The sequence below is a fragment of the Talpa occidentalis genome, unplaced genomic scaffold, assembly GCF_014898055.3.
Source record: "Talpa occidentalis isolate TD23 unplaced genomic scaffold, MPIMG_talOcc4v2.1 talOcc4.14, whole genome shotgun sequence".
NCBI classification, from domain to species: domain Eukaryota; kingdom Metazoa; phylum Chordata; class Mammalia; order Eulipotyphla; family Talpidae; genus Talpa; species Talpa occidentalis.
Genome location: NW_023601433.1, coordinates 25,259,834 through 25,386,865, shown reverse-complemented (window position 1 = coordinate 25,386,865; position 127,032 = coordinate 25,259,834). Strand labels below are relative to the sequence as shown.

Genomic DNA, 127,032 nt, shown 5'->3' with positions numbered 1-127,032 from the left:
GCTCTCCTTCTTCTATGAAGAAAAAATATGGACCTTCTCAGAAAAACAGAAACTCCACAAATTCATTACAACTAAAACCCCACTCCAAAAAATTCTACAAGAAGTCCTAAAGTCAAAACCAACCGAGGGAATGAACAAGAAGAACAGGATAAAGCAAGGAATAAAATCACAAAAAAGACAAACAAAATGTCAAACACAGATGCCAACATATCATATTAATTCTAAATGTAAATGGATTAAACTCATCAATAGAAAGACACAGAGTAGCAGGCTGCATTAAAAAACAAAATCTAACCTTCTGCTTTCTCCAGGAACACATTTAACCACAAAAGATAAAACAGACTGAAAGGAAAATGGGAAACAATCCTACAAGCAAATGGACCAAAAAGAAGGTAGGAACCGCCATACTTATATCATATGAAATAGACTTCAAATAAAAAAAAAAGTAAAAAGAGACATAAATGGGCACTACATTATGATCAAGGGAACAATACATCAGGAAGATATAACTCTTCAAATATACTCACCAAATGAAAGGCACCAAAATATAATAGATAATTATTATCAGCTCTGAAAACAATATTAAAGAAAATACATATAGAGTGGGAGACTTCAACACCCCACTCTCACCGATGGACAGATCAACGAGACAAAAATAAAACAAAGACACTAGAGCCCTAAAAAGACATAGAACTCATGGACATATCAGACATCTATAGGACACTGCACCCCAAAAATCCGAGTACACGTTTTTTTTCAAATGCACACAGATCATTCTCCAGAATCTATCACATACTGGGCCACAAGAGAAACATCAACAGTTACAAAAATCCAAATCATTTCAACTATCTTCTCTGATCATAAAGGCATTAAGCTAGAAAAAATCATGAAAAGAAAACAAGGAACCTTCCCATTTCATGGAGATTGAAATCCACACTACTGGAAGACCACTGGACCAATGAGGAGATCAAAGAAGAAAGTAAAAATACTTTGAGTTGAATGACAAGAGGACACCACTTTCCAGAATGTGTGGGATGCAGCAAAAGTAGTATTAGAGGAAAATATAAAGCAATACAGGCTCACATCAACAAACAAGAAAGAACTCAAAGAAACAACCTAACTTCACATCTCAAACATCTAGAACAAGAACAACAAAAAACCCTAAGCCAGTAGAAGAAAGGAAAGAAAGTTTGTTCAATAAATGGTGCTGGGAAAACTGGGTCGCTACATGCAAAAGAGTGAAGCTTGACTACTACCTCACACCATGCACAAAAACCAACTCAAAATGGATGTAAGAACTAGACATAAGACCTGAAACCATAAAGTATATGGAAGGAAATACAGGTGAAAAACTACATGACATGCACCTCAAAGACATCTTTACAGACACATCGCCCAAAGCAGTGATGGTGAAGGCAAAGATAAACAGCTGGGACTACATTAAATTAGAGAGCTTTTGCACAGCAGAACAGACAGTAACCAAAACAAAGAGAAACACCACAAACTGGGAGGAAATTTTTTCACACAACACTAACGATAAAGGACTAATCACAAAAATCTACAAAGAGCTGACGAGACTCAACAAAAACAAAGAAAATAATCCAGTCAAAAAATGGGCAGAAGAGCTAAAAAGAAACTTCTTGAAAGAGGAAATACAAATGGCCAACAGGCATATGGAAAAATGTTCAACATCACTTGTCATCAGGGAAATGCAAATCAAAACTACCATGAGATACCATCTCACACCAGTGAGAATGGCACATATTAAAAAAAAAAAACTAGCAACAACCAATGTTGGTAGGATGTGGAGAAAAAGGAACTCTCCTGCACTGCTGGTGGGAGTGCAAACTGGTCCAACCACTATGGAGAGCTGTGTGGAGATTCCTCGACCTACTAAAGATAGAGCTGCCATATGATCCAGCAATCACTCCTAGGTATTTACCCAAAGGACACAGAAACATTAATTCCAAAGAGCACCTGCACCCCTATGTTTATAGCAGCACTATGTACAATGGTTAAGCTTTGGAAACAACCCAAATGCCCAAAATAGATGACTGGATCAAGAAGATGTGGTACATATACACCATGGAATATTACTCAGCATTCAAAAAAGATAAACACATGCAATTTGCAGCAACATGGATGGAGCTGGAAGGGATCATGCTCAGCGAAATAAGCCAAAAGAAAAAGAAAAATACCGGATGGTCTCACTCATAGCAGGAATCTAGAAAACTTAAATAAGGGACCAGGAAAATGAATAACTATAAGAAAACGAAAATCAAAATCAACAAAAAACTATGAACCAGAGAGACTTTTAGGGGGCGGGGGTGGGAGGGGAGGGATTGGGTCAGAATGGGGGGGCTGCAATTGTATGGGGAATATAAAAATAAAATAAAAAAAAGTTAAATGTTCTTTCCTAGGAAGTCAGATTCAAGAGAAACATAATTAAAAACCATGTTGATTTCATTTGAATGAATAGGGAATGTTATTAAGGAACAATTCCACCCAATAGCATAAAATGCAGATAATTTCACAGGAAACCGCAACAAAATCTCAGAGCTCACACTGGTCCAGTTTTCTTCATTTCATGGGTTTTATTCCCATAAAATGAAAAATCAACATCTTTTCAAAGCAGTTCTAACAGTGGTAAGTATGCCTAAGCAGCAATTTACACAGAAAAGCAATATTAATAGACGAATAATGTTAATTATCGATGCAAATGGTTTAATACACACGTTATAAAAGGTTTCAATAACAGATTAATAAATCAATGAGCCATCACATATATGAGTCATTTCAATGATACGAAGACTCGTAAAGATGGAGACTCAGCCCAGCTGCTTAGCAGGCTCCTCACGAAGGAGGAAGAAAGATCCAATTATCCTCCTAGGACCTTCACCTGAACCCCGAATCCAGCCCCTGTGCCGTGAGTGAAGAGGGAGCAGAGGAGAGGGCTCCAGGCCTTGGTGGAGATGTGCCCAGAGCTCTGACCATGTCCCCCAGCTGGGACAGGGACCCTCATCTCTCCCTTTCCTCCCCTCCCGGATGACACAGGGGCCCTTCATTCTGCGCATCCCACCTGCTCTCCTCCTGTGAACCAGGCTCAAGCCCTTCTGCCCTGGAGCCAGACGAGGCCATGGCTCGTCTGATATGGCTCACCTGGGCCTTGGAGACAGGAACCGCCAGGCCCTGCAAGCACTGAGCATCTTCCCAGGGCCCTTTCTTGACCCATATCCGGTCATCTGGGCAGTAAGAGAAGGGCAAAGGACTAGGGGTGCACAGCACACGGTGCTCACAGCACTCTGCTCTCCACAGTGGGGCTGGCTGCACCAGGCCTCCTAGTCTTCTCCTCTCTGCCACAAGGTGGCTGTCCATGCAAATGGCTTAGACCCCTCTGGCATAGTTACTGGTGGTGATGCCCCAGCCCTGCAGCCACAGGGAGGGTGGTCAAAGAAGGATTTCTGGTCAAAGAAGTTTCCTGAATCACCGCAGTCTGACATGTAGCCCTTGAAAACTGATGGGATTCCAAGGTCAGGAGAGAAGACAGGTTGTGGAAGGGCAGTTTGGCTTTTCCCACCCAGCCCAGGACCATCCCCACCCAAACCCCGCCCCGGCTACTCCTGTGCAGTAGCCAGGAGTTGAGCATGCAGGAGTGTGAGCATGAGAGGAGCCCAGGTCATGGTGCAGTCACCCCAGGGCTGGGCTGTCCCAGACCCCACAGCACACAGCAGCCTCCAGGCTTTCACTAGCCCTCCTGGTCCTGGGGGGGGGGCACGGGACCAGTGTGCAAATGTTCTCCCCCACGACACAGCATGTGCCAACTCACAGCTTCTGGTTGGTCCACATCGGAGACGTGTGGTGGGACCCACACATGGGGTCCATGTCAGGGCTGGGGTGACATTTCAGGGCTGAGCTTTCCCAGGTCTCTGCACACAGTGCCCTCTCATGGCCATGGGGCATCCCTGATGGAAGGAGGCTCCTTGAAGTCCCTCCCCAGCCCCTCTCCCTCTGCTCCTGGGGTCTGGTGCTCTGAGTTCTCTGTTCAGGGAGAGACAGGGCCTGCAGATCCACACAGAAGCCATAAGAAGGAATTTGGGGTTCAGGGTGGAGTGTAGCACTTTTCTCCTTCGTAACGCCACTGATGCACCAGAGCGTGTCTGCTGAGTGAGAGCTGGGTCTTGGCTCTATGGCTCCTTATCCTTTCCCAGCGTCCACCTTGACCTGCAGCCTCATCACCTGGTTGCTGCTTGAGCTCGAGCGGCCTCCAGGCTTCCCCAGTTTCTGGGTCTCTGCCCCAGACTCTGCGGCCATCCTGTACTCTCCCTCTTTAGGATCGAAAAATGCTTCACGTTGTTAAAGTTGCTGTTCATTGGTTTATTTTGTCTTCTGTCTCATGAAAGGCACCCCTGTGTCCCCTCGTGTGAAGGCCCATGTGACTCCAGCGTCAGAGTTGCACACCTTACACACCCCACTCCTGGGTCTCTGGGCACCTGGCAGTAGGTCAGAACTGTTGCTCAGGATATTTTCTGTCTGGTCCTGATACAGCACAAGTGTCATCCATGTGGCTGGGATCTCCTGCAGAGGGAAAGTCAGCTTCCTGAACATCCTGACACTGAGGACCTCTCTGGGGGCAGAGGAGGAGCCCTGATTTCTGGAGGCACAGAGGCAACTCCCAGACTCCTCTGCCCATGACAATGTATGCTGAGAAAGAAGAGAATGGGGTGTGTGTGTGTGTGTGTGTGTGTGTGTGTGTGTGTCTGTGTGACCTGACGAGGCTGAGGGGCCCCTGACCCACTCTGCTCTCTCCACACCCTGAGCTGTTTGCGCCATGAAATCCTCCCAGGAAGCTGACTAGCTCCTAGGCCCTCCCTTGTCCTGGGTGCTGGAGTAAAGGACGAGAGTCTTGAAGACACTAACCTTGGAGCAGGATGTGTTGTAGGTAGTGAGGACTCATGTGAGAGGACAGCACCTCTGTTACCAGAATCAGAAGTTCATATTTTCAGGAATAAGAAAAATCTGTCCATTTTCTTACTTTTTTCCCAAGGCACAGGACCCACAGCCGCGGGCCTTCAGATCTCAGGAAGCACTGTGGGGGGGTTGGGGGGTGTTTGATCACACAGCCGCCTTCCTCCTGCCCCTGACCCACAACCAGGCCTGTGGTCCACCAGTATTTCCCTCTGTGTGAGGAAGAAATTTCCATCCTGGGGGAATGTTGCTGCTGTGGAGGTGCTGTCCTGAGAGGGCTTAGGAAAGGGGATTATGGGGCTGAGACATATAATGGTGCTTCCTAAAATAGGCAGCAGCCCTTGCTCTGAGGTTCACTACAACTCCTGTGACACCAGTTAAATTAAATGGAGAAAATAGTTAAATTAGCACATTTAATATGCCCATACTCAAGGATGCATGAACAGATTATTTGCAGCAAAATTAGTACTTTCATTATCATGCTAAAGAGATTGGTTGAGAGTGGCAGGAGCAGCGAGCCAGTGAGTGGGATGATCAGGAACAGGAAGATGAGGTTTTGCTTAGAGGGTCTGGTCTCTGGGAACTCTCCTCCTGGAGACAAGACTCTTGGGGATGGAAAGACCAGCAAGAACACACTCACTTTCCTCCAAACCCTCACGTGAGAGGGAGTGAGTCCTGAAGACCACAGGAGAGGGTGAGGGCCTGACCATCGCCCATAGTATTTGTAGCCTCAGCCCAGGGGCTCACCCCTGTCCCCAGGTCTAGCCCCTTCCTGACTTCACACTGAAGGTCAGGTGCCTGTGGGGGGGTGATTAGCTCTGGGCTGGGGTTCCTCCCTGTCAGGGGTCTCACCCCACAGCTCCTGCCTCATGACTCACGCTGGGACAATGTACAGGCAGCTCTGAGCACTGAGCTGGGGGGAGGAGGGGCTCTGCTCTGAGCGCTGGGCAGCAGCGTCCATGCTGTGGGGACGCTCCACCTGCCGTGGTCCTGGGCTCGACCAAAGCTCAGAAAGGCAGAGGCCTATTTAAAAGAAGAGTAAAAAAGACAAAACAAAACAAACAAAAAGCCCAGATCATTTTATTCAGAATTTTTAAACACTGAACGAGGCAAGATTTCTGTATCATCACGGCACTGTTGTTTTTGTGTTTCCTGAGAGTTCAGACACACTGAAGAGAAACTGGCAGGACAGACACTGGGGCCTGGAAGCTCCTCTAAGTACAATGAGTGTGTTGAGGTAATTTGAAACTGGAGAGGGTCGAGGACTTGGTCCCTGAGCAGGCTGAGGTTTCTGTCCCACTTCCCCATCTGTGTGGGTCACAGGGAGAAGCACCGCTGTGCTTGATCTGACAGTAGTAGTCGGCCTCGTCCTCAGGCTGCGGCCCAGAGATGAGCAGGAGGCCTGCATTGGCGGAGGCGTCTTTGGCTCCAGAGAAGCGGCTGGGGACCCCGGGGCCCTGGTGTTTATCTGAGTCTGAGTAGTAGTACAGGAGGTACCGGAGAGGGCTCCCTGGCTTCTGCTGGTACCAGTGTATGGTATAGCTGCCAACACTGAATCCACTGCTCAGGGTGCAGGTGAGTCTGGCTGTGGCTCCAGGAGAAGCAGAGAGGGCGGGCGGCTGAGTCAGCACAGGCTGGGAGAGGGAACCTGCAGACACAGACACATCAGAATGAACTGGACAAACAAGGTGCAGCTGCTGGTGTAGTAGAAGTACAAGAAATTGATTCAGATTAGGGACACCTGGGTGTCTGAGGCCTGTCCCCACCTGTGCATTGAAAGAGGAGTAGGAGCAGCAGAGGAGTCCAGGCCATGGTGCTCACAGACCCCTGGGCCCCACGTGGGGCTGGGCTGCCCCAGGCCTCCTTTTCTCCCAACCCTGGGCCACAGGAGGGGCTGTGCATGCAAATGTGTTTCAAGCTGGGCCTGCCCAGCCCCTCCCTGAGTCCTGGTGCTGGAGCTCAGCTCACACTTCACATTGAGAAGGAAGCATATTTGCTTCTCCTCTTGAGGAAGTCCTTGGGGAAACCAATTGTACCTGGACTACCCCAGGCCAGACAGGTCACCGTGGGTGAGTCCCATCAGGAAACCCAAGCACAGCCACCAGGACCAGTCTTCTCTGAGTGAATGGCCCTCACTCTACAGTTGTGTGGAACCTTCACAATAGTCCAGCAGCCTCACCTGCTGGTCACAGGCACACACTCCTCATGGCCTGAGGCCAGCTGGGGTCTGCAGTCACCAAGTCACTGACTCTAGTCACACACCCAGCTCTGATCCCCAAGTGCTGTAGTTGCAGAATAATGTACTAATTACTGTGGGCTCTGCTTCCAGAGTCCTGCACATGGAGCTACAAGCATGTACACTACAACTCTTCTGTTACAGTATACAAGATTATTCATCCCAAAGTGCAAAAAGTCAGGTATCACAGAGGATGGTCAATGAAGCTGTGAAGGGCATTAGAGGATGCTCAGGTAGGTAGCACAGAGTGGGGATTTCCAAGAATAAACTCCATGGGATACAGTGCATAATTCGGCAAATATATCAAATGTCATGTGTAGAGTAAGTGATTTTCAGGCTTTTCTGAATCCTCTCATGTCTGTGGTGGAAAAACACATTCCATCTTAATTGAGGAAATTAAAGGTTATTTTCATGAGTAAATGGCAATTGAACTTTTGACTCGTGCTGATGTACTTTTAAAAAATCACAATAAAATATTTTTAAGATTCAAAAAAACAAAATGTATGATGAAGGGCAGAGCTATTTACATTGTCTCAAAGTACTTCCCCATGAAATACTATTTAAATTATAAAGTGGCATTATAGAGGAGAATCTCAGCAGATACTACCTTCACTGACCAATGCTGACATCACCATTGGGTGACATACAAAAATTGTCGGTCCTATGATGGGCTGCAATACTTCTTTAATACTCTTGTTAAAAATGTATTATCTGAATCTCACCATAAAGACACATAAGAATCCATACTGAGGTATGTTCTACATTACTAGAATTTACTCTTTAAAGATTTAAGGCCAAGAAAGTCAAGGGAAGACTGAAGAACTGTTCCCAGTTGAAGGAGACTAAGAGACATGACAACTAAAGGCAATTTATGGATATGGACAGGGTGTTTTTGTTTTTGCTATGAAAGATACTATGGATGAACAAAACTTGAAATGAATATGAGGATTAAATAACAGAATTACTAGTGTTAATTTTCTTATAGGAAAGGCTACATGTAGTTATACAGAATGAACTGAGTTGTAGGAAATATACACTAAATGATTGGGGAGATAACATGTTAGCAATTTACTCTCAAATGGTTCAGGGTCAAAAAAATATTTTTCTACAACAACTTGGAACTTTAATTTTAAGACTGTTTCCAAAAAAGTAAACCTAAAGTAAAAAATAACAAGAACATGAGAAAAGCAAATTCTACTTTACCATGAGGGAGATCTAGGAATCCATGTTTACATTACAACTATATATAATAAGTTTGATGGCATAACAACTGTAAAACATCCACATCCTGACAATAGTCACAGCAGCTGGGTGTCAAAATTATGTTATAAACATTCAAAATATAAAAACACTACTAAGAGATGAATCACAGCTGAGTTGTTTGAGTGCTGTTGGAACAGTTGGTATTTGGGCAATTTGTTATGTGTAAAACTCATAGTGCTAATTTTCATTCACTAAATCAACTTAGAGTTTAGTTAGATGCCAAGAAACAAAATGTAAAGTACTATCTAAACTTAAATGAGAATGATATAAAAATATTGTCCTCTAATAAAAATTTACACAAGTATAGGAAACAATTAAAATGTAATGTAAATAGCCCAGTAAGTCAAGTTGTATTATTTTATCATTCAGGTCATGTACTTTTTCTTCAAAATCTCTACATTTTGTTGGGATGCTTCAAAAGTGCATCTTGATTTCATGGATGCATCTGTAAATTCCTACAGAAGCTCAATATGATCCAGATTCAACTTCAGCAGCAGCCAGGAAAAAAACGAAGAATTACATTCTTTATCGAAAATACTTTGTCAGGGCTTCCCTGGTTGGCACAAGGAGTTAAGACGCAACCTATGAAGCTATCCGCAGCTACTGCAGCACGAGTTTGAATCCCGGCCAGGGAGCTACCCACATGGCACAGCAGACCTCTCCTGACTCGTCCGCTGCTCCCCTCAGCAGTGTGTTTCAGTCAAACTTCCTGTTGCCTGTTCTGTTCCCCACTCTCTCTCTGGTGAATCCTCCTACTACCCAAACCTCTGGCCTGTACCCCAGTTCGTGAATGCATAAATAAATCTTAAAAAAAAAAAAAAAAAAAACTTTGTCGATGACTAAGATAATCTGGTAAAAAGAAAAAAAAAAAGTGGAGCCCTTCATCAGTATTCAAATGAAACATTATTTATGTGCCACTACATTCCAAAATGAAAGACAGCAAATACAATTTGTCTATTGCACATTGAATCAATGGTTATTGTGGCTAAGTATCAGAGCTTCCGATTTTCTCATTTCTCATTTATTCAGCAAGCATGTGCTAAGGTACTGTGACAACCACTGGAATGACAATACAGAGATGGCACGGTCCGCTCCTCAATGATCATGTATGCAGCATGACAGGTATGAACAGGGTGCTACTGGAACACAAAAGGAACTTCATGGTTTTGTGTCACTATTTGCCAGCTTTTTGGTGGAGGTGATATTTAAACTGATACTTGAAGGGCAAGGGAAGGATATGCCAGACAGAGAAGAGATGCGGAGCCAAAGAGCTGCAGAGAAGGTAATGCACTGTGGCTTTATACATAGTCTCGGTCGGTCAGATGCTAAAGTAAAGGGGCAGCAAAGGAAGTAGTGGGAGCTAAGGATATGTAAGTTGGCAGGATCCAAATTTATTTGGCTGCTTTTATTCCATGCTGAGGATGCTGGAACTTCCCCTGGGGGCAAAAGATAAACCCATGACAAACTAAATGAGTGTAGATTTAAATGTCACCTATCAAGTGACAGCTATTGCTGGACCGAGGACTAGTCGATGAGTAGAGGTTTTTGTTTTGTTTTGGACCTTATTACTAGAAACACAAGAAGCTGATGAAGCCCATCTTTTCTGAGAAAAGTTTCTGTGGCAGGTTGCTATTTCCACAGGGACAAAAGAAGTGAAGGAAGGGTGGAGCCAGAAATAAATAGAGCTAAAGCAATCCTGACGAAAGAAGAAACATGGAGGCACGTTACCTGATTTTAAACACTATGATTTAGTAATTAACACAATAGTGTATAGGAATAAAAGCAGACACAAAGCTATGGAACGGAATCAGAGGCGTGGCAATCCAGCTACACATATATCAATTCCCAATTTATGACAAAAACACCACAACCATGCAATGGGGAAAAGGACATCTCTTTAACAAGTGGGGCAGGAAAATCAGACAGACACGTGGGGAAGAAAGACCTTAGACCCACTCTCTAACTCCAAGTACAATGATAAGTTCATAAAGGATGAGCAATAAAATAATATAGAGGTGAGCATTGTTGATAGGTTTCAAGGCATCACTAACATAGATGTCTTTGGAGACTAAACCCTTAAGGCAAGGGAAATAAAAACCAAATAAACAGATGAGATGACATCAAATTAAAAACCTTTCACATAGCAAAAGAACATATTAGTAGAGGAAAAAGACATCCCACAGAATGGATAAAATATCCACACAGCATGCAACTGACAAGGGATTGATATTCAGGTATACAAAGAACTCTTCCAAAGCCACTCTTAGACAACTTTTTTGAGGCATTTGAAGTCATTATGGAGACATGTCTTTCTGTATCTTGATAGAGTAGTGATTTTTGATCTCTCTTACTAAGACTAGCATAATTGGGCAAACCAGTGCCCCACAAGAGGACCATGGACTTGAGCCACAACATTAAACTTAAAATAAACTGCTTTTTCACTTATCTAAAAATATTAAAAACAACTTTTTTCCCCAAAACAGGCAAAGGAAGAAATTTCCTCAAAAATCTTCTCTAACATTGCTTCTGCATATATACTCCACCTTATAAAATGATACATTATCTGGTTTTTTTTTTTAATTTTCATGAGAAAAAGAAGATTTAACAATTTAAAGCCATATTTGACTTTCATTTTCTTTCTACATCAAATAATACAATTTCACAACTTTGAAGTTTAACACCCATTTGGCTAGAAAGCTGTCTAAGAATTCTTAGCTTTACTGTTCCATGATTTATTATGACAAGAACCCAAATGCAAAAAATCATGTGAGACTTCTTTTAAAATGAGCCGTTGTTGCTTTTACGTGCATTAAGAAGAACATGAAAACACCATCAAAACCATAAATTAATGTGCATTGATTGAAGTAGAAATTTTAATAACAATGAGAGCCAATAAAACTAGCTGGTATTAAAAGATACTTTTACCTTGTTCTCTTAGTGGTCATTCAGTGATTGCAAGTTATAGAAACATAAGTTAACTGGATTTTAAACATTTAAATATTTGTTTGTTTGGACTCTTTGGAAAGTGGTCCATATTTTATAAAAAGAGATAAAAATGTTAAAAGATAAAATTGTAGTTAAGGATACTCTTATGTAAGACAGTGACAATAGAAATTAATTTTTAGTAATTAATTTATGCTTAATTCATAAAGAGGAGTTACTGTAAATGATAAACATCCGTTTGGATGTCAGTCATAAACTTAGCACATGGTGGAAAAATGAGGCAGGTAATGTACAGAGAAACTTTAAAATTCTTATGAACCACGGTCAAACTGAAATCAATCATAAAGTAAGCCAAAGTATCTCAAAGTATACTTCTGGTTATCAAGCAATAATATTTAATTTCTAAAATATGATTAAACCCAGATTTTCAAGAAATTTTAAATGTGTTGATTTAGTTACATCTAATTCAATAACATCAGTGATTCTGAAAATGCAAGAGCCAGGCACTTACAATTTTAAATTTTCTGTCTACTTTATTAGGACAAGTAACTGACATTTACTTAGCGTGTATAAATAAGTTAGTTGAACGACTAAGAATTTTGTCAAAGTATAAATGAATATTGCACCAGAAATTTGAAACCCAAGGTGATATAAAATTTGTCAAAAAGTAATATAGGGCCTCCCTGGTGGCACAGAGGTTGAGCCCTGGGCTACGAAGCTGCCCACAGCCTCTGCAGCACTGGTTTGATCCCTGGCTGCCAGCGAGGGTCCCATATGTCGCGACAGACCTCTCCTGTCGCACCTGCTGTTCCCCTCAGCAGTGTATTTCGTCAGTCTGCCTGTTCTGTTCCCTGCTCTGGCTTTGGTGAATTCTCTCACCCTCCCATGCTTCTGACTCTACTCAGTGCTTGTATAAATAAATAAATAAATCTTAAAAAAAAAAAAGGTAATATAACTAACCTTGTCATAGTTAAGTGTCTATGCTTTCATTTTAAGGCCATGGGTTGAAGGTAGGAAAAGTTGTTGAATTCTGCCTTGTCCTAAGATAACTATCAAGCATGAAATGATTATTAGGACTATTGAGTGGACTTGTTGCAGAAGATAGCGGTAGGCATGGCCTCAGAGGAGGAGCGTTGAATACATGTTCGGGATGTGTTTCCTCCACAAGACGTTCGGTATTGACTTCTCTTAGCTGCTCAATGGTCCTGCGAAGATTGCCAAACCCAAATCCTTAATATTTCATTTTGGCCTAAATAATTTGCACTTTAAAAACAAATGTTGCCATAACATGAATTTCCCATAAAACAATGTTTTAACACTCAAAATGTGTTGGCGCATACCTACTGTTTATAATTAGGGGTTTAAAATTGTGGTAAAGAAGCCCATGTTTCTGGGAAGGTTCCTAATAAGTAATTCAAAGCAGGGAGGGTGGGCAGTGATGGAGGCGGCTTCAGGGATAATGTCAAGCATTTCCTTTCACTATCCTTACACATTTCACTCAGTACCTCTGACAGTTAAACCTTTGGCACTGAAGATTAACTTAGAACAACAACTTCTAGGGGAGAACAGGAGAGTTGCCTGGTGGGTGACTAAAGAGAACTAAACAGCTCCAGGGAAAAGAAAGCCCCTAATACTCTTACAAATGCACTGGGGTTGAGATCTACCCATGTGGGCTTCCACACACCTCCTCAAGCAGAAGCAGAACCCAATATTTATTCGTAGTCAGTCTGCGAATGATACTACCCTTCACCTCCTGCAGCTTTCCTCATTTCACTTGTAGGCCTTTCTGGAGAGCAGAAAATCTAAAACTGTGAAGGATAGTTTGTTTCAGGGTGCCCTCCAGCGATTGTGTCAAAGACCATGTGAAGAAAATTAATTCACCAGTAGCCAAACTGTGCTAAGTGTAGTGATACTTGAAGACCACTTGAATTGAAATTGTAATCTTCAAAAAAATAAACTCATTAATATTTCTACTGGGAGAATTATGACAAGCAATTTTTATAACAATAACACTAAGTTATAAAGTTTCAAATATTCTTATCTAAAAATCTAGTAATCAGGTTAACTAGATGAAATTATTTAGGGCTAAAAATTAAGTCATGTAAAATCAACAAAAGAGAGGAGATTCAGGGCCTCCCCGGTGGTGCAGCAGTTGAGCACTGGGTTGCGAAGCTGCCCGCTGGTTCAATCCCTAGCTGCTGAGCGAGGGTCCCACATGGTGCGCAGACCACTTCTGCCGCCCACTGCTCCCCTCAGCAGTGTACTTCATCAGTCTGCCTGCTCTGCTCTCCCCTCTGGCTCTGGTGAATTCTCTCACACTCCCGCTTCTGACTGTACCCAGTGCTTGTATCAATCAATCAATCAATCAATCAATCTTTAAAAAAAAAAAAAAAAAAAGAGAGGAGATTCAAACTGTCCTGGAATAACATTTTAAAGATATATTCACTGGGCCTCCCTGGTGGAGCAAGAGGTTGGGCATCGCACTGTGAAGCAACCCACAGCCTCTGAGGCATGAGTTTGATCCCCGGCTGGCCAGGGAGAAACCCACATGGCACAGCAGACCTCTCCTGACTAGCCCCCTGCTCCCCTCAGCAGTGTATTTCAATTGTTCTGCCTGTTCTGTACCCCACTCTGTCTCTGGTGGACTCTCTCACCCCCCATATTGCTGTCCTGTGCCCCAACTCTTGTATGCATAAATAAAAAATGAATCTTAAAAAAATATATATTCCCTTATTAACATTATTTCCTAAATAATGACTTGTTACTAATTACATGAACCTGGATCTATAACCATTATGTTTTAGAGGTAAATAAATGAACTAAGTTTATTTTCTATGATTCCTGTTTTTTCAGCTTACGTGTTTACGTTATTTTGCAATGATTGTCTCATCTTTGATTCTTCTAGGTAGAGTTGCATGTATTTTCCCGATTTTATTCTCTGTGACTCTAAATCAGTTTGCAGTCTGCAATTTTCAGTTTCCAAATTTTTATATCTGACTTCCATTTGACTTATTGAAGTAGTCTGAGTACCTCTGAACAGTTTCAAATTGTCTTGAGGTGTTACTTGTGCCTATAGAAAATTAAAATAATGTTAATGCTTATAATCTGGATAATTGAACAGGTATCTTTCTGAGGCAGTGATTCAGAGAGCAATTTCAACCATGAAGGGTCTCCCTGGTGGCCTAGGGGTTAAGTCTCAGTGCTATCACTGTGACCTGAGTTCGATCCCTGGCCAGGAAGATAACCCACACGTGCCCCAACATGCCTCTCCTGTCTCACCTGCTGTTTCCCTTAGCAATGTATGTCAGTAAATCCACCTGTTCTGCTCCCAACTCTGTGTCTGATGAATGTCCTTTAAACAAACACCCCCTCCCCCGCCCCGTCCAACTGCACCTCTGGCCTACACTCCAGTTCTTCTAAGCAAAAATAAATTTAAAAATTTAAAATTTAAAAAAAAAAATTCAAATGTGAGAAAGTTAGTTTAAAACTATCAATATCAACTAAATTTATTGTGAATTATAAAAATAAAATTGAATCATTCCAATGCTGTACTCATGTAATCTGATAGTCCAAAGAATAAGAAAATCCATTTTAAAAGTAGGTAATTGAACAATATAAATTAAGAATAGTTTAAGAGCATGGTACTACTTTTAAATCATGCTATTTTCTCACAGCTACCTAAATAATATATTTCTGTTCCTGATTTTATATCAATCAATATCACATTATTATGTTAATAATATATAATGCTAACATGTGTGCTTTGAAAAATATCATCCATTGACCTTCTTTATCATACAACTTCTGGTTTACTGAATTCAGCTGAAGAAAGAGAAGTTGTTATCCTCTTGCCTAAACTGCTATGTAGCTTAGACAACAGATTCAACCCCTTAACTATTCTTCCCTGACCAATTTGCAAAACTTGACAATCCCCTGAAAGTCTCAAAGGGAAGTGGAGATGGAGGAGAGACTAGTGGTGGCAAATTCCACACTGGGGAACATTTTCCCTCTCTGTATTAGATCCTTACATTAACTTCAATTCTCGGCTCAAATCCTTCTGTCTCAGAATAAAAGTGAAGTCATTCCAATGGCCTTCAAGACCCTAAGGACTCTGCCTCCACCTACCTTCCTGACCTCAACCCTTACAAATTTTCCCTCCTCAATCCCTGCCCGCTACACATGCATCCTGCCACCCCTCATTTGTCCGAAAATGGGGGTCTAAGGCCAAAGTAACACATCACAGAGATACCCAATTCTGTTAGTGTTGGGTAATCTAGGTCCAAATGATAATAATTGAGCCTTGAAATGAGAATTGTGAGAAAATTATTTATAAAAATGTTCAAAGTATAAATCACAGTAAGAAGATTAAATCAGAATTTTGCTGAAACCACATTTGTCTCAAATTATAATTTCATGAAAAATAGATGCCTTTAAAGTGCTGAGCAGGTCTTTAGAACACATAATTGGAGACCAAAATTTTTCAAATTCAATTCAAACTGACATGAGTAAAAATAAAGCTACATCTACTGTTATCTAAAATAACTAAAAAAAAAAAAAAAAAAAAAATTAGTAAAGTCTCCTGAAAGAAAAGTTCTATGAGATGCAGTCTTTACATTTCAGTTCATCTGTAAAATGTGGAGTTGACTGTCAAGGTAATACACTTACTTGACTATTAAATCCAAAATATTCATTTTAGGTATGAGCACTTTTACCTAGCTGCCTCATCATAGAACAAAATTGGGGTTATAAAGATTCATATTTTTATTTTAGCAGTATGACTAAGTTATTAATATCAGTCTGTACCTATTGATAACTTATTATTTGCCCTTTTAAAATTTCATAGGTGGGCCTCCCCGGTGGCGCAGCGGTTGAGCGCTGGGTTGTGAAGCTGTCCCCGGCCTCTGCAGCGCCGGTTCGATCCCTGGCTGCTCCCCGGCCATCAGAGGAGGGTCCCACATGGCGCGCAGACCTCTCCTGCCACCCGCTGCTCCCCTCAGCAGTGTACTTCGGTCCTTCTGCCTGCTCTGCTCCCCGCTCTGGCTCTGGTGAATTCTCTCACCCTCCCGCGCTTCTGACTGTACCCAGTGCATGTATAAACAAAACAAACAAATAAATAAAACATGCCTCTATAAAAAAATAAAAAAAAGTAAATAAAATAAAATAAAATTTCATAGGTGACTCTACATCTTTACATAGTGTAATGCACCTCTCAGGCCTAATTTTTATTTACTGGACACAATAGATGGTTCTAAGCTGACAAAGCAAATATGATTAGAGTCTATATATTTCTCACATTCACTAGATTCAATCTTTAGCCCTAACCAATTATTACTTTGAGTTTTCCTTCAGGAAGCTTGAAAAATAACTTTCTGGAGAGAATACTTACTTCTCTTGCTGCTTTCTTCTTTTCATACTTATATATTCTTTTTTTTAAAAGATTACATTCATCAATTAACTTGTCATTTGTTTCTTTTTGTTTCTCATTTTCAGTTCGAAGCCTTCTTATAGTGTCCTGAAACTGGCCTCGCATATTCATTACTGTCTCCTCTTCATTGTCAGCTTTGTTGCGAGCCTCATTCAGTTGCTGTTGAAGCAACATGTTTTCCCTCTGTAGTTGAGATAATGTCTCCTCTAAACGCAGCTTCTCCTCTCTTGTCTCTTGGAAATGACGTTCTAGGTCTCTCTCGGACTTGTGACTCTGACCAAGATCTTGTACAGCAGCATCCAGTCTACCATGGCAGGATTCAACTTCTGTTTTCAGTGTTTCTGATTTTTGTTTTTCATGTTCCAGTTGAGTGCTTAGCGAGTTATTTTCACTCTTTAGAACAATAAGTTGTTCACAATGTTGGGATATTGTTTTTGCAAGTCTTTCCTCACTCTGTTGTATGTTTTTTCGCAGAAAATCATTCATTTCTTTTATAATTTCAACGGTCTTTTCTTTTTCCTGGTTTTGATTTTTCATTGTATTTATTTCCAGTTTTAGCATACTGATTTCGTCCTGCAAAGTGTGGCTTTTATGTACTGGATCTTTCTCTCTTTCATTACTCTCAGAAGCCTAAGTAAAATATAGATTTTGTTAGCAGTCAACGAAATTACAATTTCTCTGAAATTAAAAAGCAAATGATATGCTTATAAATGTAAAGATGGCAATCAATAGAGGCTATCCAACAAAAAATCAGTTGGACATCAAAATTTACATTAGCAAAACTGCTTCAACGTTCAGGAATTTAACTGAAGACTGAGTCCATGACAATAAAAAGGAAACATGAGAAAACTAAGAATCTCAGAATTGGAAAGAGACTGGCTATGAATTACAACAAATGCAGAAGGCATAAAAGATTAGTGTATATCTTTGGACTGATTAAATTTCCTGAAAGTTTTCTTCTCCCCTGAGATTCCAATTACATTGTACTTTTTCAGCATTTTTAAGGTCAGTTATAAGGATTCAATCTATTGTTAACTGGTAAATCCAGGCATGATAGTATGCCTGAAGTTCTAAGCTACACATATGAATGGACTCATTTAGATGTCAATTCAGGAAGGGAGAAGTTAAAAATAGAAGCAAACCACAGGATTTCCCCAGGTCTTCTGACTCTACTAGTGCTAGTGTACCATCCCGCATCAGCTTCCTTGGAGTAAATATTTTGATACAAAGGAAGTCTTCTGTTTCAAAGCACTAAAGTTAAATAAGGTGAAATTTATATGCTCTCTTTAAAAATCATGAGATTATTCCCTGGTGCAATTAGTTTTATTTCTTCTTCAAAATGTTTAAAATAGTAATAAATGTGAAATAGAAAACCACTGCAGAATTTGTGGTAATAAAATAATTATTGATAAATTGTCACTAAGTATATATTATGGCATATCATTTCTAAAACTCCTTATATGGACATAGTTGCTATTTAAGAGGAAAAAAAAGTTACTTTTCTCAAAAGTAGAAAAGTTACATCCAAAGTATTGTCTCTCGAATTAGTGCCTATCCTTCACAAACTCTTCCAAAAAATTGAGAAGGAAAGGACAATACCAAATACGTTCTATGAAGCCAACATTACACTAATACCAAAACCGAACAAGGACAACACTAAAAAGGAAAACTACAGGCCAATCTCCCTAATGAACACTGATGCAAAAATCCTCAATAAAATTTTAGCCATCAGAATCCAACAATGTATCCATAAGATAATTCACCACGACCAAGTAGGATTCATTCCAGGGGCACAAGGATGGTTTAACATCCGAAAATTAATCAACGTTATCCAACACATCAACAAAAAGAAATATAAAAACCATATGATAATATCAATAGATGCTGAGAAAGCTTTCAACAAAGTGCAACACCCATTCATGATAAAATCCCTTGAAATTCTTGGGATACAAGGAACATACCTCAACATCATAAAGGCCATCTATGACAAGCCAACAGCCAGCATCATTCTCAATGGTGAAAAGCTGAAAGCAATTCCATTAAGATCTGGAACAAGACAAGGATGTCCACTCTCACCACTGCTTTTCAATATAATACTGGAAGTCCTAGCCAGGGCAATAAGACAAGAGAAAGACATCCAAGGAATCCAAATAGGAAAAGAAGAAGTCAAACTATCACTATTTGCAGACGATATGATATTATACATAGAGAACCCCAAAAACTCCACAGAAAAGCTAATTCAACTCATCAATCAGTTCAGTAAAGTGGCAGGATACAAAATCAACATGCAAAAGTCAGTAGCCTTCCTATACACAAACAATAAATCTGAAGAAGAAGAAATAAAAAAAACCATCCCTTTTGTTATTGAAACAAAAAAAATCAAATATTTGGGAATAAATCTAACAAAAGAGATAAAGGACCTATACAAAGAAAACTATAAAACACTGTTAAAAGAAATAGAAGAAGACACAAAGAAATGGAGAGACATCCCCTGCTCGTGGATTGGAAGAATAAACATTATTAAAATGGCCATCCTTCCAAAAGCAATATACAGATTCAATGCTATTCCAATCAAAATTTCAATGTCATTCTTCAAAGAAATAGAACAATTATTGATGAAATTCATATGGAATCACAAAAAACCCCGAATAGCCAAAGCTCTCCTGAAAAAAAAAGAAGGGAATGGAGGCATTACACTCCCAGACTTCAAACTATACTACAAAGCCATAATCATCAAAACTGCATGGTATTGGAACAAGAACAGACATACAGACCAATGGAATCGAATAGAAAATCCAGAAATAAATCCACAGATTTATGGTCAACTAATCTTTGACAAAGGAGCAAAGACTATGCATTGGAGCAAAGAAAGTTTGTTCAATAAATGGTGCTGGGAAAACTGGGTCGCTACATGCAAAAGAATGAAGCTTGACCACTACCTCACACCATACACAAAAATCAACTCAAAATGGATTAAAGAACTAGACATAAGACCTGAAACCATAAAATATATAGAAGGAAATATAGGCGAAACACTATGTGATCTGCACATCAAAGACATCTTTACAGACACATCACCCAAAGCAGTGATAGTGAAGGCAAAGATAAACAGCTGGGACTACATCAAATTAAAGAGCTTCTGCACAGCAAAAGAGACAATAACAAAAACAAAGAGAAACCCCACCAACTGGGAGAACATTTTTGCACCCAACACTAATGATAAAGGACTGATCACAAAAATCTGCAAAGAGCTGATGAGACTCAGCAACAACAAAGAAAATAATCCAGTCAAAAAATGGGCAGAAGAGCTAAAAAGAAACTTCTCTGAAGAGGAAATGCAAATGGCCAACAGGCATATGAAAAAATGTTCAACATCACTTGTCATCAGGGAAATGCAAATCAAAACTACCATGAGATACCATCTTACACCAGTGAGAATGGCACATATTAAAAAAACTAGCAACAACAAATGTTGGCGAGGGTGTGGAGAAAAAGGAACTCTTCTGCACTGTTGGTGGGAGTGCAAACTAGTCCAACCACTGTGGAGAGCTGTGTGGAGATTTCTGGACCTACTAAACATAGAGCTTCCATATGATCCAGCAATTCCACTCCTAGGTATTTACCCAAAGGACACAGAAACATCAATTCCAAAGAACACCTGCACCCCTATGTTTATAGCAGCACTGTTTACAATAGCTAAGCTTTGGAAACCCAAATGCCCAAAAATAGATGACTGGATCAAGAAGATGTGGTACATATATACCATGGAATATTACTCAGCATTCAAAAAAGATAAACACATGCAATTTGCAGCAACATGGATGGCGCTGGAAGGGATCATGCTCAGCGAAATAAGCCAAAAAGAAAAAGAAAAATACCGGATGGTCTCACTCATAGCAGGAATCTAGAAAACTTAAATAAGGGACCAGGAAAATGAATAACTATAAGAAAGTGAAAATCAAAATCAACAAAAAACTATGAACCAGAGACACTTTTAGGGGGGCGGGGGCGGGAGGGGAGGGATTGGGGTCAGAATGGGGGGGCTGCAATTGTATGGGGAATATAACAATAAAATTTATAAGAAAAAAAAAACAAAAACAAAAACAAAGTATTGTCTCTGACAATACTTCTGATGAACATAGATGCAAAAATTCCCAATAAAAATCTCAGCAAACTGTATTAGAAGGATTGACAAGAGGAGCCCCACGGCACCTAAAGGCCATAAGGCATGGTGGTTTGGGGGCTCTCTGCCTCAGCATGCAGCCACATGGGGGTAGCCCTTCCCCCACTCCACACTTCATCCATGTTCCCTCAACCACCAGCCTGGCAGGCTCCAACTACAGTGGCAGTGGTGGGTCCTTGCTATACCCCTCACCAGCTGGTCCTGGGGCTCTGGCAGCGAGGCTTGCCCAGGCCCAGAGTGAGCTGTGGTGAAAGAGGCCTACAGACTGTGCACATGGCCATCATGGCAGGCTCTGAGCAGTGGCCAGCTCTCCAACAGCTCAGACTCATCAAACCGCTCTTCTGCAGAGCCACATGCATGACCACACCTAGCCCCACTGAAGCATGCCAGCTCATCAAACCTCCAGCCCCACTAAAGCTGGTTCTGCAGAGCCCAACACCAATGAGCTTGCTTGTCAGGTCTGGACAAGCAGCCATAGTTGCACTTTTTGAATATGACACTGGGATTGAGGTGGACCAATCAAGTTTAAGCTCTCAATGGACCAATCTGACTGGTTCCATTCCAGGATTTTTTGAGTCCATTGAAGATTCTAAATGGGCCAATCAGGTGGGGTTTGAAAGGTGGGGACCCTCATGAGGATATAAGCCTGCACAACAACTGACTTGATGCATTGAGCAAATCCATTCATCCGACCCTTTACAGACAAATTTATCGGGACACCAAGGCTTCCACGGACCTTCACAAAGAACTCCACAGCTCTCTGTAGAATGTTGCAGAGACCACTGATACCTCCATAGTCTTCAACACTTTCAAGACCTCTGCAGACTGTGAGACCACCATGGATCTTTGCTTCAATCTGAAGTCTTGTAACTGGATCCTTGCAGCCCCCAAAGGTTTCAGGGCAAGGTGACTGTGTTGGGGTAACTTGTGCTGGCCTCAGCCCACTGCCTATGGATGGTCCCCTCCCAGACCCCAGTTAGGCTAGCTCCGGCCACGCCTCTCTGGAAGCAACAAGCCCATCAGCCTCACCTGACCTGAGTGCAGATCAGACTGGACTTTTCCCCCTTCAGTTTCAGGCTCTAGGAGTCAAACTTGAACCAATCAGGTGTGAGCAAAATGGACCAATCAGGAGGGAATTTAGACAACCAATCAAGTTCCAGTCTACTTCATTAATTATTCAGATTAAAAAATGGAAAATGAGCTGATTAGTGATAAATGGTCCAATCAGGTGCTCAGGATTGAAAATGGCCTAATCAGGCTTATACGGTGGAGGCCCCTGAAGGGGATACAAGGCAGAACAAGAGCCAGCTTGAGGCAGAGGCAGCAGCGGTCTCTGTGGAGGTCTATGGATGTGTGGAGGTCTAAAGTCTACAAGGTTTACATTCTACAGAGGTCTGGTGAGTCCCATGGAGGTGGACTGCTTGATGCATCTCTCTCTTCAGAGTCTGGGAGCAGAATCTTTCTTCTTCGAAAATGGTTTGATGAAAGCTTTCTCTTCAAACAGCAATATGAATCCTTCTTTCTTCTGAAGCTTGGAGCAGAATGCTTCTTCAGAGGTGGTTCAATGAATCCTTCACTCTTCAGAGGATGGCTGCACACTGACTCCAGCTGGCTCTTGCTCTGCCTGGTATCTCCTTCGAGGCACCCCCCTCTACAAGCCTGACTGGACCATTGTCTGATTGGAATGTTTGAAACTGAACAATAGACATCAAATTAATGTGATACTGTAACTAGTTTTGATTATAGCGTTAGAAATATCAAAAGTTTGCCAGGGAGGAACTTGCCTTCATTAAATCATTTCTTAGAGCTCTCAGTTCCACAGCTACTGCTGACAGTGTGGACTCCAGCTGCTGCTTCATTTGAGCGCCACTCCTATAGCGCTCTTCTTCTCTTCGCAGCCGATCCCTAAGTGTTTCAATAAGAAGTCAGCATATGAAAGGTACTTATGACTCTAGGAAGTATCACAGAGAGAAAAATTTTGAAATGATACAGTACAGTTAGGGTTAAGGTAACCTTTTTGCTCCACATAGTTTTTGGTACTCTCTTTGAATAGTTTAGTTACAAATTTAAAAGGGAAGTTTTTATTTTTTAAATAAGCTTACAAATACACTAGAACAAAATCTGAAATTCACAAAATATTACAGCTATTACTACAAATGATTTACAGTGTAAGACAGCATCTTCAGATTTCTTTCACACAACATCCATCTGTAGATCACTATAATCCAAGACTAGGTGAGGGAGTCTGTTAGCTGTTGCCCTACTCTTTTTGTGTTTCTTCTTTTGCAACACTTTCCACTGAGCTTGTTGATCACTAGGTATTTTAGAAATCATTTCTATACTCCTTTTGGAAGAAGACAACCCATATTCACTAAGTATAATAAAAAGTAATATGTGCTTTTAGCACAGACCTTGAAATAATTTGATATAATAGGAGAGAATTGTTGAATACATTATTCAGTAATCACTTTCCACTTTCTTTTTATTCCATGCATAGGTTAAGAATGAAACTGCATAACTTTTTTTGTTTGCAGTAATTTTATTTTTATTTATTAAGCTTTTTTACTGTTTAGCATTTTGTTTATCTTTATAGAATATTTGATTCCCCTGCTCATATGTAGTCTCCATAAATCTCCCACCACCACATCACCCATGAACCATAAATTTTAAAAGACATCTTCTGTCTTCAGAAAAGTGGCCATTTCATGTGTGTTGTTGGAAATGGAAATTCATATAAACTCTTGTGAGAACAATTTAGAAATATAGATCAGAGACATTTCAGCATTGCTGCACTTCAGCCAAATACTATACTGAAGATTTTTTTTCTTCAGTATATAGATTAATACAAAAGGAAATCCTTGCAGCAATAGTTACAATACAGTATTCCATATGGTATACTTCTATATGATCATTAAAAGTATGATTTGGAAGACTATACAGTAAATTATTAGCAAAAGTATTCACTATCAAAAACTGGCTATACTATTTCCAAGAATTTCATATTCCACAGCACTAAATAAAGAAGGTTCCTACTCTGTAAAATCCTAGAAGGCAAGTTAGCAATTACAAAACTTCTCTCTTATGTATTTGTATTTTTTAACGAAATAGTTGAAATATCTCTTTAAAACCACAAAGCTCAATACCTCAAATTGTAGCAGCAGTATTCTAGTTTCAAATTTTGCTGTTTTAGCTGTGAGTTTATGTCTTTTGTTTCTAATAGCTCCTTTTTCAGTGCACAATTCTCAGCTTTTATTTTTCTATATTTTTCCTTAAGTAGTTCACAGTGATTAATTTCACATAATCTTTTATGTGAACAAATTAAATCTTGGGATTTTGATACCTTTGATACGTTAGTGAAAACTGAATCAGGGAGAAAACACAAGAGAAAAACAAATATATAAGTACTTTTTTTGCATATAAAGGGTGGTGCATTTTCTCAATCACTCATCCATTCCTTAAACAGATACATACTGAGGACTAAAAAGTGGAAAAATTACACTAAACTCTGAAGATAGAACAGATGGGAACACTGGCTCTTATTTAGCTTAAGGGACAGGTAAAGTTTAGTGTAAAGTCTAAATTCATACAGATACTACAAGAAAACAAAATTCTTTGCTCACATGACAATACCGGATCTTGATTAGGCCCAGGGAAGAGGCCCTGGAGGAACAGACTGTTGCCCTGAGGAATGAAGGAGGAGCAAGAAACAAAGGAGAAAGAAAGCCACTCTAGGTAGGGGACATCATGTGCTGAAGTTTTATTGCAATCTGCTTCTACTCAAGAGGAAGTAACAGGTACTAATTTACCCTCCTACCTGAAACAAGCAATAGCAAAACAGACAAAAAAAATACAATAAAAAAATAATGATTTTCAAGACAAAGAACATCAAGCAATGAAAGACAATGCCTCAACAGCTCACTAGCTTAAGATAATTTCCAGATCATGACACAGGGAGAAGGTACTAAGGTGAAGTCTACCGCATACTCTTAGGTGAGGTGATGAAATTGAGGGTCTGGTGAAACCAAGAGATAGAGATCACAGGACAGATCACTGAAGAGAAAAGAGCAGAATCAAGAAAGAGCCCTGAAGATCTACAGAGGGGCCTTCTAGAGTATTCAACAGAATAACTGGCAGTGAAGTCATATGAAGAAGCCACCTGTGACCGTGGAGAAGAGAAAACTGAATAGAATAAACTCCACCCGGAATAGTGGTGCTTCCTTTAGCTAGTTTGGAAAAATTTATAATTAACAGGACAATGAATAGAGCAGTAAGAAAGGTCTTGCCTTGGTATTGGAAAATAATTAGCCTTCAGGCATTCACCCAATAGATGAAAAGAGCAAGACCATGAAGGATCAAACTGTTTATAAGTCACTTAACTAAATAATAATAATAATAATAATAGAAGAGTAGAATCATGGAAGCTATTTTTCCCCAAATAAATAGCACTTGTAGAAATGAAAATATAATATCAGAAATGACAAATATACTGGTTGGGAATAAACATATATTATACATCACACACACAAAAAAGACTAGTAAGGATGACCTTGGTGAACTGTGAGAAAATTTTAAATGAAAGGAAAAAAGTATTTTGAAAAAAATGACCACAAACTTTCTAAACTTAATGAAAACTATAGTTCCACAGTCCCAGGTAGTATTTGTGTAGGACAGGAAAAAAGTAAACTGCTGTAATTTTGTCATATTACATATGATATCATATAGTATTACCTGAATGTGGTAAGTTAGTCATATGCTATAAATGCTACAGCCACCACTAAAAGAGCGAAACAAAGGAGTTACAGCTAATTATCTAATATAAGGAAATAAAGTAAGTCATACAAATCACTTGATATTCTAGAAGGAAATAAAAGAAGGGGAACAAAGAGCTGGTGAGGCAAACAGAAATCAATCAGCATGATAACAGATTAAACCTAACTGTATATATTAACAATTACATTAAAAGAAAATGATATGAAAACTTCAATGTAATGGCATATGATCAAACTGAATCAAATAGCAAGTCCAACTTAAATGCCACCTACAAGAAATGCAAGTTGAAAATAAAGGCACACATTTCTTAAAAACATGGAACAAAATCAACACGCAAAAGTCAGTAGCCTTCCTATACACAAACAATAAATCTGAAGAAGAAGAAATCAAAAAAAACATCCCTTTTTTTATTGAAACAAAAAAAATCAAATATTTGGGAATAAATCTAACAAAAGAGGTAAAGGACCTATACAAAGAAAACTATAAAACACTGTTAAAAGAAATAGAAGAAGACACAAAGAAATGGAAAGACATCCCCTGCTCATGGATTGGAAGAATAAACATTATTAAAATGGCCATCCTTTCAAAAGCAATATACAGATTCAATGCTATTCCAATCAAAATTTCAATGTCATTCTTCAAAGAAATAGAACAATTATTGATGAAATTCATATGGAATCACAAAAAACCCCAAATAGCCAAAGCTCTCCTGAAAAAAAAAGAAGGGAATGGAGGCATCACACTCCCAGACTTCAAACTCTACTACAAAGCCATAATCATCAAAACTGCATGGTATTGGAACAAGAACAGACATACAGACCAATGGAATCGAATAGAAAATTCAGAAATAAACCCACAGATTTATGGTCAACTAATCTTTGACAAAGGAGCAAAGACTATGCATTGGAGCAAAGAAAGTTTGTTCAATAAATGGTGCTGGGAAAACTGGGTCGCTACATGCAAAAGAATGAAGCTTGACCACTACCTCACACCATACACAAAAATCAACTCAAAATGGATTAAAGAACTAGACATAAGACCTGAAACCATAAAATACATAGAAGGAAATATAGGCGAAACACTACGAGATTTGCACATCAAAGACATCTTTACAGACACATCACCCAAAGCAGTGATAGTGAAGGCGAAGATAAACAGCTGGGACTACATCAAATTAAAGAGCTTCTGCACAGCAAAAGAGACAATAACAAAAACAAAGAGAAACCCCACCAACTGGGAGAACATTTTTGCACACAACACTAATGATAAAGGACTGATCACAAAAATCTGCAAAGAGCTGATGAGACTTAACAACAACAAAGAAAAGAATCCAGTCAAAAAATGGGCAGAAGAGCTAAAAAGAAACTTCTCTGAAGAGGAAATGCAAATGGCCAACAGGCATATGAAAAAATGTTCAACATCACTTGTCATCAGGGAAATGCAAATCAAAACTACCATGAGATACCATCTTACACCAGTGAGAATGGCACATATTAAAAAAACTAGCAACAACAAATGTTGGCGAGGGTGTGGAGAAAAAGGAACTCTTCTGCACTGTTGGTGGGAGTGCAAACTGGTCCAACCACTGTGGAGAGCTGTGTGGAGATTTCTGGACCTACTAAACATAGAGCTTCCATATGATCCAGCAATTCCACTCCTAGGTATTTACCCAAAGGACAGAAACATCCATTCCAAAGAACACCTGCACCCCTATGTTTATAGCAGCACTGTTTACAATAGCTAAGCTTTGGAAACAACCCAAATGCCCAAAAATAGATGACTGGATCAAGAAGATGTGGTACATATATACCATGGAATATTACTCAGCATGCAAAAAAGATAAACACATGCAATTTGCAGCAACATGGATGGCACTGGAAGGGATCATGTTCAGCGAAATAAGCCAAAAAGAAAAAGAAAAATACCGGATGGTCTCACTCATAGCAGGAATCTAGAAAACTTAAATAAGGGACCAGGAAAACGAATAACTATAAGAAAGTGAAAAGCAAAATCAACAAAAAACTACGAACCAGAGACACTTTTAGGGGGGCGGGGGTGGGAGGGGAGGGATTGGGGTCAGAATGGGGGGCTGCAATTGTATGGGGAATATAAAAATAAAATTTATTATTAAAAAAAAAGAAAAAAAAAGAAATAAAACACATAGAAAAAAAAAAAACATGGAAAAAGATATATACACTAATACCTAAAAAAAAGGAAGCTGAGCTGGTGTGGTTATGCTAATAGCAGACAAACTAGTTTTCACAGTACAGACTATAATCAGCAACAAACCAGATAATTTCATTAATAGAAGGGTTAATCTATAGGAAGGATAATAATCCTCTACATTTATGAACTTAATACTAGCTATAGAATGCATGAAGCAAGCATCATTTTATGATAGTAACTCTAACCAAAATGAGGATAGAAGGAATCTACCTCAATATAATAAAGGCTATGTATCACAAACTAACAACCAACATTATATTCAATGGTGAAAAACTGATAACTTTCCCCTTACAACTGGGAACAAACCAAGATGCCCATTGTTGCCCCTTCTTTTTAACTTAGTACTAGAGGTTTTGGTCAGAACTATCTGACAAAATCAAGAAACAAAAGGGATTCAAGTTGGAAAGAAGTGAAACTATCACTACTTACAAATAATATATTATATTTAGAAAATCCCAAAGACTCTATCAAAAAGTTCTTAGAAACAATAAATGAATATAGCAAAGTAGCAAGTTCAAAATCAACATACAAAAATGGATAGTAATTAAATATGCAGATATTATCAAAATAGCCATCCTGCCAAAAGCAATTTACAGATTCAATGCTATTCCAAAAAAAAAAAAAAATTTCAATGACATTCTTCAAAGAAATAGAACAAATATTGATGAAATTCATATAGAGCCAACAAAAACCCCAAATAGCCAAAGGCCTCCTGAAAAAAAAAAAAAAAAAAAAAGGAATGGAGGTATCACACATACAGACCAATGGAACCAAATAGAAAATTCAGAAACAAACCCACAGATTTACAGTCAACTAGTCTTTGACAAAGGAGCAAAGACTATGCAATGGAACAAAGAAAGTTTGTTCAATAAATGGTGCTGGGAAAACTGGGTCGCTACATGCAAAAGAATGAAGCTTGACTAATACCTCATACCAACTCAAAATGGATTAAAGAACTAGACATAAGACCTGAAACTATAAAATAAATAGAAGGAAATACAGGCAAAACACTACATGATATTTACCTCAGTAACATCTTTAAACAATCATCACCCAAAGCAGTGATAGTGAAGGAAAACATAAACAGCTGGGACTACATCAAATTAAAGAGCTTCTGTATAGCAAAAGAGACCGTAACCAAGACAATGAGACACTCCACTAACTGGGAGAAAATTTTTGCACACAACACTAAAAATAAAGGACTGATCAGAAAAATCTACAAAGCACTGACGAGACTCAACAAAAACAAAGTAAACAACCTAGTCAAAACATGGGCAGAAGAGCTAAAAAGAAACTTCTTCAAAGAGGAAATGCAAATGGCCAACAGGCATATGAAAAATTATACAGCATCACTTGTAATCAGGGAAATGCAAATCAAAACTACAATGAGATACCATCTCACACCAGTGAGAATGGCACATATTAAAAAACCAGCCACAACAAATGTTGGCGAGGATGTGGAGAAAAAGGAATACTCCTCCACTGCTGGTGGGTATGCAAAATGGTCCAACCACTATGGGGAACTGTGTGGACATTCCTCAGTCTGCTAACGATGGAGCTTCCATATGATCCGCCAATTCCACTACTAAGGTATTTAACCAAAGGACACAGAAACATTAATTCAAAAGGGCACCTGCACCCCTATGTTTATAGCAGCACTATTTAGAATAGCTAAGCTATGGAAACAATCCAAATCCCCCAAAATAGATGACTGGATCAAGAAGCTGTGGTACATACACACAATGGAATATTACTCAGCAATCAAAAATGTAAACTCATGCAATTTTCAGTAACATGGATGGAGCTGGAAGGGATCATGCTCAGCAAAATAACCACAAAGAAAAAGAAAAATACCAGATGGTCTCACTCATAGCAATAATTTAGAAAACCTACATAAGGGATCAGGAAAAAGACTAATTATAATAAAGTAAAAATCAAAATCAATAAGCAACTATAAAGCAGAGGCACACTAAGGGAGGGGGAGAAAGGAGTAGGATCAAAACAAGGGTGCTGGGAATTGCACGGGGAGTATAACCAAGATGAAAATGCATACATTGTACAAAAATGAAAAATGGTGTAAAAATATACAAAATTTAAAAAAAATAAATATAAAAAGAAAAAAATAAATGATTCATTTCTCTAATTTATCTTTCTCTTTTTCTCTGACTGCCCTTCTTTCCCCTTCCTTGCTTCCTTTTTCTCTTTGCTGTTCTTTCTCTAGTCTTTTTGAAGTTTCCTTCTACCATTTGTTACTATCACAAAACAGCTATGTCTTGGACTTAAAGTCTGTTTATTTGTTGTTGACTTACTAAAAATGTTATATTGTTAAATATAGTTTAGATTATTAAAAAAAAGACAATATTAAGAAAATGAAAAGGCAAGTCACAGACTGGAAGAAAATATTTGTAAAACCAGAGTTGATCTAGAAACTATAATTTGAAAATGTAAGGAACTCTCAAAACTCAACTAATAAGAAAACAAACAACATAATTTTTAAATGATAAAAGATTTAGACACAGTTCAAAGAAGATATACAGATGGCAAATAAGCATACAGAAAGATGCTCGATAGTATTAGTTATTTGGGAAATGCATACTAAAACCACAATAAAATAAATATTTGGACACCTATCAGAATGGTAACATTAAAAAACTGACAAGAGGGCCTCGCTGGTAGTGTAGCAGGTTGAGCACCACACTGTGAAGCTGTCCACAGCCTCTGAAGCACGGGTTCGATTCCCGGCCAGCCAGGGAGCAGCCCACATGGCGAGGCAGACCTCTCTTGCCTCGCTTGCCACTCCCCTCAGCAATGTCATCAATCTGCCTGTTCTGCTCCCCGCTATCTCTGGTTAATTCTCTCACCCTCCTGTGCCTCTGACTGTACCCCAGTTCTTTTATAAATAAATCTTTAAAAAAAAACCTGCCAAAACACTGAGTGTTGATGAAGATATAGAAGAACTAGAACTCTCATAAGCTTTGGGTGGGAATGGAAAATGCTACAAGCCCTTTAGAAAACAACTTGGTAGTTTCTTAAGAAGGGAGTATAAAGGGGCTTGAGGAGACTTTGAGGGGATGATAGATGAGTTAACTATCTTGATTGTGAGGATGGTTTCATCTTTGTATACATATGTCAAAACTATCAAATTACACACTTTCTATAGGTATGGTTTACCTAACAAAAGCTGTTGAAAACAAAAAGTCTTATTGTAGGAAAGATGACTCAGACAGCCACTGAGACACAGATGAGAAAAGGACATGGAATAACACAAAATGCAACTAGTGGATGATGGCCTTTAACCTTAGAGCATTGAGATACACTAGCTCGATTTTAAAGAAGGGGTAACATTATGAAATCTGCATTTTAAAAAATATATATGATAATTATGGTTGCAGCACAGAATAAGGTTTCCAGAGGTAGAATGTCAGGGAAAACAGATCTCAGGATATTTCAGTGTTCCAGGAGGGAAATAATGGTAATCTGACTTCAAGGAAAGGCCTAGGAGAGAGCAGAGTCAACAAAAACTACCATTGGTATTCTCATAGATCTTTGGCTGGAAGTAAACGATACCTCTCATTTCATCTCAAAATAAACATATTTCTGAGATGAATACATGAGAACAGATCTGTGCTCTATAGTGCAGTACTAGACAAAGTGTGCATGTGACACTACAGTACATGTATTAAGAATATATAATTAAACAATGCTCCTCCCTTTACAATTCATGCAAAGTTGTTCCATTAACAACATACCGTTCTCATGTTCAGAGTAAAGCGAGTCACAACCCGTTGAGGCTATTTTGGATGTCTGAGTTATGTCATCAGAGTCATCCGTAGGATTGATTTCCTGTTTGACATACAAATAAAAATATTTCAAAATGTCCGGTGACTATCGGAAAATATGCTAAGTGTACAGAGGTGATAAATATTCACCTTTTTATAATAGCAAAAACACAGGTACTCCTTAAACTGACTTTTATGAAAAGGATACCTTCATAGGTTATTATAATTTATAAATTATTTTTAAAGTAAACATTTTTATAATGAAGTAAGACTTTCTATTTTTTCCTTATATCTTTTAAAACATATTTTTACTACAAAATAATTTTTGTCCCTATTTATTCTTTACTATACCTTCTTCTCATTAGATGTTTTCTTTACAGGCCTATAAAAAGAAAAGATTTATTTTCAGGCATATAGTAAATAGCCAAATACAAAGAATATCAAAACCTATTGTTTTTATACAAAATCTTCTAACCCATATGTTCCTAAAAAGGGATTAAACACCAAGTAAATAGAGTGACATTAAAGACCAAAGATGTACTGTAATATTAACAAATTATTAAATTACTTCAAATTAACAATCAAAAGACAAAAAGGAAAATCAATGCTATTTACATGATTTCATAGGAAAATATTCTCGGGTTTTTTGTGGTGGTCATTTTCAATAAAAAACAAGCTTTCACTGGTACTAAAACCTAACTGAGAAGTATTGCTCAAGTCCTTATATGAAAGGAGACCTTTTTAAATCATCATGGTGGTGGTATGTATGGTAACATACATGTGAAGAGATATGAACCTATCACCTAAAATATAGACAGGGTTGTAAATGAGATGCTACAATAAAAAGGAAAAAAAAATTGCTTATCCTCATCTATTGCATTTCAGGAGTATCTTTCAGATAAAGTTCATTTTCTCTTGCCTCAGTAAGTATGCCAGATTATGCTGTTTTATTTTCAGTAAAAGTAATCACTGCTAATATTCCTTTATCAAGACTGGAAGAATTTATAGATTTTACCTTCCAACATCCTGATTGTTTTCATGTCTCCTGCTGTCACCTTGCTCTGGAAATACTACACCAGCTATCTCATGTGTTACTGTCAGAGGTTCTGTTGGCATATTCATTTCATAGGTGCTTTTCTTTCTCTTTTTTCTAGTCAAGCCAGGAACTCTATTTAAAAAGCCATAAGAAACTTTTTAGAGGAAATCTATTGTAAACATTAAAAAAAAAAAAAAAGGAAAAATTCCAAAACTTATCTAACCTACTTCATTTATTGACTCGGAAAGCCATGGTGAAGTAACAACCATAAGCAAGGAAACATACTCCTTGCTTCACTAACAAAAGTCCCTGACCAAGGAACTGGCTAACTAACAAAACAAGCCCTAGAAATTTGACTACAGAATTGAGGCTAAAAGAGGGGAAGGAGGGGAGGAGGTGACAAAGGAACAGGGATGAGAATCCAGTGGTCTAGGATAAAGCACTCTGGGTGCTTTGGCGGTGGGGGTCATGTGGAAACATCCACCTGATGAGGTGGGAACCTGTCCCCTCAAACATACACAGGCTTGTCAACCAACGTTCCTTCAGTGAAGTCACCCAAAGCTGACTGGTCCTCATTGTTACCTCTCAGCAGTATTTGTCTGACAAGTGTAAGATTTTTCTTGTGTTAGCCTATAAGCTACATCATACAGTCTGAGTTCCAGAAGAGTAATCACTGCTAATATTCCTTTACCTATACAGGAAGAAATTATAGACATTGCTTCCATTATTCTGTCTTGATTCATGTCTTCTGCTGTCACCAGTCACTGAATGCAAAGCACCAGACTTCCTGCTTACTTTAGGCACAGATACTGCTGAATTACATGTTTCATTTTTGCTCTTCTTTATTCCATTTTTATGCAAGCCAGGAACATTACTTTTAAAAAAGAAACAAAATAAAGCTAATGTTTTTAAAAAAAAACACTTATGATGATTTAAAACACAACTTTTGTAAAATAAAAATAAAATGGGAAGGGTTGAAGAGAAACAGGAAAAACAAAAACAGAAGAACAATCAGGTTACAAAATGTAAAATACTGGAACAGAAGTCAGCACAGCAATTTTGAAAACTCCTAAATGCTAAATTTAAAACCTAGAGTTCACTGACTCAAAGTTATGACACACAGATGTGGAAATACTAATTAACCATATACGATGCTTATCAATTTCTTTTTAAATATAACAACATGTAAATGGAAAAATACTATTAGACACATACAATATGAATGAGGAAATCCAGGAAATATGCTGGAGCTGGGGTGAAAATGCCTATATGTTGGTTTGACTTCAGGTTCATGATCAAATAAGTCACAATTCATCAGGCTCCCTACCAAGAAAAATTTGGTGTCACCCATGGACAAAACATAATGCCTTTCTGAGAGTTGAGTGCTCCAGTCCCATACACAAGAGATCTCAGAGGAATAGCAGCTTCGTTGCAGTGTGTACAGGCTCATGGACCAGTCTCAGCAGTGGACCAGTAAAAGGTTTAAAAGTGAGGAAACATATGACTGAGCTTAAACCCCACAATGCAGTACATTCATAGAGCAAATACCGCATATTGCAGAGAGCCAAAGGAATCCTAAAGAGCATATAATTGACAAGTAGACTTTCACCAGGGACCCACACAAAATTGTTTAGTCTAAGTAAGAATTAGTATAAAATGTAAAACAAAACACACAGGTTAAACTCCATTCACTCAGTGAGCCTTCAGGGGATAATATTCCAGCCCAGTTTGGGCACTAAAATAATAGCAGAGATCAGACCAAAATCCTACCCTTGAAAATGAAGTAAACAGACAATGAACTCGATGTCAAAACATATATCCTGCTAGAGTATACTATAGCAGAGATAAGGAAATTTGGAGGTTTGTAAGCAGGGAAGGTATAAGAATAAGACTCAAAATGGCCAACCCCTCAGATATTGCTGAGAAAGTAGCTTGTGAAGGAATGAAATGAGCAATCATAAGGATATCAGAAGATAAATCATACCAGTTAGAATCAACAGCAAGTTCAGGGGTATGTCTTCAGGGTGACAGAATGTTGAAAAGGTCAACGTGGTTGGAGCAGAATGGAAGGAAGAGAATATGGAAATCCTTTTTTTTTAAGATTTATTTATTTATGCATACATTAACTGGGGTGCAGGTCAGAGGTGTCGGGGGGTGGTGAGAGGATTCAGCAGAGATAGAGTGGGGAACAGAACAGGTAGACTGACTGAAATACACTGCTAAGGGGACCAGAGGGTAGGACAGGAGAGGTCTGCTGTGCCACATGGGTCACCTCCCTGGCCGGCCAGGGATCAAACTCATGCTGCAGAGGCTGTGGATAGCTTTACAGTATTTTGCTCAACCCCTTATGCCACCACGGAGACCCCCTAGAATATGGAAATTCAAGTGACAGTGAGAGACAGAGACTTCAGGGAGACAGAAACTGATCTAAGAGGAAAGAAAGTGTAGGGGTTGCTTTGTATTTGAAGAACATTGGCATGTACTCTGACTGAAGAGGGAGTCAAAACAGAGGAACAGCATAATCTTTGCTATGTCAAAATAGGCCACTGATTTTAAAGAGTAAAAAAGACAGATACTAAGAAACCAAATAAAAGTTTCGGACACTAGTAAAGAGAGCAGATGATTTGGGATTCAACATGTAACAGGATATTGGCTTCGGGATATATTTGGCAGGGAAACCTGACAAGATTGACCATCAGATTCAATGTCAGAAGCAAAAGAAAGAGAAAGATAACAACCGAAGTGACACCCAACACATTGACAGAACAAGAGATGCCACTAAAGAACTAATACTCTGCAAGAGTGAAGACATGAACAGAAGAACTGGTGTGAGAAACAATATCAGTAATTCAATTGGAGAAAAGGGAAACTTGCATAACAACAACCAACCATCAAAAAGAATGATATCCAGCAAGGGATTTGATTTCAGTAATCAAGAAAAAAGATCTGAAGTGGAAATATCATTTTGGTATCATTAATAAATATAAGGAAATAAAAGTCATGTGACAGAGGATCAAGGACTGAATCCTAGGATTTTTATTTTACTCAAAAGGAGGGTGGAGTTGAAGAGCTAGGAAACACAGACTGAGGTAGAAGAAAAGGAAATACATCAGGGACACAGGTAAGTGAGTTCTCCCTCTGAAAATGCCAGACTTGTAATCAAATGAAAGCAATGTTGCAGTAAAGAGATTTCCATTAAGGCAAATTTAGCCTATCAGTCTAAAACAGTATGTGTGGATACAGTGATGTGAAAAATTGGCAGTAATCTTTAAAAAGCAACTTTGGAGGAGGGGTGGGTAAGAAATTTACTGGCGCAAATTCAAAGTGAAAATGAGGAGGAGGATGGATGGTGCTCTAGGACTTAGCTAAGTAGTATGACAGTGGAGGATCCTGTTCTCTTCTTGTTTTACTGTAGATTCCAACACCCAATAGTGATTATTCAGGACTTTTTATTAACTAAAATTTTTCTTAATTACCTCAATGTGGTAATAATTGGTAAACATGGCAGACCAATTCAAAATATTTATAAAATTAAGAAAGCAAGGTTTCTGAAATGTTTCCATTCATGGAAATGAATCTATTCATTGAATCTTTCATACAAAACAAAGTATTTAATGTAAAACAGCTCCTCCACAATATAACTAAACAAAGAAACAAGCAAAATTAAACCAAAACAGCCCCTGGAAATATGGCTGCAGAACTGATGCTACTATACGGTGACAGGAGACAGAGAAAACAGAACAGGGAGGGAGCCCAGATCTACACTAAAGCACTATGAGTGTTGTGATGGTGGGTGTCTTGTGGTAAAGTACATCTTGCGATGTGTGAACCTATCCCACCACACATACAGAGGCTTGAAAAACAATGTTCCCTCAGTGAAATAAGAAAATGTCACTGGACCTCCTCTTTCCACTTTCAGCAGTATTTGTCTGAAAAGGCTGAGCCTTCTCATACTTTGCCTAGCACACTATACCATGCTGCTTAATTTCCAAACAAACAATCACTGCTAATATTCCTTTAAAATTAGAGGGAGAATTATGGATTTTACCTTCTGGCATTCTCATCTGAGTCATATCTCCTGGCATCTACATTCACTGGAAGTTCAGCACCAGCCTGCTCGCTGACTTGACCCACATAATCTGGTGAAGACCATGGATCAGTTTGGCTTTCCTTTACTACATTCTTCTGCAAGCTAGGATCCGTCCTTTAAAAAACAAACCATGTAAAAGCTAATGTTTATTAAGAAATCTTCTGATAAAGACTAATAAAACATCTTTTATAAATACCACAACTTAGTCATTGATTAATTTTTGAAATATTTATGAAGAAGTAAAAATGAAAAGCAAGGAAACAAACCCCATGCTGCAAAGTCAGATATGCAATCATGATACTATCTGATAGCTAAGAGCACATATATGGCATGCTGAAAGTGAGCACAATGGAAGCTTTGCAGAGGAGGTAAGAAGACACAGAGGGAAGAAAATCATTCCACATGGAGGTTACAACATGCATACAAAGATAAGGCACATCACAACTATGTGTTCCCAAAAACTTGAAAGTGTAAGATCAAAACACTGAGAGATGAGTGACCCAGAAATTCTGATATATCTTGAAAGCTACACAAGTAGTCTTAGTTCACTGCCAAATATGAGAGAAGCCCTAGCCACGGGCTGAGTGAGGACATGATAGGAATTAAGGTAAGATGTCTGCAGTACCAAAATAAAACTGGGGATTATAAGCATATAGAAGGAAGTAAAAAACATGAGACAGAATATTTTGAGGTATTTAAATTTGTCCAAAGGAAATGGGCTTTGAAAAGAAGTGGGAAAAAGAGTCTGAGGTCAGGGAACAAACAATGAGTGGGACCATTACTGGTGTAAATTCAAGAGTGAATACAAGGGAAACTCGGGACAGATAGTTCTGTGGCCCTTAAAGAGCTCATGGCATACCATGGTGGGTCACAATTCTTCTTGTTTGACTAGTTTGCAATGCACAACCATGATTACTTAGTATTTCTGTAACAGTTGACATCTTTTCTAATTACCTGCATGTGACATACAATGATCAGCAAAGTGAAGGGAAATTCAAAAATTCATATGATCAATAATGCAAACCTCCCCTGATTGTGTCCATTATTGGATTTAATCTATGTATTTAATTTATGAATAGATATTGATTAGATATTAAAGTATTGATTGCAATGCATCTCCTCCTCACAGTCACTGAACAAAGGAACTAGAAAAGTAAACAAATCAAACACAGGATATAAAACTACAGTTAGGAGTCTACTAGAAGATGAGCAAAAGGGATTGTGCAGAGAACAAAACCAGGACAGGGCCTAAGATCTACAGTAAGGCAATACTGGCATGGGTGATGGGTGTCGGGCAATACCATACATCTGATGAGATGGGAACATATCGCCCAAAACATACCCACGATGGGAAAACAATGTTCTCCCTATGAGAGACCAAAACTCATTTGTCCCCATCATTAAACTGTCAGCAGTATTTATCTATAATGGCAAGATAATTTTTGCCTGACAACTGCAATGTGCTGTTTGATTTAAAAAACGCAATCACAGCTAATTTTCCTTGAACCTTCAAGGAAGAGTTAATTTTAACCTGGTGACACTCTCATCTGGTTCATGTCTCCTGCCATCAACATTCACTGGAAATACAACAACAGGCTTCACACCAGCTAGACCCTCAGATAACGATCATGGCAAAGAATCACATTGGCCTTTCTTCTGTTTGTCAGGCACCCGACTTTAAAGTGCAACCGTGTACCTCATGGTTTCAAAGAAATCTACTAATAAAGCATAACAAAACAACTATTACAAAATTCCAACACTTATCCATATTCACTCATGTATACATTCTTAAAATCATAATGAATTAATAAGCATAAGAAAGGAAAATACTCCCTGCTTCAGAGCCGCTAGTACTATTTGATACAATGTGATAGTTTTTTAGAGTACATTTAAGACATGTTGTAAGTGAGCAGCTGGGAGGCATTACAGAGGTGGAAACAAAAACACAGCAGGTCACCAGGCAAGGATTTGGGGAAAAAAATCACTCCAAATGGAGATAACAACAGAAACACTAGGATAGGGCACACCAAATCAATGAAATTTCCTGAATATTAAAGAGAGAGAACAATACACGGAGATTTGAGTGCACCCAGATTTTGAAACATACTGAATGCAACTCTCAAAAGCCTTGAGTTCACTGTAGAAAAATACTAATGCTTAGACAAGAGAATTATAGTAAAATGTGAATAGTTCCTAGCCCCTGTTGTTTTTATTTTAATGTAAGTCCACAGAGGGGCTGAAAAATAAACAAACAAACAAGCAAACAAAAACATCTGGACGACAGAAATAAGTCTACTAGAAGGGGAAAACGAGACATTGAGGGATTAGAACAAAACAAGGAGGGGACCAAGGTCTGCAGTTAAGCACTATGTTCTGCAGTTAAGCACCAAGGTCTGCAGTTAAGCACAAGGTCTGCAGTTAAGCACTATGGATGCATTGGTGGTGGGTGTCAGCATAACATTCATCTGATGAGGTAGTAACTTATCCTCCAAATAATACAGAGACTGGAAAACATGCTTCTCTCCAGGAAGTGACAAAAAACTCATTGGTCCACATCATTCAAATTTTAGTATTTGTCTGATAATGGTAACATCTTTTCCCCCTGGGCCTCACAGCTTCAATATGCTGTTTGATCAGAAAGCAATCACGGATAAATTTCCGCGAACCTTAAAGGAATAGCTCATTTTTACCTGGTGACAGTCTCATCTGGTTTAAGTCTCCTGCTGTCTACCTTCACTGGAAATACAACAGCAGGCTTCACACTGGCTTGTGGCTCAGATTCTGATTCTGATGAAGACCATGTATCACTTTGGCTTTTATTCTTCTGTGTGTCTGGAACCCTATTTTACAAGAAGAAGCCATATAAACCTCATGGTTTCTAAATAATGTATTGATAAAGTATAAACAAAAAATTGTTAAAAATTCCAACATTACCCACCTTCACTCCCTGATATATTCTTAAAACCATAATGAAGAAACAACCATAAGCAAGGAAAACACCCCTTGCTTCAAACACACAAGTACAATTTGATACAATGTGATCATTAAGAGGACATTTATGACATGCTGGAAGTGACTTTCTCCTCTGGTTCACGTCTCCTGCCATTCACATTCACTCGAATACAACAACAGGCATCACACAAGCTAGACCCTCAGATACTGATGAAGGCAACTAATTGCTTTGGCTTTTCTTCTGTTTGTCAGGCACCCTACTTTAAAAGTGCAACCATGTAAACCTCAAAGGATTCTAAGAAATCTACTAATAAATCTACTAAAAACAACTATTACAAAATTCCAACACTTACCCATCTACACTCCTGTATATATTGTTAAAACCATGATGAAAGTAATAACCATAAAGAAAGGAAAATACTCCCTGCTTCAAAGCCACTAGTACTATTTGATACAATGTGATAGTTCAGAGTACCTTTATGACATGTTGTAAGTGAGCACCTGGGAGCCATTACAGAGGTTGAAACAAAAACAAAGCAGGTCACCAGGCAAGGAGTTGGGGAAGAAATCACTCCACATGGAGATAACAACAGAAACACTAGGCTAGGGCACACCACATCAATGAGTTTCCTGAACGTTAAACAGAAGAGAACAATACACGGAGATTTGAGTGCACCCAGATATTTTGAAACATACTGAATGCAACACTCAAAAGCCTTGAGTTCACTATAGAGAAATACTGATGCTTAGACAAGAGAATTATAATAAAATGTGGACAGCTCCTGGCCCCTGTTGTTCTTTTCATGTAAATGTGCACCTGATGGAAAAATAGTACTAGATCATATATTGGAGAACACCTTGTGGGTGAAAAAAGATTTATTTTTAAATATTCAATACACATATCTTGGACTCAGGGTCATCCAAATAAGTTGCACCTCATCAGTTTCTTATATTAAGAACAACAATTTGGCATCACCCATAGACAAAAACATTGTCTTTCTGACCTGCATGATCTACTACCATATACCCAGAGAGGAGCCCCAGCTGCAGGTGCAGAGAGTGCATGTCAGGAATTTAGATAAGATCTGAGCAGAAACGTAACTTTGAGCATCTTTAATATTCTCTTTTTAAAAAAGATTTATATATATATAAAACCATAATGAATAAACAAAGGATTCTAAGAAATCTACTAATAAATCTACTAATAAATCTACTAAAAACAACTATTACAAAATTCCAACACTTACCCATCTACACTCATGTATATATTGTTAAAACCATGATGAAAGTAATAACCATAAAGAAAGGAAAATACTCCCTGCTTCAAAGCCACTTGTATATATATATATATACAAGAATTGGGGTACAGGCCAAAATTGTGGGAGGTGAGAGGATTCACCAGGGACAGAGTGAGATTCAAAAAAGGGGGTCTGACTGAAATACACTACCGAGGGGAGCAGCGGGCGAGACAGGAGATGTCTGCCGCACCATGTGGGTCACCTCCCTGACAGGGGAATCTAACTTGTGCTGCAGTGACTGCAGATAGCTTCACAGGTTGCATCTTATGAAGATGTGCCACCCGGGAGGCCCACATTTTTAGCATTTTCAGGGAAGTAAAAGTCATGGGACAGAAGATCCTGGGATACTTCAATTTGTCTAAATGAAATGGGACTGAAAAGAAATAGGAACAACACACTGGTGTGAAAAAAAGGATATGGGAGGGAGCTACCTGATGAGTTCTCCCCCTGAAATCACCAGAGCCTAGAGTCAAATGAAAAAATTATGTTGGAACACAGTGATTTCCATCGAGGCAGACATTGTCCATGAGTCTAAAGAAGCATGTGTCATTATTATAGAGTGAAAAATCTTTGTAACCTTTAGAAAGCATGTTTGGAGCAGGCATAAGACAGCCCATTACTGATGAAAGTTCTAGAATGAAAACAAGATATACTGGAGATACGTAGCTCTGTAAGTCTTAAAGAGCTCGTGGGATATGGTTGGGTCACAATTCTTCTAGTTTGAATAGTTGATAATACATTATAAAGATTATTTGGTATTTCTATAAAAGTCTACTTCTTTTCCTACCACCTGCATGTGCCATACAATGGTCAAAAAAATTGACAGAAAAATTTTAAAAGCATGGACGATCAAACAAGCTGACATCCTCTAATGCAATTCCATTTATTAAATTAAATCTATTTATTGTATTAATGCATATATACTAAAGAGAAATTAATATATTTATTGCAATACAACTGCTCCAGAGTCACTAAACTAAGGGATGTAGCCTACGCCAAAAAAAAAAAAAAAAAAAAAAAAAAAAACCAAAACCTGGATACAGGACTACAGAAATGAGTCTACTAGAAGGGAAGTACGAGACATTGGGGGATTAGAACAAAACAGGGAGGGGACCAAGGTCTGCAGTAAAGCAGATGCATTGGATGCATTGGTGGTAGGTGTCAGCATAACATTCATCTGATGAGGTAGTAACTTATCCCCCAAATAATACACAGACTGGAAAACATGCTTCTCTCCAGGAAGTGACAAAAAACTCATTGGTCCACATCATTCAAATTTTAGTATTATTTGCCTGATAATGGTAACATCTTTCCCCCTGGGCCTCACAGCTTCAATATGCTGTTTGATCAGAAAGCAATCACGGATAAATTTCCGTGAACCTTAAAGGAATAGCACATTTTTACCTGGTGACAGTCTCATCTGGTTTAAGTCTCCTGCTGTCTACCTTCACTGGAAATACAACAGCAGGCTTCACACTGGCTTGTGGCTCAGATTCTGATTCTGATGAAGACCATGTATCACTTTGGCTTTTATTCTTCTGTGTGTCTGGAACCCTATTTTACAAGAAGAAGCCATATAAACCGCATGGTTTCTAAATAATGTACTGATAAAGTATAAACAAAAAATTGTTAAAAATTCCAACATTACCCACCTTCACTCCCTGATATATTCTTAAAACCATAATGAAGAAACAACCATAAGCAAGGAAAACACCCCTTGCTTCAAACACACAAGTACAATTTGATACAATGTGATCATTAAGAGGACATTTATGACATGCTGGAAGTGACTTTCTCCTCTGGTTCACGTCTCCTGCCATTCACATTCACTCGAATACAACAACAGGCTTCACACAAGCTAGACCCTCAGATACTGATGAAGGCAACTAATTGCTTTGGCTTTTCTTCTGTTTGTCAGGCACCCTACTTTAAAAGTGCAACCATGTAAACCTCAAAGGATTCTAAGAAATCTACTAATAAATCTACTAATAAATCTACTAAAAACAACTATTACAAAATTCCAACACTTACCCATCTACACTCCTGTATATATTGTTAAAACCATGATGAAAGTAATAACCATAAAGAAAGGAAAATACTCCCTGCTTCAAAGCCACTAGTACTATTTGATACAATGTGATAGTTCAGAGTACCTTTATGACATGTTGTAAGTGAGCACCTGGGAGCCATTACAGAGGTTGAAACAAAAACAAAGCAGGTCACCAGGCAAGGAGTTGGGGAAGAAATCACTCCACATGGAGATAATAACAGAAACACTAGGCTAGGGCACACCACATCAATGAGTTTCCTGAACGTTAAACAGAGAGAACAATACACGGAGATTTGAGTGCACCCAGATATTTTGAAAAATACTGAATGCAACACTCAAAAGCCTTGAGTTCACTATAGAGAAATACTGATGCTTAGACAAGAGAATTATAATAAAATGTGGACAGTTCCTGGCTCCGGTTGGTTTTTTTTTTTTTAATTTATTTATTTATTTTTACAAGCACTGGGTATAGTCTGAAGCCCAGAGCGTAAGAGAATTCACCAGAGCCACGCAGGGAACAGAACCGGTAGACTGAGGAAATACACTGCTGAGGGGAACAGTGGGCATGGCAGTAGAATCTGTGGTACCATATGAGACACTCGCTGGTGGCTGGGATCGAACCAGCTCTGCAGAGGCTGCAGGCAGCTTGGCCGACCAGCGCTCAACTGCTGTGCCACCAGGGGAAGCCCCCAGGTTGTTTTTTCAATGTAAATGTGCATGAAGGGGCTTAAAACTAAACAAACAAACAAAAACAACTCCGATACAGGACTACAGAAATGAGTCTACTGGAAGGGAAGCAAGAGAAATTGGGGGATTAGAACAAAACAGGGAGGGGCCCAAGTTCTGCAGTAAAGCAGTATGGATGCATTGGTGGTAGGTATCAGCATAACATTCATCTGATGAGGTAGTAACTTATCCCCCAAACAATACACAGACTGGAAAACATGCTTCTCTCTAGGAAGTGACAAAAAAGTGATTGGTCCACATCATTCAAATTTTAGTATTTGTCTGATAATGGTAACATCTTTTCCCCCTGGGCCTCACAGCTTCAACATGCTGTTTGATCAGAAAAGCAATCACAGAAAAATTTCCTTGAATCGTAAAGGAATAGCTCATTTTTACCTGGTGACATTCTCATCTGGTTTAAGTCTCCTACTGTCTACCTTCACTGGAAATATAACAGCAGGCTTCACACTGGCTTGTGGCTCAGATTCTGATTCTGATGAAGACCACGTATCACTTTGGCTTTTATTCTTCTGTGTGTCTGGAACACTAATTTAAAAGAGTAAACCATGTAAACCTCATGTTTTGTAAATAACGTACTAATAAAGTATAAATAAAAAATTGTTAAAAATTCCAACATTATCCACCTTCACTCCTTGATATGTTCTTAAAACCATGATGAAGTAACAACTATAAGCAAGGAAAACACTCCTTGCTTCAATCTCACAAGAACAGTTTGATACAATGTGATCATTAAGAGGACATTTATGACATGTTGTAAGTGAGTACCAGGGAGGCTGTAATAGTGGGTATAAAAATACAACAAGACACCAGGCAAGGAGCTGGGGGAGAAACCATATGACATGGAGATAACAACGTAAGCACTAGATAGGACACATCACATCAATGTGTTTCCCAAATTTGACAGGATAAGAATAACATTTTGAGAGTTGAGTGCACCCAGAAATTTTGAAACATATTGAATGCTACTCTGAAAAGATGAGTTCACTGTGGAAAACTATTGATGCTTAGACAGGAGACTAATAATTAAATGTGTACTGTTCTTTGGCTTTTGTTTTAATAATGTAATAATGTGCACCTGATTGAAAAATATATGGGAACATATACCGGAAGAATTCCGAGAAATTCTTGTCAGTGAAATAGATTTACTTTCAAATATTCAATACACATATCTCGGAAATGACTCAGAGTCATCCAAATAAGTTGTACCTCATCAGTTTCCTGTACTAAGAAAAGCAATTTGGATTTATCCATGGACAAAAAAAAAATGCCTTTCTGACCTGAGTGATCTACTACCAGATACCCAAAGAGGAGCCCAGCTGCAGGTGCAGTGAGCACATGCCAGGCATTAAGATAAGATCTGAGCAGAAATAAAACTTTGGACACCTTTAGCATTTTCAAGAAAATAAAAGTCACGGGTCAGAGGATCATGGGATACTTCAATTTGTCTAAAGGAAATGGGATTGAAAAGAAACAGGAAAAACAGACTGAGATCAAAAAATAAGAAATGGAAGGGGGACACCTGGTAAGTGAGGTCTCCCCCTGAAATTTCCAGAGCCTAGAGTCAAATGAAAATATTATATGGTGGGACAATGGTTTCCATTGAGGCAGACATTGCCCATGGGTCTAAAAAGGCATGTTTTGTTATCATAGAGTGAAAAATCTTTGTAATCTTTAGAAAGCAAGTTTGGAGCAGGCATGAATGGGCCCATTACTGGTGAAAGTTCAAAAGTGAAAACAAGAGAAACTGGGTATAGATAGTTCTGTAAGCCTGAAAGAGCTCATGGAATACACAATTCTTCTTATTTTAATAGTTGCAAATACACAGTAATGATTATTTGGTATTTCTTTAATAGTCAGCTTCTTTTCTAACCACCTGATGTGACACACAATGGTCAACAATGTGAAGGAAAATTGAAAAAAAAAAAAAGATCATTACAGAAATTATATCTTGATTGCATTTCCTTTTATTGACTTGAATCTATTTACTGAATTTATGAATTGATGATGGATAGATATTAAAGTATTTACTGCACTATGTCTCCTGCACAGTCACTAAGCTAAGGAACTAGAAAACTGAAAAAAAACAGAACATACGACTGAAGCACAAGGTGTTGGGAGGAGAATAAAATAGGGGTGGGGCCTAGTGTCTATAGTAAAGCATTATGGGGCATTAGTTGTGGATGTCAGGCACAACAGTCACCTGATGAGGTGTGTACATATCCCCTAAAGCACACAGAGGCTTGGAAAACAACCCTGCCTTGATGAAGTGACAAAAACACAATGATCTACATCATTCGACTTTCAGCAGTGTTTGCCTATAATGGTGACATTTTTTTGCCTTGGCCTGACAAAAACAATCACAGCTAATTTTCCTTGAACCTTAAAGGAAGAGTTGTTTTTACCTTGTGCCATTCTTATCTGGTTCATGTCTCCCGCCGACTACATTCACCGGAATCACAACAGGCTTCGTACTGGCTACAACCACAGATTCTGATAAAAATGCTGAATCACATTGGGTTGTCTTCTTCCCATTGTCAGCAACCCTACTTTAAAAGAAGAAACCATGTAAACCTCATGTTTTCTAAGATAAAGTGTAATGAAACAACTTTTACAAAATTCCAACATTATCCACTTCACTCACTGATACATTCTGAAAACCATGATGAAGTAATAACCATAAGCAAGGAGAATACTCCTCGCTTCAAAGCCACATGTACAATTATGACACAATGTGATAGTTAAGAGCACATTTAGGACATGCTTTAAGTGAGCACCTGTGAGGCTTCACACAGCGGGTAATAGAAATACAGCAGGCCACCAAAGGTATGGGTGGAGAAACCACTCTACATAGACAATAGAACGTAAACAGTAGGACAGGGCACACATCACATCTCTGTGTTTCCTAAACTTGAAAGGGAAAGAACAATAACTGAGAATTCAGTGTACCCAGAAATTTTGAAACATTTTGAATGCTACACTGAAAAGTCTGAGTTCACTGTGAAAACTGATGGATGCTTAGACAAGAGACTAATTAAATGTGTACTGCTCTTTGGCCTTTGTGTTTTTTTAATGTAAAAATGTGTACCTAATTGAAATAGTACTAGGAACATATATTTAGAAGATCTCTGATAAATTCTAATGGGTGAAAAAAGATTTATTTTTGAAATATTCCATGCACAAATCATGGAATGACATCAGTGTCATGTCCAAATTAAGTTTCCCCTACCCAAAACAACAATTTGTCATCTGTCATAGACAAAAATAATTGCCTTTATGTCCTCAGTGACCCAAAACCACACATCATGAGAGGAGCCCCAGCTCCAAGTGCAGTAAGTGCAGATCGGGAATTAAGATATCTGTAATGTAACTATAACCTTGGACATCTTTAGCATATTCATGGAAGTAAAAGTCATGGACAGAAGACCTGGGATACTTCCATTTGTGCAAAGGCAATGGGGTTGAAAAGAGGTAGGAAAAACAGATTGAAGTCAAAGCACAAGAAATGGATGTAGGATGCCAGGTAAGTGAGTTCTCCCCTGAAATTACCACAGCATAGAGCCAAATGAAGAAATTATGTTGAAGGAGAGTGATTTCCATTGAGGCAGACAGAGCTCATGAGTCTAAAAAGCCATGTGTCAATATCACAAAGTGAAAAATCTGTGGCAACCACTAGAAAGTAATTTTTGAAGCAGGAATGAGTGGGACCATTACTGGTCAAAGTCCAAGAGTGAAAATGAGAGAATTTTGGGATAGGTAGTTTTGTAGGCCTTAAGAGCTCATGGCATACTATGGTAGGTCACAATTCTTTGTTTGACTAGTTTGGAATACACAATCATGATTATTTAGTATTTCAGTAATATTGGTAATAGCCTACTTCTTTTCTAATCAGCTCCATGTGACACACATTATCAGAAAAGTAAAGGGAAATTCAAAACTTCATAGGATCATTAAAGCAAATTAATTAAAAAATTCATATGATCATTGAAACAAATTCATATGATCATTAAAGACTCCTGATTGTGTTTCCATATAGAATTTAATCTATTGAGCTTATGAATGGATGCAGAAAGATATTAAAGTATGTATGCAATGCATCTCCTCCTCACAGTCACAAAACAAAGGTACTAGAAAACAAGACAAAACAAGCCAAGAATATAGGACTACAACTGAGTGCACTAGAAAAGGATCACAAAGCATTGGGGGTTAGAACAAAACTAGGAGGGGACCAAGGTCTACAGTAAAGCAGTATGGATACATTGGTGGTTGCTGTTGGCAGTAATATTCATCTGATAAGGTGGGAACATGTCTCCCAAAACATATGCAGGCTTCAAAAACAATGTTCCCTCTATGCAGTAACCAAAACTCATTGGGCCATATCACTCAAGTATTAGCTGTATTTGTCTGATAATGGTGAGGACTTTCGCCTTGGCTTGACAAGTGCAATATGCTGTTTAATTTCAGAAGAGCATTCACAGCTAATTTTCCTTGAACCTTGAAGGAAGAGTTGATTTTTACCTTGTGATATTCTTATGTGGTTCCCATCTCCCACCATCTATATTCACTGGAATCACAACAGGCTTCATACCGGCTAGACCCGCAGATTTTGTTGAAGGCCTTGAATCACTTTGGCTTGGCTTGTTCTGTTTGTCTGAAAACCTACTTTAAAGGAAGAAACCATGTAAACTTCATGGTTTCTAAGAAATCTACTCATTAAATATAATAAAACAACTTTTAAAAAATTCCATCTTTATTCATTGATATATTCTTAAAACCATGAGGAAGTAACACCCATAAGCAAAGAAAATACTCCTTGCTTCAAAGTCACATGTACAATTGTGATACACAATGTGATAGTTAGAGTACCCTGTAGGTAGCAACTAGGAGATTTGACAGCATAGGCAAAAAAGAAAACAACAAATACAGCAAGTCACCAGGGAAGCAGTTGGAGGAGAAATCTCGCCACCGAGATTACAATGTAAACAGTAAGATAAGCACATCACATCTCTGTGTTTCCTAAGGGTCATGCTTAAATGTTTGGACATGTACCTCATCAGTTTCCCCACCAAGAACAAGAATTTGGCATCACCCATGGACAAAAAAATAATTGGATTTGTGAGGTGAACGGTCCAGTACATACACCCAGGGATCTGAGAGGAGCCTTGGCTGCAGATGCTGGAATACATTCCAGAAATTAAGGTAAGGGATCTGATCTATAAAATAATTTATCAGATCATGAGCATATTCATGAAGTAACATTTGAGACAGAAGATCCTGGGAGACTTCCATTTGTCTGTAGGAAATGGGGTTGAAAACAAATAGGTAAAACAGACTGAGATGGAAGAACAAGATATGGGGGGGGGCATCTGATAAGTATGTTCTCCCCTTCAAAATACCAAAGCCCAGAGTCAGATGAAGAAATTATGTTGGAGAAGAGAGAGTTTCATTGAGGCAAATAAAGCCCATCCATATAAAATGGGATCTGTCAATATCTCAAAGTGGAAAATCAGTGGTAAGCTTTAGAAAGCAATATTGGAGGGACCTCCCTGGTGGCTCAGGGGTTAAGTCTCAACACTATCCAGCTATCGCCAGCCACTGTAGCATGAGATTGATCCCTGCCCAGGGAGCTATCCACCTGGTGCAGCTGGCCACCCCTGTCTTACCTGCTGCACCCCTCAGCTGTGTATTTCAGCAGATCTGCCTGTTCTGCTCCCCATTCTGTCTCTGGTGAATCCTCTCAATCCCTACACCTCTGGCCTATACCCCAATTCTTGTATTCATAAAAAAATAAAATGAATACTTAAAAAAAAAAAGCAAGCAAGCTTTAGGAAAGTACATGTATAGGAAAATTAAAGTCTCCTGAAGGCATTTGCATTGATTGGAATGATTATATCTATTGAATTTATGAATGGATGCTTAATCAAAATTAATGTGTTCATAGCAATACATCTCCTCCACAGAGACACTAAAAAAGGAACTGGATAAATTAAGCCAAAACAAACCAAGATACAGGACAAGAGGAGGGAGTCACTAGAAGAGGAGCACAAGGGATGGGGGGATGGGAACATTAGGGGGGAGCCTAAGGTCAAGAGCAAAGCACTAGGGCTGTTTGGGTGGTGGATGTCATGTGGTAATATAGCACCTGATGAGTGTGAACTTACTCCCTAAATGTTACACAGACTTGGAAAACAACATTCCTTCTATGAATTGACCAAATGCTCACAGGGCAAGCTGTCCACCTTTCAGTAGTATTTGTCTGACACTAGTGATAGGTTTTGGCCTGTCCACTACAACAGGCTCTTTCATTTCAGAAAATCTGTCACAGCCAGTATTCCTTTAACCAGAAAGGAGGAATAGAGATTTTACTTTGTGACATTCTCATCTGGTTGATGTTTCCCATCATTGACATTCCTTGGAACTACAGCAACAGGTTTCCTAATAGATAGGTCCAAAGATTCTGAAGACCTTGCATCACTTTGGCTTTCCTTTACTACTTTCTTCTGTAGCTCAGGTACCCTACTTAAAAAAAGAAATTATGTAAGTTCATTTTGTTTATGAAATCTACTGATAAAGAATAATAAAACACTGGGCCTCCCTGGTGGCGCAGGGGTTAGGACGCAGCCTGTAAAATGATCCACACCCACTGCAGCACGAGTTCGATCCCCAGCCAGGGAGCAACCCACGTGGCTCAGCAGACCTCTTCTGTCTCACCCGCTGCTCCCCTCAGCAGTGTATTTTACTCAGTCTGCCTGTTATGCTTGCCACTCTGTCTCTGGTGAATCCTCTCACCTCCCACCCCCAACTCTGGCCTGTACCCCAGTTCTTCTATGCATAAATAAATAAATCTTTAAAAAAAGATTATAAAACCAATTTTGCAATATTCCAAACTTGATCCATTTTCATTTATTGATATATCTTAAAACCATGATGAAATAATAACCACAAGCAAGGAGTATGTGATAGTTAAGAGTATATTTGATACAATGAGATAGTTAAGAGTATATTTATGACATGCTGTAAGTGAGCACCCAGGGGACTTGAAAAGTGGGTACAAAAATACAGCAGGTCATCAGGCAAGGAGTTGAGAGAGAAACCACTCCACATGGATGTAACAAATACAAGGATATGGCACACAACATCCATTTGTTTCCTATACTTGAGTGGGAAAGAACAAAACATTGAGAGTTGAGTGTTTTTTGAACACATTGAATGCTACAGAAAATTTGGAACATATTAAATGCTCCACTGAAAAGTCTGTGTTCACTGTGGGAAAGAAATTAAATTTAGACATGGATCTATTAATTAGATGTCCAGTATTATTTTGAATTTGGCTTTCTGTGTAATAATGTGCACCTGTTGAAAAATAGCATTAGGCCTATATAATATAATGGAAGAAAGCCAAAAAATATTTCATGGGTGAGAGCAGATTTAGTTTTAAAAAACACATACTTGGAATGATATCATGTTCATGAACAACTAAGTTGTACCTCATCAGTTTCCCCTACCATGAATAAAAATCTGGCATCACCCATGGACAGAAAATGACATTCTGGGATCTTTGTGTTCCAGCACCATACACCAAGATATCTGAGAGGGGCCACAGGCACAGGCACTGTGAATACATTCCAGGATTAAGATAAGAGAACTGCAGTGTAAGTATAAATTTGGGGGTCATCAGCATATACAAGGAAGTAAAGGTCATAGGAGAGAAGACCATGAGATAATTTAATTTGTCTAGAGGTAAAATGGAGTTGAAATGAAATAGGAAAAACAGACTGAGATGGAAGAACAAGATACGTGAGGGGGACACCCAGAAAGTTCTCCCTCTGAAAATAACTTCTGAGTGTCACATGAAGAAATGATGTTGGAGGAAAGAGATTTCCATTGAGGTTGATAAAGCTCCTGGGTTTAAAAAGGTATGTGTCAATTCTTTAAACTGAAAAATCAGTGGTGACCTTTCGAGACCAATATTGCAGGATGGGTGATTGGGAAAATTACCAATGCAAGTTCAAGAGTGAATTCCAGAGAAAGTGGTAGATAGACAGTCCTGTAGTTCATATTAGCTAAGTGGCATGACCAGGTAGATCCATTTTCTTCCTGTTTGACTGTAGTCTGCAAAACCCTGTCATGATTATTTACATTTTTCAGTACTCTCTCTTTTTTTTAAATCACCTTCCTGTGACCCTCAGTTAAAACAAAAAAAGACAATAAAAATTTAAAAGAATTCATAAAATCACATCGCAAAGACTCTTGAAAATGGTCCAATTTATTAAATACAACTTAGGTATTCAATCTATGAATAAACATCTATGAAACAAATCATCTCCTCTCCAAATCCCTAACAAAAAACTGGCAAACATAAAAATAATGAGAATATAGGACTGAAGAATTCAGGCTACAAGTGAGAGAATGTAGGAGGGATGTGAACACATAGGCAGGGGGGCCCAATATTCAAGGATAATTCAAGGATATAGTGCTCTGCATGCTTTGGTGGTGTGTGTTGTGAAGTAACATACATCTCAAGCAGTATGAAACCATAAAAAAAAAGAAGTATGAAACTGTGCCCTAATTCATACACAAGCTTATAAATCCATGTCCCTTCTATGAAGAAGTCAAAAACTGAATGGCCCACATCATTCACCGTTCAAAATTATTTGTCCGAGGGGGCGGAGCAACATGGCGGCGAGGAGACACTGCGAGTAAGATCTCCCATTAAGAAAAGTGAATAGGGAGGAAAAGCGGCAGGTCCCAGTGAGAACTGGGACACGGAAGATAAACGGGTGACTCCAGCAAACTGCCCGAAGAAGAAAGTTGCCATAAAAGAGGACCAGAAGGGAGGAAAGCACAGAACCCTGCTCCCCTCCCCCGCCCACAAAGTCCGCACTCTCTGACCAGCAGAGAGGAGGAAAAAAAAAAAACCAAACTAAAACGACCAACAAGAGCAAACTACGCAGCAAGCGGGACTGGGAGTGGAAAGGAACTATTGCAGCCACCACAGCCCGTGAACGGGAGCTGTGGAGAATCCTGCAGGATTCGCCGCGGAGGTGAGCTCCAGGAGCCATTAAAGAGAGACCCCGCCCCCCAGGAGGAGACCAGCACCAGCACACAGCCCCAGGCCGCCCGGTAAGCTTGCGTGGAAAAGCGGCGCGCTGGAAAAGCAGACGGGGAACGGAATCGGGATTGCGCGGAAAAGCAGCGCTCTGGAAAAGCAAGCGCAGATCGGGATCGGGATCGCGCGGAAAAGCAGTGTGGTTGAAAAGCAAACGTGGATCCCGATCGCAGCTGCCCAGGTCCCCGCGCCTGCGACCTAGGCTTGCGGGGAGACGCGCGGAGGCCCTCACTGAGTGAGCAGGAACCAGGCGCCCAGGCACGGGAGCGGGATTCAAAAGGCGCCATTCCCGCGCCACTGAACTGGGCTACAGCCCGCGTCCTGGAACTGAGGGCTTTGGAACTGAGACCCGGGGCACGAAATTAGGGGTGTGGGTTCCCCACGACGGTGGGGCACAAGGCAGACACAGCACCCCAAAGCCGTTGAGGTTTACCCTACCATTCCTGCTCTGTTCCCTGTCCCATTGGGTGGAAAATCAGCTTCACAAGGGCTCTAGGAGAGATCTCTGGCGCCACCTAGCGACTTGAAACCAGCACTGGCTCCTGGAGGAGCCAGTGGCCAGCTGGGGAGTTAGCCCATGCCGGGCCCCTTCCGACCAGTAGTCTGAGCCCACAGGGGGAGCGAGCACCCACAGCCGGGGCAGACCAGGCACGCAGAAGAGTGTGCTGAGACCGGATGCGCAGGGAGTGTGTCCCACATCACCATTTTAGAACAAGGACATTTCTTCAGTAAAGACTACCTGCAGAAGGATTCCTCAGGAGCCAGAGGTGAGCGGGGGAAGTTCGCCCACACCAGACCCCCTCTGGCCTGCAGTCCAAGCCCAGAGGGGGAGCAGGAACCCACCACTGTGGCAGACCAGGCGCACAGGGGAGTGTGTCCCCACATTGGCATTTTAAAACAGGGACCTTTCTCCAGCAAAGTTTGCTTGAAACTGACATATGGCTCCTGGAGGAACCAGAGGGAAGCAGAGAAGCTCACCCAAGATGCCGGCCAGTCCCAACAACACAGTGTCCCAATGCATACGGCAAATTAGAAAACAGACATTAGGGAGTAGAAGAACCACACGCAACCTAGCAACTCCTCAGGGAAAAAGCACACCACAAAAAGAAAACCAGCCCCCAGATTGCAATGACAGTAACTTGGAAGAACTTCTGAGCCTTCCAGAAAGAGAATTTAAAATTGCCGTGATTAAAAAACTGACAGAAGTCATAAAGGAAAACAATGATAAGGGAAAAATAATCAACAATCAGAAGAATAAAATTGAGTCCCTAAAGAGGGAAAACAATAGTCAGAAGAATGAAATTGGTCCCTAAAGAGGGAAGTAAAAGAAATGCAGGAGATCAAAGAATTAATGGAAGAACTAAAGAATTCTGGGAAAAGCAATGAAAGCAGAATAGATGAAATGGAAGAACGAATAAGTACTCTTGAAGACACAGAAATAAAAAGAACCAAAACAGAAAAGGAAAGAGAAGTACGAAGGAAAAAGAACGAAGAAAGACTTCGGGAACTTTCTGACTCCATGAGGAAAGGAAATATAAGAGTTATAGGAATACCAGAAGGAGAGGAGAGAGATGTAGGAACAGAGAAAATATTCAAAGAGATAATTGAAGAGAACTTTCCAAATGTGAAGAAAGAGCTGAAAATTGATATACAAGAAGCAAGAAGAACACCAAACTTCCACGACAAAAGGAAAAATACAGCAAGACACATAATAGTAAAGCTCCCAAGAATCCAGGACAAGGAAAAAATAATGAAGCTGACAAGAGGGAAGAAACAGATAACATTCAAAGGAAAGCCAATCAGGCTGAAATCAGACTTCTCCGAAGAAACACTACGGGCAAGGAGAGAGTGGAGGGACATAGTCAACAGACTCCAAGAAAACAGATCCAACCAAGAATACTCTATCCCGCAAAGCTCTCCTTCCTCTTTCAAGAAAGAATATGGACCTTCCCAGACAAACAGAAACTCCGGAATTTCATTACAACTAAACCCCCACTCCAAAAAATACTACAAGGAGTCCTAAAGCCAGAACCTCAGAGGGATGAATAACAATGAAAGAAGGCCAAAAAAAAAAGTTATTAAAGAATAAATAAATAAAATCAAAGGAAAGACAAACACAATGGCAAATACAGATGCTAACATATCAATATTAACTCTAAATGTAAATGGACTAAACTCTTCAATAAAAAGACACAGAGTTGCAGCCTGGATTAAGAAACAAAACCCAACCTTTTGCTGTCTCCAGGAAACACATTTAGCTACAAAAGATAAAAATAGGCTCAAAGTTAAAGGATGGAAAACAATCCTACAAGCAAAAGGACCAAAAAAGAAAGCAGGAACAGCTATACTTATAGCAGATAAAACAGATTTCAAACTCAAAAAGATAAAAAGAGACCCCAATGGTCACTACATTATGATCAAGGGGACAATACTTCAAGAAGAAATAACACTCACTAACATATACTCACCAAACGAAGGAGCACCAAAATATATCAGACAACTGTTGTCCTCTCTGAAAACAGACATCAGAGAAAACACATACGTAGTGGGAGACTTCAACACACCACTATCAACAATGGATAGATCAACAAGACAAAAAGTAAGTAAAGAAACCAAAGCTCTAAATAAGGACCTAGAGCAATTGGGTTTAACAGACATCTATAGAACACTAAACCCCAAAAAAACGGAGTACACATTTTTCTCAAGCGCACACGGATCATTCTCCAGGATCAATCACATACTGGGGCACAAGAAAAACATCAACAGATACACCAATATTGAAATCATATCAACCATCTTTTCTGACCATGAAGGCATCAAACTAGAAATGAACCATAAAAAGAAGGCAAGGAACTTTCCTACCTCATGGAGATTAAAAACCACACTACTGGAAGACCATTGGACTAATGAGGAGATCAAAGAAGAAATTAAAAAATTCTTTGAATTGAATGACAAGGAGGACGCCAATATCCTAAATGTATGGGATGCAGCAAAAGCAGTAATAAGAGGAAAATATATAGCAATAGAAGCTCACATCAAAAAACAAGAAAGAACTCAAAGAAACAACCTAATCTCGAAGCTCAAAGATCTAGAAAAAGAACAACAAAAAAACCCCAAAACCAGTAGAAGAAAAGAAATAATAAAAACCAAAGCAGAAATAAACGAAATTGAAACTAAAAAAACAATCCAAAAGATCAATGAAACCAAGAGCTGGTTCTTTGAAAAAATCAATAAAATAGACAAACCCCTAGCCAGGCTCACAAAGGAAAAAAGGGAGAAAGCACAAATAAACAGGATCATCAATGAAAGAGGAGAAATCACAACGGACACAGCAGAAATCAAAAGAATAATCAGTAACTACTATGAACAGTTATATGAAAACACGTTTAACAATCTAGAGGAGATGGACAAATTCCTACAACTCTACAATCACCCAAAGCTAGATAAAGAAGAAATAGAACACCTAAACAGACCAATTACAAGCAGCGAAATTGAAATGGTAATCAAAAACCTCCCCAAAAACAAAAGCCCAGGACCTGATGGATTTACAAATGAATTCTACCAAACATTCAGAGACGAATTAGTGCCTATCCTTCACAAACTCTTCCAAAAAATTGAGAAGGAAGGGACAATACCAAACACGTTCTATGAAGCCAACATTACACTAATATCAAAACCAAACAAGGACAACACAAAAAAGGAAAACTACAGGCCAATCTCCCTAATGAACACTGATGCAAAAATCCTCAATAAAATTTTAGCTATCAGAATCCAACAATGTATCCATAAGATAATTCACCACGACCAAGTAGGATTCATTCCAGGGACACAAGGATGGTTTAACATCCGAAAATCAATCAACATTATCCAACACATCAACAAAAAGAAATATAAAAACCATATGATAATATCATTAGATGCTGAGAAAGCTTTCCACAAAGTGCAACACCCATTCATGATAAAAGCCCTTGAAAATTCTTGGGATACAAGGAACATACCTCAAAATCATAAAGGCCATCTATGACAAGCCAACAGCCAGTATCATTCTCAATGGTGAAAAGCTGAAAGCAATTCCATTAAGATCTGGAACAAGACAAGGATGTCCACTCTCACCACTGCTTTTCAATATAATACTGGAAGTCCTAGCCAGAGCAATAAGACAAGAGAAAGACATCCAAGGAATCCAAATAGGAAAAGAAGAAGTCAAACTATCACTATTTGCAGATGATATGATAATATACATAGAGAACCCCAAAAACTCCACAGGAAAACTAATTCAACTCATCAATCAGTTGAGTAAAGTGGCAGGATACAAAATCAACACGCAAAAGTCAGTAGCCTTCCTATACACAAACAATATCTGAAGAAGAAGAAATAAAAAAAAAAATCCCTTTTTTTTATTGAAACAAAAAAAATCAAATATTTGGGAATAAATCTAACAAAAGAGGTAAAGGACCTATACAAAGAAAACTATAAACACTGTTAAAAGAAATAGAAGAAGACACAAAGAAATGGAAAGACATCCCCTGCTCATGGATTGGAAGAATAAACATTATTAAAATGGCCATTCTTCCAAAAGCAATATACAGATTCAATGCTATTCCAATCAAAATTTCAATGTCATTCTTCAAAGAAATAGAACAATTATTGATGAAATTCATATGGAATCACAAAAAACCCCGAATAGCCAAAGCTCTCCTGAAAAAAAAAGAAGGGAATGGAGGCATCACACTCCCAGACTTCAAACTATACTACAAAACCATAATCATCAAAACTGCATGGTATTGGAACAAGAACAGACATACAGACAAATGGAATCAAATAGAAAATCCAGAAATAAACCCACAGATTTATGGTCAATTAATCTTTGACAAAGGAGCAAAGACTATGCATTGGAGCAAAGAAAGTTTGTTCAATAAATGGTGCTGGGAAAACTGGGTCGCTACATGCAAAAGAATGAAGCTTGACCACTACCTCACACCATACACAAAAATCAACTCAAAATGGATTAAAGAACTAGACCTAAGACCTGAAACCATAAAATATATAGAAGGAAATGTAGGGCAAAACACTATGTTATTTGCACATCAAAGACATCTTTACAGACACATCACCCAAAGCAGTGATAGTGAAGGCAAAGATAAACAGCTGGGACTACATCAAATTAAAGAGCTTCTGCACAGCAAAAGAGACAATAACAAAAACAAAGAGAAACCCCACCAACTGGGAGAACATTTTTGCACCCAACACTAATGATAAAGGACTGATCACAAAAATCTGCAAAGAGCTGATGAGACTCAACAACAACAAAGAAAATAATCCAGTCAAAAAATGGGCAGAAGAGCTAAAAAGAAACTTCTCTGAAGAGGAAATGCAAATGGCCAACAGGCATATGAAAAAATGTTCAACATCACTTGTAATCAGGGAAATGCAAATCAAAACTACCATGAGATACCATCTTACACCAGTGAGAATGGCACATATTAAAAAAACTAGCAACAACAAATGTTGGCGAGGTTGTGGAGGAAAATGAACTCTTCTGCACTGTTGGTGGGAGTGCAAACTGGTCCAACCACTGTGGAGAGCTGTGTGGAGATTTCTGGACCTACTAAACATAGGTCTAAACATCAAACTCCATATGATCCAGCAATTCCACTCCTAGGTATTTACCCAAAGGACACAGAAACATCAATTCCAAAGAACACCTGCACCCCTATGTTTATAGCAGCACTGTTTACAATAGCTAAGCTTTGAAAACAACCCAAATGCCCAAAAATAGATGACTGGATCAAGAAGATGTGGTACATATATACCATGGAATATTACTCAGCATTCAAAAAAGATAAACACATGCAATTTGCAGCAACATGGATGGCGCTGGAAGGGATCATGCTCAGCGAAATAAGCCAAAAAGAAAAAGAAAAATACCGGATGGTCTCACTCATAGCAGGAATCTAGAAAACTTAAATAAGGGACCAGGAAAATGAATAACTATAAGAAAACGAAAATCAAAATCAACAAAAAACTATGAACCAGAGAGACTTTTAGGGGGGCGGGGGTCGGAGGGGAGGGATTGGGTCAGAATGGGGGGGCTGCAATTGTATGGGGAATATAAAAATAAAATTTATTATTTAAAAAAAACTAAAGCACATTATTGATACATTCTGAAAAAAAAAAATTATTTGTCCTAAAAAATGAGATTTTTCTTTCCTTCTCCCGTTCACTACATTACCCTGTTTGATTTGCTTAAAAGCAATGACTGGTCATATTCCTTTGATCTGAAAGGAAAATTTTTAGATTTCACCTTGTGACATCTTTTTCAAATCTCCTGTCCTCCACGTCCACTGAAAGTGCAGCTGATCTCGATTTTTCCTTATTCCCTGAGAACACAACACCGACCTTCACACTGGCTACATCCATAGATTCTACTGAAGGCCATGAAATACTTCCATTTCCCTTACTCCCATGTTAAGCAAGCCAGAACACCCATTTTTTTAAAAAAGGAAACTTTGAACATCTAATATTTCATAATATCTCTACTTATAATGGTGAACGAGAACTTTTGTAAAATGCCAACTCTTAACTATCTTCATTCATTGATTATTCTTAACATTGTGGTAAAGTCACAACCATAAGCAAGGAAACACACTCCTTGCCTCAAAGGCATGCGTATAATTCGGATTCAATCTGAGGGTAACAGTACAATATATGACATTCTTTAAGTGAGCACAGGCAGGCTTTTGTTTTTTAAGATTTATTCATTAATTTATACAAGCACTGGGTACAGTCAGAAGCGAAGTAGGGTGGGGGAATTCACCAGAGCCAGAGCAGGGAACAGAACAGGCAGACTGACGAAATACACTGCTGAGGGGAGCAGCAGGCATGGCAGGGGAGGTCTGTTGCACCATGTGGGACCCTCGCCAGTGGCCGGGGAATGAACTGGCACTGCAGAGGCTGTGGGCAGCTTCGCAGGCCAGCGCTCAACTGCTGGGCCACCAGGTAAGGCCCAGCACAGCCAGGCTTTAATGAGGAGGTAAGGAAAGCACAGAAGGTCTGCAGGCAATTTATTGGGGGAAGAAACCATTCCAAAGAATTTACTGAATGAGCCCAACACAAGGCACATGTATCTAAGAGTTTTCTAAATGTGAAAGGCAAAGAATAAAATACTGAGAGATGGACTGGTCCCAAAAATTTGAAACATCCTATCCTTATTGCTATATTTAAAAGACTCAGTTCACTTCCTTCGTGTTATGACAATTAAGATAGAGAACCAGTGATTCAATGTCTAGTATACTTTTAGCTTTGATTTTAAAAATAATTGGTGCAGGGGCCTCCCCGGTGGCGCAGCGGTTGAGCGCTGGGTTGCGAAGCTGCCCGCGGCCTCTGCGGCGCCGGTTCGATCCCCGGCTGCTCCCCGGCCACCGATTGCGGATCCCACATGGCGCGCAGACCTCTCCTGCCGCCCGCTGCACCCCTCAGCAGTGTACTTCGGTCCTTCTGCCTGCTCTGCTCCCCTCTCTGGCTCTGGTGAATTCTCTCACCCTCCTGCGCTTCTGACTGTACCCAGTGCATGTATAAACAAACAAACAAACAAACAAATAAATAAATAAAACATGCCTCTATTAAAAAAAATAAAGAAAAAATAATTGGTGCAACTCATTAAAAAAAAAACCAAAAAACTAGTAACAAATTTAAAGGATGTGGAGGAAGAGGAACTCTACTACACTGCTCATGGGAATGCAAACTATACAAACACTATGGAAATCCGTGTGGAGGTTCCCCATACTACTAAAATGGAGCTTCCATACAATCCAGTAATTCCACTCCTAGGAATCTATCCAAAGGACACAAAAACATTAATTCAAAAGGACACGTGCACCCCAATGATTACTGCAGCACTTTTTACAACAGGTAAATTATGGCAACAACACCTATGCCCAAAATAGATGATTGGATCAAGAAGATATGGTATATGTACTTCAGCAATCCAAAATATAGAATAATGCCATTCGCAGCCACATGGATGGAGCTGGAAGGGATTATACTCAGTGAAATAAGCCAGAAAGAAAAAGAAAAATATCAGATGGTTTCACTTATAGGAGGAATGTAGAGGATCCAAATAAGAGATGAGGAAAAAAAAGTAATTATAATAAATCAAAAATTAAAACCAAGGGCCTCCCTGGTGGCGCAGCGGTTGAGTGCTGGGTTTCGAGGCTGCCCGCAGCCTCTGTAGCACTGGTTCAATCCCTGGACACGGGGCAAGCGTCCTACATGGTGCGCAGACCTCTACTGCTGCCCGCTGCTCCCCTCAGCAAGGTACTTCGTCACTCTTCCTGTTCAAATCTCTGCTCTGGCTCTGGTGAATTCTCTCACCCTCCCATGCCTCTGACTGTACCCAGTGCTTGTATAAATAAATAAATAAATAAACAAATAAATAAATAAATCTTAAAAAAAAAATTAAAACCAAGAGGCAACTATAAATCAGAGACATTCTGTAGGGAAGGAGAATGGAGAAAGATCAAAATGGTGGGAAGAGCACAAGGGACTACGGTGATGGTACATGGGTGAATTGGTGGTGGAACTTCAGAGGGACTACACCTGAGAGAAGAAAGCATACATTGTACAAAAATGAAGAATGTGGGCCTCCCCGGTGGCGCAGTGGTTGAGCGCTGGGTTGCGAAGCTGCCCGCAGCCTCTACAGCGCAGGTTCGATCCCCGGCTGCTCCCCGGCCACCAGAGGAGGGTCCCACATGGCGCGCAGACCTCTCTTGCCGCCCGCTGCTCCCCTCAGCAGTGAACTTCGGTCCTTCTGCCTGTTCTGCTTCCCGCTCTGGCTCTGGTGAATTCTCTCACCCTCCCACACTTCTGACTGTACCCAGTGCATGTATAAACAAACAAACAAACAAATAAATAAATAAAACATGCCTCTATAAAAAAAAAAAAAAAAAAAATGAAGATGATGTAAAACATATATTCAAAGAAAGAATAAACCAGAAGATATATTAAAGAAATTACTGAAAAAGTAAAAACAAACAAAACAAAAAAGAAATGCCTTTGAAGGGCCTCCCGGGTGGCGCAGCGGTTGAGCACTGAGTTGCGAGGCTGCCCGCAGCCTCTGCAGCACATGTTCGATCCCCGGCTGCTCCCTGGCCACCAGAGGAGGGTCCCCCATGGCACACAGACCTCTCCTGCCATGCCCGCTGCTCTGCTCAGCAGTGTACTTCGGTCCTTCTGCCTGCTCTGCACCCCGCTCTGGCTCTGGTGAATTCTCTCACCCTCCCGCACTTCTGACTGTACCCAGTGCTTGTATAAAAAAATAAATAAATAAATGAATAAATAAATAAATAAAAATAAATCTTAAAAAAATAAAAAAATAAATGCCTTTGGATACAGCATGGTGAGCATATAATACTCTACTGCGTATTTGAAAGTTGCAGAAAGTAGACCTCAAAAGTTCTCATCAGCAGTGTTGACCATGTATATCCAAAATATTATCTTTTTAACATGCAAGCAAAATAAAAATTACTAAGAAAAAAAATATGTGCAACTTATGGAATAGTATGAGGCACTGTAATATGATGGAAGAAATCAGAGAAATATGTTGGGGGGAAGACATGACATGTACTTTAAAATAAGTTTATGTTGGAATGACATCAGGGTAATGACCAAAAACGTTTACCTAATAAGGTCAGCATATCAAGAAAAAAAACTTGGTATCACCCATGGACAAAAAAAGTAAAAAAAATGCCTTTCTGAGAGCTGAGTGCTCCAGTCCCATACACCAAGACATATCAGAGGAGTCCCAGTCTCGAGTGCAGTGTGTACAGGCTCACAGACCACATTTCTGCAGTGACCCTGCAAGGTCCAGGACCTAACTCCACATAACTCAGCTGCATCCAGGAACAGTTGAAAATCCTATCTTTAGCCACAGTGCTCATGGAACTGCAGTCCTTAATCTCCACTTTTCACCAGTCTCTAGACTGGAGGAACATGTGGTTGTGTTGGAAAACTGTGTCCTATCAGCTTACTTTTTCCTAATTATGGCACAAAACAGACAGCATCTTTTATGTGCACAAGTTGAGGGCTCATAATTCTGGGGCCAGATTTCTTTCAACTCCTATGATAATTTACCAATACTACCCTTATCCTCAAATTAAATTAAAAAAAAAATTTCTTACTCATCTAAACTATTTTACCTTACTTAAAACTACCATAAGTACCAGTAAGAGGCCTAAAGAGGAAGCATACAATTAGACTGTTGTCCTGAAATAGGCAAACATTCAACAAGGTAAATCTGCATATTGCAAACAGCCACAACAATCCTAAAAGGCATGCAATTGATAAAGGAGACTCAGCGTGGACCCACACAAAACTGTCTGGTCCAAGTGAGAATTAGTATAAAATGTAACACAATACAAACAGCTTCAACTCCATTGATACACTGTATTTTTAAGGGGCAGTAAATTTTCAGCCCCTCTTAAAAGCACTGAATGTATGGAAGAGAAATAACCAAACTCCTACCCTGAGAATGAAGTTACAGACGTTAAACCAGAAGGAAAATACACTTCCTGTTAGACAACACTAAAGCAGAAAAGGAAATTTGGAGGTTTGTAAGAGTGTGGCAGTCAAAATATGACTCGGAATGGCCAAAGCAGGTCTAACTGAGAAAATGGCTCTTGAGGAACCAACTGTAGGGATGAAGGGAGCAGGCGTGAGGATTATACGCCTTTTCCAAATGTTTTGGCTTTTTGCAATATGCAGATGCTTTTTCAGAAGAAAGAGCATTCCAGTTAGAATGAACAGCAAGTACCGAGGTATGCCAGGATGAGGGAAGAGTCAAAGTTCAGGGGGGATGGAAAGGAATGGAAGGGGCAGGATATAGAAATACAAGTGACACAGAGAGAGACAAACAGAGAGAAACCACAATGGAAGTATAGAAACTCATCTGAGATGAACAGTGGCTAGTTCCAGATAGAGATTGGAAGAACGCTGGCATGTACTCTGAGTGAACTGGGAGTCAACTAGAGTGTTTTGAGAAGAGAGGAACAACATAATCTGACTTATGCCTTACTAGGCCCACTGATATTAAAATGATGTTTTGGGCCTCCCCTGGTGGCGCAGTGATTGAGTGCTGGGCTACAAGGCTGCCAGCAGCCTCTACAGCGCTGGTTTGATCCCGGCCTCCAGCGAGGGTCCCACATCGCGCGCAGACCTCTCCTGCCATGCCCACTGCTCCCCTCAGCAGTGTACTTTGGTCCTTCTGCCTGTTTTGCTCCCCACTCTGGCTCTGGAGAATTTTCTCACCCTCCTGCGCTTCTGACTATACCCAGTGCTTGTATAAATAAATATATAAATCTTTAAAAAACAAAAAAAAAAGAACTTAAACTGTAGCAAGTGATATATTTTAAAAAAATAAAATAAAAATAAAATGATGTGTTGAGTGAAAAGGAAGGGAGATAAGGGACATATTAACGGTCTCTTATATTACACAAGAGAGATGATGATCTGGATTCAGCTTGGAAAATGTCATTGGTTTGTGGATATGTTTGGCTTTTAGACATTAGATGATTTACTGAAACAATAGTTTTCAGGTGCAACAGAAAGAGAAAGACAAGATTCACAGGTGACACCCAACCTTATGATAGAGCACCTGCAAGAGCTGCCGCTATCTAAAAGAGCAAAGACTATCAAATAGTCAAGACACTTGTTTGAGGTATTCTTCATCAGGTAGATTGGTCTTCATTTTCTCTTTTTGGAAGGCTTTGGTCTGGTTTTGGTATCAGAGTAATGTTGGCCTCATAGAGGCATTCCCTCTTCCTCAACCTTTAGGAAACATTTGAGAAGGTTAAGTTTGTAGACATCTTTGATATTTTGGTACAAGTTACTTTTGCAGCCATCTGGTCCTGGGCTTTTGGTGTTTGGAAAACTTTATTTATTTATTTATTTTTAATTTTGTTTTTTTAAAGATTTATTTATTCATACAAGAACGGGGGTACAGGCCAGATGTGCGGAAGGGTGAGAGGATTCACCAGAGACAGAGGGGGGAACAGAACAGGCTGACTGAAATACACTGCTGAGGGGAGTAGCAGGCAGGACAGAAGAGGTCTCCCACGCCATGTGGGTTGCATAGCGGCCAGTGGGAATGGAACCAGCACTGCAGAGGCTGCGGACAGCTTCACAGCGCTGCACTTCCCCTGCACCACCGGGGAAGCCCGTGTTTGGAAAATTTTAAAAAACTTTTAACGATTACATTGTAATTGGTTTGTTCAGGTTTTCTATCTCTTCCTCATTCAGTCTTGGAAGGTTGTATTTTTCTAATTTTTTTTCCATTTCTTCTGTGTTACCCAATTTTTTGTTATATAGATGTTCATATGATCTCATAAATAGATGTTCATATGATCTCACGATCTTCTGGATTTCTGAGATATGTACTACAATTTCTCTTTTGGTTTTGGTTATATTTATTAAGAATCTTCCTTTTTTTTTGCTTTGTGAAACTAGTTATAAGTTTGTCTATTTTGTGTGTTTTTCGAAGAACTAGCTTCTGACTTCACTGATATTTTGGACTGCCTTTTTTTATTTCTATTAGTCTATTTCTGCTCCAATTTTTATAGTTTCCTTCTTTCTCCTGGGTTTTGATTTTACATGTTCAAGTTTCTTAAATTATAAGGTTAGAGATTATATATTTTAAATATTTCTTGTGGGCCTGATTGCTATGTACTTCACTCTTAGTACTTTGTAGGTTTTGTTATACTCGTGTTCATTTTCATTTATCTTCAGGTATTCTTAAAGTTCTTCTTTGATTTCCTCATTAACCCAATAATCAGTCAATAGTAGGTTATTCAGTCTCCATTTATTAGTGGTTTTTCCCATTTTTGTTGTGGTTGATTTCTCATTTGATACCATTGTGATCAGAGAAGACATTGTTATGATTATAATCTTCATGAATTAACATTCATTTTGTGATCCAGCATGTGGTGTATCCTGAAGTATGTTCCATGTTCCCTAACAAGAATGAGTACTAACATATACAAAATGGAATATTACTCAGCAATCAAAAAAGATAAACACAGGGGGGTGGATCAACATGGCGGCAAGGAAACGCTGTAAGTAAGATCTCCCATTAAAAAAAGTTAATAGGGAGGAAAAGTGGCAGGCCCCAGTGAGAACTGTGACACGGAAGATAAATGGACGACTCCAGCAAACTACCCGAAGAAGAAAGCTGCCATTAAAGAGGATTAGAAGGGAGGAAAGCTCAGAACCCTGCTTCCTTCCCCCAACCACAAAGTCGGCACTCTCCGACCAACAGGAAGGAGGAAAAAACAAAAAAACTCAAACAACCAAGAACAAACTACGCATCAAGCAGGACTGTGAGGGGAAAGGAACTATTTCAGCCACCACACCCCGTGAACTGGAGCTGTGGAGAACCCTACAGCATTCGCCGCAGAGGTGAGTGAAATGCTCCAGGCACCATTAGAGAAAAACAAAGACTCTGGCCAGCCCCAGGCCAGCCGGTAAGCTTGGTAAGCTTGCATGGAAGAGCAGCGCACTTGAAAAGCAAACGCGGAGTGTGGCTGCCCAGGTCACCATGCCTGCGACCTAGTCTTCCGGGGAGACATGTGGGGGCCCTCACTGAGGTGAATGTCCCTCACTGAGTAATCAGAAACCAGGCGCCTGGGCACAGGGGTGGGGTGCAAAAGGCGCCATTTCTGCGGACACTGAACTGGGCTACAGCCCCTGTCCTGGACCTGAGGGCTTTGGAACTGAGAACTGGGACATGAAAATTGGGGCGTGGGTTCCCCACGATGGTGGTGCACAAGGTAGACACAGCACCCCAAAGCCGTTGAGGGCTTACACACCATCCCACTCTGTTTCCCATCCCAAGGGGTGAAAAAAACAGCTCCCCAAGGACACTAGGAGGGCTCTCTGGCGCCACCTAGCGACCAGAAAAAAAAAAATCACCAACACCCCATAGAACAGGGACCTTTCTTCAGAAAAGACTGCTTGAAACTGGCAGAAGGCTCCTGGAGGAGCCAGTGGTGAACTGGAAAGTTCGCCCATGCCAGGCCCCTTCTGACCAGCAATCCAAGCCCAGAGGGGGAGCGGGCACCTATGGCCGGGGCAGACCGTGCACACAGGGAGTGCGTCCCATATATCCATTTTAGAACAGGGACATTTCTTCAGTCAAGACTGCCTTAAACCAGCAGAAAGCTCCCGCAGGAGCCAGAGGTGAGCTGTGAAGTTTGCCCATGCCAGGCCCCTTCTGGCCTGCAGTCCAAGCCCAGAGGGGGAGTGGGAACCCACCACCAGGGCAGACCAGGCACACAGGGAGTGAGTACAGCATCGACATTTTAGAACAGGGACATTTCTTCAGTAAAGACTTCTTGAAACCGACAGATGGCTCCAAGAGGAGCCAGAGGGGAACAGAGAATTTCACCCAAGATGCCGGCCAGTCCCAGCAACACAGTGTCCCAATGTATATGGCAAATTAGAAAACAGACAGTAGGGAGCAGAAGAACCACATGCAACCTAGCAACTCCTCAGGAAAAAAGCACACCACAAAAACAAAATCACCCCCCCCCATATTGCAACGACAGTAACTTGGAAGAACTTCTGAGCCTTCTGGAAAAAGAATTTAAAATTGCCATGATTAAAAAACTGACAGAAGTCATAAAGGAAAACAATGATAAGGGGAAAATAATCAACGATCAGAAGAATGAAATTGAGTCCCTAAAGAGGGAAATGAAAGAGATCAAAGAATGCAGGAGATGTAAAAGAAATTCAGGAGATCAAGATGTAAAAGAAATGCAGGAGATCAAAGAATTAGTGGAGGCACTAAAGAACTCTGAGAAAAGCAATGAAAGCAGAATAGACAAAATAGAAGAACGAATAAGCACTCTTGAAGACACAGAAATAAAAAGAACCAAAACAGAAAAGGATAGAGAAGTACGAAGGAAAAAGACCGAAGAAAGACTTTGGGAACTATCTGACTCCATGAGGAAAGGAAATACAAGAGTTACAGGAATCCCAGAAGGAGAGGAAAGAGATGTAGGAACAGAGAAAATATTCAAGGAGATAATTGAAGAGAACTTCCCAAACGTGAAGAAGGAGCTGAAAATTGATATACAAGAAGCAAGAAGAACACCAAACTTCCACAATGAAAGGAAAAATACAGCAAGACACATAATAGTAAAGCTCCCAAGAATCCAGGACGAGGAAAAAATAATGAAGCTGACAAGAGGGAAGAAACAGATAACATTCAAGGAAAACCAATCAGGCTGACATCAGACTTCTCCGAAGAAACACTACAGGCAAAGAGGGAGTGGAGGGACATAGTCAACAGATTCCAAGAAAACAGATGCCAACCAAGAATACTCTATTCTGCAAAGCTCTCCTTCCCCTATGAAGAAAGAATAAGGATCTGTCCAGAGAAACAGAAACTTTGGAATTTCATTATGCCTAAACCCCCACTCCAAAAAATACTACAAGGAGTCCTAAAGCCAGAACCTCAGAGGGACGAATAACAATGAAAGAAGGCCAAAAAAAAAAATTATTAAAAGAATAAATAAATAAAATCAAAGGAAAGACAAACATAATGGCAAATACAGAAGCTAACATATCAATATTAACTCTAAATGTAAATGGACTAAACTCTTCAATAAAAAGACACAGAGTCGCAGGCTGGATTAAGAAACAAAATCCAAACTTTTGCTGTCTCCAGGAAACACATTTAGCTACAAAAGATAAAAATAGGCTCAAAGTTAAAGGATGGAAAACAATCCTACAAGCAAATGGACCAAAAAAGAAAGCAGGAACAGCTATATTATATCAGATAAAACAGATTTCAAACTCAAAAAGGTAAAAAGAGACCCCAATGGTCACTACATTATGAACCAGGGGACAATACTTCAAGAAGAAATAACATTCATTAACATATATTCACCAAACGAAGGAGCACCAAAATATATCAGATAACTATTGTCATCTCTGAAAACAGACATCAGAGAAAACACATACGTAGTGGGAGACTTCAACACACCACTAACAACAATGGATAGATCAACGAGACAAAAAATAAGGAAAGACACTAAAGCTCTAAATAAGGACCTAAAGCACTTGGGCTTAACAGACATCTATAGAACACTAAACCCCAAAAAAACGGAGTACACATTTTTCTCAAGTTCACAAGGATCATTCTCCAGGATCGATCACATACTGGGACACAAGACAAACATCAACAGATACACCAAGAATGAAATCACACCAACCATCTTTCCTGACCATGAAGGCATCAAACTAGAAATAAACCAAAAAAGAAGGCAAGGAACTCTCCTACCTCTTGGAGATTGAAAAACCAGACTACTGGAAGACCATTGGATTAATGAGGAGATCAAAGAAGAAATTAAAAAATTCTTTGAATTGAATGACAAGGAGGACACCAATTTCCTAAATGTATGGGATGCAGCAAAAGCAGTAATAAGAGGAAAATACATAGCAATAAATGCTCACATCAAGAAACAAGAAAGAACTCAAAGAAATAAACTAATCTCAAAGCTCAAAGATCTAGAAAAAGAACAACAACAAAAAAAAAACCAAAACCAGTAGAAGAAAAGAAATAATAAAAACCAAAGCAGAAATAAATGAAATTGAAACTAAAAAAAAATCCAAAAGATCAATGAAACCAAGAGCTTGTTCTTCAAAAAAATCAATAAAATAGACAAACCCCTAGACAGGCTTACAAAGGAAAAAAGGGAGTAAGCACAAATAAACAGGATCATAAATGAAAGAGGAGAAATCACAACAAACACAGCAGAAATCAAAAGAATAATCAGTAACTACTATGAACAGTTATATGGAGACAAGTTCAACAATCTAGAGGTGATGGATAAATTCTTACAACTCTACAATCACCCAAAGCTAGATAAAGAAGAAGTAGAACACCTAAACAGGCCAATTACAAGCAGCGAAATTGAAATGGTAATCAAAAATCTCCCCAAAAACAAAAGCCCAGGACCTGATGGATTTACAAATGAATTCTACCAAACATTCAGAGACGAATTAGTGCCTATCCTTCACAAACTCTTCCAAAAAATTGAGAAGGAAGGGACAATACCAAACATGTTCTATAAAGCCAACTTTACACTAATACCAAAACTGAAAAAGGACAACACAAAAAAGGAAAACTACAGGCCAATCTCCCTAATGAACACTGATGCAAAAATCCTCAATAAAATTTTTGCTATAAGAATCCAACAATGATCCATAAGATAATTCACCACGACCAAGTAGGATTCATTCCAGGGACACAAGGATGGTTCAACATCCGAAAATCAATCAACATTATCCAACACATCAACAAAAAGAAATATAAAAACCATATGATAGGGCCTCCCCGGTGGCGCAGCGGTTGAGCGCTGGGTTGCGAAGCTGCCCGCACCTCTGCGGCGCCGGTTCGATCCCCGGCTGCTCCCCGGCCACCGGAGGAGGGTCCCACATGGCGCGCAGACCTCTCCTGCCGCCCGCTGCTCCCCTCAGCAGTGTACTTCAGTCCTTCTGCCTGCTCTGCTCCCCGCTCTGGCTCTGGTGAATTCTCTCACCCTCCGCGCTTCTGACTGTACCCAGTCCTTGTATAAAATAAATAAATAAATAAATAAAAAATAAATAAAAAAAAAAAACCATATGATAATATCAATAGATGCTGAGAAAGCTTTTGATAAAGTGCAACACCCATTCATGATAAAAGCCCTTGAAAATTCTTGGGATACAAGGAACATACCTCAACATCATAAAGGCCATATATGACAAGCCAGTAGCCAGTATCATTCTCAATGGTGAAAGCTGAAAGCAATTCCATTAAGATCTGGAACAAGACAAGGATGTCCACTCTCACCACTGCTTTTCAATATAATACTGGAAGTCCTAGCTAGAGCAATAAGACAAGAGAAAGACATCCAAGGAATCCAAATAGGAAAAGAAGAAGTCAAACTATCACTATTTGCAGATGATATGATAATATACATAGAGAAGCCCAAAAACTCCACAGAAAAACTAATTCAACTTATCAATCAGTTCAGTAAACTGGCAGGATACAAAATCAATATGCAAAAGTCTGGCCTTCCTATACACAAACAATAAATCTGAAGAAGAAGAAATAAAAAAAAACATCCCTTTTGTTATCAAAAAAAAAAAAAAACAAAAACAAATACTTGGGAATAAATCTAAAAAAAGAGGTAAAGGACCTATACAAAAAAACTATAAAACACTGTTAAAAGAAATAGAAGAAGACACAAAGAAATGGAAAGACATCCCCTGCTCATGGATTGGAAGAATAAACAATATTAAAATGGCCATCCTACCAAAAGCAATATACAGATTCAATGCTATTCCAATCAAAATTTCAATGTCATTCTTCAAAGAAATAGAACAATTATTGATGAAATTCATATGGAATCACCAAAAATCCCGAATAGCCAAAGCTCTCCTGAAAAAAAAAAAAAGAAGGGAATGGAGGCATTACACTCCCAGACTTCAAACTATACTACAAAACCATAATCATCAAAACTGCATGGTATTGGAACAAGAACAGACATACAGACAAATGGAATCAAATAGAAAATCCAGAAATAAACCCACAGATTTATGGTCAATTAATCTTTGACAAAGGAGCAAAGACTATGCATTGGAGCAAAGAAAGTTTGTTCAATAAATGGTGCTGGGAAAACTGGGTCGCTACATGCAAAAGAATGAAGCTTGACCACTACCTCACACCATACACAAAAATCAACTCAAAATGGATTAAAGAACTAGACCTAAGACCTGAAACCATAAAATATATAGAAGGAAATGTAGGGCAAAACACTATGTTATTTGCACATCAAAGACATCTTTACAGACACATCACCCAAAGCAGTGATAGTGAAGGCAAAGATAAACAGCTGGGACTACATCAAATTAAAGAGCTTCTGCACAGCAAAAGAGACAATAACAAAAACAAAGAGAAACCCCACCAACTGGGAGAACATTTTTGCACCCAACACTAATGATAAAGGACTGATCACAAAAATCTGCAAAGAGCTGATGAGACTCAACAACAACAAAGAAAATAATCCAGTCAAAAAATGGGCAGAAGAGCTAAAAAGAAACTTCTCTGAAGAGGAAATGCAAATGGCCAACAGGCATATGAAAAAATGTTCAACATCACTTGTAATCAGGGAAATGCAAATCAAAACTACCATGAGATACCATCTTACACCAGTGAGAATGGCACATATTAAAAAAAAAAAATAACTAGCAACAACAAATTTGGCGAGGATGTGGAGAAAAAGGAACTCTTCTGCACTGTTAGTGGGAGGGCAAACTGGTCCAACCACTATGGAGAGCTGTGTGGAGATTTCTGGACCTACTAAACATAGAGCTTCCATATGATCCAGCAATTCCACCCCTAGGTATTTACCCAAAGGACACAGAAACATCAATTCCAAAGAGCACCTGCACCCCTATGTTTATAGCAGCACTATTTACAACAGCTAAGCTTTGGAAACAACCCAAATGCCCAAAAATAGATGACTGGATCAAGAAGATGTGGTACATATACACCATGGAATATTACTCAGCATTCAAAAAAGATAAACACATACAATTTGCAGCATGGATGGAGCTGGAAGGGATCATGCTCAGCAAAATAAGCCAGAAAGAAAAAGAAACATACCAGATGGTCTCACTCATTGCAGGAATCTAGAAAACTTAAATAAGAGACCAGGAAATAGAATAACTATAAGAAAGTAAAAACCAAAATCAACAAACAATTATAAACCAGAGACACTATAGGGGGTTTGGGGGGCAGGGAAAGGAGTGTTTGGGGTCAAAATAAGGGGGTTGCAATGTATGGGGAATATAAAAATAAAATTAAAATTAAACAAAAAAAGAAATAATTGCTTTTTTAGGTAGCAAAAATAGGGCACAAAAAAGTTAAGTTTTAAAAAAAATTTTTTTTTATATATCCAAGAACTGGGGTATAGGCCAGAGGTAGAGAGTGGTGAGTGGACTCAACAGAGGGAGTGAGCAGCAGAACAGGTGGATCTACTGAAATACACTGCTAAGTGGAACAAAGGTAGAGACAGGAGAGATCTGCTGCAAAAAAGAAAAAATTGAAGTTACATTAAAAAAAAAAACAAAAACCCTGTGATCATATATTGATTGTATTTCCTTTTATGGACTTGAATCTATTTACTGAATTTATGAATCAATGATGGATATATATTAAAGTATTTATTGCAATATGTCTCCTTCACAGTCACTAAACTAAGGAACTAGAAAACTGAAAAAACATTGCAGAATATACAGCTGAAGCACAAGGGGTTGGGGAAGTGTAAAATAGGGATGGGGCCTAACATCTATAGTAAAGCATTATGGGGCATTAGGGGTAGGTGTCAAGCACAGCATTCACCTGATGAGGTATGAACATATCCCCTAAAGCACACACAGGCTTGGAAAACTACACTGCCTCAAGGAAGTGACAAAATCACAATGATCTACATCATTCAACTTTCAGCAGTGTTTGCCTATAATAGAGACATTTTTTTGCCTTGGCCTGACAAAAGCAATCACAGCTAATTGTCCTTGAACCTTATAGGAAGAGTTGTTTTTACCTTGTGCCATTCTTATCTGGTTCGTGTCTTCCGCCGACTACATTCACTGGAATCACAACAGGCTTCGTACTGGCTACAACCGCAGATTCTGATAAAAATGCTGAATCACATTGGGTTGTCTTCTTCCCATTGTTAGCAACCCTACTTTGAAAGAAGACACCATGTAAGCCTCGTGTTTTCTAAGATAAAGTGTAATGAAACAATTTTTACAACATTCCGACATTATCCACCTGCATTCACTGATATATTCTTAAAACCATGATGAAGTAATAACCATAAGCAAGGAGAATACTCCTTGCCCCAAAGCCATATGTACAATTATGACACAATGTGATGGTAAAGAGTACATTTTTGACATGCTGGGAGGCTTTACACAGGTGGTAAAAGAAATACAGCAGGTCACCAAAGGTATTGGTGGAGAAACCACTCTACATAGACAATCGATCGTAAACAGTATGATAGGGCACATCACATCTCTGTGTTTCCTAAGCACACATCTCTGTGTTTCCCCTGTGTTTGAAAGGGAAAGAACAATAACTGAGAATTCAGTGCACCCAGAAATTTTAAAACATTCATTGTTCCACAGAAAATCGGAGTTCACTGTGGAAGACTACTGCTGCTTAGACAAGAGACTTATTATTTAATGTGTACTGTTCTTTGGCCTTTGTACTTTTTAATGTAAAAATGAGCACCTAATTGAACTTGTACTAGGAGTATATATTAGAAGATCTCTGATAAATTCTCATGGGTGAAAAAGATTTATTTTTAAAATATTCAACACACATATCATGTAATGACATCAGTGTCATGTCCAAATAAGTCTCCCCTACCCAAAACAACAATTTGTCATCTGTCATGGACAAAAATAATTGCCATTATGTTCTGAGTGACCCAGAACCGCACATCATGTGAGGAGCCCAGCTGCAAGTGCAGAAGTACAGGTCGGGAATTAAGATAGCTATAGTGTAACTATAACTTTGGACATCTTTAGCATATTCATGGAAGTAAAAGTCATGGACAGAAGACCTGGGATACTTCAACTTGTGCAAAGGCAATGGGGTTGAAAAGATGTAGGAAAAACTTATTGAAGTCAAAGTATGAGAAATGGGAGTAGGATACCAGGCCAGTGAGTTCTCCCCTGAAATTTCCACAGCATAGTGTCAAATGAAGAAAGTATGTTGGAGAGTGATTTCCATTGAGGCAGACATAGCCCATGGGTCTAAAAAGCTATGTGTCAATATCACAAAGTGAAAAAATCTGTGGTAACCATTAGCAAGCAAATTTTTTTTAAAGATTTATTTTATTTATTTATTTATTTATACAAGCACTGGGTACAGTCAGAAGTGCAGGACGGTGAGAGAATTCACCAGAGCCAGAGTGGGGAGCAGAGCAGGCAGAAGGACCAAAGTACACTGCTAAGGGGAGCAGCGGGCGGCAGGAGAGGTCTGCGCGCCTTGCGGGACCTTCCTCCGGTGGCCGGGGAGCAGCCAGGGATGGAACCGGCGCTGCAGAGGCCGCGGGCAGCTTCGTATCCCAGCACTCAACCACTGCGCCACCGGGGAGGCCCTAGCAAGCAAATTTTGAGCAGGAATGAGTGGGACCATTACTGCTGTAAATTCAAAAATGAAAACGAGATACTGGGGATAGGTAGTTTTGTAGGCCTTAAGAACTCATGGCATACCATGGTGGGTTATAATTCTTTGTTTGACTAGTTTGCAATACACAATCATGATTATTTAGTATTTCAGTAATAGCCTACTTCTTTTCTAATCAGCTCCATGTGACACACATTTATCAGAAAAATAAAAGAAAATTCAAAAATTCATATGATCATTAAAGCAAATGTCTCCTGATTGTGTTTCCATGTTGGATTTAACCTATTTTTTGAGTTTATGAATGGATGCAGAAAGATATTAAAGTATGTATGCAATGCATCTCCTCCTCACACTCACTAAACAAAGGTACTAGAAAACAAAACAAAACAAGCCAAAAATATAGAACTATAACTGAGTGCACTATAAAAAGATCACAAAGCATTGGGGGGTTAGAATTAAACAGACAGGGGACCCACACCTACAGTAAAACAATATGGATACACTGGTGGTTGCTGTCGGCAGGAATATTCATCTGATGAGGTAGCCACACCTATGTGGCTTGGTGTAGGTCTCATTATATTTAAATAACCAAGTATTCTTTTAGTTTTGTGGACCTGTATAATTTATTCCTCTCTCAGGTTTGGGAAATCTTTCTCCTATTATTTCTCTGAAACAAGTTCTCTGTTCTGCCCCCACTCTTCTGAGTACCCGACATCCTTATGAGCCTTTTCTAATGGAATCAGGTAGTTATTGAAATGTTTCATCATTTCCTTTTGTTTGTCTTTCTCTTTCTTCTTCCACCTGGGTCCTTTGAGACCACTGATTCATTCCCCACTTGGTGTAATCTATTTCCATAGCTGTCTCCAGAAACTTTTATCTCCTCTATTGGTCTTTTTACAATCCTACAATTCTTTTATTTTCTTATTTAAATCATTATTTTTATTTCTCATGACATTTGTTCTATCACTTTCATTAGCTTTTCTAAGTTCCTGTGTTTACTTTGACTTGCCTTTCCATGTTTTCTTCCACTTCTTTATCATGACAATTTTTAAGTCTGTATTTGATAAGAGATTAAGTTTTCCTTGTATTTGTGGTTGAACTTTGGATATTTCTCTCCTTACGAAAACACAGTCCCTTGATAGCTCAATGTGTCTTGTGTTGCATTTCTTTGCCTTCTAATTTTGCTGCTTTAGATTTCCCTATTTGTTAAAGTACCTACAGCATTGACTTCAAGATAGAAAATATGCTTGAAATTTTGAAAGATGCCATTGAGTTCCCCTTCAGAATAAACTTACCAAATTCCTCTATCAAAGTGTCTAAGAATACCCCTCACATTTGTCAACCCTTGTTATTATTGTTTTAATGAAGTACTTATCATTATGATTTTAAACATGTTATCTCACTGTTAATTTGCATTTTATGACTACTAGGCAAATTTAGATATCTCTAGTAAAAAACTGAAGTTGTTAATCATAATACTCACTCAAATTTGAATAACTTATAAAAAATAACTAGTACCTACAGTAAAATATTATTACCTATAAGGATCTTTGGTCATTGAAATAGAACAGTGCTGATTACCAGTTTTTCCACTCTTTACTTGTTGAGTTAATCCACTGCTGACACTAGCAGAATCAGACACGTCTTCTAATTTCATGTGACTATTTTTGTGCTTCTTTCCTTCTTTAACCTTTAATCAAAGTTTGATATTAGGGATCACTGTTATTACTTTATTTATTTTAAGAACTTTTTCTTTTCACTATTTTTATAATTTTACTCAGTTTCTTATGATTTTAATAAGTACAAATATTCCCCCCCTCCTCCCAAATGTTTTTCCTTCAAAACTTTCACAAGGTCTGGAACCCTTCCAGGCCTGAAAATGAAGGAGGAGGAAATCCTCACATTCCTTGCAGCAGGAACCCATTTACGCGCCACTAACCTTGACTCCCAAATGGAACAGTACATCTACAAGGGGAAATGTGATGGTACTTACATCACAAATTTGAAGATAACCTGCAAGATGCTTCCATAGGTGGCTCGAGCTGTATTGTCATTGAAACTGGCTGGTATCAGTGTCATATCTTCCAGGAACACTAGCCAGCAAGTTGTTCTGAGATTTGTTGCTGCCACTGGAACCACTCATGTTGCCCATTTCAGTCCTGGAATCTTCAATGACAGGATCTACGTAGCCTTCTAGGAGCCAACACTATCATGGCTGCTGGTCTCAGGACTGACTGCTAATCTAATCTCACAGAGGCATCTTAACTTTAAACCTGCCTATCATTGGTTCAGATAACACAGACTCTCCTCAGTGCTATATGAATTTGTCATCATACACAGCAAGGGAGTCTGAGGTGGTGGATGTTGGCCTATTTAGTTGGAAGACTATTCTTTTACCATTCACAATACCATATTATTTCCATAGAAATACTGATGATTTATCACAAAAGGTGGAATCCAACAATTTATTAAGAAAAGAAACTCAATGGTGAAATTTACCATTAATGAATTAGTAACTAAAAATTTCACTGAAAGAGAAAACAATTGAATAAAATAGCAAAATAGTTCCAAAATCTCTCCTTTAAGGTCTTTAACAAAAAACTTGAGTCAGTTAACTCAAAAAAAAAAAATGTAAGCTTTCATAAGAGAAGAACATTTATTAATTCTCTAAAATGTGCTAAGCCTTCACACATATCTTCAACACAGAAAAGAAGGCATTACGATGATGCTTACCCCACTTCCTGCTTCCTTGTTAGAAATTCTGACATGTTTAAATAAAATGAACAGATATGACTTACTGTTTTCTCTCATCAGAATGTCCTTCTTCTACATCTTCACATGACTGACTCCTTCTCATCCTTCCCTTGGCAGCTTTTGGCTCACTCAGAGAAATCACTTTTGACCATCAAAATATTACTGCTACTCCCATTCCCACTCTGACTATGAACTCCCCCAATCTATTCTAACCTAAAATTCTCATGTTTCTTTATATGAAATACTTAGAAAGACTTACAATGAATCGGCTGCTAATTTTTCTGCTCCTGCAACTTCCAGCCCTCAACTTGTACATGCAGTATCTAAGTGCCATGCACATCGTTGGTATTCAATGATAGAAACTTTAATAGTCAAAACGTTAAAATACTATGAAGAAGGTCTCAAGCACCAAACCACAATATACTACTTATCACTATATAAAAGATATCACTAATAATAGCCCACTTAACATAGCCCTAATAAGAAATCCAAATGCCAATTTTAACACTCCCATTCTTTTCTGATACCACTACCATTTGATTGTCCTTCACAGTTTCAAAAAGTTCTTCAATATTTAGAAAGCACTAAATATCACCCTGATGGCATTGTCGTATTTCTATAACACTCTTTATAGTTTACCATTTATTTTTGTATTTGTTACTACATCTGTTCATTACATATACCTGAGAAGAAAGTATGAATATCATTTTTATAAACAAGGTCACAGACATACAAAGAGGTTCAATAATTTTGTTCAAGAATGCGTGACTAGTAAGTGACAAAGCCAAGATACTAACATGTCTTTTGATTTCAAATATGGTGTTTGTAACATTGAGCAAGACCTACGCTCACTAGTCTTTTTGTTACTCTAATGTATATCACAGTATAATAATGACTGGCCTTAGGGAGACCTGAAATAATTCTTTAGTTTTTAGATAAACATAACTACATAATACAACATGATTTTTTATGACTTCTAAGCCTTAGATTTTGGCACTATACCAAACTAGTTTCATTAAATGCATTTTGCCAATTAGCAGACTTATATGATGTAATAGTGGTGGTAGTACACTTAGCACATAATTATTTTATTAAGTGCACTTTAAAAACTCTAAGGAAATAATTTTATGGCAAACACATAAGTGGGAAACTAAAGTCAAAGAATGTTCTTTACATTTTGAATAACATTCCAATGCTTATATTTTAAAATGATACCATCCCTGGGTGGAATGAGGTCCCAGTGACAGACCTTCTACAACCAGTGGCCACACCCACCCTCTGAGCAACCAGAACAAAGCCAAAGGGCTTTGGGGAAGGCTCCAGGATTACTCCAGATCCAACAATACTCCAGTAGCTATACCCAACATCTAATGAATACCCAAAGCAGTGGGAAAGACACACAATAAAACCCAAAACTACAGCAGAGAAAATCCACAACCAAAAATGGGCAGTAATAAAAATACAAAATGCCAGGCAAGCCATCAGGGAAATAACACACCACTAGAGAAACAAAACTCCAAAACCAAACTACAAACACATAGAAGAGCTTTTTGACCAATCAGATGCAGAATTCAAGTATACCATGGTTAAGAAAACATCAAAATTGGAATAAACAAAACTCAGAAAGAGAAATGAACACTATGAGAAACCCAATCAGCAACAATGATTGAAAGTGTGACTTTAAACAGGAAATTAACAGAATTACAGGAGGAAACAAAAAATTCAGGAGAAAGCCATAAAATTAGCATAAACCAAGTGGAAGAACAAATCAGTGATCTCAAGAATCAAAAAGAGGTAAGAAGCAAGATAGAAAAGGGGAAGGAATGAAGAAATCCTTTGAGAATTATCTGACAGCATGAATCACAGGAATCAAAGATGGAGAAGAAAGAGAACAGCACTGAGGATTGATTTAGGGAAATAGCGCCTGAGAAATTCCCAACCATGAAAAAGGAAATGAACATAGAAATACAGGAGCAAAGGGAACACCAAGCTACTGTTAGGGGAAAAGTATATCCTGAACAAGCTCCACACAGGTTTTGTGGATTCTACACCCCACTCCAAACCAAAGCCATTGAGACACTGGGAACTACAAATCCCATCATGCCCCAAAGGAGAGTTGCTGGGAACTGAGGGTGGAGCTAAGCAGCCAGGCTTGGTATAAAACCAGACATGTGGGCCTTGGGGGACCCCATGGCCTCTCAGCTCTTGGCTTGACTCTTGGCTTTTTGCCATTGGGATTCCAGGTCAGTGGAACTAGTAGGATGCATTCACGAATTATCTCCCTATTTGTCCCTAAGTTAATCATTTCTTCATTTCCCCTTCTTTTGTAAATAAAACCTTTATTAACCTTTTTGTTTTATGCCTGCAGTTGAGTATAATTATAACTCCCTTTTAAGCTCACGGGTGAGGACGCACAGTCAAGCAACCCGTTTCATATTTGGGTTGCCCTGTAACACTACCTAGATAAAAGGAAAACTACTGCCAGTCACAGAATAGTGAAAACCCAAAAGTCTAAGATACAGAAAAAAATAATGAAGCTGATGGGGTGGAAGAAACAGATAACCTATAAAAGAACACTGATAAAACAAACATATCTCCCTGAAGAAACAATATGGGCAGGAAGATAATGAAGTGACATTCAAAATACTCATAAGGAAAAAGAATGCTAGATAATACTCTATCCTACAAGGCTTTCCTTTTTATACAAGAGAGAGATTGGAAGTTTGCATCCATTAAACCTCTCCTCCAAGAAATATTAAAAGAAGCTTTAGGATCCAAAGCAGAGAGAGGGACAAACGCAATTTAGTGAGGAATTAAAAGAACCACATCTTGGAACAAAATAGCAGTGATGGACTTTCATATGCAAATAATTACTCTAAACATTTATGGACTGAATGCACCAATAAAAAGACACAGAGTACATAGTTGGGTTAGGAAACTGAATCCAATCTGCTGCTGCCTCCTGGAAACACATTTAAGTACCAAGGAGAAAGGTAGACTGAAAGTAAAGGAATGGAAAACTATCCTGTAAGTAAACGACACCCAAAGGAAGGCAGGAAAAGCCATACTTACCTATCAAACAAAATAAACATCCAGCTTAAAAAAGTAAAAAGAGATGGGGAATGACTCTATACCATGATAAAGAGAACAATACAACAGGGAGACATAACACTCATCAATATGTACTCAACAAACAAAGGAGAACCAAAATACATCAGACAGCTACTATCAAATCTGAAAACAGACATTGGAGAAAATTCGTATGTGTGGGTGCTGTGCCTGGATCTTTCTTCCTCAATGACGGCACAGTCATTAAGTTGGAATATTCTGACCAGTTTGTACCTTGACCTAGAATGTTCTGATTAATCTACATTTAAAACTATCTAGTTGTACACTACATTACTGAAAGATGGCCCCAAGGACAACGGGCCCCATTGTGAGGTAGGCCTGGGGATGCCTAGGTAGCCATTGATAGGATGCGTTGGTCTGTGTCCAGGGATGGTCTAGGAAATGTTTTGAGATAACATCAAGACATTCCAAAGGGATCTGAGAAGTAGTTTAAGAAGATTATGTATAGATTATTTATGCTATTATCTCTGGTAAACAGACTCATCCTTCTCCTCCCACTCTATCTCCCTCCAGCCCCCATGCAATCATTTTTTTAAAAAAGATTTATCTATTGGGCCTCCCCGGTGGCGCAGTGGTTGAGCGCTGGGCTGCAAAGCTGCCCGCAGCCTCTGCAGCGCTGGTTCGATCCCCACCCACCAGCAAGGGTCCCACATGGCGTGTAGACCTCTCCTGCCATGCTCGCTGCTCCCCTCAGCAGCGTACTTCGTCAGTCTACCTGTTCTGCTCCCCACTCTGGCTCTGGTGAATTCTCTCACCCTCCTGCACTTCTAACTGTACCTAGTGCCTGTATAAATAAATAAATCTTTAAAAAATAAAAGATTTATCCACTTATGCATGTAAGAACTGGGATACAGGCCAGAGGTGTGGGGGTGAGGGGCTTCACCAGAAAAAGAGTGGGGTACAGAAACTGCATACCGACTGAAACACACTGCTGAGGGGAGCAGCAGGCCAGTCAGGAGAGGTCTGCTGCGCCATGTAGGTCACCTCCCCCGCTAGAGATTGAACCTGTGCTACAGTGGCTGCAGACAGCCCCACAGTACTGTGACTGAAACTTCTGCACCACCAGGGAGCCCCTCCCCCAGGCATTCTTGAAATTGTATACTTCCTGTAATCTTTTTTCTCCTATATTGCATGATCAATGACAGAGTGATGGAGGAAAGGAGATACAAGGCCAAGAACCTAACTCATACAAGGAGGTAAGGGTAGAAGGGATTAGCGTAATCCATTAACCCAGTTACAGAAACCAAGACTCTTAGTCATCAATGCCCAGATTCAGGAGGTGCAACACCCAGAAACTAGCAGACTGCCATAGAGGCACAAACCATCCATCCACAAAGATTAGCCCCTTCCTGAAGATTATAAAACCTAAGGCAGCTCCCACAACAGGGCAACACTCTGTTTGCCCACCTGTGACTATGCAGGGTCTTCTTCTCACCAACCTTCTCCCTCTGCAGGGCAGCAGCCTTCCTGCCTGTCCATGACCTATACCATGCCAGGACTTCTCCTCACTGACCTCCCTCAGTGGAGGCGGCTCTCCTCAATGCCGCCCACCTGCAACCATGCAGGCCTCTCTTAGCAAACCTGTCCCTTTTGGAACAGCTCTTTCTGCCCACTTGTGTCTATGCAAGTGTCTTTTACTGTCCTGTTCCTTTTCTAATAAACCTGCTCTTTAAATATAACTACTGGGGACTCCCTGGCAGTGCAGGCAGTTGAGCACAGTGCTGTGAAGCTGTCCGTAGCCTCTGCAGTGTCGGTTCGATCCCCGCAGGCGCAGAGCAACCCACATCGTGCAGCACATCTCTCCTGTCTCACCTGCTTCTCCCCGCAGCAGTGTATTTCAGTAGATCTGCCTGTTCTGTTCCTTGCCCTGTCTCTGTTGAATTCTCTCACCCTCCTGCACATCTGGCCTATACCCCGGTTCTTGTATAAATAAAATAAATCTTAAAAAAATTAAATATAACCATCATCTCTGTCTCGTGAAGAAACTCGCCGCATGTCACTGAAACAGAAGCTCTGGTGAAACCTTTCCCAGGGTGAACCCAAGAATCCCACACTCCAAAAAACCACATCATTTTGGCTCCCAACATTTGGTTTTCCATGGCATCAGTAAGATTTCTCCAGTTTTCTCTATCTTTATGCTATTACATCCTTCTTTTTGAGAGGAGTTGGTGTTTGGCGACTGTTTGGCTGTCCTACAAAGACTGAGGGGCTCAGGCCAAGGCTACTCTTTGGCGGGTCCCAAAACATGGAGGCACGACCTTCCAGTTGCCCTAAGCCCGACGAGTGAACACCTCATGCCTCTCTCTTTGCCTCACTCGGTTGCTAATCAATTGCAGTCGAGCCGCTGTTCCCTCTCTACCTGGGGAACAGAGCTGGCTCCTGAGGTCTCACTCTTGCCCTCCCAAAAAAAATAGTGGGCACGGGTCGGCCATGTAAAGGCCACTAGGGCTGGCTGCCACTTTCTAGAAATCTCCCTAAAAGAAAAAGTTGGCGTGCACCCCAGGTTAGCTCTTGTCCCGCCAACCGCAAGAAGGGTGCAGCAATGTAGGAACTCCTAATAAGCATTCCACATGTCCCACCCCGCAACTCTCCACCTCTTGGGATTGTGAAACGAGACCTGGACTTGCTTTTCATGACCAATTTTCTAGTGCTCTTCCCTAACTCGAACCACATTCTGTCACAACTTCCTTTTCATCCTAATCAACTGCAATGAGCCACAGGTAGCCAGTAATCCATCCGGCCTTGTTCTTGCTTAGGTAGTGCTCCCCCTCTGAGAGTTCCCCCTCTCTGAATTCTTGTCTTTTAAGTACCTTCCTAGGTCACTGGTAATTTGATAGTCTCCTCCCCTTGCTATGGGAAGATTTCCTCTCCTTGGTTAATAAGTGGACCCAAGCCTTTAACTCAAGGTTCAACTCTGAAGGTTCTTGTTATATCTGCCTTACTTTCAAGATTTGTGAGGGACTAACACAAATCCAGTCAGCTATCTCAGATCTTTTTTTTTTTTTTTAAGATTTATTTATTTATTCATCCAAGAACCAGGGTACAGGCCAGATGTGCCAGAGGGTGAGAGGACTCACCAGAAACAGAGTGGGAAACAGAACAGGCAGACTGATGAAACACACCGCTGAGGGGAGCAGTGGACACAATAGGAGAGGTTGGCCCTGCCATGTGGGACACTCGCTGGCTGGCCAGGATCGAACCAGCACTGCAGAGGCTGTGGGCAGCCTCACAGCTTGGCGCTCAACCGCCTGCGCCACCAGGGGAGGCCCCATCTTAGATCTCACAGTGTCAGAGCTAGGCCTCTTGGTCTTGCATTGCAACTCATCATAAATGCTACAGGGGTTTCTTGTTAAATGGTAGTAAGATCAGCTATATGTGGGCCAAATTCAAGCTGTTCTTCTTAAATAGGAATTATGAGGCAGCCTGCCTTCCACCCAGAGAAGAGGGAATGCCAAAGACAGATAGTATGTCGAAGCCTGAGCATGCTCAGGTCTAGGGGAGTTCCTCCCCAATATGGGGACGTCCACAAAAAATAGGATTACTCCCCTGGGGCACACCTGTGGCTGCTGCCACTCTGGGGGTATGCCCATGGCTGCCCCCACTCTCCGGGGGTACGCCCGTGGCTTCCCCCGCTGCACTCTGTCCGTGACAGGTTCAGGCTCTTTCAGGAGCACATCCATGATGGGGTCTGCTCCCTCCATTCCTGTGGACTCATCTCCTATCTTCTTATAAAATTCCTGCTCTCACTCAACCTCACTATTTCTGTCAGGTTTTTATAACAATCTCTCTCATTTTGACTCTTTTTTGATCCCTTTCATGATTATAAGACTCTGGGATAACACTAGATGAATTCACTTATCTGTAGAATTTAATAAAGAAGCAAAGTAAGAGAACAAACCAAAATGAACCCTTAAAATATGACTATAGAAATGAGGCTACCAGAGGGGCAGAAAGGAAGTGAAGTGCAGATGAGGCCCAGTGAATAGGGTGCAGGATTATAGGGGCTTTAGTGGTGGGTGTGGTATAATAATGTACATTTTTTGAGGTGTGAAACTATATCCCTAGAATATATACAGTGTTATAAATCAAATTTACCCCAATAAACATTAAAACATGTATTAATAAAGTCAGCTTCTTTCAAGACAGAAAGAAAAAAGGAAACCAATGGGGCAATAATTCATGAATGAATGAATGCCACACTGAGATACTAAATGGAAACGAAATTCAGAGCAGAACATTTCACACAGCTCACATTACCTTAGTTTCAAAATCTACGATTTCAGATAATGTAGAACACGAGTCATCAAAGTTTAGTTTCATGGGACGCCTTTAGAGATAAAATATACAACAAAAATTTCATTTCTACATTGAAAAATCAAGTGAAACTTCAGCTACCTACATGCTAAATTAATTTTCTTTATATAATTCAAATTTGGGATCAATTTATTTTTTTCAAAAAAAACTTTTGTATCTATTTCTGCCTCTATTTCCCCCAGCCTGTGAAATGTCCAATAAAATTCAATTCTTTGTGCCCATAACAAAAAAATTAGAGCTTCTGAGAAAAAAGTAGTTCTTACAAAAAGTACTGACAGTTAAATTGAAAGTCCAATTAATAGATGGCATAATTTTTATTATCTGAACTACAATAAACCTGATAACCTAAAGAAAGAAGAAAGATATACTGTTTCTTCTTCATAACCTGTCCGTGGTTCAAAGACCAATCTATGTCAGTCAAAAATGGCAGTCTTATTCCTTCAGCATGCAAACCACTTATTCAGATTCATTCCTTCCCTTCACTCTCAAATTGTATAGGGAGGTCCCTAAAATGTTTGAAAACTAAATGTACTGGAGTCAAAGAATAATTACTAATCCCAGAGGAATTAAAACATTAAAAATGATAAATTCTGATTATTTTTCCTATATAGTTCCTGCCTTTTTCAGGTCCCCATAAACTGGCAAGCCTTTAAAAATGTTCATAAGTACTTAGATACCCAAGGAGAGAGACTACTGCAAAGACAATGTCCTGAGTTCTGCCACTATTTCCCTTGCATACAATTTAAATATCTCCCTTACTACAGGGCTCCCATTCCCCCACATCTACCAGGCTCAGTGGCAGTCTCCAACCTTTAAATCTTCAACCTATGACGGCACAGATTCCAGAACCAAGGCTGGGCTCAAATGACCAAGAGTAGGTCATTTCCCCGCTGCTGGAAAATAAGCGAAACAAAGCTTATGCACTCACTGCCAACACAGGCCTGTGATCAAGCAGCCAGATGAGGCCCTGTGACTGACCTGACAGTCATCCTAGCTCCATACAACCGTGCCAGCACATGGACAGGGACATCGGTGAATTGGAAAGGAAGGCAGAGATTAGGAGATACCTGCCTTAGGTGAAAGATCTATGTAGGTTAGTAATCTCAACTACCGTGGTAGGTGTGGGGGATCTAAAGCAGCTTCTGTAACTTGGTGTGGAGGAGGATATCACAATCCTATTTTCGATAAAGAGAATCTTCCCAATGGCTCATATTGTTGTTTTTATGTGTTTTGATATAAATGAAGTATGCTAGTTCCCTCAATTCAACAAACAAAAAAGCAGCAAACTATTTGTCTCCTTTAAACTTTCTATTTAATATGTCTCTACTTAATATTCCCAACATGCTTGTTCCTGTAGTTTCTCTTTATATAACTTGCATAAACCCCAATATTTTGTAACTCTTTTCTAAAATCCTTATTCCTATCAACTCGGTGGTGGTGGTCTTGAAGTTTGGCCGCCTCTATTAATTCATTCTTACCTTCTTCCGTTGTGTTCACTAGATCCAATTCCCACCTCTCTATTATTAAAAACTCACCTAGAGACAATCTCTTTTCAAAAGGAAAAATCTGAATTTAAATCTCATATTTGCCATATGCCATACCCAAAGAAATCAGTTTAATCTCTTTGAATTTCAAATTATTCATTTGAACAGCTATTTGGCTCAGAAGATAAACACAGGCTGAAGTACTACAGGGTGTTTGATTGACTGAATCTCTAAGATTCTTTAAAATTCTGAAATTCTACATGCTTTTTTGCTTTTTATTTTGCTATAGGAAATTGGAGAATAACTCCCTGGTAGAAGTAGAAAAAATTAGAACAAAACAACCATCAAGAACAGCAGAGAAGAAAGTAAAAAAAAAAAAAAAATCAAGAAAAGCTTATGGAACTTATAGAAAAGTTATGGAAGAAGAATAAAAAAGGGTATACCAAAAATGAAAAGACTACAGAGTACTAGCCAAGGCTACTAGCCTAATGATTACACCAAACTATGAAGTCACAAAGTATAGAAATCCATGAGAAATATCCTTTAAATACATACTGAGGTTAACATAAGCTGTTCTATAAACCACAGATCATCTTCACCTAAAGAAGAACACCTAAAGAAGACCTACATGATTGAGTCTTGCTGATGTAAAACCTGCAGTTTATGACCACATCTAACTGAGATCTACCCTAAAACTTTTGATGGTAAATGCAAAGTTTTAGTTACCACTGCCATTGTTAAATGTATTGGGACAAATGCTTGGACTAAGCCAGCTTCTTAGGGAAACCTGAAAATAAAAATTAACACATAACTAAATTGAACTTTCTGAGTTGGTTTGAGTTGGGTCTATATATTCATGCCAGAGCTGCACAAGTACCTAGGGACAAGAGAATGAACAGGGAAGCCAGGCAGGCTAATGGTCAAGTCATGGAGCAAATACCTTCTTAACTATGGAATCGTGGATGAACTAAGTTTGCTTTACTAATTATTGTCACATGTGATGCTTCCTGAAGCACAGATGCCAAATTGGCAAGAAATGATGATATACTATATATATGAACTGTATGATATCATATATATGAAACTGTATGATACCATATATATGAAATTCTGACAAAGACGTAACCATGGAGACAGTAAAAAGATCAGTGGTTTCCAGGGATAAGAAGAAGAGAGAGATGAGTAGACAGAGCACAGAGGATACTTAGAGCAATGCAACTATTCTGTATTCTGTACAATACAACAATTGTGGATCTATGTCAATATACCTTTTTCAAGATCCATAAAATACATAAAGTAACTGGAACAGCAGTTACTTTGCAAAGGTATTGAAACGACTATATGAGATAACAAATGGGAAGCACATAACACAGTGTCTAGCCTGAAATAAAACACTCAACGAATATTGATTGCTTTTCTCTGCATTCCATCAGTTGAGACATTTTTAAAATCTGTAAAATCCTACCTCTTAACAGTGTCCTTGTGAAAATTCTCTTTTGCTAGTAATGAAAAAAACACATTTTAATCAACAGTAGAAAATGTACAGAACATTAAGAGTATAAGACAGCTAACAAATATTCCTTAGGGACCAACTTGGAGACAATACTAGAAAGAACTCTTGGGCTCCCCCCTCCTTTATATTTATGAAAAGCAAGACATCTGATATCACTTATCAAAGTATATTTAATGACATTTAGTACCAACAGTGAATTGCTATTTACAGTGAACATAATTCTAGTCAAACCTATAGAACTGACATAAAATGGTATCATTAGCAGACTCAGCATCATAAACTGACAATCTTCTAAACAGCACGAATGTTCTGGATAGCCACCATTAGAAATACTTAGAGGAGAGTAAAATAATTTTGCTGTGACATAACACAACTTCTCCAGGTTTTTAGTCAACACCACTTGATTTACTGTAAAACATGGACTGTGATGGAGGACTATGGGTGCTTTGGTGGCAGGTAAACTATAGTGACCACATCTGAGAGAAGAAAACCTATATTGTGAGAATACAAACAAGGATGTAAAGTAATGATATGTCATCATTTAAAAAACCAGGGAAACTTGGTCCAGAGACACTATACAATGCAGCAGGAAAAACAGGAAACACTTTCAGACTGTGACTCTAGTTTGATAATAGTGACAGTACTGTGGAGACTATCTCCTTCCATAAATAGTCTCTCTGGATATACTTCATAGAGTAGGATGGTTCAGTTAATGCTGCATAGTAGTGAATGATGTCATTTTTCTCAACCCTCCCCATTATGCATCCAACATTTATAGAAATTAGGATTTTTAGTTTGTAAGGCATTACTGTCACATGCTATGCTTATGAATAGCAGCAAAAACCATAAAGAACAAGGAACATCTTGAATGCGAACATTTTAAGCTATATGATATGATATACCATATATATATGAACTGTATGATATCATATATATGAAACTGTGTGAAACCATATATATGAAATTCTGACAAAGGCGTAACTATGGAGACAGTAAAAAGATCAGTGGTTTCCAGGAGTTAGAAAGAAGGGAGAGATGAGTAGACAGAGCACAGAGGATACTTAGAGCAATGCAACTATTCTGTATTCTGTACAATACAACAATTGTGGATCCATGTTAATATACATTTTTCAAAATCCATAAAATACACAGCACTGAGAGTGAACCCTAGTGTTAAAATTAATTATGACTTCTGGGTGACAATGATGAGGCAGTGTAGACGCACACATTTTTATAAAGGTACAACTGTGGTGCAAGATGTCAACAGCACATTTGGCTGCTCATGTGTGGGAGCCAGGATATACAGGCACTCTGTACTTTCTGCTCAGGTTTGCTGTAAACCTAAAACTTTTCTAAAGACTTTTTTTTCAAAGGGTTTCCTCTGACATACTACTACCACATAATAATTTATCAAGGCACAGTCACTTCAAAAATGAAAATAAAGTAAGCAAATACGGATATTATCTCCCTAGCTGATGTACATGAATATATATATATATAAATATAATAACCTCTTTTAATTTTAAACTTAAGTGGCAAAATCTGATACATATTATTGACTATGTTGTTTTCTAATTACAATGGGATTCAGCATAATAAGAATCAAATTAGATCATCCGCCTAATAAGCAATTTTTATTTTAATTTTAAATTAGAACTCGCTATGCTTATTTTGTCTCAGAATTATCCTGAAAGAGTAAGAAGATATAAAGAATACATTGTAATTATCTATAATAACCACAATAGTTTCTGTATAAATATCTGTTAAGCATTCATTAAAAATCAAAAATGTAACCAGCACTGTAATTTAAGGTGGATGATGCAACTGAAACTAATACTGTGTTATATCTTTATATTACCTATTAAAATAAAATTTTAAGATAAAGCCAAACATTAAGGTTAGCATAACTACTAGAAAGATTTCAGGCAGTGAGCCTGAGACTGCTCTCCTTAGAAATTCCTCTTGAAATGGCTGACCCTTGGTGGGTGTCTGGGAAAGTGGATTTGGGGAAGGTTCCTTCTATTCCCCAACTGTGCTAAATTATGAGTACAAACAATGTGGTTTCTGCTGAACATTTGCTTTCTTTCTGGGGAAGTGGAATTTCAGTACATGCTAGGGAGAGGATGTCTAGGCTGCAGCAAAACCCTGGAGCACTGGGTCTACTGAGACACTGGGGCTGTCAGACACCCACTTTACATGTGCTGTCATATTTTGAGATGGAGGAACTAGGCACAGTCTGAGAACGCCACAGGGAAAAGATGCTTAAAAGCTTGCACCTGTCTTCCTTCAGCGTTTGCCCCAGACATCTTTTTACTTTGCTGCGCTTTCCTTGCATCCTTTCACTATAATAAATCACAAGCATGAGGGGCCTTCCAGCCCCAGTGGCACAGCGGGTTGAGTGCAGCACTGTGAAGCTGTCCGCAGCCTCTGCAGTGCCAGTTTGATTCCCGGCCAGCCAGGGAGATTCCCACGTGGCACGGCAGACCTCTCCGGTCCTGCCCGCTGCTACCCCCAGCAGTGTATTTCAGTCCGTCTGCCTGTTCTGCTCTCCACGCTGTCTCTGGTGAATTCTCTCACCCTCCTGCACCTCTGGCCTCTACCCCAGTTCTTGTATAAATGAATAAATGTTAAAAAATCAATCACATGCATGAAAACTACTATATGCTGAGTCCTGCCAGTTCAGTGAATAACCCGAGCTGGTGTGGTTAGGGAACCCCTGACACAACCACATGAAATGAAATTCTTATCTTGAGGGTTGATATTTCAGACATAATTACTGTCAAAATGACATTTCACAGAATACCTTTACTTGAATCTGTGCTTGATCCTGGTCCTGAAAATGTGTGTACTTCTGTCCATTCAACTAAATGCATAAAAGATACAGATGAAACAAGGATATCAGAAAATAATATGAAACAAGTAACAATTCTATGTTAAAAAGAATTTAAAATATAGAATACTGATGAGTGACAATATGTTCTATAGCATAAAAGTTCCTGTAAAAAAATGAAAGGCTCACATAGTCAATTTTCTTCAACTAAGCAGGGTTTATTTTATTCCTCTTTATAATAGTTGTGACACCAACAGGTAATTGGAATAATTATGTAAAAATAAAACTATCACATATGTATAATAACATACTGATTATAGAATACTGGTTTCTAATTCTTCCCTTAATTTCATATAAAACTAGAAACATAGTTTAGGGGCCTCCCTGGTGGTGCAGCGAGTTAAGCGCAGCACTGTGGAGCTGTCCACAGCCTCTGCAGCACAGGTTGGATTCCCATCCAGTCAGGGAGATTCCCACATGGCACAGCAGTCAGGCCTCTCCTGTCTCACCCGCGGCTCCCCTCAGCAGTGTCTTTGGTCCATCTGCCTGTTCTGCTCCCCGCTCTGTCTCTGGTGAATCCACTCACCCTCCCGCACCTCAGCCCTGTAAACCAGTTCTTGTATAAATAAAAATAAATCTTTAAAAAAAAATTTAACAAGTCCTAGTTGTTTTAATGTGATTAGAGGAAATATATACAAACTTAAATTTTTAGAACTTTTTTTAGAAAGGCAATACTGTCTCAGATTTCAAATGACTACAAGTAATTTCTTTAATTCTGAAGAACAATGCAAGTAAGAAATTTTAAATATACAGGCAATTTGTACATCTTTTTCATTGCTCTTTCATTATCAAAATTCCTGTATTCTTATTTTTTCCTCTGTGGTAGCACCACCAAGAGTAATTCACTATCTGAGTCTTACCTAGATCATTCTCTTCCTTCTTTTATCATTTTCCTTTTATTTCTCCTTTTCGTTCTTTTCTTTCTTTTTGTTCTGCTTGTCCTTTTCACTTTTATGGTCAAATATTATTTTGTGGTTGCTATATGTAAAGAAAGGATATTAACAAAATTGCTAATTTTAATACTTACGTGAATGTTGGGAGAGACCCCGCAAAATGAGCAGAAGGGTCTTGACCTGAGTCTCTAAGGCATGTGAAAACACATGAGTCACGGAGGAAAACCTCTGAGTGACTGGACCTGCTGTTGAGCGCCTGGAAAGTGATCTGGGTAGAGTCATGCCTCAGTATCTCCACAGCCAAAAACCAATTAGGAGCAAAACTCCTCTGCTCTAGCTAATGAGCAATCAGATTACATATAGGAGCTGACCACCTGGCACTTAAAAGTCGGGAGTAGGCAAATATCAGCAGCAAAGTAAAATAGTTAATCATTTCAGCTGTCATTTTATGGTACACTTTAATGTTATGCCTAATGCACTCTGAGAAAGTATATAATGAGCACTAAGACACTAAAGATTCACTGCATGCTGGACATGACAGTCCCCCATGTCTGATTTCCCTCACCGTGTTGTTGCAGGTCCAGGACTCACTACAAGTCCACATGTGAACAACGTTTTTATTCTTAGAATATTTCAGGTAATAACAGAGAATATCAAAACTTTAATTATCCACACACTTCAAATGTGTAAGTGCTACAATTTGTTTTTAATCAAACAAGTAACTTAAGGGTGAAAAGGGGCTGCAGAGTACAATAAATTAGAGTTAGATTAAAATATGGAAAGCAGGAGGGGGCGGAGCAACATGGCGGCAAGGAGACGCTGCGAGTAAGATCTCCCATTAAAAAAAGTTAATAGGGAGGAAAAGCGGCAGGTCCCGGTGAGAACTGGGACACGGAAGATAAACGGACGACTCCAGCAAACTACCTGAAGAAGAAAGTTGCCATAAAAGAGGACCAGAAGGGAGGAAAGCGCAGAACCCTGCTCCCCTCCCCCGCCCACAGAGTCGGCACTCTCCGACCAGCAGAGAGGAGGAAAACAACAAACCAAAATGGCCAACAAGAACAAACGACGCAGCAAGCGGGACTGGGAGTGGAAAGGAACTATTGTAGCCACCACACCCCGTGAACGGGAGCTGTGGAGAACCCTGCAGGATCCGCCGCAGCGGTGAGCGAAAGGCTCCGGGCGCCATTAGAGAAGAACAAAGACCCCGGGAGATGTGCACACAGCCCCTGCTGCCGGTAAGCTTGCGCGGAAAAACGGCGCGCTTGGCAGCGCGCTTGAAAAGCAAATGCAGACCGGGACCACCTCTGCCCAGGTCCCTGCGCCTGCGACCTAGGCTTGCGGGGAGACGCGCGGAGGCCCTCACGGGGGTGAAAGTCCCTCCCTGAGTGAGCAGGAACCAGGCGCCCAGGCACTGGAGCTGGGTGCAAAAGGCGCCATTCCCGCGCCACTGAACTGGGCTACAGCCCGCGTCCTGGACCTGAGGGCTTTGAACTGAGACCCGGGGCACGAAAACTCGGGGCGTGGGTTCTCCACGACGGTGGGGCACAAGGCAGACACAGCACCCCAAAGCTGTTGAGGCTTACCCTACCATTCCCGCTCTATTCCCTGTCCCACAGGGTAGGGGGAGGCGAAAAACAGCCCCCCAAGGACAATAGGAGAGATCTCTGGCGCCACCTAGCGACCAGGAAAAAAAAGTCACTGACACCCCATAGAACAGGAAATTTCTTAAGACTGCTTGAGAAGGGCAGAAGGCTTCTGGAGGACCCAGTGGCCAGCCCGGAAGTTAGCCCACGCCAGGACACTTCCGACCAGCAGTCTGAGCCCACAGAGGGAGCAGGCACCCACGTCCGGGGCAGACCGGGCACACAGAAGAGTGTGCCTGAGACCGGAGGCGCAGGGACTGCATCCCGCTTCGCCATTATAGAACAGGGACATTTCTAAAGTAAAAACTGCCTAAAACCATCAGAAAGCTCCCCCAGAAGCCAGAGATGGCTCCTGCAGGAGCCAGAGGGGAGCGGAGAAGTTCACCCAAGATGCCAGCCAGTCCGAGCAACACAGTGTCCCAACGCATACGACAAATTAGAAAACAGACAGTAGGGAGTAGAAGAACCCCATGCAACCTAACAACGCCTCAGGAAAGCAGCACACCACAAAAAGAAAACCACTCCCCAGATTGCAACGACAGCAACTTGGAAGAACTTCTGAGCCTTTCAGAAAGAGAATTTAAAATTGCCATGATTAAAAAAGTGATAGATCAGAAGAAGGAAATTGAGTCCCTAAAGAGGGAAAACAATGGTCAGAAGAATGAAATTGAGTCCCAAAAGAGGGAAGTAAAAGAAATGCAGGAGATCAAAGAATAAATGGAGGAACTAAAGAACTCTGAGAAAAGCAATGAAAGCAGAATAGATGAAATGGAAGAACGAATAAGTACTCTTGAAGACACAGAAATAAAAAGAACCAAAACAGAAAAGGAAAGAGAAGTAAGAAGGAAAAAGAATGAAGAAAGACTCCGGGAACTATCTGACTCCATGAGGAAAGGAAATATAAGAGTTATAGGAATTCCAGAAGGAGAGGAGAGAGATGTAGGAACAGAGAAAATATTCCAGGAGATAATTGAAGAGAACTTCCCAAATGCGAAGAAGGAGCTGAAAATTGATATACAAGAAGCAAGAAGAACACCAAACTTCCACGACGAAAGGAAAAACACAGCAAGACACATAATAGTAAAGCTCCCAAGAATCCAGGACAAGGAAAAAATAATGAAGCTGACAAGAGGGAAGAAACAGATAACATTCAAAGGAAAACCAATCAGGCTGACATCAGACTTCTCTGAAGAAACACCACGGGCAAGGAGAGAGTGGAGGGACATAGTCAACAGACTCCAAGAAAACAGATCCAACCAAGAATACTCTATCCCGCAAAGCTCTCTTTCCTCCATGAAGAAAGAATATGGACCTTCCCAGACAAAGAGAAACTCCGGAATTTCATTGCGACTAAACTCCCACTCCAAAAAATGCTACAAGGAATCCTAAAGCCAGAACCTCAGAGGGACGAATAACAACGAAAAAAGACCAAAAAAAAAAAGTTATTAAAAGAATAAATAAATAAAATCAAAGGAAAGACAAACACAATGGCAAATACAGATGCTAACATATCAATATTAACTCTAACTGTAAATGGACTAAACTCTTCAATAAAAAGACACAGAGTTGCAGCCTGGATTAAGAAACAAAACCCAACCTTTTGCTGTCTCCAGGAAACACATTTAGCTACAAAAGATAAAAATAGGCTCAAAGTCAAAGGATGGAAAACAATCCTACAAGCAAATGGGCCAAAAAAGAAAGCAGGAACAGCTATACTTATATCAGATAAAACAGACTTCAAACTCAAAAAAATAAAAAGAGACCCCAATGGTCACTACATTATGATCAAGGGGACAATACTTCAAGAAGAAATAACACTCATTAACATATACTCACCAAACGAAAGAGCACCAAAATATATCAGACAACTGTTGTCCTCTCTGAAAACAGACATCAGAGAAAACACATACGTAGTGGGAGACTTCAACACACCACTATCAACAATGGATAGATCAACAAGACAAAAAATAAGTAAAGAAACTAAAGCTCTAAATAAGGACCTAGAGCATTTGGGCTTAACAGACATCTATAGAACACTAAACCCAAAAAAACGGAGTACACATTTTTCTCAAGCGCACACGGATCATTCTCCAGGATCGATCACATACTGGGGCACAAGACAAACATCAACAGATACACCAAGATTGAAATCATACCAACCATCTTTTCTGACCACGAAGGCATCAAACTAGAAATAAACCATAAAAAGAAGGCAAGGAACTACCCTACCTCATGGAGATTAAAAACCACACTAATGGAAGACCACTGGACTAACGAGGAGATCAAAGAAGAAATTAAAAAATTCTTTGAATTGAATGACAAGGAGGACACCAATATCCTAAATGTATGGGATGCAGCAAAAGCAGTAATAAGAGGAAAATATATAGCAATAGAAGCTCACATCAAAAAACAAGAAAGAACTCAAAGAAACTACCTAAACTCGAAGCTCAAAGATCTAGAAAAAGAACAACAAAAAACCCCAAAACAGTAGAAGAAAAGAAATAATAAAAACCAAAGCAGAAATAAATGAAATTGAAACTAAAAAACAATCCAAAAGATCAATGAAACCAAGAGCTGGTTCTTTGAAAAAATCAATAAAATAGACAAACCCCTAGCCAGGCTCACAAAGGAAAAAAGGGAGAAAGCACAAATACACAGGATCATAAATGAAAGAGGAGAAATCACAACGGACACAGCAGAAATCAAAAGAATAATCAGTAACTATGAACAGTTATATGGAAACAAGTTCAACAATCTAGAGGAGATGGACAAATTCCTACAACTCTACAATCACCCAAAGCTAGATAAAGAAGAAATAGAACACCTAAACAGACCAATTACAAGCAGCGAAATTGAAATGGTAATCAAAAACCTCCCCAAAACAAAAGCCCAGGACCTGATGGATTTACAAATGAATTCTACCAAACATTCAGAGACGAATTAGTGCCTATCCTTCACAAACTCTTCCAAAAAATTGAGAAGGAAGGGACAATACCAAACACGTTCTATGAAGCCAACATTACACTAATACCAAAACTGAACAAGCACAACACAAAAAAGGAAAACTACAGGCCAATCTCCCTAATGAACACTGATGCAAAAATCCTCAATAAAATTTTAGCTATCAGAATCCAACAATGTATCCATAAGATAATTCACCACGACCAAGTAGGATTCATTCCAGGGACACAAAGATGGTTTAACATCCGAAAATCAATCAACGTTATCCAACACATCAACAAAAAGAAATATAAAAACCATATGATAATATCAATAGATGCTGAGAAAGCTTTCGACAAAGTGCAACACCCATTCATGATAAAATCCCTTGAAATTCTTGGGATACAAGGAACATACCTCAACATCATAAAGGCCATCTATGACAAGCCAACAGCCAGTATCATTCTCAATGGTGAAAAGCTGAAAGCAATTCCATTAAGATCTGGAACAAGACAAGGATGTCCACTCTCACCACTGCTTTTCAATATAATACTGGAAGTCCTAGCCAGAGCAATAAGACAAGAGAAAGACATCCAAGGAATCCAAATAGGAAAAGAAGAAGTCAAACTATCACTATTTGCAGATGACATGATAATATACATAGAGAACCCCAAAATCTCCACAGAAAAACTAATTCAACTCATCAATCAATTCAGTAAAGTGGCAGGATACAAAATCAACACGCAAAAGTCAGTAGCCTTCCTATACACAAACAACAAATCTGAAGAAGAAGAAATCAAAAAAAACATCCCTTTTATTATCGAAATAAAAAAAATCAAATATTTGGGAATAAATCTAACAAAAGATGTAAAGGACCTATACAAAGAAAACTATAAAACTCTGTTAAAACAAATAGAAGAAGACACAAAGAAATGGAAAGACATCCACTGCTCATGGATTGGAAGAATAAACATTATTAAAATTGCCATCCTACCAAAAGCAATATACAGATTCAATGCTATTCCAATCAAAATTTCAATGTCATTCTTCAAAGAAATAGAACAATTATTGATGAAATTCTTATGGAATCACCAAAAACCCCGAATAGCCAAAGCTCTCCTGAAAAAAAAAGAAGGGAATGGAGGCATCACACTCCCAGACTTCAAACTATACTACAAAGCCATAATCATCAAAACTGCATGGTATTGGAACAAGAACAGACATACAGACAAATGGAATCAAATAGAAAATCCAGAAATAAACCCACAGATTTATGGTCAACTAATCTTTGACAAAGGAGCAAAGACTATGCATTGGAGCAAAGAAAGTTTGTTCAATAAATGGTGCTGGGAAAACTGGGTCGCTACATGCAAAAGAATGAAGCTTGACCACTACCTCACACCATACACAAAAATCAACTCAAAATGGATTAAAGAACTAGACATAAGACCTGAAACCATAAAATACATAGAAGGAAATATAGGCGAAACACTACGGGATTTGCACATCAAAGACATCTTTACAGACACATCACCCAAAGCAGTGATAGTGAAGGCAAAGATAAACAGCTGGGACTACATCAAATTAAAGAGCTTCTGCACAGCAAAAGAGACAATAACAAAAACAAAGAGAAACCCCACCAACTGGGAGAACATTTTTGCACCCAACACTAATGATAAAGGACTGATCACAAAAATCTGCAAAGAGCTGATGAGACTCAGCAACAACAAAGAAAATAATCCAGTCAAAAAATGGGCAGAAGAGCTAAAAAGAAACTTCTCTGAAGAGGAAATGCAAATGACCAACAGGCATATGAAAAAATGTTCAACATCACTTGTCATCAGGGAAATGCAAATCAAAACTACCATGAGATACCATCTCACACCAGTGAGAATGGCACATATTAAAAAAACTAGCAACAACAAATGTTGGCGAGGGTGTGGAGAAAAAGGAACTCTTCTGCACTGTTGGTGGGAGTGCAAACTGGTCCAACCACTGTGGAGAGCTGTGTGGAGATTTCTGGACCTACTAAACATAGAGCTTCCATATGATCCAGCAATTCCACTCCTAGGTATTTACCCAAAGGACACAGAAACATCCATTCCAAAGAACACCTGCACCCCTATGTTTATAGCAGCACTGTTTACAATAGCTAAGCTTTGGAAACAACCCAAATGCCCAAAAATAGATGACTGGATCAAGAAGATGTGGTACATATATACCATGGAATATTACTCAGCATTCAAAAAAGATAAACACATGCAATTTGCAGCAACATGGATGGCGCTGGAAGGGATCATGCTCAGCGAAATAAGCCAGAAAGAAAAAGAAAAATACCGGATGGTCTCACTCATAGCAGGAATCTAGAAAACTTAAATAAGGGACCAGGAAAATGAATATAAGAAAGTGAAAATCAAAATCAACAAAAAACTATGAACCAGAGACACTTTTTGGGGGTGGGGGGCGGGAAGGGAAGGATTGGGGTCAGAATGGGGCTTTTGCAATTGAATGGGGGAATATAAAAATAAAATTTATTATTTTAAAAAAAAATATGGAAAGCATCTGTATGTCAAGTTTCAAATAGCCATCTGATCCTGGACAAGCCCCTTCCCTTTGGCTCCCTTTTCCCCTGTAAAACAGATATCTGGCTGTCCCATTCACAGAGTTATTAGGAAATTTAATATACGCACCACACCCCAAAAACAACAAACAAACAAAAAAAAAACTAATGCTCAGAGAAATACTGAAGCAATGGAATAATTTCTTTTTGAACTTTACTGGTAGAACTTGGGATACCAAACTTCATTAAATGTGTGCTTTTTTATAGGCTCTAACAACCTAATGTCATATTTTGGCTAGTAACGGCTCTTCTCTTAAGGCTTAGAATTCAAAGGTATCTCAGCTACTGTAGAATTAACTATATTTATAAATATATCACCTCATTAGATAACATAATTGTCCCCCATAACCAATCACATGAAGAACAGAAAACTAAAAATTCAAGCCTGGTTTTGACTAGTTCTATTCCTTTTCTACCTCTTCAAATTCATAATTAGTAGATCGTCCTTAGAATGATATGTAATCCCCAGGTTCATATCCAACTGACCTGGAAGACACAACCTGCTTTTATAATACATGGAAATCGAAGAGTCACAGATGGGGTTTAGCTTTCCTAACAACCAACTAACCATTCCATTGAGTTACTTCCTTATGAAGGAGATTCTGAAAAATATTTGAAACTTCACACAGATACAAGTCACTTGGGAGGTTTTCACTATTATAAAAAACAGATCATTTGAGGGATCAACCTTAATGAACCAGTTAGCACCCACTACTCTGGGAAGGACAATATGGCACTTTCCACAACCTATAAGAGGTGTCCCATAGGATGTAAAGCAGCTTTGGGGTACAGATCTGGAACCAAAATAGAAAGGATAATCTTAGCACTTCCTGCACCACCACTTCAACTTCTCTGATAGCTGAGATTGTGTCCAAATAATATCTGCTAACAAAAAAGACAGACAAGATCCTCATAGGGCAATTCATGGACAAGGTGTAGGCTAAGATACGGGTTCTACAGTTTTTGAGTGGGGAATAAGGGTGTGTGTGGCTAACGCTTGGAGATGGGGCCGCAAGAACATAGTGGCTGAGCATATGACTATATGTATATGAACTAAAGAAAGTCATGACATTGAAGTCCTAGTGGAAATCACCATGGAGATGGAGGAATCTGGATCAGCAGAGGCATCCTGGGTGCAATGGTCAATAGTGACCAGACTACAAGAACAGTTTCAGGAGCAACACTGCAGTAACAGAATCAATGGAGACAAAAAAATGATTAGAATGCCTTTCACCATTTGCCCTCCACGCAACTTGTGAAAAAGAACTGTCTTCCATGGATTTAAACAACGCATTGCATAGGTTCTTAGAAAATTCAAGGGGGAAAGATAGGCAATAGCATCTAAGTGGAAAGTATAGGATTTTTTGCTAAAATGAACTTTTCAAAATGTAAATAACTAGTCAGAAAAATCAGATATGTTACATGATTTTGTAGATTTATGCTGGAATGAATTGGATCACATTAGAATCCCTAAGGATAAAGATCGAAAAGTGCCCACTGCTACTCCCAACTAGTCTAGTCATGGCTTGGTTTCTGGCCGATGCTGTGGACTACCGCAATGCCATTCCACAACTGCCTACCCAAACTATGAAATCCCACCTGTTACCGAAGCAGCAGCAGTTAAATTTTATTTTAATCCTCAGGTTAGTGATAGCTAACATTTTAATGTAAACACTTACTTAATAAAACCATGAAGAAAAGCATACTGGTCAGCAGTCCTTCCACACAGATCTTCAGAAGAGCAATCAATGCCATGCCGGAGGAGAATATGAATGACATCTGGTGAATCAAGGCATGCAGCATGTGCGAGGGCTGAGCTAAAATAGCAGAGATAACTTCACCCTTGGGAACTTAAGTTACTTAGAGAGCTACTTGGATCTATTCTACCAAATTCATCCCTTGCCTATCTTTCTAGAATTGACCATTTACGTGTGCAAATATTCATATCTGAAACTTAACTTGAAGGCTAAAAGGCGGCTTCTTGTCCCATTGGGACCCATCATAGTAGAAGCTGCTAATTTAAGGTCCTTTGATGGACAAGAAACAATGCCAAGATCACTTATCTGAAATAGGTGAAGCTCTGAATAAATTATTTTCCATTTCTTCCTTAGTCTGTTATGTTATCAGTTAATGGTCAGGTAAGTAAAAGTTATTTGCAAGCTTAAAACAGTGACATTGATAATAATGGTAACAATACTCATAGCTGCAGTTAATGATGCTGATAATGCATTGCTAAGCATGAAATTAAGTGCTATATCAACACTCTTACACAAAATGATCCTCAAAAGATATACAGTTGACCTTTGCACTTTGTAGGGGTTGGGGTGCTGACACCCAGCACAACTGAAAATCCATGCTTTTGACTCCCCCAAACCTTAATTAGTTATAGACTGCTTTGACCAGAAGTCTTACTGATACCATAGACAGTTGATTAACACATCTTTTGTATTTCTTTACATTCTTACAATAAGGAAAGCTAGAGAAGAGAAAATGTTATGAAGAAATTGATAAGATGCATTCACAGTATTGCAGTATATTGAGTGATAGCGTAAGTTTACTCCCAACCCTTCTGCTCACTGCAATACAAACAGGAGGTAGATGTTAAATTATTACAGTCAGTCATTAGTATATACTCGTTAATTTTATGCTCTAATGATTTAAAACTGCATCTTTACATTGGTTCACATTTTCTTTGATTAAGAATGCCGCACATGCACAGTCTGTACACACAGACGGTATACAGTGTGTAAGTATTGACAAACTTATCTTTTATAATAGATTTGTATAAAATTTATGGTAGTAAAGGATAAAATAGATTATTATTTACATGTAATTTATGCGTTCATGACATATATAACTTTTTCTGAACATTTTCAATATTTCAAGGCTACAGTTTGTGAGTTTTTCAAGTTGTGCTGTTCAGGGGTCAACTGTGCTATCATCTTCCTTTTCATATGAGGAGCATATTGGCTGATGATAAGCAATGTTCCTAAGGTCACACACCTAGCAAGTGGCAATCTGAAACACATCTCTTCTCTGTCACCTACTTATGAGTTTTCTTTATAAAAAAGAAATTTCTTTCTTACTTCCACCCATATCAATTGAAAGTAAAAGCAGGAAAATAAACTAGATGTGGCAAAGGAAAAAAAACGATGATCCTATAGTATCTAGTAATAGTAATTAATATTCACATAGGGATATAAGCTAATATAATCAGTAATCTTCAAAGAAAGCAATTTATAACAAGTATTATCCAAAAAATAAAATCAACCTTTCTTTATGTCTAATATGCATCTTTTAAGGAAAAATATTGAAATGGAAATGCTAAAGTCGTATTACTAGAAGGATTTGCAATTTCAGGTTGGTGTCATATAGTAAACTAAAAGTTAGAGTCCAGACTTCACAAGACTAATAAACCAACAGGAAACCATGTGAGGTAACATAAGGGCATACGACCAAAAGAATCAGATTGTGTCATCAGCTAACATAAGAACTGTGAATCCTGCTGTCGTTCTTCATATTACACAGTAAGAATAACTGGTTTTCCAAGGGCAAGTCCTAGGAGTCTGACTGTGGAACTGATGTGCCAGTGGGGGATGGAGAGAAGTGTGTAGATTCCCAGTGTGGGAGGGTGCACAATGGATATGTGGGAGGGCTGTGGGTGTTATAGTGGTGGTTGTGGCATAGTAACATACATCTGAATACGTGGGATCCTTTACTTCTGAATTCTATACAGTGCTGTACACTAATGTTGCTTTAATAAATGCGCACGTGTGCACACACACACACACACACACAATTAAAATATTTGGGAAAAAAGAATTGGTTCTCTTTCTAACAGGATATGTTGATATTAATAATTAAAACCCATGTGCTTCTTATTAATTTAATCTTTCTGGTTTCAGTAATTGTTACCACTCTAGAACCACATAAAGTTTAAAATACATACCTTCCAAACTTATCAACAGCATTTATATTTGCTCCCTTGCTTAGCAAAAACTCTATTAATTTTTTTTTGTTTTGAATCACAGCATCTAAAAACGGTGTATGTCCATGCTGTAAAACAACAAAAACAATTAATGGTTTACAAAATCACATATTTTAAACTGAATTTTTAAACTTAAAAGAGATCTCCTGAACTTAAAGTTATAAGAAAAATCAATTTAAAAGTCACCCCTTCCTTCTCACCAGTCACTTCATATGTGCTGTTCTTTCTCTTTAAAATACTTCTTTCTCTAACCTCAACAGATGCAAAGTTATTGTCCAATACTCTGGTCAAGAAATTCTTGGACCCAAGAATCTTGCTTTCATTACAGAATTTACCATGGTTTACTTTAGTTATTTTATTCCCCACCATCTGAACCAAGAATTTCTTGAGGCCATAGGATGCTCATTTTTTTTAAGCCCTGTATCTCCAAATTCTGAAACAGTAATAAATGCTTGAAGCATTTTTTATTGAATTAATAATCTCAATGGTCATCTCTGAAATAGTTGTTCTTAAATTATAATCCAAATAACCTACTTGTGGCAGAAGTTAAGGACTATGCCCCACTAGAAACATTCCATGATCATTTATTACTTGAGAAAATTACACAACATAACATGTCCAGTTCTAAAGAAAATCTGTATAATTTTGCTGAATCCCTTTCGAACAATACTTTCTTGTGGCAAAATTATCATTTGAGGAATTAAGGGTTGCAGGGATCATTTTGAGAATTTTCTACTAAAGGTGATGGTTTTCTTCCAGTGAGGCACTTTTTTTTAATTTTTTTTTTTGCTCATTTTTTTTAACATTTTATTTTATATAATTCTTACATCGTTTTTTCATTTTTGCACAATGTATGCATTTTCATTTTGGTTATATTCCCCATACAATTGCATCCCCCATTATTTCGACCCTAATCCTTCCTCTCCCCACCCCCATCCCCCGTAGTGGGTCTCTGGTTTACAGTTGCTTGTTGATTTTGATTTTTACTTTGTATTAATTAGTCTTTTCCTGGTCCCTTATTTTGTTTTTCTAAATTCCTGCTATGAGTGAGACCATACATATTTTTCTTTTTCTTTCTGACTTATTTCGCTGAGCATGATGCATTCTAGCTCCATCCATGTTGCTGCAGTGGTACATATGCACAATGGAATATTACTCAGTGAGGCACCTTTACTTGGTTCTCCACTATCAGTTCTCTGCTATCAGATGTCACTATCCAGAACTATACTTCACTTGGATTACTAAGGACATGGGCTTTGAATTAAAAAAAACATAGGCTTCAAATGAATTCTGATTGCTTATTACTAAATGGTCCTTGGGTTGCCCCTATAAGAAGATGGAACGTTTTTATCTTATCTTTATAAGATAAAATTTATTTTTTAAAATTCCCTTTTAGTCTGGTTTTCATTTTCATTGCCACTGAAAATTATTTTCTTTTTTTGGAAGAATGGAAACCAGAAATAAAAATACAATGTCCTGGGCCTCCCCTGGTGGCGCAGCATTTGAGCGCTGGGCTGCGAGGCAGCCTCTGCAGCGCTGGTTTATTCCCTGGCCGCCGGCAAGGGTCACACACACACACACACAAATACAATGTCCTCCATATTTTGAGAATTTGGCAAAAAAAACCCACGCAATTTTCCTTTACCAAATAAGAATTATCATTCCTAAACCCTGAAGAGCACCTGAGTAATTATAAACTAAAGGGGAAAAAACAGCTCTTCCCTCTATTGGCAATTACCCTCAATAGCCAAATTTCCAAGTTAGCCCACGTGTTTATGATTGTTCTCTTCCTTTTCCCTTTTCCCTCCTCAGGCTTGGCCAGAGAGAGAAATCATTTTATAAAAAATACTTTTTATGAAGTAAAAATTCATCATCAGCAGCAGACTTCTTTCATATTACTTTTGTTTTGAGTTTTAAAATAAAGACTATTTCCCAGGCAAATTTTGTTGTCCTGTGTTTTTTATTATTAGGAAAAAATATTTGGTTGGGAATAAAATTTTAAAAATAATCTTTAACCAATTCAGTGCACAAATATTTGCCAAACACCCCTACAAAAATGCAAAGCCCCTCTACTGCATCTTTTAGACACATTATTATTTAAAGTGGAATCAGACAATTATTTAAAACTATTTTCATTCAGGGAGTGCTCGAGCCTCCAATATGTACATGTGACCCACCTATGTCAGGGCTGTGGTTACAGAATGTAATGTAAGTCCAGATGGAAAAGCAGATCGACTGACTTCCCTTTCACCGGCTCCCCTATATAGCTATGTCCCACTGATGAGCTATGCAAGACTGAGCAGGACTTTCTGCTGCAGGGAGCCCACAGTGGTTCAGAGCTGGCAGCATTGTGAGCACCACACATGGATGCCCTCGTTGGATGTCAAGACATGACCTGACCGCTTGCCCTGATTCCGGAACCTAGGGTGCCTGGGCCCTGACAGCCTGCTGCTTCTCTCTGTGGGTAGCCATGCTGGCTGTGGGGTCTCAAGTCCCCCTCGTACCCAGCCTCGTAGCACCCATTTCTTGGACCCATGCAGAGTACCCAGCACCTATCATGTCGTTAGTCTTTTGTGGGTGCTGAGCCTACACCCATTGCCAGGCACTAAGGAAAAGTTTTTCCAACGGGGGTGCATACGTGATGCAGTGACAGACTTTTGGCCTTTCCGTGGGCACCATCGTTCTCTAGATCTCCCTGACTTGGTTTTAGAGTTGTATCGTGGTGATAGACCCTTGTGTATAATGTATGCATGCATACATATCAGAGAGATATAGATAATAAAATGTTTTGTGGCTTAAAAAATGCAGTTCCTATATTTTGTAAAAAAAGTTACTTGGTCTATACCTTGTTTGGTGCCTCAATATTTGCTTTGTGTAAAAGCAGCTTTGTTATTATGGACTCATTTTCATTATGAACGGCATAGTGGAGTGCAGAGTTGCCATCGAAGTCCAAAATATCTGGATCAGCACCATGTTCTAGAAGAATACGTACACATTCTTCTTCCTGGCTTTGTACTGCCTGTCAGTATCACACAAAGAAATAGTAAATTCTAGGAATTAAGGGCCTCCCCAGGTGGCGCAGCGGTTGAGCGCTGGGCTACGAAGCTGCCCGCAGCCTCTGCAGCACCACCTTGCTCCCAGGCCACAAGAGGAGGGTCCCACATGGCGCGCAGACCTCTCCTGCAGCCCACTGCTCCCCTCAGCAGTGTACTTGGGTCCTTCTACCTGTTCTGGTCCCTGCTCTGGCTCTGGTAAATTTTCTCACCCTCCTGCGCTTCTGACTGTACCCAGTGCTTGTACAAATAAATAAAAAAATCTAAAAAAAAAAAAAAAAATCTAGGAATTAAGGTTAAACACTTTGTAGGTTTTGGCAATTAGCTAACTTAAATAAGGTTAATGCGGTAAATTCATTTCCAGTCAAATAAACTGAGTCAAATCCATCCCATGCTGGTTGAGTTGGCTACCACATACCTTCACCAGGGCTGTCCTGTGCTCGGCATCACCCAGATTAAGGTCACATTTTCTCTTTGCAAGCAGAGTGACCACTGCACTGTGACCATGGGCTGCGGCCAAATGGAGGGGAGTCCTATGAGAGTTAAAGGCGCGTTTAGGAAATCATAGTGCAAGATCTCAAATACACCACTACTCATGGAGCTATTAACATGAATGAGCTAGTTATTCCTATGTCTCCACAACATCATTTTCTTGGGGAAAAGGACATTATTAACTCTTATCACTCACCACATTAATGAAAGAGCAGCCTGTTTGAATAGAAAAGCTGACCTTTGGAGTCAGTACCACTGGACTTGAATCCTACTTTACTCTGTCACTTATTAGCTGTTTTAGACTTTCTGTGCTTCAATTTCTCATCAGTGAAAGGGGGATAAACCAGTCCTTGTCTCACAGAACACTGTGATGATATTACATGAGACTCTATGCAAAGTGTTCAGAATAGTCCCCAGCACAAAGAACAACTCAATGTTATTAAGTAATTGTATTCATATTACCACTAGCACCACTTTGTGAAGGCAGTAACTCAATTAAATAAAATGATTCAAGTACACCGACTTTGCAGGTATATTTAGGTTTGGAGGGAGAACCGTCCTTCACTGACTCTAAGGTGCTCCCAGCTTCTCACATTTGACATCCCTGACACTGGAATGCAATGCATAATTCATAATGTCTCATAACCATAATTAACAGCATTTTAAAAAGTCTCATTGCTACATCAAATAGTGGGGTATCACATAATCCACAGTGTGGCACACTAAGTGAAGTATAGTATAAAAAACAGGTCTGTTGCAGTTCCACTCATTTGATTGGCAGTTAAAGAAACTGTAATTGTTTTTATTTTTTTTTCTTTTCATGCATGCTTTATTCTATGTAAAACAAACATTTTTTGCTTCCTCATTTTTTCCTTTCAAATTTCATGAATTATACTTACAGCATGAAGAGGCAAGAGAACTAGGCAAATAATAATTTTAAAAAATGATTCTTTTTAAATTTTTTATTTATTTTTTACATCATTGTTAATTTTTAAATAATATTTCCTTTCCCCCACCCAGGTGGAGTCCCCATAGAATTTCCATCACCAATGCACCTGTGCATCATCACCACAGGCCCTTGTGTTCCTCCCTCCCACCCTCTGATCCCTCTCCCTCCTCCTCCCCTGTAGGATACCTCTGGCTTAAAATTCTCTGGTTTTGTTTTGTTGTGTCAACAATCAAAAATGATAAACTCATTTTTGGATGGAGCCTGAAAGAATTATGCTCAGTGAAATAAGTCAGAAAGAAAAAGAAAAATATTGGATGGTTTCACCTATAGGAGGAATAGAGGTGACCCAAATAAGACATCAGTGTAAAAAAAAATATATATATATATATATATATATATAAAATGATTCTTACTTCAAATTTTCATGAAACTTTAGGCCAAAGGAAACTTATGATTCCTATGAATAGAAATGGCTTATTTTATGCACTGTTTTTAGTGGTAAATGCTGTGGAAGTCAGTATGCCAATTATGAATATTAGTATTCAATCTTATTATACATTTTCAAATGGGCAAGTAAAGATAATCTTTTATAATTTCCTGCTTTTAGAAATGCTTTTGTTTCCAAGGAGGCAGGAAAAACTTCCACTGAGAATAGGCGATAATGCATTACTTCATTTTGAAATTTCTCATCTTGCTCAGACTGGACATATAGGTTTTAAGGATAAAATATGTAGAATATTTCTGCTATGTAATGATGAATAAAATTGGGTTGAATGAATGGATAAATACAGTTGGAGACTTCAATATGTATATGATTTAATCTCCATTACTGTCCCTGGGAAAGTCATTACTCAGCAACCTTTCAAGTAGTACAAGCCAAGTCTACCTCTGAGCTAACACTAAAGGCTGGGAGTCAGTATAATCAACTTGAACAACCACCAGTCATTCAATGTTTTTAAAAAGAAAACTTTTAGGAAATAAAGCAAAACATTTGCTATAACAATAATCATCATTGACAATTATTTGTAACAATAATAATAGTACTCATCATATATGCTTACTACTTATATATTCATAAATATGCCACTAAAATAACATGATGAATCTATAATTGTTTATAAAGTTACTTGTAATTTAGATATTTAAACATATACATAATAATCAGCAAGTAAATGTAAAAAGATTCACTTTACTCTTGAAGAGGCAAAGTAAGTCAGTAGATACCAATCCTCAAGAAAATGTTTAAAAAAATGAAAAGAGGAACATCTGTGGAACATCCATACTCTTGCTGTTCTCCATGATACTTCATTCATAATAAATTTATACTAGAATATGTATACATGTTCACTGCAAAATAACAGATTTTTTAAGTTTTAGTTATAATGCAAAATCTCAGAAATAAAAATTGGATCACATTTTACACAAATTTTCAACTAACAGATTATACTGGGATGTATGTATTATCAAATAACGCTTTTCCTCACTAAATTGTCTCCCAATGCACACCTTTGCAACTCAACATATCTTTGTTTCTTTCTATAATAACAAATGATCACATGAATGCACTGGCTTATTTACATAATCCATTGCATGACTCCTACCGAATACACTATTTAAGCAGTGCTGAGAAAAAAAAAACTGCATGTTACAGTTCTCTATTTCCTAAAAATATTTTACAATGAAGTTAACTAATGGGTAAAGAACTACATAATTTTAAATGTGGTACTTACCACCTAATTGCCTATTTGAAAAGGGAAAAACAGCTTGAAATGTGAGCCACAGAGTAAGTGCCGTTGTGTGACATCCCCACAAACACAGTAGATAAGAAATTATTTTTTGGCTCTTCTGTTACATCAATTCCTATACCACCTGGCCCAAACTGTTTGTTCCACTGTGCATTGGTCTCTTGCAGTATTGCAAAACGTCCAATTTCAAATAAGAAGTTTCCTTCTAATAGATTTAAAAACTATTCCTGTTTTTAAACAGGAAGAAGGTAAATCTTTATCTGATATTTAAAAAAAGTGGTAAGCACATGGTCCAATTTATTTTTGATAATAATATTCTTTGGATAAAGAGAGGGTTTTCATTTTTTATGTTGCTAGGTTGAATCTCAAAATTCTTCCTTTGAAAGGCATTCTTTTTTTTTAAAATAATAAATTTTATTTTTATATTCCCCATACAATTGCAAACCCCCCATTCTGACCCCAATCCCTCCCCTCCCGCTCCCCACCCCCCAAAAAGTGTCTCTGGTTCATAGTTTTTTGTTGATTTTGATTTTCACTTTCTTATAGTTATTCATTAAGAAAGTAACTGTCAACATCAAAAACATAGCAGAAGATCTGGTAACGAACACACACAACCACAACACAGATGCATGCATGCACATGCACATCCCCCGCACACACACATACACACGCCAAGGTAACTGGATCAAGTTCCCAGGTATGGGGCCTCCCCTGGTGTTGCAGCAGTTGAACACTGGGCTGGGAAGCTGCCCACAGCCACTGCAGAGCCGGTTCCATCCCTGGCCACTGGCGAGGGCCCCACAAGGCGTGACAGACCTTGCCTGCTGCGCCCGCTGCTCCCCTCAGCAGTGTACTTCTTCATCAGTCTGCCTGTTCTGCTCCCTGCTCTGGCGCTGGTGAATTTTCTCACCCTCCGGGGCCTCTGACTGTACCCAGTGCTTGTATAAATAAATAAATAAATAAATAAATAAATCTTTAAAAAAAAGTTCCCAGGTACGCACTATGGGTGGGAAGCTCACTTAAGCTCTAGCATGTACCCTTAAAGAATCTTCAGGGAGCATTCTATTGCTCTAATCAAAAACCAAACATGGAGGAGCCCTGCCCACAACATGGCAGTGTGCCCAGAATGACCCCTTTCCTAAAAGCATCTGTAGAAAAAAAAGAGGGGAGACATTACAAGCTTCTGGAAAAACCAGACTCTTCGGTCAGACATCAGAACATCTTCAGGGAGATCCAAAGCCTGAGAAGGATACCACTTTCCACAGGCATCCCGCATCTCAACCAGCCACAGCCACCATTGCAGCCACGGTCACCACTACGCCCAGGACCGCCACCACTGGAAGCCAGCCATACCCCAGTGCCAAGCAATCAGCGACCTCACCTGCATTGGAGACCTCTGGAGATACCACACAGGTGGGAAACTGTGACCCCAATGAGGCCACCGACACCACAGAACCCTGGGGACCCCAATCCTGGCTCTCAGCACTCTCACCTGCATCCTCAGAGACCCTCAGACATCGCACCAGTGAGAAAGTGGGACCCCCAACACCTGCAAGCTGTGTTCCAAGAGAGGAGGAACAAAAGTTTGGAAGCAACGGGAAAACACTGAATCATCTAAGAAGTTGAGATCAGAAGGTGAAACAAACTAAGTTCGACAGGATAGCGTGCACAGAGCAGAGCAGGGGCTCCTGCAGGTCCCAAGCCTGTGACTGGGAACTGAGCTGAGCCCCACCGGGTTCAGCCTGACCGGGTCCCGCCCCTGCTGGATCTACCAACAGATTGACCTGCAGGCACTGGGAGAGTGCAGGCCCTGCATCACTCTTGGAAGCTACGGACCACAACACTCCCCTCTGGAACTGAGAGGGGGTGGTCCCCACAAACAGAGGTGAGAAGGACAGCATTTGCAGAGTGGAGTGGAGCTCCTATGTGCCCCAAGCCCTCGATTTTGGAACTGGACTGAGTCATACTGGGCTGGGGCAGGACCCGCCATCAGGTGACCTGTCAGCACCAGCAATGTGCAGCTCCTGCACTACTGCTGGAAACTAGGGACACCATAATACCCCCCACCCTGGAACTGAGGAAATACAGAGGACAGGAATCATTGGGGACAGCACCCATCCGTATATTCACAGCATCACTACCCTTGTGGAGATGTGGCCCAATAGTGCTGGACTTGGTCTGAATACCAGTTCCCGACATCCCAGAAGGAGCACCCCAGACAGAGGCACGGCAGTACCAGCATCACAGTGTCCCAACATACAGAATAAACTAGAAAACAAACAACAGGGAGAAGGAAAAATACAAACAACCAAGAAAGCCCTCAGGAGAAGGACACACCACAAAAGGAAATTAGCCACCAGAACTCAACAACAAAGACATGGAAGAACTTCTCTGCCCACCAGATAGAGAATTTAAAATTATCATGATGAAAAAACATAAAGAAGACAAAAAGGCAGACAATGATACGAGACAATTAGTGAACTCAAGAATGAAACTGAGACCTTAAGGAAGGCAATAAAAGAAATGCAGGAGATTAAAAGATTAGTGGAGGAGCTAAAGAACTCTTGGAAAAGTGATGAAAACACAATTGATGAAATGGAAGAATAAACCAGTATTCTCGGAGATACAGAAATAATAAGAACTAATACAGAAGGGCCGCCCTGGTGGCATAGCGGTTGAGTGCAGGGTGGCGAATCTGCCAGCAGCCTCTGCAGTACCGATTCAAGGCTTCAAGGCACCGGGTGAGGGTCCCACATGGCGCAGAGACCTCCCCTGCCGCCCGCTGCTCCCCTCAGCAGTGTACTTCATCAGTCTGCCTGCTCTGCTCTCCCCTCTGGCTCTGGTGAATTTTCTCTCCCTCCCGCGCTTCTGACTGTATCCAGTGCTTGTATAAATAAATCTTAAAAAAAAATGAACTAAAACAGAAAAAAGTACGAAGAAAAAAGAATGAAGAAACACTTTGAGAACTATATGACTCCCTGAGGAAAGGAAATATAAGAGTCATAGTGTTAGGGGGACAGGATGTCCTGAGCAAACTCCATAGAGGCTTTGTGCATGCCACTCCCAATCCATCAAGACACGGGGAACTACAATTTCCATGATCCCCAATGGGAAGTTGCAAGGACCTAAGGGCAGTGTTAAGTAGCCATTTTCTCAGTTTATAAATAAAGCCAGCCAGGTTAGTGGGGTCTGGGGGCACTTGGCTCATGCTCTTGGCCAGGCAGGTTGGGTCTCGGTGGGTCATTTGGGATTCCAGGTAGGCGGAATGGGTAGGATGCATTTAAGAATTTATCTCCCTCTTTTCTCCCTGAGTTGTACGTTTCCTCATTTCCCTTTCCCTTGTAAATAAACCTTTGTTAACCTTTTGTGTGTGCCTGCAGAGTGAGTCCCTTTTAAGCATGCGGGGGAGGACCTAGAGTCAGGCAACCCATTTTAGAGCAGAGTTGCCCTGTAACAATAGGAATCCCAGAAGTAGAGGTGAGAGAACAAGGAACTAAAACTATTAAGGAGATAATTGAAGAGAACTCCCCAAGCATGAAGATGAGAAAAAAAATGGACATACAAGAAGCGAGAAGAATACCAAATTTCCATGATGAAAGGAAAACTACAGCAAGACCTAATTGTAGTAGGGCTCCCAAGAATACAAGGGAGAAATAATGCAGCTGATGAGGAGGAAGAAACAGGTAACATATAAAGGAAAACCAATCAGACTGACATCAGACTTCTCCAAAGAAACACTGCAGGAAAGAAAAGAATGGAGAGACATATTCAACAAATTCCAAGACAACAAATACCAACCAAGAATACTTTAACCTGCAAAACTCTCCTTCCTCGAGGAAGAAAAAATAAGGACCTTCTCAAACAAACACAAACTCTAGAAATTCATTACGACTAAAACGCCACTCCAAAAAAATACCATCAGAAGTCCATAGTGCCAGGAAGGCCCAGAGCTGGTTCTTTATGACCCAAGCAGCCCAGTAAAAGAGGAGCCCTGGAGCCCACAGTGGCTTTCTCCGGCTTTTATTGAGCTTTTACATGTAGTGCAGCAACCAAGTACATGGCAGGAGGAGGTGCCCCGGGACCTCTTAGCCCCAGGGGAATCATCACTCTTTACTGGGCTCTCTGGCACTCTGTCTCCTGTTCTCTCTCCTCTTCTCTCTCCTGCCTCTGCTTCTCTTGGCCAATATCTAAATACTGCAGCCATCACCCAAAGTAAATAATACAACTGAATAAAACAATGTAACAAAATGCAGGTGACCACCATCAGGCACACAATCCTAATGAAGGGAGGGCTGAAAAGCCTGAAAATCATTTACCATACAAAGTCCTCAAGTCAAAACCAACAGAGGAATGAATAAGAAGAGACTAAGGCAAGCAAAAAAATCATAAAAAATACCAAAAAAAAAAAAAAAAAAAAACCTGGCAAATCCAGATGCTAATATATCAGTATTAACTTTAATTGTAAATGGACTAAACTCATCAATAAGAAGACACAGAGTCGCTGGCTGTATTAAAACACAAAATCCAACCTTCTGCTATCTTCAGGAAACAGATTTAACCTCAAAAGATGAACATAGACTGAAAATGTTTCGAAAACAATCCTACAAACAAATGGATCAAGAAAGAAGGCAGGAACAGCTATACCACTATTAGATAAAATAGACTTCAGGCTAAAAAAGGTAAAAAAAAAAAAAATAACACAAAGATGGGCCTCCCTGGTGACACAAGGGGTTAAGACACAAACTATGAAGCTATTCTCAGCCACTGCAGCACGAGTTTGATCCCTGGCCTACCAGGGTGCTACTCACATGGCACAGCAGATCTCTCCTGACTCGCCTGCTGCTTCCCTCAGCAGTGTATTTCTGTGATCTGTTACTGCTCTGTCTGTGGCAAATCCTCTCACCCCTTCCACTGCACCTCTGGCCTATCCCCCAGTTCTTGTTTGCATAAATAAATAAATCTTTTCTTTTTTTTTTTTTTTAAAGAGATACAAATGTGGACACTACATTATGATTATAGGGGCAGTACATCATTCATCAACATATACTCACCAGTGGAGGAGCACTAAAATATGACAATATTAGCTCTGAAAACAGATATTACAGAAAATAGGTCTATAGTAGGCGAACCCAACAATCCACACGTACCAATGGACAAATAAATGAGAAAAAAAATAAACAAAGACACTAGAGCCCTAATAAAGACCTAGATCTCATTGGCTTAACAGACATCTATAGGACACTGCACCTAAAAAATCCCAGTGCTTATTTTTCCCAAGAGCACAAGGATCTTTCTTGAGAATCAGTCACTAATTTGGCCACAACACAAACATCAACAGATACATGGAAATCAAAATAATTCCAAATATCTTCTCTGATCATAAAGGGATCAAACTAGAAATAAATGATGAAAGAAAAGCAAGGAAGCCACCCACTTTGTGGAGGTTGAAGCCACACTACTAGAATTAAGGATTAAATTCTATAGGATTAAAGAGGAGATCAAAGAAGAAATTAAAAAATACTTTGAGTTGAATGACAATGAGGATCTCACTATCCAGAATGTACAGGACGCAAAAGCACTCGAAAAAGGAAAGTATATAGCAATAGAGGCTCACATCAAGAAACAAGAAAGAACTGAAAGAAACAACCTTTTCTCCCATCTCAAAGATTTAGAAAAAGAAAAACAACAACAAAAAATCCCCAAAACCAGTAGAAGAGTGAAATAAAAAAAAACAAAAAACTCAGGCAGAAATAAAAGAAATACAAATGAAAAAGACAGTCCAAGATATCAAAGAAACCCAAAACTGGACCTTTGAAAAAATAAACAAAATAGGCAAACCTTTAGCCAGGCTCACAAAGGAAAAAAAGGGAGGAAACCCAAATAAATAGGATCACAAATAAAAGAAGATAAATGATAAAATAATAGACATGGTAGAGCGCCAGACAATAACCAGAGATTATTATGAACAGTTATACACAAAAAAGTTTGACAACCTGGAAGATATGGACAAATTCTTAGAATCATACATCAGCCAAAGCTGGAGAAAGAAGAAACAGGAAACCTAAACAAACCAATTACAAACAATGAAACTGAAACAGTGATCAAAACACTCCCCAAAAACAAGAGCCCAGGACTAGATGGATTCACAAAAGAGTTCCACAAAATGCTCAAAGATTAACTGATCCTATCCAACAAAATCCCACAGCTAACATCATTCTCAATGGTGAAAAGCTGAAAGCCTCTCCTTTAAGACCTGGAACAAGACAAGGATGTCCACTCTCACCACTGCTCTTCAACATAACACTGGAAGACAAACTCATGCCATTTTGCAGCAACATGGATGGAGCTAGAAGGGACGGTGCTCAGTGAAATTAGTCAGAAGGAAAAAGAAAAATATCAGATGGTTTCATTTAGAGGAAGAATATAGGAAAACTAAAGAAAGGGTCAGGGGAAAAAAGACAAAAGTATCAGACAAACTATAAATCAGAGACCTACGGCAGGGGAGGGAGAGGGATCAAATGGGAACGAGAGATCAAGAGACTACGGTGACAGTTCACGGGTGACTTGGTGGTGGAAATTTATGGGGATCACATCTGAGAGGAGAAATCAAACATCGTATAAAAATGAGCAACAAAGTAAAATATGAACCTGTATATATGCGAATGTATATAATTTAATTAAAAATCCATGACAGGGCCCCAGTGAGGGCACACAGGAGCAGCCCAGGGATCAGCTATCACAAGGCAGGCCGAGCATCAGCAAAGCAAGCAGGGGAGCCGGGCACAAGAAAGAGGCTGCACCTTTCCATGAGCCCAAGGAAATTGTCTTACAAAATCCATCCCATGAGCACCTGCTAGCTGGTTAATATTCTAAGAAGTGCTGAGGAAAAATAGCCAAGGATGTTTTAGAATGAAGATGATGGGTGTGTAAGAGAACCACAGCTTTTAAGATGGGGTACTTACCAGCAAATCGCCTCTTAGAAAAGGGGAGAGCAAGTGAAACTCTAAACAACAAGTGCCACTGCTGCTCATCCTCACAAACTGTGTGGATGGAAAAGGTTATTTCATTCCTATTTACTTCAGTTCCTTATCCGACCTGGGACCCTAATTATTTCCACCACTATCCATGGGCCACTGACTGATACGTCCAAAAGCTACTCTGTGTCATTTCAAATGACATTTTAGTCTCATTCTTGTTGTTTTAAAAACTACTCTCTGCAAAATGAAGGTATGTTTTTCTCTGAGTTAGAGAAAATAAAGGACATCAGTGTAGCTTAACATTTCAAGATCTTATACTTTGATTTGGTTTGCAAAACTGATGAATCTAGCAACAGTTACCATTTTGAGAAACCAGAGCCATCTTCCCCCTTCAAAGTTTCCTTCTCAGGTTCCTCAGAAAGAACATGTGTGAGGAGGTGGCAACTGATATAAAATGGGCGTTGGGGTATTTCTGAACAACTGTCAGCCTAGGAGTTGATCTACTAGGGAATCTATCATCTCCTGCACTTTTCTGCAGTACATAACGTGAGGACACAAGAGTGTGTATGCACAGGAAAATGCTCTACATACTCCATTTTGATTCTTTTCTCATTACTGACCTGAGTTACATCATTTCACGCTTATCAGTAAGCCCTCCACAGGGCTAATTTGGCATGAGCTCCGAAACGGCCACCGTCTGTGTCTGCTGCACACCAAGCTAGCTGGGAGCTTGACCCTCCAGTACCAGGGGCCGTGACCCCTTGCCAGCGAAGAGGGCTCAGTGCTCACTCTCAGTGACAAGAGGCCAAGGCTCCCCCAGGATGATCCCAGAAAGGTTGTGTCTCCCAGGACCTCCCTCCTTCTCCTTCCTGGCCTCCAAGTGCCAGGTACCTGTGTTGCGAGTCCATCTCATTCAAGGCCCTTTTACGCCGCAGAATAAGTGCCTCCACTTCACAGACATCGCCAATGAGAGCAGCTCTGTGGATCTTCTTGAGACCTTTTTCTTTGATGTTGCCATACCCAAGTCTGCTTCTCTTAATATTAGGGTCGACAACAGGGCCAGTAACGGTTTTCTTCTGTGAAGTGCAGGTGGCCCGGGGAGACCTACGAAAAATCTTCCACATGGCAAAGCCCAGGACGTTGGAGAGACCTCCGCTCCCCCCTACCCCTGCACTTTCGCTGCCTCTACCACCCAACAATGGCACTTAGGAAAGAATCGCCAACCAGTCAAGCACTACTAGAGGGGCCAGGAAGGTCACCACAGCCAAGTTCCCGCAGAGCTGGGGAACTTTCAGTTGGAAGAACCAACCGTTGCCAAGCAACACCAGTAAACAGCAGTGCACATCAGGAGGAGGCACATGCCCAGTGTCATGGTGATAGAGTGTAGGTATAACGTGGAAGCCTATGCTTTTAACACAACACAAGATACCCAAGCACACACATGCAGACAGACACACACACACACACACCATGGCACTGGGCTCATAATGCAATAAAATTACCATGGGTGCTCTTCTCCACTGCTGCTCCAGCATGTACCTTTAAAGGACCCAGCAGGCATAGGTCCCCGTTGGCATCCAGTGCTATTCATGGTAGGGAGGAGGCTATGGTTAGCTGGGATGGGAAGCTGTGGGCTCCGGAAGTCATACATATGGGAGCAGGACCCGAGTGCTATATGGACAGGAAGGAGGGTGCATTGCAGTGGGTGTACAGAAGAGTGGGCGTGGATCATGGGCCAACCTAAGCTCAAAGCAAATCTGCAGGCACAAACAGATGCTGGGAGAAACCTCCATGGTCTGTCAGCACCCTGGGAACCCAAGGGCAGTCATATAGCAGCAAGAACAATGAGAGTGGACCTGATTGAAGCCCTGCTAAATACTATTGAGGGGGAGGGTGCTTCTCAACTGCTGGGATAGACATCTGTCTTGTCAAAAGAGCCCATGATACCAACACAGGATTCAAAATGAATCTGTTTGATCAGAGCTCCTTTGGTTACTAATCACATTTCAGCTTGGACCAGTGCCAAAGAGGCGGATGTTGTTCACTTTAGAAGCCCAAGTTCATTATCGGTCAAGATGGACACACTTGTACAGTTTCAGTTTTGAAACAGCCAGTTTGAGAGGGAAAAGATCCAGCATCAGATTGAAAATGGACCGACTGACGAGAGCTCAACTAGCACCCAACATGTGGGATGGGTGCCTCCCCACCCTTGGCGCCTTGTGTTCTTTATGAAGCCCAACCTCAGTACAGGTCAGGCTGCACACACTGGGGAAATTCAACTGACATCGGTCACATAACTGGGATGGTAAACTGCCCAGTCTTATTGGAGCGCCCATGGTTGCCAATCAAAAATAGACTAATCAGGTTTGAATGGCAGGCATCCTGAAGAGTATGTAAGTCAGGTCCCAGCCAGTTTCCAGTCAGTCACACTCACCCAGACGCTCTCCCGTGGAGACCTTTGTAGAGCTGCAACATTAGTCCCTGTCCTCCTGCTCCACTACTTCAGTGACCTGTCTTCTGACTCTGCATCCAACATCACATGCCGAATGACACACTGGCCCTATGCTGGGCATCCTAAAAGGGCAGGAATGGGAGAGGATATTGGCACACCATACATCTGACAGGGGACTGCTATCAAAGATCCACAAAGAACTCATATAAATCTGAAAACAAAACAAAACAAACAACTTCTTCAAAAATATGGGCAGGAGAACGAAACAGACAATTCTTCAAAGACAAGCAGACTGCAGACAGATGTATGAATTAATGTTACAATCACTAATTTTCAGGGAAATACAAATCAAAACCACGATGAGATAACAGTTCACACCGGTGAGAAGGACTCACATAGCGAAGACCAGGAAAAAATATTAAAAAAACAAATACTGCCTAGAATGTGAGGAAAAGGAACCCACCTATACCACTGGTGAGAACACAAACTGGTTCAACCTCTATGGAAAGCAGCATGTAGGTATCTCAAAACATTAAAAATATTATCTGCCTTTCAACCCAGTAATTCCACTCCTAGGCATCTACCTCCAAAATTTAAATATATTCATTCAAAAGGAAACTTGCTTTCCACTGTTTACTGTGGCACTAATTACTATAAGCTAAATTATGGAGAAAACCTACATGGCCCCAAACAGATGAGTGTATCAAACAATGTGCTGTATATATACACAAAGGAATAGTACCCAGTGATCAAAGAAGATGAACTCACGCCATTTGCGTCAACAGGGATGGAAGGGATAATGCTAAGTGAAAAATGTCAGAAGGAGAAAGATAAATACTGAATGGTGTAACTAATTTGTGAAATACAGAGTAGCTAAGAGTCAGATAAAGACAACCTTAAAAACTATTCAAAGCTGAGTACAGAACTACAGCAGCCAGAAAGGGGAGAGGCTGGGGAAAGAACAAAGTGGGAAGGGAGCACAATGGACTATGGTAGTGGACACCGAGTGATGGGGTAGTGGGCGCGCTATGCTGGTAATATGTGGTGGGGTATCCAAACATTAACCTGATTGAAAATAAATAAATTTAAAACATTTAAAAATATTCCATGTAGCTGATTTTCATTCATCAACTGTATTCCTGGCATCATCAACACTCCTGTTACTCTATGATTTTCTTCCAACACTCTGAGTAGAATACAGTTAATAGAATACTCTGAGTAGATTATCATGGACTTAAGTGGTCTCCCTGGCCAGGGATAGAACTCATGCTGCAGTAGCTAGTGATAGCTTGATAGTGCTGAGACTTTAACCCCTGTGACACCAGAGAAGCCCCAAAATAAAGGTTTAAATGATATTAACAAGTATATATAAATCTCACCTAAGTTTCCTATTCATCTTAGGGCAAGCTATGTGTTTCTGAGGGGGATGACATGTGGATGACTTTCACATTCCCTAACTTTTAAAATGAACAAGTGTTACTGCTGTTAAGAAGAAACTATAATAATAACACAGACAAGAACAGTTTACAGTCTTCACAGCAATGTATACCCGATCAAAAAAAAAAAAAAAAAAAAGAAAATATTGGTTGATGGCCAGGCACATATATTTGAAAGAATTTGTGACAATGCCTTCTGAATTATTATGAATGGACTCTTTGCATGGCTCCAATGTCATGCAAACTCACTAATAATATGTAAGACTCGAATGGGGATGGATAAAATCAAGATCTTTCTTTTAGGAAGATCAACATCCTGGTGGGAAGAGAAATCTCAGTAAACTACCTTGCACTCATAATTATTGGACCAGAAAGGAGTCTCTTGATGGAAAGACATGGAAGAAGTGAGCTGAACTATGTAATGAGATTTTCATGACAAAGAAAACTTGAGTTAAACATCAACCTTGTAATAAAAAGATGAAGTCACTGCCCACATCAGGCACTGTTTTCAAAATGTTTGCTTCCCACGGGAGGGTTTTCATTTCTAACTTCCATCTTCCCTTCATATTTCAGCAAGGTCTTTGCCTCTTCTGTTCTTCAAATTGTAGTTAAGAATGGAAATAGTGAAAGGGATCAACATGGTGGTGGGGAAATGCTATGGGTAAGTCCTCCCATTAAAAAAAACAATGCTAATAGGGAAGAAAGGGGGCAGGTCCCTGCAAAAACCAGGACACGGAAGATAAACTGGTGAGTTTGGCAAACTACCCGAAGAGGAAAATTGTCATAAAACAGAAGGAAAAGAGAGGAAGCTCAGAACCCTGCTACCCTCCCCCACCCATAACGCAGGTACACTCCAACCAACAGAAAGAAAAAAACAACAACACGAACAAACTATACAACATAAGGGACTGTGAGTGGAAAGGAACTATTGCAGGCACTGCACCCCGTGAACAGGAACTGTGGAGAACTGTGCGGGAACCGCCACAGAGGTGAGCGAGCGGCTCTGGGCGCCATTGGAGGAAAACAAGGACTCTTCTGACAGACCTGCAAATAGCACAAGGCCAGCCAGTAACCTTGTGCAGAAAAGCAGTGCCCACGAAAAGCGTATGTGGGTCAGCGGCCCAGGTGCTGCGCCCACGACCTAGGTTTGTGGGGAGATACATGGGGGCCCTCACTGAGGAGAATGTCCCCACTGAGTAATCAGAAACCAGGCGCCCAGACATGGGAGCAGGGTGCAAAAGGCACCATTTCTGCAGACAGTGAACTGGGCTACAGCCCGCGTCCTGTATGCGAGGGTTTCGGAACTGAGACCCGGGGTTGAAATTCGGGGCATGGGATCCCCACGACGGTGAGGCGCAGGGCACACAGCACCCCCACGCCACTGAGGCGCTCCATGCTACCCCCATTCTGTTCCCCAGACCCACGGGAGGAAAAACAGTCCTGGAAGGTCACTAGGAAAGATCTCTAACGACCAGAACAAAATTACCAACATCCTGATAGTTGGAAACCAGGCATCCCAAAAACACCCTCAGGCTCTGAGAGAGGGTGGGCCAACCAAATGGGGGTAGGGAGGGGAATAAGGTGTGGAGCAAGACCCTATTCTGGAACTGAGAGCCAGGCACAGGATCGGGGGTGTGGGACGAGCCATAGAGTGGGCACTGTACAAGGTGACACCCAGCATTTTGGATCTGATAGCCCTGGATCTAAGACCTAGACGCAGAATTCAGGGTGCAGGATCCATTCAGCTGCAGGCACAGCACCAAGTCAACAAGGGGAAGACACAGCACCCAGCATAAGCAATAGACCCTGTGTGGAGAGAACCACTGGGAAAGAGCACAGGTCAGCAAGTACGGGTCTCTGGCGCCACCTCGTGACCAGAACTAAATCACCAACAGGCTGATTCCCTGTTGGAACTGAGTAAATACAGAGGGAGGGAACTGTAAGGGACAGTGCCCAGCAACACAGCATCAACACCCTGGTGGAGTTTTGGCCTATCAGTGTTGGTCTCAGTCTGGTAAACAGTTTCTGACACCCCTAAAGCAGCACTCCAAAGAGATGCCCGCCAACACCAGTGGCACAACATCCCAATGCATAGAACTAATTCGAAAGCAAACAACAGGGAGAAGAAAAAATAAAAATAACCAAGAAGTTCTCAGGAGAAGGACACACCACAAGAAGAAATACAGTTACCAGAGCTCAACAATGACATGGAATAACTTCTCGGCCTATCAGATAGAGAATTAATACTCATCCTGATTAAAAAGCAGAAAGAAAACGAAAAGGGAAAAAAATGATTTGAGACAAATAATCACTGAACTGAAGAATGAAACTGAGACCTTAAGAAAGGAAAGAAAAGAAATGCAGGATACTAAAAGATTACTAGAGGAGATAAAGAACTCTGGGAAAAGCAATGAAAACAGAATCGATGAAAGGAAGAACGGATCAGTACTATCGAAGATACAGAAATAAAAAAGCCAAAAGAGAAAAAGAAAAGTGAAAATGAAGAAGTATGAGGATAATCTTAGACAATTATCGGGCTCCATGAAGAGAGGAAATGTAAGAGTTATAGGCATTTCAGAAGGTGAAGAGAGAGACAAAGGAACTGAGAAATTATTCAAGGCCTTAATCGAAGAAAACTTCTCAAGCATGAAAAGGGAGACGGATATAGACATAAAATAAGCGAGAAGAACCCCCAATTACCACAATGAAAAGAAAACGTCAGCAAGACACATAATAGTAAAGCTTGCAAGAGTCCAAGACAAGGAAAAAATAATGACACTGTCAAGGGGGAAGAAACAGATAACTTATAAGGCAAAACCAATAAGGTTAACTTCAGATTTCTCCGAAGAAACACTATGGGCAAGAAGAGAATGGAGTAACTTATTCAGCAAACTTCAACACAACAAATGCCAAGCAAGAATATTTTACCCTGTAAAACTCCTTCCTCTATGAAGAAAAAATATGGGCCTTGTAAGACAAACAAAAGCTCCAGAAATTCATTACAACAAAACTTCCACTCCAAAAAATTCTACAAGAAGTCCTAAAGCAAAAACCAACAGAGGAATGAACAAGAAGAACAGAATAAAGCGAGGAACAAAATCACAAAAATGACCAAAAAGTGGCAAATACAGATGCCAACATATCAATATTAACTCTAAATGTAAATAGATTTAACTCATCAATAAAAAGACACAGAGTAGCAGGCTGGATTGAAAAACAAAATTCAACCTTCTGCTATCTCCAGGAATCATATTTAACCGCAAAAGATAAACACAGACTGAAAGTAAAAGGTTTGAAAACAATCCTACAAGCAAATGGACCAAAAAAGAAGGCAGCAACAGCCATACTTATATCAGATGAAATAGACTTCAAATTAAAAAAGGTAAAAAGAGACATAGATGGACACTATCTACATTATGATCAAGGGGACAATACATCAGGAAGATATAACACTCATCAACATATACTCACTGAATGAAGGGACACCAAAATATATTTGACAATTATCAGCTCTGAAAACAGACATTAAAGAAAATACATATATAGTGGGAGACTTCAACACCCCACTCTCACCAAGGGACAGATCAATGAGAAAAAAAATAAACAAAGACACTAGAGCCCTAAATAAAGACATAGAACTCATGGTCTTAACAGACATCTATAGGGCACTGTACCCAAAAAAATCTGAGTAAACATTTTCTAACTTGCACATGGATCATTCTCCAGAATCAATCACATACTGGGCCACAAGACAAATATCAACAGATACATGAAGATCAAAATCATTCCAACTATCTTCTCCGATCATAAAGGCATCAAGCTAGAAATAAATCAGGACAAGAAAACAAGGAAACTTCCCACTTCTTGGGGACTGAAATCCACTGGAAGAACACTGGACTAATGAAGAGATCAAAGAAGAAATTAAAAAAATACTTTGAGTTGAGCGACAAGGAGGACACCACTTTTCAGAATGTATGGGATACAGCAAAAGCAGTGACAAGAGGAAAATATATAGCAATACAGGCTCACATCAACAAACAAGAAAGAACTCAAAGAAACAACCTAATCTCACATCTCAAAGAGCTAGAAAAAGAACAACCAAAAAACTCTAAAGCGAGTAGAAAAAAGGAAAGAATAAAAATCAAAGCAGGAATAAATGAACTGGAAATAAAAAAGAAGACAACCTAAAGATCAATGAAACAAAAAGTTGGTTCTTTGAAAAAAATAAACAAAAGAGACAAACCTCTAGCCAGGCTCACAGAGAAAAAATGGGAGAAAATACATATAAATAGGATTATAAATGAAAGAGGAGAAATCACAACAGACTCAGTAGAAATCAAAAGAATAATCAGAGATTACTATGAACACTTATATGCAAACAAATTCAACAACCTCGAAGGCATGGACAAATTCCTAGAATGATACAATCATCCAAAGCTGGACAAAGAAGAAATAGAACAACTGAACAGACCAATTACAAGCAGCTAAATTGAGGCAGTAATCAAAGCACTCCCCAAAAGCAAAAGCCCAGGTCCAACTGGCTTCACAAATGAATTCGACCAAACGTTCAGCAGTGAATTAGTACCTATCCTACACAAACTCTTTCAAAAAATTGAAAAAGAAGGAATACTACTAAATACATTCTACGAAGTCAACATTACACTAACACCAAAACCAACAAAGACAGCACAAAAAAAGAAAAATACAGGCCAATCCCCCTAACAATTATACAAAAATCTTCAACAAAACCCTTGCCTAACAGAATCCAACAATGTAACAAAGGGATAATACACCATGATCAAGTGGGATTCATCCCAGGGGCACAAGGATGGTTCAACATACAAAATCGATCAGTGTAATCCAACACATCCCCAGAAAGAAAAAAAAAAAAAAAAACTTATGATCATATCAATAGATGCTGAGAAAGCATTCAACAAAGTCCAACATCCATTTATGATGAAGGCCCTTGAAATTCTCGGGATAGAAGGAACATACCTTAACATGATAAAAGCCATATATGACAAACCCACTGCCAATATTATTCTCAATGGTGAAAAGCTGAAAGTCTTTCCTTTAAGTCCTCTCTCACCACTGCTCTTCAATATAATACTGGAGGTCCTACCCAGGGCACAAGACAAGAGAAAGACATAGGAGGAATCCAAATGGGGAAAGAAGAAATAAAACTATCACTATTTGCACATAATATAATAATATACATAGAGAACCCTAAAAATTCCACAGAAAAATGACTCAAAATAATAACCAGTTTAGTAAAGTAGCAGGATACAAAATCAACACACAATAGTCAGTAGCCTTCCTATACACAATCAATCTGAAGAAGAAAAAATCAAGAAAACCATTCCTTTTATGATTGAGACAAAAAAAAATCAAACACTTGGGAATAAACTTAACAAAAGGTGTGCAGAACCTACACAAAGAAAATTATGAAACACTGTTAAAAGAAATAGAAGAAGACACAAAGAAATGGAAAGACACTCCCAGCTCATGGATTGGAACAATTAACATTATTAAAATGTCCATCCCACCATAAGCAATATACAGATTCAACACTATTCCAATAAAAAATCTCAATGACATTCTTAAAAGAAATAGAACAAATACTGATGAAATACATATGGAACCATAAAAAAAAAAAAAAACAACACAGATAGCCAAAGCCTACTGATGAAAACAAAGGAGAAATGTGGTATCACACTTCCAAACTTCAAGCTATACTACAAAGCCATAACAGTTCAGTATTGGAACAAAAACAGACACACAGACCAAGGGAACAAAATAGAGAGCCCAGAAATAAAACCACACTTATATGGACAACTGATCTTTGACAAAGGAGCAAAAAATATGCAATGGAACATGGACAGTTTCAATCAATGGTGCTGGGAAAACTGGACCACCACATTTTAAAAAATGAAACTAGACCACTACCTCTGACCATGTACAAAAATGAACTCAAAATGGATAAAAGAACTGGACATAAGACCTGAAACCATAATATATATAAAGAAAATATAGGTAAAACACTATAGCTATGGAAACAACCCAAATGCCCATAAATAGATGACTGGGTCAAGAAGATGTGGTACATATACACCATGGAATATTACTCAGCATTCAAAAAAGATAAACACATGCAATTTGCAGCAAAATGGATGGAGCTAGAAGGGATCATGCTCAGCAAAATAAGTCAGAAAGAAAAAGAAAATTACCGGATGGTCTCACTCATAGCAGGAATTTAGAAAACCTAAATAAGAGATCAGGAAAAAAAATAATCAATACAAAGTAAAAATCAAAATCAACAAGCAACTATAAACCAGAGACACACCACGGGGGGGGGGGGGGGGGTGTGGTTTTGATTTGCATTTCCATGCAAAGGGAGGGGGGCCAGGGACGGGGAGAGAAAGGACTAGGGTCAAAATAAGGGGGG

General features: G+C 39.5%; 1 protein-coding gene and 1 gene segment (V, D, J or C); both read right to left on the bottom strand.

Moving 5' to 3' along the window:
• Nucleotides 1-6,149: 6,149 nt before the first annotated feature.
• Nucleotides 6,150-6,777, bottom strand: LOC129145684 (probable non-functional immunoglobulin lambda variable 5-48). The segment is given in 2 exon segments: nt 6,150-6,613; nt 6,732-6,777. Coding segments are annotated over 2 exon segments (480 nt in total).
• Nucleotides 6,575-92,529, bottom strand: LOC119244464 (ankyrin repeat domain-containing protein 26-like). The gene is made up of 23 exons (XM_054694867.1): nt 92,424-92,529; nt 91,310-91,369; nt 88,459-88,492; nt 85,453-85,522; nt 76,851-77,002; nt 73,718-73,861; nt 50,327-50,479; nt 48,479-48,622; nt 46,366-46,509; nt 44,339-44,488; nt 42,571-42,720; nt 39,607-39,756; nt 36,875-37,030; nt 33,518-33,700; nt 32,806-32,958; nt 32,142-32,172; nt 31,761-31,854; nt 24,159-24,375; nt 22,800-22,920; nt 16,794-17,462; nt 14,266-14,477; nt 12,368-12,612; nt 6,575-6,613 (listed from the first exon to the last, which is right to left on the bottom strand). Exons 4-22 carry the CDS (start codon nt 85,513-85,515, stop codon nt 12,399-12,401), a joined length of 3,300 nt encoding a protein of 1,099 aa, XP_054550842.1. The 5' UTR covers nt 85,516-85,522; nt 88,459-88,492; nt 91,310-91,369; nt 92,424-92,529; the 3' UTR covers nt 6,575-6,613; nt 12,368-12,398.
• Nucleotides 92,530-127,032: the final 34,503 nt, after the last annotated feature.

Excerpts from the sequence above, each read along its gene's own strand:
- LOC119244464 (XM_054694867.1), bottom strand. The coding sequence starts at position 85,515 with ATGAAACTAAACTTTGATGACTCGTGTTCTACATTATCTGAAATCGTA. Across the intron at positions 50,480-73,717 it reads CCAGATAAGAATGGCACAAG|TAGGGTACCTGAGCTACAGA; the intron begins GTAAAAACAACT and ends TCTTTTTTTAAG. Across the intron at positions 44,489-46,365 it reads CCAGATAAGAATGGCACAAG|TGTTCCAGACACACAGAAGA; the intron begins GTAAAAACAACT and ends CTTTTAAATTAG.